Source organism: Castor canadensis, chromosome 4 (genome assembly GCF_047511655.1).
Source record: "Castor canadensis chromosome 4, mCasCan1.hap1v2, whole genome shotgun sequence".
In the NCBI taxonomy this organism is placed as follows: Eukaryota; Metazoa; Chordata; class Mammalia; order Rodentia; family Castoridae; genus Castor; species Castor canadensis.
Window position 1 is genome coordinate 29,161,263 of NC_133389.1, and position 144,179 is coordinate 29,305,441.

General features: G+C 41.5%; 1 protein-coding gene, 2 non-coding genes and 1 pseudogene across 8 annotated transcripts; 2 read left to right on the forward strand and 2 right to left on the reverse strand.

Moving 5' to 3' along the window:
• Positions 1–21,043: 21,043 nt before the first annotated feature.
• Positions 21,044–21,939, forward strand: LOC109690069 (large ribosomal subunit protein eL6 pseudogene; annotated as a pseudogene).
• Positions 21,940–36,802: 14,863 nt separating this feature from the next.
• On the reverse strand, positions 36,803–36,909 carry LOC141422811 (U6 spliceosomal RNA). The gene has a single exon (XR_012447534.1). It is a non-coding gene; the product is annotated as a U6 spliceosomal RNA (small nuclear RNA).
• Positions 36,910–46,037: 9,128 nt separating this feature from the next.
• Positions 46,038–118,233, forward strand: Pias2 (protein inhibitor of activated STAT 2). 6 transcript variants are annotated; one of them, XM_020169190.2, is made up of 15 exons: positions 46,054–46,191; positions 61,858–61,964; positions 71,429–71,903; positions 72,739–72,823; positions 77,957–78,007; positions 78,136–78,226; positions 86,277–86,411; positions 88,689–88,794; positions 89,367–89,440; positions 93,883–94,043; positions 99,005–99,138; positions 100,695–100,866; positions 108,560–108,699; positions 113,307–113,344; positions 116,039–118,233. In XM_020169190.2, the coding sequence occupies exons 3-15, from the start codon at positions 71,432–71,434 to the stop codon at positions 116,219–116,221; spliced, it is 1,842 nt and encodes a 613-aa protein (XP_020024779.2). In that variant the 5' UTR covers positions 46,054–46,191; positions 61,858–61,964; positions 71,429–71,431; the 3' UTR covers positions 116,222–118,233. The 6 variants fall into 6 exon arrangements, with proteins under 6 accessions (XP_073925975.1, XP_073925976.1, XP_073925980.1 ...); XM_074069874.1 differs by lacking the exon at positions 61,858–61,964 and having other exon boundaries at positions 46,038–46,191; XM_074069875.1 differs by lacking the exon at positions 61,858–61,964 and having other exon boundaries at positions 46,038–46,191; positions 116,042–118,233.
• On the reverse strand, positions 64,966–65,037 carry Trnas-aga (transfer RNA serine (anticodon AGA)). The gene has a single exon. It is a non-coding gene; the product is annotated as a tRNA-Ser (tRNA).
• Positions 118,234–144,179: the final 25,946 nt, after the last annotated feature.

Here is a 144,179-nt window from a genome sequence, read left to right on the forward strand (position 1 = left end):
GTGCTACTTGTAGAGGGAGAGACTGCAGTATGGGAGAATCTCAGCGGGCCAAAGCACAACCTCTGCAACCAGCTGCCACGGGAAAGCAGACCAGGGCCCCTGGAGCAATCGGCCTAGCAGGGTCCGTCAAGATTGGGTCGGCGAGGGCCAGCCTCCCGTGTTGCTGCCCACAGGGCGTGAGGCAGGACCAAGCAGAGAGGACCAAATATGCTCTCCAGACCAGTCTCAGAAGATGCCCTGCTGCCTGAGAGCCCGCTTCCATCTTCTCCGTGTCAACAAGCTCTGGACAGACAGAAGGACAGACAAAAAGTGCCCAGAGGGCATCACGGGTGTGCTGGGGAGGAGTAGCCAGCAGGATAGGAAGTTCAAGGCCAGCCTGGACTACAGGTCCTGTCTCCAAAACCACCATCCATCCATGCATCCATCCAGCCATTCAAGCAAGCGAACAAACCAACAAAGGAAACCAAGAGAGAGAAGGGAAAGGATGAGAGAGGACTCGCCCATATACACACTTTTGGTAAACAACCTGTGTGTACTTGGGAGGGTCCGGATGGAGAGGGAGGTCCTCTCCTCTCCTCTTTTCTCTTAGGGATCATGATCATCTTGCCCACTCTCAGGACGCCCACGTTGGTTCACGCACACTTGATCAGTGAGCAGCAGGCACAGGGCACCACGTTAGAACCTCAAACTTATGTCACTCAGAGTATGGATAGCCAAACGGTGACAGCCGTCGTCGGTGCCTTTCGGATCTAACCAAATCTAAGTTTGGGGTGTCCTTAACACCAAAGGGAAGGGGATTTAGTGAGGCCGGGGGAGGGATGGGGGGGCGGTGTGGTCGGGGAGGAAGGGGGTGAGCGGGTGGTAATACCCATGGATGGTGAACACGCGCCCAGGCCGACCGCTGCAGAGTGGCGTCAGAAAGATGCAAGGAACTGGCTAACTGGCTGACTGTCTGCAGGGAAGAATGGCTGCAGAGAGCTGGAAAGACGAAATGGCAAAAAAAAAAAAAAAAGCAGACCCACCCTGCTCTTTGCCCAGTTTCTTGGAGAGAGGTGAGGCCAGGTGCACTTCCGGAGACCTGCTAGGCTCTGATCCTCTGGGGCGAAACTGGGTGAGACCCACTTCTGGCCCACAACTTCAGGGAGGACTGGGAGGAAGTACACCTCCAGGGCAGTGGCATGGAGTTCTTTCCGGGGTGGGGGCGAAGGTCCTCATGCCCCTTGGGGTGTCTTCCCTGGCCTCTTCTGACTCAGGCCCCACTGCTGACCCTCAGGGTCCTCACAAACGGTGGTCGTTCCCTTCCCTCCTTCACTCGGAAGGAATAGAAGTGATGACGCCTAGGGACGCACAGCGGACACGGAAGACCCTCCCCTTGCCCTTCAGGGTCTCAGCTTCTGGGTGTTGGGGACACATCCATTCCCTTGCCTCTCTGGGCCTCCATTCCCCGGTTCACAAGGGGACCGCAGGGCAATTGGGATTCAGTTCCCTTTCCCGTAGCGAGTCCTCTTAGGTGGGCTGCCTGCAACGGAAGTGGACCTCTCCTCCCCACCCCCAACCCCCTTGACCCAGCCTGGGCTTTGGGCTTCCTCCTCTGTAAAAGGGGGAGAGGGAACTCCAGGAAGCTGGAGCTGGGGTGGTCACTGGCGATGGCTCAATCCACTGGCGGTGACTAGGTGACACCAGCAGTGGCAGTGGGGTAGTGGAAGCGGAGGGGAACCCCCTGGGTCCCTGGGGACTCCCGAGGCAGGCATCAGCCGCGGGTCCAGGAACGCGGGCCTCACAGGTGTCCGTCGAGGGCGTGGCTCACAGGCTCCGCCCCGCAGGGGGCGGGGCCTGCTGGCTATATAAGGCCGGCCTGGGCCTGGACGCCCGGGGCTCTTTTGCTTGAGGGACAGCACACCCCACCGCGCAGCTGCTTGCCGCCGCCACAGGCCTGTCTCCCGGCTCCGTGCACCAGGCCGCCCGCCCGTGCCGCCGCAGCCTTTACCGTCGCCGAGGACACCGAGGACACCGGCCTGCGCACACCGGGTGGCACCTCCCTCCTCCACCCCACTTCCCGGTGCTGAACCCCACCACCGTACCTGGCACGCCCCAGGGCCCACCTGCCGCCCAGCTCGCCGCCGCAGGAGCGACTCCCAGCGAACTCCACCAAGCTCCCGTGCGGAGGCCGCCCAAAGCGCCCACCCCACCCGGCACCGCTGCGCGCCAGCGCCCATCGGCGGGATGGCGGCCCAGTGGGCTCGCCAGACGGTGCAGAAGCTGCAGGCGCGCCTGGCCACCCACGCCCACGACCCTCGCGAGCTCCGCCAGTGCTTGGAGAGGCTCTCCGTCTTGCCCATGACAGGGGACATCCTGGCCGACACCGGCGTCCGAAAGACGGTGAGGGGCTTGCGCAAACACCAGCTCGTGGGCAGCTTGGCCAAGGAGCTGGCCGCCCGTTGGAAGATCCTGGCTCTGCTGGATCGCGAGGCGCGGCCTGAGCACCGGGTCGCTCCTGGCGAGCGCCCCGCAGATGCTCTTCCTGGGCGGCGGCAGCACGGGGAAACGGACGCGCAGCGGGAGCTCGGGCCCCCTGGCAAGCGAGCTCCCAGTCCCGAGGGCGCGACAGAGCACGGGAGGAAGCGCCCCAGAGAGGCACCAGCTCCTTCCTCAGACTTCCTCAGGCTTCAGGCCCCTCGGGGGGGCTCCGCGGGGCCCCCTCAGGTGGCCCGGCACCCGTCCACATCCCCGCGGGAGCCCGGACCCGCTGCTCCAGCGGACATCTCTGCAGTAGGCGGAACCCAGGCCTCCCACGAAGGGCCCGGGCTCCGGCCACGCCCAAGCACCGAGAAAGAATTCCAGGAGCCCGCCTCGTCTTTTCAGGCCTGCCTACACTATGAGGAGCCCCCGAAGAAAAAGAAGGCGCCTGGCAAAACTTCTGCCACTTCTACACTGGCAGAGACACAGCCGACAAGAGGTGCCTCCCAAAGCGGCCCCCGAGACTCCGACTTGCTGGGGAAATTGCCTAAGGTGAAGGGACACGAGGAGCCCCAGAAGCCGCAGCCGGCCGAAGCCGATGCGGCCAAGCTGGAGAAGGTGTCCAGCGCGGCCGCGGCGATGCCGCCGCCGGCACTCCCCTTCCCCGGGGCGCAGGCCAGCTGCAGTCCCCTTCCCGCCCTCCACGCCAGCTCCCCCTTCCACGCACTGGGAGCGGCAGCGCCGTCTTGGCTCCACGAAGGGGAAGAGGAAGACCAAGACGGAGAGGAAGATCGAGCGGCAGAGGCAGAGGAAGGACCCGAGCAAGGGGCCGCATTTACTGGGGGCAGAGTGTATTCCAAGATGCCCGTGTATTCTGGCTCCAAGCGGGGCTCCTTCCGCCGCCGCCGCTGCCGCCGCCGCAGCCAGCAGGACATGCGGGAAGAGACAGGGCTCCTGGAATGCTCCTCGGAAGGAGCGGGAACCCCCGACTGCCTTCCCGAGCCCGCCTGGGAGACCTGTAGTCCTGCTCAGCTCTGGCGCACGCAGAAATCTCGCCACGTTCCGGTGGAACAGACAGACCGCTTGTGGAGAAGGCGTTGCAGCAAAGACTTTAAGGGGGAAACGCCGCGGGAGCGAGAGTCCTGGCGCGAGATGTACCTGCGGCTTCGCGAGGCCCGAGAGCGGCGACTCCAGGCAGTGGCCGCCAGGATCCAATCTGCACAGGCCAAGAAGGCCCACGGCCGACAGACACAGATGATCCTCTTCAATCCTCTGGCCCAGCCACCTGACCAGATTGCCGGGTGGCAGCAGAAGTCGCCAGGGGCAACAGCCCCATCCCGCACAGGCAGCAGCTTCAGCGGTGCCAGCAGCGCCAGCGGGAATCCAGGTGCTCAGAGACCAGCCTGTGCCTCTGGGAGCGCCGCAAGGGCTCCCGCTCCCGCTCCCTCCGTGCTGGCGGCCAACACCAGGAAAGCTACAGCCAAGAAAGCTGCCCCGCTCATGGCCAAGACGCTTAGAGATTACAAGCACTGCAAGAGCAGATCCTACCGGCCATGAACTCAGGACACTCCTCTCAGTGAGACTTCAGGAGGACTTCACCCTGAGTCTTCCCCCGCGGGGTGGCGGGTGGGTGTGGGGACGATGAGCTCTCAGGCTCCCAATCCCCTTCACCCCGCAGCCCGAAGGTCTCCAGCGTGGGACCCGGCATCCCTCATCTTCGCGGCTTCCTTCCGCTTTTCTTCTGGCTCCCATAGGCGCTAGGCGCTCTCCTCAACGGGCTAACTTAAAGGGGCGGTGGCGCCAGGGCGCACTGGCTAGCTGATGACTGAGTTCGGTTTGCAATCTCACACGACGCCAGGCCTCCTTCAACACACATCCTCAGGCCAGTGTATGAAGCACACGCCTCAACTGCACGACGCACAGATGAAAGCAATAAAACCTGTGCCACCCAGGGGAACGGAGGGGGGGGCTGGGGGGGGAGTTTTGGGGGTGGTGGGTGGGCTGATGGCTGGCAGCGAAGAAAGCAAGAGCAAGCCCAGGATGGTGGCACGCACCTGGACCCCCAGCTACTGGGGTGGCTGAGAGGGAAACCCTTGTGCTGAGGGACTCAGCACTGGACTGGGGACCTAGGAAGCCAGATCATCTCAACAACCACAAGAACAACAGAAACAACACAGGGAGGGAACCAGGGAGGAAGGGAGCGGGGAAAGGCGGGAGGAAGGGAGGGAGAGGGAGGCACAAAACTCTGATAGAGTTCAAAGATGCTCTGTGTAATGAAAGTGCAAACTGTGGCAGTCCAACGTTTGCCCTGTGGAATGAATAAAGTCTAAAGGATAACACGCTTGGTGTGTTACAGCCGATGACCACACGTTGCTAGGCACTGGGTGGGCAGATACAACTTGTAGGAGAGGTAAGAGGTGCACATTGAAAACGTGGCCATTCAGCGGGGGGGGGGGGGTGGGGGGTGCTACTTGTAGAGGGAGAGACTGCAGTATGGGAGAATCTCAGCGGGCCAAAGCACAACCTCTGCAACCAGCGGCCACGGGAAAGCAGACCAGGGCCCCTGGAGCAATCGGCCTAGCAGGGTCCGTCAAGATTGGGTCGGCGAGGGCCAGCCTCCCGTGTTGCTGCCCACAGGGCGTGAGGCAGGACCAAGCAGAGAGGACCAAATATGCTCTCCAGACCAGTCTCAGAAGATGCCCTGCTGCCTGAGAGCCCGCTTCCATCTTCTCCGTGTCAACAAGCTCTGGACAGACAGAAGGACAGACAAAAAGTGCCCAGAGGGCATCACGGGTGTGCTGGGGAGGAGTAGCCAGCAGGATAGGAAGTTCAAGGCCAGCCTGGACTACAGGTCCTGTCTCCAAAACCACCATCCATCCATGCATCCATCCAGCCATTCAAGCAAGCGAACAAACCAACAAAGGAAACCAAGAGAGAGAAGGGAAAGGATGAGAGAGGACTCGCCCATATACACACTTTTGGTAAACACCTGTGTGTACTTGGGAGGGTCCGGATGGAGAGGGAGGTCCTCTCCTCTCCTCTTTTCTCTTAGGGATCATGATCATCTTGCCCACTCTCAGGACGCCCACGTTGGTTCACGCACACTTGATCAGTGAGCAGCAGGCACAGGGCACCACGTTAGAACCTCAAACTTATGTCACTCAGAGTATGGATAGCCAAACGGTGACAGCCGTCGTCGGTGCCTTTCGGATCTAACCAAATCTAAGTTTGGGGTGTCCTTAACACCAAAGGGAAGGGGATTTAGTGAGGCCGGGGGAGGGATGGGGGGGCGGTGTGGTCGGGGAGGAAGGGGGTGAGCGGGTGGTAATACCCATGGATGGTGAACACGCGCCCAGGCCGACCGCTGCAGAGTGGCGTCAGAAAGATGCAAGGAACTGGCTAACTGGCTGACTGTCTGCAGGGAAGAATGGCTGCAGAGAGCTGGAAAGACGAAATGGCAAAAAAAAAAAAAAAAAGCAGACCCACCCTGCTCTTTGCCCAGTTTCTTGGAGAGAGGTGAGGCCAGGTGCACTTCCGGAGACCTGCTAGGCTCTGATCCTCTGGGGCGAAACTGGGTGAGACCCACTTCTGGCCCACAACTTCAGGGAGGACTGGGAGGAAGTACACCTCCAGGGCAGTGGCATGGAGTTCTTTCCGGGGTGGGGGCGAAGGTCCTCATGCCCCTTGGGGTGTCTTCCCTGGCCTCTTCTGACTCAGGCCCCACTGCTGACCCTCAGGGTCCTCACAAACGGTGGTCGTTCCCTTCCCTCCTTCACTCGGAAGGAATAGAAGTGATGACGCCTAGGGACGCACAGCGGACACGGAAGACCCTCCCCTTGCCCTTCAGGGTCTCAGCTTCTGGGTGTTGGGGACACATCCATTCCCTTGCCTCTCTGGGCCTCCATTCCCCGGTTCACAAGGGGACCGCAGGGCAATTGGGATTCAGTTCCCTTTCCCGTAGCGAGTCCTCTTAGGTGGGCTGCCTGCAACGGAAGTGGACCTCTCCTCCCCACCCCCAACCCCCTTGACCCAGCCTGGGCTTTGGGCTTCCTCCTCTGTAAAAGGGGGAGAGGGAACTCCAGGAAGCTGGAGCTGGGGTGGTCACTGGCGATGGCTCAATCCACTGGCGGTGACTAGGTGACACCAGCAGTGGCAGTGGGGTAGTGGAAGCGGAGGGGAACCCCCTGGGTCCCTGGGGACTCCCGAGGCAGGCATCAGCCGCGGGTCCAGGAACGCGGGCCTCACAGGTGTCCGTCGAGGGCGTGGCTCACAGGCTCCGCCCCGCAGGGGGCGGGGCCTGCTGGCTATATAAGGCCGGCCTGGGCCTGGACGCCCGGGGCTCTTTTGCTTGAGGGACAGCACACCCCACCGCGCAGCTGCTTGCCGCCGCCACAGGCCTGTCTCCCGGCTCCGTGCACCAGGCCGCCCGCCCGTGCCGCCGCAGCCTTTACCGTCGCCGAGGACACCGAGGACACCGGCCTGCGCACACCGGGTGGCACCTCCCTCCTCCACCCCACTTCCCGGTGCTGAACCCCACCACCGTACCTGGCACGCCCCAGGGCCCACCTGCCGCCCAGCTCGCCGCCGCAGGAGCGACTCCCAGCGAACTCCACCAAGCTCCCGTGCGGAGGCCGCCCAAAGCGCCCACCCCACCCGGCACCGCTGCGCGCCAGCGCCCATCGGCGGGATGGCGGCCCAGTGGGCTCGCCAGACGGTGCAGAAGCTGCAGGCGCGCCTGGCCACCCACGCCCACGACCCTCGCGAGCTCCGCCAGTGCTTGGAGAGGCTCTCCGTCTTGCCCATGACAGGGGACATCCTGGCCGACACCGGCGTCCGAAAGACGGTGAGGGGCTTGCGCAAACACCAGCTCGTGGGCAGCTTGGCCAAGGAGCTGGCCGCCCGTTGGAAGATCCTGGCTCTGCTGGATCGCGAGGCGCGGCCTGAGCACCGGGTCGCTCCTGGCGAGCGCCCCGCAGATGCTCTTCCTGGGCGGCGGCAGCACGGGGAAACGGACGCGCAGCGGGAGCTCGGGCCCCCTGGCAAGCGAGCTCCCAGTCCCGAGGGCGCGACAGAGCACGGGAGGAAGCGCCCCAGAGAGGCACCAGCTCCTTCCTCAGACTTCCTCAGGCTTCAGGCCCCTCGGGGGGGCTCCGCGGGGCCCCCTCAGGTGGCCCGGCACCCGTCCACATCCCCGCGGGAGCCCGGACCCGCTGCTCCAGCGGACATCTCTGCAGTAGGCGGAACCCAGGCCTCCCACGAAGGGCCCGGGCTCCGGCCACGCCCAAGCACCGAGAAAGAATTCCAGGAGCCCGCCTCGTCTTTTCAGGCCTGCCTACACTATGAGGAGCCCCCGAAGAAAAAGAAGGCGCCTGGCAAAACTTCTGCCACTTCTACACTGGCAGAGACACAGCCGACAAGAGGTGCCTCCCAAAGCGGCCCCCGAGACTCCGACTTGCTGGGGAAATTACCTAAGGTGAAGGGACACGAGGAGCCCCAGAAGCCGCAGCCGGCCGAAGCCGATGCGGCCAAGCTGGAGAAGGTGTCCAGCGCGGCCGCGGCGATGCCGCCGCCGGCACTCCCCTTCCCCGGGGCGCAGGCCAGCTGCAGTCCCCTTCCCGCCCTCCACGCCAGCTCCCCCTTCCACGCACTGGGAGCGGCAGCGCCGTCTTGGCTCCACGAAGGGGAAGAGGAAGACCAAGACGGAGAGGAAGATCGAGCGGCAGAGGCAGAGGAAGGACCCGAGCAAGGGGCCGCATTTACTGGGGGCAGAGTGTATTCCAAGATGCCCGTGTATTCTGGCTCCAAGCGGGGCTCCTTCCGCCGCCGCCGCTGCCGCCGCCGCAGCCAGCAGGACATGCGGGAAGAGACAGGGCTCCTGGAATGCTCCTCGGAAGGAGCGGGAACCCCCGACTGCCTTCCCGAGCCCGCCTGGGAGACCTGTAGTCCTGCTCAGCTCTGGCGCACGCAGAAATCTCGCCACGTTCCGGTGGAACAGACAGACCGCTTGTGGAGAAGGCGTTGCAGCAAAGACTTTAAGGGGGAAACGCCGCGGGAGCGAGAGTCCTGGCGCGAGATGTACCTGCGGCTTCGCGAGGCCCGAGAGCGGCGACTCCAGGCAGTGGCCGCCAGGATCCAATCTGCACAGGCCAAGAAGGCCCACGGCCGACAGACACAGATGATCCTCTTCAATCCTCTGGCCCAGCCACCTGACCAGATTGCCGGGTGGCAGCAGAAGTCGCCAGGGGCAACAGCCCCATCCCGCACAGGCAGCAGCTTCAGCGGTGCCAGCAGCGCCAGCGGGAATCCAGGTGCTCAGAGACCAGCCTGTGCCTCTGGGAGCGCCGCAAGGGCTCCCGCTCCCGCTCCCTCCGTGCTGGCGGCCAACACCAGGAAAGCTACAGCCAAGAAAGCTGCCCCGCTCATGGCCAAGACGCTTAGAGATTACAAGCACTGCAAGAGCAGATCCTACCGGCCATGAACTCAGGACACTCCTCTCAGTGAGACTTCAGGAGGACTTCACCCTGAGTCTTCCCCCGCGGGGTGGCGGGTGGGTGTGGGGACGATGAGCTCTCAGGCTCCCAATCCCCTTCACCCCGCAGCCCGAAGGTCTCCAGCGTGGGACCCGGCATCCCTCATCTTCGCGGCTTCCTTCCGCTTTTCTTCTGGCTCCCATAGGCGCTAGGCGCTCTCCTCAACGGGCTAACTTAAAGGGGCGGTGGCGCCAGGGCGCACTGGCTAGCTGATGACTGAGTTCGGTTTGCAATCTCACACGACGCCAGGCCTCCTTCAACACACATCCTCAGGCCAGTGTATGAAGCACACGCCTCAACTGCACGACGCACAGATGAAAGCAATAAAACCTGTGCCACCCAGGGGAACGGAGGGGGGGGCTGGGGGGGGAGTTTTGGGGGTGGTGGGTGGGCTGATGGCTGGCAGCGAAGAAAGCAAGAGCAAGCCCAGGATGGTGGCACGCACCTGGACCCCCAGCTACTGGGGTGGCTGAGAGGGAAACCCTTGTGCTGAGGGACTCAGCACTGGACTGGGGACCTAGGAAGCCAGATCATCTCAACAACCACAAGAACAACAGAAACAACACAGGGAGGGAACCAGGGAGGAAGGGAGCGGGGAAAGGCGGGAGGAAGGGAGGGAGAGGGAGGCACAAAACTCTGATAGAGTTCAAAGATGCTCTGTGTAATGAAAGTGCAAACTGTGGCAGTCCAACGTTTGCCCTGTGGAATGAATAAAGTCTAAAGGATAACACGCTTGGTGTGTTACAGCCGATGACCACACGTTGCTAGGCACTGGGTGGGCAGATACAACTTGTAGGAGAGGTAAGAGGTGCACATTGAAAACGTGGCCATTCAGCGGGGGGGGTGGGGTGGGGGGTGCTACTTGTAGAGGGAGAGACTGCAGTATGGGAGAATCTCAGCGGGCCAAAGCACAACCTCTGCAACCAGCGGCCACGGGAAAGCAGACCAGGGCCCCTGGAGCAATCGGCCTAGCAGGGTCCGTCAAGATTGCGTCGGCGAGGGCCAGCCTCCCGTGTTGCTGCCCACAGGGCGTGAGGCAGGACCAAGCAGAGAGGACCAAATATGCTCTCCAGACCAGTCTCAGAAGATGCCCTGCTGCCTGTGAGCCCGCTTCCATCTTCTCCGTGTCAACAAGCTCTGGACAGACAGAAGGACAGACAAAAAGTGCCCAGAGGGCATCACGGGTGTGCTGGGGAGGAGTAGCCAGCAGGATAGGAAGTTCAAGGCCAGCCTGGACTACAGGTCCTGTCTCCAAAACCACCATCCATCCATGCATCCATCCAGCCATTCAAGCAAGCGAACAAACCAACAAAGGAAACCAAGAGAGAGAAGGGAAAGGATGAGAGAGGACTCGCCCATATACACACTTTTGGTAAACACCTGTGTGTACTTGGGAGGGTCCGGATGGAGAGGGAGGTCCTCTCCTCTCCTCTTTTCTCTTAGGGATCATGATCATCTTGCCCACTCTCAGGACGCCCACGTTGGTTCACGCACACTTGATCAGTGAGCAGCAGGCACAGGGCACCACGTTAGAACCTCAAACTTATGTCACTCAGAGTATGGATAGCCAAACGGTGACAGCCGTCGTCGGTGCCTTTCGGATCTAACCAAATCTAAGTTTGGGGTGTCCTTAACACCAAAGGGAAGGGGATTTAGTGAGGCCGGGGGAGGGATGGGGGGGCGGTGTGGTCGGGGAGGAAGGGGGTGAGCGGGTGGTAATACCCATGGATGGTGAACACGCGCCCAGGCCGACCGCTGCAGAGTGGCGTCAGAAAGATGCAAGGAACTGGCTAACTGGCTGACTGTCTGCAGGGAAGAATGGCTGCAGAGAGCTGGAAAGACGAAATGGCAAAAAAAAAAAAAAAAAAAGCAGACCCACCCTGCTCTTTGCCCAGTTTCTTGGAGAGAGGTGAGGCCAGGTGCACTTCCGGAGACCTGCTAGGCTCTGATCCTCTGGGGCGAAACTGGGTGAGACCCACTTCTGGCCCACAACTTCAGGGAGGACTGGGAGGAAGTACACCTCCAGGGCAGTGGCATGGAGTTCTTTCCGGGGTGGGGGCGAAGGTCCTCATGCCCCTTGGGGTGTCTTCCCTGGCCTCTTCTGACTCAGGCCCCACTGCTGACCCTCAGGGTCCTCACAAACGGTGGTCGTTCCCTTCCCTCCTTCACTCGGAAGGAATAGAAGTGATGACGCCTAGGGACGCACAGCGGACACGGAAGACCCTCCCCTTGCCCTTCAGGGTCTCAGCTTCTGGGTGTTGGGGACACATCCATTCCCTTGCCTCTCTGGGCCTCCATTCCCCGGTTCACAAGGGGACCGCAGGGCAATTGGGATTCAGTTCCCTTTCCCGTAGCGAGTCCTCTTAGGTGGGCTGCCTGCAACGGAAGTGGACCTCTCCTCCCCACCCCCAACCCCCTTGACCCAGCCTGGGCTTTGGGCTTCCTCCTCTGTAAAAGGGGGAGAGGGAACTCCAGGAAGCTGGAGCTGGGGTGGTCACTGGCGATGGCTCAATCCACTGGCGGTGACTAGGTGACACCAGCAGTGGCAGTGGGGTAGTGGAAGCGGAGGGGAACCCCCTGGGTCCCTGGGGACTCCCGAGGCAGGCATCAGCCGCGGGTCCAGGAACGCGGGCCTCACAGGTGTCCGTCGAGGGCGTGGCTCACAGGCTCCGCCCAGCAGGGGGCGGGGCCTGCTGGCTATATAAGGCCGGCCTGGGCCTGGACGCCCGGGGCTCTTTTGCTTGAGGGACAGCACACCCCACCGCGCAGCTGCTTGCCGCCGCCACAGGCCTGTCTCCCGGCTCCGTGCACCAGGCCGCCCGCCCGTGCCGCCGCAGCCTTTACCGTCGCCGAGGACACCGAGGACACCGGCCTGCGCACACCGGGTGGCACCTCCCTCCTCCACCCCACTTCCCGGTGCTGAACCCCACCACCGTACCTGGCACGCCCCAGGGCCCACCTGCCGCCCAGCTCGCCGCCGCAGGAGCGACTCCCAGCGAACTCCACCAAGCTCCCGTGCGGAGGCCGCCCAAAGCGCCCACCCCACCCGGCACCGCTGCGCGCCAGCGCCCATCGGCGGGATGGCGGCCCAGTGGGCTCGCCAGACGGTGCAGAAGCTGCAGGCGCGCCTGGCCACCCACGCCCACGACCCTCGCGAGCTCCGCCAGTGCTTGGAGAGGCTCTCCGTCTTGCCCATGACAGGGGACATCCTGGCCGACACCGGCGTCCGAAAGACGGTGAGGGGCTTGCGCAAACACCAGCTCGTGGGCAGCTTGGCCAAGGAGCTGGCCGCCCGTTGGAAGATCCTGGCTCTGCTGGATCGCGAGGCGCGGCCTGAGCACCGGGTCGCTCCTGGCGAGCGCCCCGCAGATGCTCTTCCTGGGCGGCGGCAGCACGGGGAAACGGACGCGCAGCGGGAGCTCGGGCCCCCTGGCAAGCGAGCTCCCAGTCCCGAGGGCGCGACAGAGCACGGGAGGAAGCGCCCCAGAGAGGCACCAGCTCCTTCCTCAGACTTCCTCAGGCTTCAGGCCCCTCGGGGGGGCTCCGCGGGGCCCCCTCAGGTGGCCCGGCACCCGTCCACATCCCCGCGGGAGCCCGGACCCGCTGCTCCAGCGGACATCTCTGCAGTAGGCGGAACCCAGGCCTCCCACGAAGGGCCCGGGCTCCGGCCACGCCCAAGCACCGAGAAAGAATTCCAGGAGCCCGCCTCGTCTTTTCAGGCCTGCCTACACTATGAGGAGCCCCCGAAGAAAAAGAAGGCGCCTGGCAAAACTTCTGCCACTTCTACACTGGCAGAGACACAGCCGACAAGAGGTGCCTCCCAAAGCGGCCCCCGAGACTCCGACTTGCTGGGGAAATTACCTAAGGTGAAGGGACACGAGGAGCCCCAGAAGCCGCAGCCGGCCGAAGCCGATGCGGCCAAGCTGGAGAAGGTGTCCAGCGCGGCCGCGGCGATGCCGCCGCCGGCACTCCCCTTCCCCGGGGCGCAGGCCAGCTGCAGTCCCCTTCCCGCCCTCCACGCCAGCTCCCCCTTCCACGCACTGGGAGCGGCAGCGCCGTCTTGGCTCCACGAAGGGGAAGAGGAAGACCAAGACGGAGAGGAAGATCGAGCGGCAGAGGCAGAGGAAGGACCCGAGCAAGGGGCCGCATTTACTGGGGGCAGAGTGTATTCCAAGATGCCCGTGTATTCTGGCTCCAAGCGGGGCTCCTTCCGCCGCCGCCGCTGCCGCCGCCGCAGCCAGCAGGACATGCGGGAAGAGACAGGGCTCCTGGAATGCTCCTCGGAAGGAGCGGGAACCCCCGACTGCCTTCCCGAGCCCGCCTGGGAGACCTGTAGTCCTGCTCAGCTCTGGCGCACGCAGAAGTCTCGCCATGTTCCGGTGGAACAGACAGACCGCTTGTGGAGAAGGCGTTGCAGCAAAGACTTTAAGGGGGAAACGCCGCGGGAGCGAGAGTCCTGGCGCGAGATGTACCTGCGGCTTCGCGAGGCCCGAGAGCGGCGACTCCAGGCAGTGGCCGCCAGGATCCAATCTGCACAGGCCAAGAAGGCCCACGGCCGACAGACACAGATGATCCTCTTCAATCCTCTGGCCCAGCCACCTGACCAGATTGCCGGGTGGCAGCAGAAGTCGCCAGGGGCAACAGCCCCATCCCGCACAGGCAGCAGCTTCAGCGGTGCCAGCAGCGCCAGCGGGAATCCAGGTGCTCAGAGACCAGCCTGTGCCTCTGGGAGCGCCGCAAGGGCTCCCGCTCCCGCTCCCTCCGTGCTGGCGGCCAACACCAGGAAAGCTACAGCCAAGAAAGCTGCCCCGCTCATGGCCAAGACGCTTAGAGATTACAAGCACTGCAAGAGCAGATCCTACCGGCCATGAACTCAGGACACTCCTCTCAGTGAGACTTCAGGAGGACTTCACCCTGAGTCTTCCCCCGCGGGGTGGCGGGTGGGTGTGGGGATGATGAGCTCTCAGGCTCCCAATCCCCTTCACCCCGCAGCCCGAAGGTCTCCAGCGTGGGACCCGGCATCCCTCATCTTCGCGGCTTCCTTCCGCTTTTCTTCTGGCTCCCATAGGCGCTAGGCGCTCTCCTCAACGGGCTAACTTAAAGGGGCGGTGGCGCCAGGGCGCACTGGCTAGCTGATGACTGAGTTCGGTTTGCAATCTCACACGACGCCAGGCCTCCTTCAACACACATCCTCAGGCCAGTGTATGAAGCACACGCCTCAACTGCACGACGCACAGATGAAAGCAATAAAACCTGTGCCACCCAGGGGAACGGAGGGGGGGCTGGGGGGGGAGTTTTGGGGGTGGTGGGTGGGCTGATGGCTGGCAGCGAAGAAAGCAAGAGCAAGCCCAGGATGGTGGCACGCACCTGGACCCCCAGCTACTGGGGTGGCTGAGAGGGAAACCCTTGTGCTGAGGGACTCAGCACTGGACTGGGGACCTAGGAAGCCAGATCATCTCAACAACCACAAGAACAACAGAAACAACACAGGGAGGGAACCAGGGAGGAAGGGAGCGGGGAAAGGCGGGAGGAAGGGAGGGAGAGGGAGGCACAAAACTCTGATAGAGTTCAAAGATGCTCTGTGTAATGAAAGTGCAAACTGTGGCAGTCCAACGTTTGCCCTGTGGAATGAATAAAGTCTAAAGGATAACACGCTTGGTGTGTTACAGCCGATGACCACACGTTGCTAGGCACTGGGTGGGCAGATACAACTTGTAGGAGAGGTAAGAGGTGCACATTGAAAACGTGGCCATTCAGCGGGGGGGGGGGGGTGGGGGGTGCTACTTGTAGAGGGAGAGACTGCAGTATGGGAGAATCTCAGCGGGCCAAAGCACAACCTCTGCAACCAGCGGCCACGGGAAAGCAGACCAGGGCCCCTGGAGCAATCGGCCTAGCAGGGTCCGTCAAGATTGGGTCGGCGAGGGCCAGCCTCCCGTGTTGCTGCCCACAGGGCGTGAGGCAGGACCAAGCAGAGAGGACCAAATATGCTCTCCAGACCAGTCTCAGAAGATGCCCTGCTGCCTGAGAGCCCGCTTCCATCTTCTCCGTGTCAACAAGCTCTGGACAGACAGAAGGACAGACAAAAAGTGCCCAGAGGGCATCACGGGTGTGCTGGGGAGGAGTAGCCAGCAGGATAGGAAGTTCAAGGCCAGCCTGGACTACAGGTCCTGTCTCCAAAACCACCATCCATCCATGCATCCATCCAGCCATTCAAGCAAGCGAACAAACCAACAAAGGAAACCAAGAGAGAGAAGGGAAAGGATGAGAGAGGACTCGCCCATATACACACTTTTGGTAAACACCTGTGTGTACTTGGGAGGGTCCGGATGGAGAGGGAGGTCCTCTCCTCTCCTCTTTTCTCTTAGGGATCATGATCATCTTGCCCACTCTCAGGACGCCCACGTTGGTTCACGCACACTTGATCAGTGAGCAGCAGGCACAGGGCACCACGTTAGAACCTCAAAACTTATGTCACTCAGAGTATGGATAGCCAAACGGTGACAGCCGTCGTCGGTGCCTTTCGGATCTAACCAAATCTAAGTTTGGGGTGTCCTTAACACCAAAGGGAAGGGGATTTAGTGAGGCCGGGGAGGGATGGGGGGGCGGTGTGGTCGGGGAGGAAGGGGGTGAGCGGGTGGTAATACCCATGGATGGTGAACACGCGCCCAGGCCGACCGCTGCAGAGTGGCGTCAGAAAGATGCAAGGAACTGGCTAACTGGCTGACTGTCTGCAGGGAAGAATGGCTGCAGAGAGCTGGAAAGACGAAATGGCAAAAAAAAAAAAAAAAAGCAGACCCACCCTGCTCTTTGCCCAGTTTCTTGGAGAGAGGTGAGGCCAGGTGCACTTCCGGAGACCTGCTAGGCTCTGATCCTCTGGGGCGAAACTGGGTGAGACCCACTTCTGGCCCACAACTTCAGGGAGGACTGGGAGGAAGTACACCTCCAGGGCAGTGGCATGGAGTTCTTTCCGGGGTGGGGGCGAAGGTCCTCATGCCCCTTGGGGTGTCTTCCCTGGCCTCTTCTGACTCAGGCCCCACTGCTGACCCTCAGGGTCCTCACAAACGGTGGTCGTTCCCTTCCCTCCTTCACTCGGAAGGAATAGAAGTGATGACGCCTAGGGACGCACAGCGGACACGGAAGACCCTCCCCTTGCCCTTCAGGGTCTCAGCTTCTGGGTGTTGGGGACACATCCATTCCCTTGCCTCTCTGGGCCTCCATTCCCCGGTTCACAAGGGGACCGCAGGGCAATTGGGATTCAGTTCCCTTTCCCGTAGCGAGTCCTCTTAGGTGGGCTGCCTGCAACGGAAGTGGACCTCTCCTCCCCACCCCCAACCCCCTTGACCCAGCCTGGGCTTTGGGCTTCCTCCTCTGTAAAAGGGGGAGAGGGAACTCCAGGAAGCTGGAGCTGGGGTGGTCACTGGCGATGGCTCAATCCACTGGCGGTGACTAGGTGACACCAGCAGTGGCAGTGGGGTAGTGGAAGCGGAGGGGAACCCCCTGGGTCCCTGGGGACTCCCGAGGCAGGCATCAGCCGCGGGTCCAGGAACGCGGGCCTCACAGGTGTCCGTCGAGGGCGTGGCTCACAGGCTCCGCCCCGCAGGGGGCGGGGCCTGCTGGCTATATAAGGCCGGCCTGGGCCTGGACGCCCGGGGCTCTTTTGCTTGAGGGACAGCACACCCCACCGCGCAGCTGCTTGCCGCCGCCACAGGGCCTGTCTCCCGGCTCCGTGCACCAGGCCGCCCGCCCGTGCCGCCGCAGCCTTTACCGTCGCCGAGGACACCGAGGACACCGGCCTGCGCACACCGGGTGGCACCTCCCTCCTCCACCCCACTTCCCGGTGCTGAACCCCACCACCGTACCTGGCACGCCCCAGGGCCCACCTGCCGCCCAGCTCGCCGCCGCAGGAGCGACTCCCAGCGAACTCCACCAAGCTCCCGTGCGGAGGCCGCCCAAAGCGCCCACCCCACCCGGCACCGCTGCGCGCCAGCGCCCATCGGCGGGATGGCGGCCCAGTGGGCTCGCCAGACGGTGCAGAAGCTGCAGGCGCGCCTGGCCACCCACGCCCACGACCCTCGCGAGCTCCGCCAGTGCTTGGAGAGGCTCTCCGTCTTGCCCATGACAGGGGACATCCTGGCCGACACCGGCGTCCGAAAGACGGTGAGGGGCTTGCGCAAACACCAGCTCGTGGGCAGCTTGGCCAAGGAGCTGGCCGCCCGTTGGAAGATCCTGGCTCTGCTGGATCGCGAGGCGCGGCCTGAGCACCGGGTCGCTCCTGGCGAGCGCCCCGCAGATGCTCTTCCTGGGCGGCGGCAGCACGGGGAAACGGACGCGCAGCGGGAGCTCGGGCCCCCTGGCAAGCGAGCTCCCAGTCCCGAGGGCGCGACAGAGCACGGGAGGAAGCGCCCCAGAGAGGCACCAGCTCCTTCCTCAGACTTCCTCAGGCTTCAGGCCCCTCGGGGGGGCTCCGCGGGGCCCCCTCAGGTGGCCCGGCACCCGTCCACATCCCCGCGGGAGCCCGGACCCGCTGCTCCAGCGGACATCTCTGCAGTAGGCGGAACCCAGGCCTCCCACGAAGGGCCCGGGCTCCGGCCACGCCCAAGCACCGAGAAAGAATTCCAGGAGCCCGCCTCGTCTTTTCAGGCCTGCCTACACTATGAGGAGCCCCCGAAGAAAAAGAAGGCGCCTGGCAAAACTTCTGCCACTTCTACACTGGCAGAGACACAGCCGACAAGAGGTGCCTCCCAAAGCGGCCCCCGAGACTCCGACTTGCTGGGGAAATTACCTAAGGTGAAGGGACACGAGGAGCCCTAGAAGCCGCAGCCGGCCGAAGCCGATGCGGCCAAGCTGGAGAAGGTGTCCAGCGCGGCCGCGGCGATGCCGCCGCCGGCACTCCCCTTCCCCGGGGCGCAGGCCAGCTGCAGTCCCCTTCCCGCCCTCCACGCCAGCTCCCCCTTCCACGCACTGGGAGCGGCAGCGCCGTCTTGGCTCCACGAAGGGGAAGAGGAAGACCAAGACGGAGAGGAAGATCGAGCGGCAGAGGCAGAGGAAGGACCCGAGCAAGGGGCCGCATTTACTGGGGGCAGAGTGTATTCCAAGATGCCCGTGTATTCTGGCTCCAAGCGGGGCTCCTTCCGCCGCCGCCGCTGCCGCCGCCGCAGCCAGCAGGACATGCGGGAAGAGACAGGGCTCCTGGAATGCTCCTCGGAAGGAGCGGGAACCCCCGACTGCCTTCCCGAGCCCGCCTGGGAGACCTGTAGTCCTGCTCAGCTCTGGCGCACGCAGAAATCTCGCCACGTTCCGGTGGAACAGACAGACCGCTTGTGGAGAAGGCGTTGCAGCAAAGACTTTAAGGGGGAAACGCCGCGGGAGCGAGAGTCCTGGCGCGAGATGTACCTGCGGCTTCGCGAGGCCCGAGAGCGGCGACTCCAGGCAGTGGCACCAGGATTGTGAGCGCCCTGCAGATACTGTTCTTGTATTGCTGAGGCAGGAGGAGGAAATATTTGCAATCTTACTACACTAGGCCTTCTTCTACACACATTCTCAAGTCCTCGATTGGACTATGCACAGATGAAAATAATAAAATGTGTACCAACCATGGGACCTGGGAAAAATGATGGTTTGCAGGGATGAAAGCAAGCCCAGAATGTTGTTGGCAAGGTCCGTAATTCCCTGCTCCTGGAGTGGCTGAGTGTTAAACCCTTCTGCTGAGGAACTCAATACCGCCTCAAATGTTAAAATACTTGATTAACGCTCGGAAGCCTCTGTGTACAAACTCTAGTACCACCCAAAAAAAAATATGTATGTATATATAAAGTCAAATGTAACTGAAAATACATTCCTTTAGGAGATTAAAAAATACTGACGTAAAAACAGATTTCCCTCATTTTTGTCGGTGGCCCTCATCCAATAAGTATAAATTAATATGGCTTTATTTCAGTGTTATTTTGCATGTACTCATGAGCGTGTGTATCAATCAAGAAATACATTCCTGTGCATTGATACCAGTTATTAGTTGTTTGAGTTCAATGTTGTTGTCATGTTGAAATAATTGCTCCTCATAGCTTGCTTGGCCTTAGACAATTTTTAAAATTCTTACGTTCTGTCTGAAAAGAAGGAAGTTGCAGAAGTATACAGATTGGATATAGTCTTATATTAATTAAACACTAAATTTAAACTCAGCAATTGTCCATCCAGCTTTTTGCTACAGTATTAAACTGTAGCTTGTGATTGAAACCTGTATCTGTCAGGATTCTCCAGAGAGAACCAGTAAGATCATGTACACATGCATGAAGGCACACAGGCACAGAGACATACTTAGTATCCATGGGGAATTGGTTTTAGAAACCCCCTCCAATACTAAAATCTGTGCAACTGAAAAAAAATAAATAAAAAGACCCAGCCAATATTTTCATTCAAGTCTACATACAGGAAGTAAGAAATCATGTGCAACTTGAAAAAAATATCAGGTAGAAGGACTATCCTCTTACTTGTGAGAAGGTCGGTCTTTTTTTCTCTTATTTTTGTACATGTATATTCACTTCTTGAACTGAATGAATAAGGCACATCCTACTAATGAGGGCAATCAGTGTTTTCCAGTTTACTGATTGAAATATTAATAGCTTCCAGAAACACCTTCACAGACAAACCAGAATAATGTCTACTCTATTGGGATACCCAAATGTCTGGGTACTCCATTGCACTAACTAGTTGACACATAAAAGTGACTGTCACAGACCCCATGCCAAAATTAGTGCATCAGGAACTGAATTTTCTAAACATTCCAAGTATTTATTGTGCGCATTAAAAACAGAGTCTAAGGGGCACCCTCTCTTGGGATCTCCCCAACTCTGACGGTTCTACTTTCCTGCTTTACACTTTTTCTCTCTCAATAAACTCTCCTGCTTCATACTTAAGAAAACAACAGAGGCCAGGCAAAAGCATGATCAATTTACTAGTTATCTCAGTCTCAGTGGTAGATCGCTTACCCAGCTACCATGCAAGAGATCCTCTCTTCTAGCTCCAGGACCACAAAAAAAGAAAAAAAAAAAGAATGAGTAAAGTGGGGGGAGACTTGCCAAAGTCCTTTCCCATAAGGAGTTTATGGACCACTGGATTAGTGGGAAGAACCAACCAATAAATATTTGATTGTAGGGTACATGGTCGGGCATTAAAAAGTAATTAATTGCAACTTTGTGGAATAAAGATGATGTGGTAATTTCTGTTCCCTGCATCAAGGAGGGACACTTCGTCACACTGCTGAGAGGGCTGACCAAGAGAGACAAATTAGATGCTAAAGAACAAGAATTTATGGGGCAGAGAAGGAGATCAGGAAGAAAAGTGGAAAAGTAGGAGACTAGGATACGTGAAAGCCAAGTGAAGCTAAGAATAAATACAAGGTCATTGGTCCCATGCATGGGTATCTCTAAACACCAGAACCACACTTGAGAGATAGGGCACTAATAGTTCCATTGTATGAATTAGTGATTAAATAATAGCACATGTACCTAAGTGGTTAGTCAAGTGAAAACCAAGATAAGAAGTCAAAAGCATTTAACACTCATTCTTATGCTCAGCCACAAGGCCTTAGCAAGTCCCAATAAATAACTGTATTTAAAACTGAATTTGAATATATAAACATTTGAGAGACAAGTGCATAATTTAAACTCAACGCCCAGGAAGTTACCTTTTAGATATTAATCAATTTCTTAAAATATCCATTTCTCTGGAACAACCCCTCAAACAGCAACCGGCATGATTCTTTGTACCTAGTAGGCACTTAATAAAATGTAAATAAAGATTGTTCTGGGGTGGGGGGAGTGTAATAAGTCTGGGCACCAGTGTAATCCTAGCTACTCAGGAGACAGAGATAAGGACTGAGGTTCAAAGCCAGCCCAGGAAAATAGTTACTTAGACTCTATCTCAAAAAATATCGAATTCCCAAAGAAAGGACTGATGGAGTCGCTCATGTGGTAGAGCACCTGCCTAGCCAGCATCAGGCCCTGAGTTCAAATCCCAGTACTACCAAAAAAAATCAAGTTGAGCTCTTTCCCATCTTGATGGCAGGTGAAAAAGCTAGGAAGCTGGACACTAAGAAGAAACCTAACGCCAAGAAGTCTGATGCCTATGGCAAGGTTAAGAAGGATCCCCCTCTAAAAGACAAAAAAAAAAAAAAAGAAGAAGGATCCTCTCAGGGTAAAAAGCCCAAGAAAGGGAGGCCCCATTTCAGCCAAAACCCAGTCCTAGTTGGAGGAATTGGCAGATCCTCCTGATCTGCTATGTATTCCATAAAGACCACGTAAAAGAGGACTCTGTACTCTGCTACCAAATCCAAGGTTGAAAAGGAAAAAGGAGAAGTTTCTTGCTACCATTACAAAACTAGTTGGTGGTGACAAGAATGGTTGTACACAAATGGTTAAGCTTTGAAAATGTCTAGATATTATCCCACTAAAGATGTGCGGAGGAAGCTGTTGAGCCACAACAAACAGCCTTTCTGTCAATATGTAAGGAAACTTCGCACAGGCATCACTCCAGGAACCATTCTAACCATCCTCACTAGGCACCACAGGGGCAAGAGAGCGGTTTCCCAGAAACAAGTGAGCAGTGGCTTGCTATGTGACTGGACTTCTTTCCCTTAATCAAGTTCCTCTGTGTAGAAAACAACAGATATTTGTCATCACAAGTCCACAAAAATTGATGTCAGCAGGTGAAAATCTCCAAACATCTCACTGATGCATACTTTAAGAAGCAGCTGCAGAAGCCCAGGTACCAGGAAGTCAAGATCTTTGACAAAGAGAAAGAGAAAGACAAGATTACACAGCAGTGCAAGCTTGATCAGGAAGCTGTAGACACACAGATTTTACCAAAAATCAAAGATGTTCCTCAGCTCCAGGACTACATACAGTCTGTTTTTGACCTAACAAATGGGATCTAGCCTCACAAAGTGGTGTTCTAAACTTGTTACCAAAAACCTAATTAAATAACTGATAAATTCAAAACAAAATCAAATTGAGAGCCAGGTATGGTATAATCCCAGCACTCAGAAGGTTGAAGTAGAAAGATTGCAAGTTTGAGGCCAGCCTGGGTGGCACATGAGTTCAAGGCCAGCCTCATTACATGGCAAGACCCTGTCTCAAAACAAACAAACAAAATCAAATTGAAAATAAATGTAAAAATAAATAACGTGAAGCAGCAAATTCAACCAAATAAAAAAGAAATATTCCAGAAATCCTAATGCAGTAACTGATGTAGGCAATCAAATTTCTTGTGGACAGTTCTCTTTATACACAACTCACCAGCTCACTTCCTCCACCTCTGCTATTTTCCCTTTCCCAGAATCCAAATCAGCACAATTCCTTGTCCTTGACCCAAGAGATGTAGCCATCAGTGAGCATACCTAAATATTGCTCTCAGCACCATCTAGAGACTAAAATAAAAATATATGACTTAGCTCTCGACCTTCAAGTTACAGGAAATCCATTTGAGAGTCTATACTACATACAGGCAACAGATAATAATATAACTTGACAATTCAGGCTGGCAGAGTGGCTCAAGTGTTAAGAGTACTTCCCTAGCAAGCGTGAGGCCCTGAGTTCAAATCCTAGTACCACAAAGGAAAAATAAATTAAGTAATGACAATTAAATGCAATGGAATTGTGTGTGGTACAAGCTCTATGGAGTTTGGAGACATGTCAGATCAGAGAGAATGTGACTAGAGCTGCAGGAGGCAAAAGAGCCTAGAAGGAGAAGGTGGGTTTTGTCACTGCAGTGTTTTGTAGGTACTGTCAAGGTTTTGGATTTATCCCAAGTATAATGGAAATTCATTAAGAGGATTCTATGGAGACAGATGCAATTTAAGAAGATCACTCTGATCACTGAATAAAGAATAAACTAAGGAGAGGTGAAAACCATCAGAGAATAGCTAAGAGGCTATTGAAGTGGTTCAGCTGAGAGATTATGGGAGCTTGCATCAGGACAGTGGCTGTGGAAACATGGAATATTAAAAACATTATAGAAGTAGAATCAACAAGATTTGTTGATATTCCTTATGTAAAGATTGGAGAGAATGACTAGAAGGAAGGAGCTATAGATATTCTGAGAATTCATATTTCAACATTTGGGCATATGGTTTCACATTCCCAGACTGGGGAAGATGGAAAAGATACAGGTTTTAGATAGTAAGGCTAAAAGTTAAGTATTTAACAAGTCAAGATGCAGATATACCACCAGATATGTCAAATAATCAGCTGACTCATTGATTGTCCTCTCCATAGTTCATCTTCTAGGACATGGGTCTGGGGCTGAGCAAAGAAGTCTAGTCCAGAGTTAGTTTGGAGGAGTTTTTGGCATATGGATGGTATTAAAGTCATGAAGACATATAAGATCGTATCGGGCTGTGGAGTTTTCAAGCTTGGAGTGTGTGTTTACAATGCAAGTTTCTTTTTATTTTTTTCTATGCAAGTTTCAAGACCTCCTCCTAGAGTTTCTGTTTCAATAAGTCTTTGTGAGGCCTAAGAAACTGCTTTATTAAATGGCAACCTTTTTTCATGCTGATGTGAGTAGTTCAGCTCAGATTGGAATGGGCTTAAGTAAAAATCATAGATGAAGAAGTAGCCACAACAAATCCAGCCAAAACTTTCTAGAACTTGGACAGAAAGGGACACAGACTGGTAGGTAGAGGGGATACCAAACCGTTATCTATTTTTTTTGTATTATTATTTTTTAAAAGGTGGGGATACTATTACACTGGCTCATAACCTTTGCTACATATAACAACTTGTTAAATCTTTTTTTAAAATATTGATAAGCCAGGCCTGGTGGTTCACGCTTGTAATCCCAGCACTTGGGAGATTCGAGGGCTGCAGAGCAAGTTCAAGGATAGCCTGGGCTATACAGCAAAACACTGCCTCACAAAACGAAACATCAACAAAAATTTGATAAACTATCCCAAACTAGTTATCTGAATCTCTAACAGTGGGCCCCAGATATTGTTATGTTTTCAACTTTAATTTTATTCATCCTTTCCCACCCCAAAACATTGTTTTTATCTCCCCAGTGCCTAGCATATAACATGCTCTCAATTCAAGTTCGCTGTTGTGTAAAGTATTGCTGGCCAGTAACAGATGACGCAGACCACAGGAAACCACGGAATGTATTCAAAAGTTCATCTAATCTTCGTGTGAAAAGGATTACAGTCCAATTCCCTTACTTTCAAATGGAGAAACAGGAGCTGAGAGGGGAATTAAATGCCTTGACAGTCGCGAGTCGGTACCAGAATTCAAGATTTCAACTCAGGTCAGGGCTTTTCTGCCTTTCAACAATCTCATTTTGACCACTCCTAAACCTCACCTCAAGATTCAGCCTATCTAATACCTCCCCTTCAATACCCAGTTTCATCAGAAACAAACCGACGTCCCAGTCAGCAAACCCGCTCCTCTGATTTGTCCTTGCTGGATGTCGGTCTCAAGTCAGCCCAGTACTTGACCAGCAGAGCCTAGGGCCTCTCAATGCGCTTGCGCCGTTTGAGCCGCGGCCTCTGTCGCCATAACTACCGAACGCACTCTAACCCGCCTTGGGCAACTCGGAGACTTGAATTCCTGGTACAGGTTTTTTTGGTTTTGGGTTTGGGATTTTTTGGGGTGGGGGGGGGTTGTATATACTTTCCTTACCGCTTCCCGCGCGTGATGCGTGAGTTTGAGAGTCTGGTAAGAAAGCTCCATCAGACACTGTGTAAGGGCCGTAGAGAAGAGTGAAAAGAAGCCGGTTACTAGACTGACCAGAACAGCTAAGGAACGCTGCTGTGAGAAACCCGAAGCTTAACCGGCCCGCCCCTTCCCAGATTGGCTAACGCTTAGACAGCTCAGCCAATCACTAGCCAGAGATGGATTCTTTATTCCGTCAATCAATGTTTAACTGACCAAATTAAAGCAGAGCATTGGCGTAGTCCTAGCCAATCAAGTGACCGAGAGGGAATGATTGGTAGAGCGTGGGGGTGGGTTTTGCAATTGCTTTGGTTCTCCTAATACAGTCTAAAATGCAAGCTACCCAAAATTATGTGCCATCGTGTTTTCCTTTGTTTTGACAGTTATTCAGTAGGCCTTTAAAGTGAGCCAGGACTATGTTTTGACATTCCCTCTTAACCCCCATTAAGGTAAAGGTTTGAAATCCCTTCCTGTTTTTTCTTTGAAATTGTATGTGACCCAGACTGAATCAATCTGCTATGAACACTGTGGCTGTCCGAGGCTTTCTGGACGCCAACTGTGCATTCAACTTTTCTCCTCCAACTTCTTTGAATCAAACCAATTTTCTTTTTTTTTTTTTTTTCATTTTTCTTTTATTATTCCAATTTTCAGTAGGAGCAGAAAAGCATGGAGTCTGTTTTCCTCTGCTCCATTTTCTTAATGTATTAACTGGTCTATGCTTCTCTGCTTTCCCTTCTGTATTGCCGTGGATCCTATTCCAAACTATCCCTGCATCACTCACTTAGGTCTTCTTCATCTACTTTCTCTCCTCAAGATACAAAATATTTAAGTCTTAATTTTTTTTAAAGTTCTCATCAGCTAAGTATTGAATCAAATCACTTCTTTCATTCACTTTGAGTTTTCTGAAAGGACTAGCTATCTTCTTCCTCATTTCTTCACCTCACTTTTCAACATATTCTACTCCCTCTTCTTTAAAGCAGTTCTTGGTAAAGTCGCCCAAAACTTCCTTATTGGGAAATTCATCTGCAGGTTATTTTACATCCTTTATCTTATTCAAACTTGATGCTGTTTGAAATTGCTGACCACTATCTTATAAGTCATCATAGCTATAACTTATTAGACATCTGAAGTATCAGAAAATATGCTACATGATTACAGGAATACTTTATTTTATTGTGCTTCACTTTATTAAACTTAAAAAAGACTTTTTTTTCTTTTACAAGTTGAAGGTTTGTGGCAACCCTGTGTCAAGCAAGTCTATCAGCACCATTCTTCTAAAACAGGTGCTCACTTCATGTCTCTGTGTTATATTTTGGTAATTCTCTTTATTTTACCTGTTATGATGATCTGTGATTAGTGATCTTTGATGCTACTTTTGTAATTGTTTTGGGGCGCCACAAACTATGCTGAAATAAAACAGAGAATTTAATCCATAAATGTTGTATGTGTTCTGACTGCTCTACTGCTTGGCCTCTCTATTCCTGGAGAATGACAATATTAAAATTAATCTTATAATAATAACCTACAATGGCCTCTAAGTGTTCAAGTAAAGGAGGAGTCATACGTCTCTTTAAATCAAAAGCTAGAGATGATTACGCTTAGTCAGGAAGGCATATCAAAAGCTGAGATAGGTCAAAAGTTAGACCTCTTGCACCAGTAAGCCAAGTTGTGAACACAAAAGAAAGTTCTTGAAGGAAATTAAAAGTGCTACTCCAGTGAACACACAAATGTTAAGAAATCAGAACAGTCTACCTGCTGATATGGTCTGGATAGAAAATCAAACCAACCACAACATTCCTTTAAGGCAAATCCTAATCTGTAACAAGGCTATTCTGTGAAGGCTGAGTGAGATGGGGAAACTAAAGAAGAAAACTCTGAAATAAGCAGAGGTTGGCTTGTGAGGTCTAAAGAAAGACGCTGACTTCATAATATAAAAATTCAATGTGAAGCACAAAATACTGATATAGAAAATGAGGCAAATTATCTGTGGAGCTAAGATCTTTGATGAAGGTGACCACACTGAACAGCAGATTTTCAATGTAGCACAAACAGCCTTCTATTGATAGTATGCCATTTAGTATTTCATAGCTGTAGAGGAAAAGTCAATGCCTGGCTTCACAGTTTCAAGGGATTGGCTCTCCTGGTAGGGGCTAATGTGCAGGTGTCTTAAGTTGAAAGTAGTTCTCATTTACCATTCCAAAAGTTCCAGGGCCCTTAAGAATTACAAAAAAAAAAAAACTCCTCTGCTTACTCTCTATACATGGAACAACAACATTTGAGGGACAGTACATCTGTTTACAACATGGGTTCATGAATATTTGAAACCCACTGTTAAGACCTACTACTCAGAAAAAATATTCTTTTCAAAATATTACTGCTCATAAACAATGCCCCTGACCACCTAATGTCTCTGATGGAAACGTATAATGATATTAATGTTGTTTTCATACCTGCTAACACTACATCCATTCCATAGTCTGTGGACCAAAGAGTAATTTTGACTCGCAAGTCTATTTAAGAAATACATTTCCTAAGGCTATAGCTGCCATAGATAGTGCTTCCTCTGATAGATCTGGGAAAAGTAAATTGAAAACCTTCTGGAAAGTACTCAACATTCCACATGCCATTAAGAACATATGAGTGGGGTACCGGTGGCTCATGCCTATAATCTCAGCTACTCAGGAGGCAGAAATCAGAGGACCGTGGTTTGAGGCCAGCCAGGGCAAATAGTTCTCCAGACCCTGTTTCGAAAACACCCATCACAAAAAAGGGCTGGTGGAGTGGCTTAAGGTGTAGGCCCTGGGTTCAAACCCCCATCTGAAAAAAGAAATCTATGAAACTGGGTGTGATGACACAGACCTGTAATCCCAGTACACAAGAATCTGAGACAATGTGGATTAAGATTTTAAAGTCAGCCTGGGCTACATAGTGAGATCCTGTCTCAAAAAGAAAGAAGGAAGGAAGGAAGGAAGAGAAGGAAAAAAGAAATGAGGGAAGGGAGGAGGGAAGAAAGGAAGAGAAAAGAAAAAAAGAATGCTCATGACTTAAGGGAGGGAGAAGTCAAAATATCAACATTGACAGGATTATGGCCAGGTGCTGGTATATAGAGTATGGCTCATGGTTGTAATCCTAGCTACTCAGGAGGCAGAGATCAAGAGGATCACCTTTCGAAATAAGCCCCAGGAAAACAGTTCCTAAGATTCTATCTCAAAAAAAAAACCCATCACAAAAAAAAAAGGCTGGCAATATGGCTCAAGTGGTAAGAGTGCCAAGTGTTAGGCCATGAGTTCAAACCCAAGTGCTGCCAAAAAATATATAAATAAATAAACAAAAGTATGGAAGAAGTTAATTCCAACCCTCATGAATTCCTTTGAGACAGCAGAGGGAGAAACTGCAGCCATGGGAAAAATAGCAAGAGAGCTAGAACTGGGTGTGGAGTTGTGACTGAATTGCTACAATCTCTTGATATAATTTTAGTGGATGAGTTGCACCTTGTGAATGAGGAAAGAAAGTTCCTAAGATAGAATCTACTGCGGGTGAAGATGCTATGAATGCTGTTGAAACGACAGCAGGGATTTAGAACAGTAAATAGAAAATAATGTTAGTTGACAAAGCAGTGTTAAGATTTGAGAGGACTGACTCCAATTGCAAAAGAAGTCCTACTGTGGGTAAGATGCTATCAAACAGCATCACATGCTCCAGAGAAATCTTTTGTGAAGGGAACAGTCAATCAAGTGACAAACCTCATTGTATCTTATTTTAAGAAACTGTCATATCCACCCCAACCTTCAGCAGCAACCATCCTGATGGGTGAGCAGCCATTATCCTGAAGGCAAGGCTCTCCACAGAAGAGTCTGTGCTGAAGGTGCAGGTGATCATTAGCATCTTTGGAAATAAAGAATTTTTAATTAAGGTATGCACATTCCTTCAACATAATTCTATCGCACACTTACATATAGACTACAGTCTATGTAACTCTTCTTGTGGTACTTGGGTTTGAACTCAGGGCGTCATGCTTGCTAGGCAGGTGCTCTACCACTTTAGCCACACACACAGCCCTTTGGTTTGTATTTTATTTTTGAAATAAGATCTCTCTAATGTAGACCTGGCTGGCATCAACTTCCTGCCTCTCTCTCCCTGAGTAGCTAGCATTGCACCACAATGTCTGAGTTTTTTAAAAAAAATTTGCAGTGCTGGGGATTGAACCCAAGGCCTTGTGCATTTGAGGCAAGGGCTCTACAACTAAGCTATATTGCCAGCCCTACACATAACTCTAATATGCACTGAGAATAAAAATAATGAGTATGACTCAACTTATTGCAATATTCACTTTATTGTGGTTGTCCAAAACCAAACCTGCACTACCTGTGAGGTATGCCTGTACATCTTTAAAGTACTGAAAGAAAAATGATATACTGTCAACTTAGATGTCTATATTCAATGAAACTATTCTCCGAGTATTAAAGGTATTACATGCCTGTAATTCCAGCCCTCAGAACATTGACACAGGAGGATCTCAAGTTTGAGACCAACTCAGGCTATGTAGTAAGACCCTGTCTCAAAAATATTTTAAAATTTATGTGGGACTTGTGAGTATAGCTCAGATGTACAGGGAAAGCATAGCATCCATGGAGTCCCTGGTTCAATCCCAGATAGCCTCTCACCCAAAGGAAAAGCAACAAAATTGTATCTGATGTGAACATTCATGACATTTCAAAATTATATCATTTTATATGCATGAGACAGAACTTAAACTTACCACTTATTTCAAAAGTCAGCTTTTTTTTTTTTGGCCAGGCACCAGTGGTTCACACCTGTAATTCTAAACTACTCAGGAGGCAGAGATCAAGAAGATCATAGTTTGAAGTCAGCCTGGGCAAATAGTTTTCGAGCCCCTACTCAAAAAACACGTCACAAAAATAGGGCTGGTGGAGTGATTCAAGGTGACGGCTTTACTGGGGCTTGAATTCAGAAGTCCATGCTTGCAGGTGCTGTACCATTTGAGCCATGCCTGCAACTCTTTTTATTCTCATTATTTTGGAGTTAGGGTCTCACATTTTCCCTAGGCTGGCCTGGACTGAGATTCTCCTAGTTTACCCTTCCAGCTGTCACTGGGATGACAGACACCTGCCACTGCACAGAGCTCTTCTTTGTTAAGAGGCAGTCTCAACAATTATTTGCCCAGGCTGGCCATGAACTTTGATCTTAGCCTCCCACATAGCTAGGATTACAGGCATGAGCCCCCAGCACCCACCCAGTTCACAAGGCACTTTCTTTCTTTCTTTCTTTCTTTCTTTCTTTTTTTTTTTTTTTTTTGTAGTTCTGGTGTTTGAACTCAGGGTCTCATGCTTACTAGGCAGGCATTCTACCATCTGAGCCATATCTTCAACCCAAGGCACATAATTTTATAAAGAATTTAAAAACTACAGTCCAACATCATTTGGATAAAGTTAGCTATTCTGCTTGTTCTTTTAGTTATAGCAAAGATATTTAAATTGATTTATTTATGTATTTACTTGTTTTTGCAGTACTGGGGATGGAACCCAGGGTCTTGTGCATGCTAGGCCAGCACTCTACCACTGAGCTTCATGCCCAGCCCTTGATTTTTGAGACAGGGTCTTGCTATGTAGCCCCCAACTCTTGATCCTATTGCTTCCATCTCCTAAGTGCTGTGATTACAGCAAGGATTTTTTATTTTATTTATTTATTTATTTTGCAGTACCAGAGTTTGAACTCAGGGCCTACACTTTGAGCCACTCCACCAATCCTTTTTTTGTGATGGATTTTTTCAAGATAGGGTCTCAGGAACTATTTTCCCAGGCAGGGTTGGAAGCTCGTTCTTCCTGAGCTCTGTCTCCTGAATAGCTAGGATTTCAGGCCTGAGCCACCAGCATCTGGCCAACAAGGATATTTTATAACCTGATTTCTGAGTTTTTTTTTTTTTAATATACAAGCTCTTTGGTTACTCTTTTCTACTCCTTAATCCTTATCCTTTTCCCCATTCCACCTCTGGTAACACAGGTGGATTATGTGCTCACACCCTCATTTATGTGCAACTGCTTTTGACAGAGCTTCTCTAAGAATGCTCGGAGAGGGAATTCTCAAGAATGACCAGAAATTGTCAGGCAATTTCATTCTTTTGTAACTTACCCTATGCCACAGAACCAGTGCTGCCCTTCCAGTAAACACAGGTAATGGTTCAGAGCTCTTCTCTATAGTGACACAGGCCAGGGTTGGTACCCTGCTACCTCACTGTTCTATGATTCTGGAAAAGGTATTGGACTGTTCAAGCCTTATTTCTTCCTGAGTAAAATGGGAATAGTAACACCCTTTCACAGTGTTGCAAGGATTAAATGAAACTATGTATAGAAAGGACTACTTCAGTCAAGTTTCCTTGATTAAGAGATTCTTTGAACCGGGCACCAGTGGCCCATGCCTGTAATCCTAGTTACTCAGGAGGCAGAGATCAGGAGGATCAAGGTTCAAAGTCAGACTTAGCAAATAGCTTGCCAGACCCTTTTTTTTTTTTTTTGAAAAAATCCATCACAAAAAAGGACTGGTGGAGTGGTTCAAAGTGTTGGCCCTGAGTTCAAATCCCAGGACCAGGAAAAAGAAAAAAGAGATTGTTTGAAGGCCATGTTTGGTGGTACATGCCTATAATCCCAAGTATGAAGGAGTCAGAGATAGGAAGATTGAGGTCTGAGGGCAGCCTGGACAAAATAGGAGACACTATCTAAAAACAAAACAACAAAACTGAAGCAAAAAAGGACTAGGGGCATGGATCAAGTAGTAGGGCACGTGCCTAGCAAGCATAAGACCTTGACTTAAAACCCCAGCACTACAGAGAGAAAAATAGAGAAATTGAGATTATTTGCCTTTTTTGTTTTTAGGAGACTGAAGAATGAATCATCAAAAAACAAAGAACCAGGCATCTGTGGCTCACATCTGTAATCCTTGCTAATCAGGAGGGAGAGATTAGGAGGATCACCATTCAAGCCAGCCCTGGGCAAATAGTTCATAAGACCCTATCTTGAAAATAACCAACACAAAAAAGGGCTGGTGGAGTGGCTCAAGTGGTAGAGCTCTGCCTAGCAAGCGTGAGGTCCTGAGTTCAAACTCCAGTACTGCAAAAAAAAAAAGAAGAAGAAGGTAGTCTGGGGTTGTAGCACAGTGGTACAGTGCTTGCCTAGTATACACAAGGTCCTGGGTTTGATCTCTAGCACTGCACAAAAAAAAAAAAAAAAAAGAGAGAGGAGCTGGGAAAGTTGTTCATATCTGTAATCCTAGCACTCTGGAGACTGAGGTAAGAAGATTGAAAGATTGAGACAAGCTTGGGTCACATAGCGAGACCCTGTCTCAAGAAAAAAAAAATGAATGGAGTACGTTTTACCAGAATAGGACAGTGAGATAACTTAGGTCATTATGCTAAGGAAACATTGAACAATGAGATTCAGAAAGGGCAGTGACCAGAGTAGCACCACAGCAGCTGTTCTCTTCACTCAAAGTGTCCTACCATTATCATGACTCATCTGACTTCTTTAGCCTGTACACACTCAGTTCAAATTTGCAAGAAAAAGAATGTTTGCTCCCCCTGGATGACAGACTTTTCTCCAAGTTGTTTCCATATTGAATTAACTGTGGCTATGGTGTAGGATCTCATAATACAAATAGGTCTGCAAGGGGGCTCAAGTTGTAGAGCGTGTGCCTAGCAAGTGCAAATCCCTCAGTTCAAACTCCAATACTGAAAAAGAAAATAATTTTACAAGAGCCTATGGGAAGAAGAGAAAGGCTGATGTGTGCAGCAGAAAATATGTGGTTCATGGACCTTAGCTATAGAAGTTGTTATTGGTGGTAAAGTACCCTGTAATTTTCAACCTCCATATACAATTATACTATATTTACCCACTGAAATTATGCCATCCCAACTTTTTCATCGGTCCTCTCTCTCTCCCTCTCTGTCTCTCCCTCCCTCTGTCCTTTGCTTCCTTTATTTCCCCTCCTCCTTCTTTACCTCCTTCTCTCTTTCTCTCTCTTTTCCTCCCTCCTTCCTTTCCTTTCTCTTTCCCCATCTTTCTACTTCTCTTCCTCCTCCTTTTTCTCCTTCTCTCTACCCCTCCGTCTCCTCCATCCCTTCCTCTCTTTCACCTTCTCCTTCTTCTTCTTTTTCTTCTTCCTTTTTTCCTTCCTTCCCTCCTTCTTTCCTCCCTTCCTCTCTCTCTACCCCCCCCACCCAAGCCCATGCAATACATTTTCTACTGAGAGTAGGTCCTGGCAATTATTGTACCCATAATCCATGAATTAATATAGTTTGAGATAGTGAGAAGTTACATAGGGAAAATAAAGCAACTCAAGAGGATAGAAAATGATACTGGAGGAGAAAGGACAGTACACTAAGCGCTAAAGGCAGATGAAACAAAGGCTTTGGAACATAATAAGCAGTTAGAGCCTTATTTTCATAGTGATATAAATCCATTGAAAGATTTGAATAAGAGGACATTGAGATCTGACTTATATTTATAAGAGAGAATTTTGGCCATTATATTGAGAACAATTGTAGCAGAATAAGACAGAAAAAAGGAGATAAGATAGAAGCCCACTGCAGTCATCCAGGTCCAATGGTGCTAGTGGAAGTGTTAAAGAATGAACAGATTTTGGATAGATTTTGCCTTTTATTTGATTATTAAATGTTTCAAGGATGGTAGCATAAACCAGTATGTCTACCATCCAGTTCTGTCAAATCCTAATGTTTTGCCATATTTGGTTTAGATTTTTTTTAAAACAGCTTTAAATATATTGTGGAAGCCTCAAAATAGCTCTTACAGATCTTATTCCCTTCCCCTGAGAGGTACCCACTGTCCTGGTTTTGTCATTCATCATTTGCATGTATGTTTTTGAATTTCCATTATAAATGAATATGTCCATAAATTGACAGCATTTACCTTTTTTTTTTTTTGCAGTACTGGGGTTTAAATTCCAGGCCTCTTCAGTCACTCCAGAATCTCTTTTTTGTATTGGTTATTATAGGGTCTCAGGAATTATTGGCCCAAGACTGGCTTCAAACATTGATCTTCCTGATCTCTGCCTCCTGAGTAGCTAGGATTACAGGCCCGAGCTACTGGTGCTTGGCTAGCATTTATACTTTTGAAAAATGTATGTGAAGGGTCAATAACTTCTTCCAACTTAATTTTTTCATTTAATATTGTTTTTTGTTCTTTTCTTTCTTTTTTTTTTTTTTGTGGGACTGGGTTTTTGAACTCAGGGCCTCACATTTGCAAAGCAGGCACTTTACCACTTTTAGCCATACTTACAAGCCCATTTTGCTCTGATTATCTGCTCCGGAGATGGAGTCTTACAAACTATTTGCCTGGGCTGGCCTTGAAACTTGATCCTCCCAATCTCAGCCTCCCAAATAGTTAAGATTACAAACATGAGCCATGGCACCTGGCTTAATATTGTTTTTGAGATTTGTTCCTGTTTTTATATGCAGCTCTGGTTTACGCTTTTTTTTTTTTAATAACTCTATATGTAGCATTCTTTTGGGGGATGGCAGTACTGAGGTTTGAACGCAAGGCGTCCTGCTTGCTAGGCAGATGCTCTATCACTTTAGCCATTCCTCCAGCCCAGTACATACCATTCTTTTGCAGAAACTTACCACAATATATTTATAACTTCTCTCTTGTTGAGATGAGTGTGGCTGTTTTCAGTTTTTCACTATTGCCAACAGTCATGCAATCAGTACTCCAGTACATTTCCTAGTACGAATGTGCATGCATGATTTTCTCTAGGTTAGTGCTTCCTTTTCTAGGTCAGCTGGTTTGCGACACCAACTGGCTAAGGTCCTACTGCTTTACCCAGACAGAAATCATGTTTAATAAGGAGAAGCTCTTCCAGTTATTTGGGACCTTGGTAGGTCTTGTAACCCGCTGCAGCAGATGACAGTAGGCAGCAGGATTTGACACCCTCCAGCATCACAGTTCCTGCCTCAGGGTTTGAGCCTCACAACCTGAGGTGGGAAGTGTTAACAGCTCTTTCATGCCTAGGACAGGACTCAAGGCAGAGAGTGTCTCCTGCTACTGGTCCCAATTAGCAGGCTACTGCTGCTGTTTCTACTGCTGTGGGCCCCAATTGGCCACCAGTGAAGCCTCAGTTAGCCATTTTCACTCCTGGGATGGCTTTAGGCACTCCACCATCAACACCTATTCTGGATGGCCATGATCATGTCTAGGCTGCTCCTGATAGTGGCAGGAGCTTTGTCAGCTCTCCTGCTGCTTTCACAGGAAGGGCTCCAGCTGCCCTATGCCTGCCTCTACCAACACTAGCTCTTTTCTTTGTGTTACCAGCTCACCCACTCAACTAATGATGAAAATCAAAAGTAGGTAAGGAAGACTCTTCAAGAGAAGGGTGACAAGGGTGTCTGCACCAATCATGGCAATCTCTTCATGCAAATGAAGGATTATGTTTCGACAACCATGGCAGTCCCTTATTCAAATGAAGGACTGTTTCTGCACCAGTCACAGTTTTCCTGCTGGGCCACTAGGAAGTGTTCCCCCCACCCCCGCCCCACCCCGCCGCAGCTGAAAATGGATGCAGGTTTTGCTAGAGATCATCAAGGTTTGTGGTAGCAAAAAATCCAGTGCAAGCTGTTTGCTGCTGGGGCAGTGCCCTCAGGAGCTGGAGTTATGTTTGGGGCTCAAAGTGGCTGGTGCTGGTGTGAGAGCAATCCAGCTGCCTGGCTGGCAGTCCTTCACTTAGGGCTCTGGGGAAGGGTCTAACAGCTGTCAATTAAGGAGGCAAATCTTCCCAGTCCCTATTAGCTCAGTACATTTGGGGGGAAAAAAAGAAAGAAACAATAAAAGGGACACTTACAGTAAAGGCTTGTCCTTAACATTAGCAATGATTTAACAGTATTTAACAGTGTGTAACTCCTGTTCCAGTGCCCCAGGGAGAAGTGGGTCCCCACTATCTATTTCAAGAACTAAACAGAAAATGGTAAAATTTGTGTTGCACATGGATAAGTGGGAGGGAATGTAGGAATACCTGTCTGGGGACTTGGTAAAAAAAGATGTTTACTTTGCTGGGTGCCAGTGGCTCATGCCTGTAAACCTAGCTACTCTGGAGGCAGAGATCAGGTGGATCAAGATTCAAAACCAGCCATGAGCAAATAGTTCCTGAGACCCTATAACACCCAACATAAAAAAGGGCTGGTGGAGTGGCTCAAGGTGTAGGCCCTGGGTTCAAACCCCAGTATCACACGCACACAAAAAAGATTATTTTTTCCTTATAATTATGACAAGAAAAATGAGACACTAAATATGAAGGAAAACATAAAATATGAAATTTATTTATTTTTCCCTCAAGACATGAAATTTATATTAAAAACTTTCAAAGAAAAATTTTCAAAAGTTTGAAAAGTTTGAGTCCAATTTCATAAGCAGATTTAATACTTGAAATGTCTATATTTCTTTCTTAGGTGGTTCTGGAATTTGAACTCAGGGCCTCATACTTGCTAGGCAGGTGCTCTACCACTTGAGCCACTCAGCTAGCCCAAAATATCTATACTTCCTTGATCAAACTATTTTAATGACAATGTCTTCAAATCTTTGGTAGAAATGATTGACAAGAAATTTTGTTGAAGCAAGTATTGAAAATATAGCCTGTAATCCTAGCTTTTCTGGAGGCAGAGATAAGGAGGAATGCAGTTCAAAGCCAGCCCTAGGAAACAGTTCACAAGACCCTATCTGGAAAATAGCCAACACAAAAAACAGAGGTGATGGAGTGGCTCAAGTGGTAGAGGACCTGCCTAGCAAGCCTGAGGCCCTGAGTTCAGCCACACTACCACACCCCACCAAGAAAATATAAATATATAAAAATCATTTTTACAACAATTCAAGGGTGGAAATTATGTTTTAAAAATCTAACAGACATTCTTTTCCTATCACTTGTAAATATAACTATAAATATTCTTTGCTTTTTTTTTTTTTTTTTTTTGAGACATATAGTGTTCTCTCACTATTTAGCCAGGTTGGCCTCTCAATTCTCCTACCTCAGCCTCCCCAGTACTGGGATTACAGGAATGTACACCATGTCTGGAATATAGAGATTTCTTCTTTTCTTTTTTAAAATATGAAATGCTTCACAAATTTATGTGTCATCCTTGAGCATGGGTCAGGCACATCTTCTCTGTATTGTCCCAATTTTAGTATATGTGCTGCTGAAGTGAGCACTGGAGATTTCTTTTGTATATGTTTGTGTTTGGGTAGAAAAGAAAGCAGCCCTATACTGGGCCCTATACAGTGGCAGCTTCTTGTTCCATAGAGTTAAGGAAGACTTTGAGGAAATAAGAGTTGTCTGGAAAAATTCAGGTCTAGTTGCTTGTATGTTGTGATGGTTGGAAGGGTGAAGTGAAATGTGAAGGCTCCTCACGCCCTCCATCTTGTTTCAGACTATGTCCTGGGGCAGAGAAGGCACCACTTTCATTCCTGTTTCTTGGGATCATTGACGGCCACATAGTGACAGAGAAGGAAAAGCAAGAAGAGCGACATGGCTGCATGTCTGTGCTCATCCTGACCAGCTCAACTAGGCTTCAATGCTGCCTGCACGCAAGCTTGAGGAAGGAGCAAGATTACTTATCATGAACAAATGGGTTTGAAATTTCACATGTGGAGATACTATAAAGTTCTCGTACACCCCCAAGTTTCCCTTATGCTTAACATCTTTATTCTTATACTGTATTTGTCACAGTGTTTTTTTCTTTTCTAACAAGATTTAGATTTCCTTGTGATCACAGCTTTGGGTAAAACACTCAAATTTTTATGTAGTATTTTCATTATCATTCAGGTAATTAAAAAATTTTTGTCATTTCTTCCTGGACTCATATTTATTTTGAAGAATATATCTTTCTTCTCTTCCTTCCTTCTTTCCTTCCTCACTGCCTTTCTTCCTTCCTCTTTTCCTTCTTTCTTTCTGCTTTTAGTGGCTAAAAACAATTTTCTTTTGTTCATGATTTATTTGCTCACGATTCTTTGGGTCAGGAATTTGGGCTGGGCTCAGCTGGTCTGGCTTAGTCTCTACAATGAGGTATTGGCTAGGTTCACTCATGCATTGAGGGTCACTTGGCAGGTGCTGACTAGTCCTGGATGCTGTTGGTCACATATCTGCTATTGTCTGGGTTGCCTCCATTCTGCACTCTTTACTCTCTTAAGCAAGCTACCTTTGGTTTGCTCACGTGAGTATAACATTCCATGAGGGTGAGAACAGAATCTGTAAGGCCTCTTGACATCTTAACTTGGGTCTTGTGTGGCAGGATTTCTGTTATATTATGCATTAGTCAAAGCAAGTGCCCACATCTTGATGGGAAGCGCTTTTAAAATTGTGATAATTCAAACTTTATCATACCTACCCTTACAATTGGGGGAGGGTTTAACTAATTTCAGCCAAACCATATGCTTCCTGAACAGAATGGACATTATGGAGAAAAATGGCTAGAGGCTGAGGCAGAGGCTAAAAGGTAGGTCAAAATTGGATTGTGGCAATTATATCTTAGTAAAGCTGGGGGGAAAAAAGGAAATGAAAGGAAGGGAAAGGGAGGGGAGAGCAAGAGAGAGGAGGGGAGAGGAGAGGAGTGGGAGGAGAGGAGAGGAGAAGGGAGGAAAGGAGAGAAGAAGAGTTGTATGGGATTTTAGTCTTCTAGGCCTATGATTCTTACCCTTTTTTCTATGACAATATAGTTGATGAATATGAATAACAAATATGATTAGTAGACATGATTTATCAGTGATTTGTCATACCTGTGATTCTCAGCCTACAGAGTGGGAGTGAGGAATATTTCCTATGGGAGCTGCATCAGCCTTCCCCCACCCTTCCATGTGAGAGGGGCTGCTTTGATTTTAACTCACAGTTCTGGGTAATGGGGCGTCATTATTCCAAAGGGCAGGGAAGATTTTCTGCTCTGGGAATCAGTCTTTAGATGTTCTTATAAAGTCTCTGAGTCATACTCACAGCCTCCTTGATTTCCCCTGGTGTGCACAAAGGCTGTTAGTTTCAGATTTTTTTCTATTTTCTGCTGCACATTATTTCCCACAAGCAATATCCTTATTGTTTCTGCTGACCAAGTCTACTACATTCTCATTGCCAAGGCTTTATCCTGATTTCTAGCCTGGACAAGTCCAGTCCATCCAATGTGTTTTTGGACCTTGATCAGGGAAATGACCATGATCCAATTCTCTTCCCTCTAAGAAGTCTCCTCCATGCATATTCCACATTCTGTCAGCAACATCCCTCACTTACCTGCATTTGGTTAACAAGCATGGTTGCTGGAGAAAATGGAGACTGTTTACAGTAAATTATTCAAGTAGAACCAGGAGCAGGGCAGCTTCTGCCAATGTCTGACAAGCTAATACCAGGGAAGTTCAATCTGTAGTCTCTTAGTGCTCTCAACAAGGGCAGGATGGTAAACTTGGTGGAAAGCAGTTCAGGGATATGGCCTGATTGTACCTTTAGTAGCAGCTCTAGGACAGGGAAGAGGTGATGCAGGATAAAGAGGGAGGGGCAAGGTACACATCTGGATAGGCCTCAGGTCTGCTTCTCCAAGACTTCTAACCCATTGAACCTCAACCATAGATGCACACTGGAATCTCCTGGGAGCTTTACAAAATGCTGATACCCAGGTTTCCTCTTTCTCTAGAGTCTGACTGAATTGATGTGGTTTGTGACCTGGGCATCAGGGTCAGGAAGCTCCAAATTGAAAATATGGGTTGATGACAAGAAGACCTAAGCCACCCGAGTTCTCAGGTCATTTTCCCATTTATTACTCATCTTTTGCTTAGATATCTGGCCTTGGGTCAAGTCTGTTTCACCACAGTTATGAAGGCTGGGGAAGTCCAATATCAAAGTGCCTGCATCAGTTGGTGGCCTTCTTGAAGTGTCATAGCATAAGAGAGGGCACCACATAGTGAAAGAGCTCTCAAGAGAATATTTTTCCTTTTTTGTTTCCATGTGTGACCTGGGTTTTTTGTTGTTATTGTTTATTTTGCAGTGCTGGGGCTCAAACCCAGGGCCATGCATGCTAGGCCAGTGGTCTATCATTGAGCACTATCTAATACTTCCAGCTGATCTAATCATTTTTGACTGTATATTGGTTATGTTTTTGGAAATTTGTATTAGTTCGGGGTCTTCTAGAGGAACAGAACCCATTGATACATATAAAATATAATATATAATTTATTTATATACATTTTATATATCATTTATATATAAACTATATATTTAATTCTCTATATAAAACAATAAAGGGGGTTTATTAGATTGGCTCACACCGTTAGAGGCTGGATAGTCCCACAATGGCCATCTGCATGTTGGAGAGCCAGAGAACCCAGTTGCTGCTCAGTCCAAGAAGCTGGAAGCTTCAGAACAAGAGGGACTAATGATGCAGTCCTGGTCTGAGACTAAAGGCCTGGAAGCTCCCTGGAGAGTTGCTAGCATGAATCCACACTGAAAAGCCAAAGCTGGGATTTGATGTCCACAGGCAATGGCAGCAATAGAAGCACTTGCTTAGGAAGAATAGAATTTGTATTACTGGCTGGCTTCTTCCTCTTTCCACTTTTATGCAGTCAGGGCCCAGGCAATTGGATGGTGCTGCCCACATTCATGGTGGGTCTTTCCACCTCAGTTTTTGTCCCACATGCCAAGTGTCCCTGGAAACACCCCTACAGACATATCCATAAGAATGCTTTACTAATTTCCTAGGCATCTGTGACAATCAAGATTAATCATCATATTATTTTTAGGATATTTTGAGATTTGGCTTATCTTCTTCTGGAGAGGAGTTTTGTTCGTTCTGCCTAGCGCCTATGCAATGCCACTCTAGGACCAGTTTACTTGATAGTTGAAGGTTTTCTTCCTTCCTTCCTTTCCTCCTTTCCCTTCCCTTCCCTTCCCTTCCCTTCCCTTCCCTTTCCTTTCTGGGTTTGAACTCAGGGCCTGCACTTGCTCTACCACTTGAGCCACATCCCCAGTCCTTTTACTTACTTACTTTTCAGATAGGGTTTTGAGTTTTTGGCTGGGGCTAGCCTTGGGCCTTAGACAGCAATCCTCCTACCTATGCCTCTTGAGTAGCTGGGATTACACATATAAGCCACCATGCTCAGCTTGTTTGTTGAAACAGTGTCTCAATAGCTTTTTGCCTGGGTTGGTCTAAAACAGGCTTCTTTCCAATTTCTGCCTCCTGAGTACCTAGAATTATGGGCATATACCACCATGCCTGGCTCCAAAGATTTTCTGATTACTGTAAACCCAGATAGCAATTTATGGAGTGCTGACTTCATTCTGGCTTATCTTTACTCTATGGGGCCTCATATTAAATATAGAGGGTGTTTATTAGACTCTCCAACTTCTGTACAGGCTAGATTTGGATTTTCTCTTTTGGTCTGCAATCTTGCAAAAATCACAGCTTAGTTTTGTGTTGGCAAATTCCTTTAGGAAAAATGCTTGGCCTAAATCTAGATTTGCCTCAATATAACTGGTTATGGTGGCCTACACCTGTAATCACAGCACTTGGGAGGATAAGGCAGAAGAATTGCAAGTTCCAGGCCAGCTGGGGCTACATATTCAGCCCCTGTCTTAAAAACAGTTAATGGAGAGGGGGAGGATAAAAGAGAGCACTGGAGGTGGTGAATCCAAGTATGATATATTTGCTATATTGTAAGAACCTTTGCAAATGCCACAATGTATCACCACCCAGCTCAACAATAAAGGGAAATTTAAAGTTATTAACCATCTATATTACACATGAGCATCTGCAAAGTTGAAAAATTTTTGGTTTTTTTTTTTTGTAAAATGTTAAACATATATTTTCTCTATGTCTCATCAATTCCATTCTTATTTTAAAGAAATAAAATCATATACCTATAAAATACCTTGCATAAGAATGACTACAGCATCTTTATTTATAATAGACAAAAACCTGGAAATAACTTAGATGTCCATCAACAGAAGAATGGATAGATTGGGGTCTATTTATACACTGTAATACTACTCAGCAATGAAGAGGAAGGAATCTCAAAAATGTTATGCTTAATGAAAAAAGTCAGCCAGAAGAGTAAACACTGTAATTTCACATATCTGAGACACTAAAATATGAAAAACTAACCTCTGGTATTAAAAACCAAAGTTTATTTTTCTTGGGAGACTGGAAAGAGATAGTAGGGATCTTCCTAGGGGTGATGGAAATGTTCTGTATCTTGGTATTCACCTTTTTTCTTTGGTGGTACTGGGGTTTGAAGTCAGGGCTTCATGCTTGCTAGGCAGGCACTCTACCACTTGAGCCACTCAGCCAGTCCAGTGTTCTATATCTTGATAAGCATTATGGTAAACAAATTGAAGAGTTTACGTAAGACATGAGAATTTCACTATATGTAAATTATACCTTAATAAAAAAATTACTGTTCAAAATATAGTTAAACCTCATTGGTACTTATACAGATATCTGTTGTACTATACTTTCAACTTTTGTGTTTAAGTTTTGCAGAGCAAATGTCATTAGGGACTGTAGCTTTAAAATCTATTGTTCAGTTTCCTTCATATTAGTTTTAGTAAAGTTTAAGATCAAACGCTATCTACAAAGTACAAAGGAGTGAGGAGGTATGATTAGAGATGTATGCCTGGCAAAAGAAAGGTGGCTTGAAAAGCACTTGGAAAGCTTGAGTGTGATTAAGGGAGAGGGGAAGTAATGTGTGGGAGGAAAAAAAATCATGTTAAAATCAGTAAAATCTGACATAGGTAGGGAAAAAGAGTATGACAGGTGCTTGAAATTAAACTCAATATTCCTTGCATGGTTCAACTAGGTTGATTACTCTTCTAAAGTTACTAGGAATATAATATGGCTCTTAAGAATGCTTCTCAATGGAGTGGTTTTTGTTTTCAGCATTTTTATCAGCTCTTCAGATACGAAGTTAGCTAGTCAGCTATTTAGATGTGAAAAATTCATCATCTTTCAATTTGTAAGTTTATGAAGTACATGCACATACTTTCATTTAATCCTCCAACATCCTGAAATCAGCTATAATCATTTGTTTTATAGATTAGGAAAACTACCATGAGATGTTGCTCAAATTATACATCTAGTAAATGGTAAAGCCACTTCTGAGACTTTTGATTTCATGCAGTATTACCCTAGGATACTTTAATCACAGTACTTAAGAGTCTTCTAATTGGACCAATTTTAAGGGGGTGATCTAGCTTGGTAATTTCCTACAGATTCAATCGATAGTGTGAAAACATTTTATCATTGGAAATATAATGAGGAGAAAATTTGTATTTAATGGAATTCCTTTGGTGGGAGAGTTCTACATGTAGGTAGAAGTGGTACTTTGATGTGTGGCCTATTGCACGTGAAGAGGCTACTGCCTGTAGCCTCCAAGGGTATGTTATGCTACATTATAAGGAAATTGCATCTCAGTGAGAGCAGGGACTTCTTTCTGATAGTGGGATTTACAAATCTGGACCAGAGGTGAACCGTTCCCAATAGTGAAGAGAGAGGTGTCCTTTTCGTCTTTTATCATCAGGCTTTTCTTTAAATGAATACTGAATGACTATTGCAGAGTATAGTTTAGAAAAAGATGCTAAATTAATAAGCTAGTCTGGGGAGACAAACTAGTGTCGTATTTCAGAATTCTTTTAGTGGCAGCTAATAGGGAACTTAATATATATAAACAGCAGAGGAAATGTATTAGTTCAACAAAATTGACAAGTAGAGAGGTAGGGTGAGTGGCAAGGTCAATGGTGATTTTTGTGTGTGATTTTTTGCTCAAGAAAGGGATTAGTCCTCAGGTGGGCTTCTCATTGCAGCAAAGTGCCCAGTGTTCCCTACGCCAGATGTCTCATACTTAATCATTGACTAAATGTTACAGACTTCACTCTGATTACATTTTTTTTCTTTTGGCAGTGCTGGGGTTTAAACTCAGTTTAAACTCATGCTTACTAGGCAGGTGCTCTACCACTTGAGCCATACCCCAAACCCCTAACAGTCCCACACTTGACTTAATCACCCAAACTTGGAAATCCCCAACAGAAATTGGATTCACATGTCCAACTTTGCTCTAATCATCCTTTAGAACATTTTTTGTTGTTTCTTTTGAGAGAGGGTCTTACTATATAGCACAGGCTGGCCTTAAAGTAGAGATCCTCCTGCTTCTGCCTCCAGAGTACTGTCATTATAGGCATGTGCCACCACACCTGGCCATAATAGTTATTGGCTTAGGTCAGGCCAGTGCAGCACCCAAACCAGCCAGTAGCTGCTACACATTGAGAAAATAGCAGAATGGATGCTGGATAAGCAACTATAAAGAACACTCCAAACAAGTATCAGTGGTGTTTGCTTCTTTTACTGTTTTGTTTACACTGGTCCCTATTACAGAGGTAGGATCCTTCATAGCAGGGCTATGTTGTATTCTACTCATTTTCCTATTTCCCTGAAGCTCTTTGCCCAGTGATGTTCATTAATGCTTCCTGAACATTGTTGAAACTATATTTATTTTGGGAGTGGGGCTGGTGATGTTGAGACAGGCTCTCACTGTTTAGCCCAGGCTGGCCTTGAACTCTTGATCCTTCTGCCTTTAGCACCCCACCACACTGGGCTTAATTTAAATAATTATTTTTGACAGTACTAGTATTTGAACTCAGGGCTTTGAGCTTGCTAGGCAGGTGCTTTGCCACTTGAGCCACTCTGCCAGCCCTTTTATTTTTTTTGTGTGTGTATATTGGGCATCTTTGAGATTAGGTCCCTGGAACTATTTGCTCCCGCTGGCGCTGGCTTTGAACTGAGCTCTTCATCATTTCTGCCTTCCGAATAGCTAGAATTATAGGCGGAAACCGGTTCAGCTTAAAAATCTTAATTAGCTTTTCTTCATGATTCTCAGAACTCTTCATTGTGGTCAAACAACATTAAAGTGATTTGACCTACTAAGAATCTTAATTGGTTATAGCGCCGCCAGCCCCCTTTCTCCCCTCCCCCACGTCAGGGCATGCGCTCTTACTGCTTTGAGCCACTCCATCAGCCTTTTTTTGTGAGTTTTTTCCAGATAGGGTTTTGCAAACTATTTGCTAGTGGCTGGCCTCGAACCTTGATCTTCTGATCTCTGCCTCCAAAGTAGCTAGGATTATGGCTTCTTTTTTTTCTTTGAGTCAGCTGGCCACTTCCCACTGGCTCAAGTTCAGAACACTCAGCCATTTATTACAAAGGTGTAGTCAGGTTGGGCTTTCAGTTATTTCTTTGGGCCTAACTTTAACAAAGCATTTGAATTAAACTGGAGGGTGGGTGGGTGGAGGAAGATCTTTCTGAAGTGACCCAAAGGGAGACCTTTAAGAATGAACAGGAATTAGAGAGGCAAAGGAAAGAGTGGGAAATTAATCTTGGCCCAAGTACCAACATACATATTGGGAGAGGTTGGAGGACTGATGGAGGGCGGAGTACAGTTGTTGGTGGAATGAAGGGGATGGAAAGAGGCAGTAGGTAGGTGCCACATCAAACAGGGTCTTCCTAATCATACAGTTTTACAGTCCTTTCGTGGGTGTCTTCATCCACCTCTTCAAGGAAATCTGAATCGGGCCTCGGTCGTGGGATTTTATAGTTTGACAGCGTCTTCTTTGTCAGCACATTAGGAATAGCAGCAAGCTTTCGTCCATCCATTTGGTCTTTCCTAGTTACCAGATTTTCCTGACCCCTGCACAGCAATCTTATTTCACTTTTCCCCAGCCCCACACACCAAGTCTTTAAACTCTGCAGTCAGTAACACACTGGCTCCCTTCAAGGTCAGAAAGAATCAGCCACGTTAGTAGTTGAAGAGTATTAGCAATTTAAAGAGGCCTCACCCATCCTGCACCACTAGCTGCGGGAACAATGGCTTGCCCAACACCCATATTCAGATTGTTCCACAAGTACTCTGGGGGATGATTTCTTTTTGTTTTCGGCTGCTTCCGTAGTCCACGGCCATCATGTGAAGGGCACCGTAAGAGTCTTCCCGAACGAACGCTCTGTCACTAGGCCGCGTCACTGCTTCCTCTCCGCCATCTCCGCGGTTCTCCTCCAGGCCCACCAGTAACGCTGCAGTCACGACGACGCCAACGGGACGCAGTAGGGACGCGTGGGAAGGGAGGCGGGACACTGAGCTGAGCGGGACCAAGCAGCAGCCTGGGCACCGGAAACGTGCGGGGAGCAAGCGGGAGCCGCCAGCGCGGGCGGAAGGCGGTGCGCTGGTGGGCAGGGGGCGCCGCGAGGGGCGGGGCCGTAGCGCGCAGGGGGCGGGGCTCCCGCGCCGGTCACGTGACGGGCTCGGCGGAGGTGGCGGCGGCGGCGGCCGCGGCGTCTTCTGCGGCGCCCAGTACAGGATGGTGCTGGAGGCGGCGGCGGCGGCCGTGGTGGCGGCGGTGTCGTTGGCGGCAGCGGGAGGGGGAGCGGTGGCGGCAGCGGCGCCCGCGGGTGGTATAAAATGGCGGATTTCGAAGAGTTGAGGGTGAGCGGGGGCGCGGGAGTGGAGAGCGGAGGCCGCGGGGGAGGGGAGCCGAGGGAGGCGGGAGAGCCGCAGCGTCTCCGGCTACCTCCTTCTTGTTCCTCGGGGCCGGTTGGTGGAGCTCCGCTACCCGGGCGGGCTCGGAGCGTGCGGGGGCGGGCAGGGCCGGGGAGCGCGGAGCCCGGCGCCCCCCGGAGGGCACGTGGGCCCGACTCCCCGCTACCCACGGCGGCCGCTTCTCCGCCTTGGCGGGGGGGGGGGGAGGGCGGTATGTGTCCGTGACGACTCACAAGTCTCCAGGCGTGCTGCTCGGTTCTTGGGTGGAAGACTGTTTTCGGAACCGTCAAGTTGCGTTTTGGAATCTCTCTGTCCTGCCCTTATGGCTGATGCTATCGTTCGGTGAGGTCTGTCACGAGATAAGGCCCCTGCCTCCCCCCAGTGCTTCCTCGCGTGGTCGAGAGAAGCTTGGGTTGTTTTTTGGGGGGGGGGGTTGGGGGGAGAACACTGCCTTCAATAATCGGCCTTCAACCCTGATATTTTTTGAGTGCCTAGGTACGAAATCGGCAAAAGTCCCTGTTACGGGGTTTGTCTTGTCTTTGCGTTCCTTTTGCTCTTGAGGGAAAAAAAATGTTTATTCTTCGCCTTATAGCAAGGTCATAACTTTATTGTTGATACCGATGTGTAGTAGGGGTTTGAAGTAGGGGTGGTTGCGGATTAAACAGGAAAAGATTCCCCCCCGACCAGATCTTCAGAGAACCCTTAACTGAAACAAAACTAAGCATGCCAAATAAGCCGGATGGAAAAACGAATTAGTGGTGACATGTGGGATATTTACAGATAGAAGTCCTGATTTTTTTTTTTCTTCAAAAAATGTGCTTCAAAGTAGAGATGAGTGTAAACTTAAAACTAAAGGAACTGCAACCACTTTGTAAAACATGTGAGTGTTGTTAGGATCAGTTTATTGAATCTGGTAAGGGATTCGGTTTTGTATATTGTTGTGGGGAATGGAGTGGGGAAGGATATTGGCTAGTTACCTGGTACGAGTGGACATCAGCAAAAGAAAGGATGTTCTCTAAAGGAGATTGCACAGGGCCTATCAGTTTTCCTCTTGCTGTTTCAAACCATACTGTCCAGTAAAAAGTATGTTAATGCACGTTATTCCATACCAGTTTATACAGACAACTATGATAGTAGGATGTTGGACTGTAGGATGTTCGCAGTTTATGACTGAGGGTTTTAGTGGCTCAGTGCCCCAGCTGTGCAGCTTTTAACACCTGTTGAGCTCTTCATACAACCAGAACTGAGTCTCATCTCTGAAATTCATGCCTTAGGCTCAGGTTGAGAAGACTGAACTTTGAAGTTAAATATATTTCTTACCTGCAATATTGTCTTCATTTTTTTGTGTGGTAACAGATGTCTACGACTTTTCATTTTCCTTTTCTTTTTCCTGATGAAAACTTCTCCAGGACTTGTATTAGACTTTTATAAATTATTATTGGTCAAAAATTAATGTAAAGTGGAGAAGTAACTTGATACATCATCCATACAGGGCAGAAATGTTAGTGCACAGATTGGAGTAGAACCTGGAACAGGAAAATGATGGAAACTAAAGAAGCTTTTTCTCCCCCTCCTCTTTCTGCCTCCCCTTTTCCCTTTCTCAGACTTGCATTTTGTTCTGTGGATAAAGCGTCATCATCTCTTCCTGTAAATCAGTTGTCTTTGCATCATCCTGTACTCACGCCCCCTCATCACAACTCACATCAGATGACCAACAGAGACTTGACTGGTTAGAGTTTTCAAAGGAGGGGAGGGGAGGGGGAGGGTATAGGCCAAGTAGGTGCTGGAAAAGTTGTCTGCTCTTTTTTTGCCTCAGCTACTCAGGGCAGGCCCCTGTTACCTGCCATTTAAAGATGAACTGTACCACCCCCCCCACTACAGGCAGTGATGATGTTGGCACATATCGTCACTGTAATAATGGTGGTTATTACATGCTTGGCTCTAGTATAAATACTTCATGCATACGTTTTTATTAATTCATTAAAAAATTGAAGTACGACGATCTAACCTGACTTAGATCACATGGTTTGCGAGCAGAAATGCTGGGATTTTAAATACCAGTTATCAAGCTTTAGAGTCTGCTCTTCAGAGCCCATCCTAGGTTCGTTTACATACGTTGGGTTCTAGGTGGGGTTTCTAGCCATCTTCTTCCAATTTATGGTCAATTAAATGATAAACGGCATTCTTATGTAACGTGACATTGGAAGGAAAACAGGAGAGCTGACTAAAAACTACTTAAAGAAGAGAAAGGGAAGAAATATCTAGGGCCCTCAGGATAATGGTCTCTGTTTCATGTTATATTCTGATGGCCAGAGTCAAGTAAATTACAGGCCCAGAAAAAATTATGGGCATTAGTTTTTTGGCTGTCTTCTTGGCAGTAGAGGAAATAGGCTGATCTGGGTGCCACATATTTGGCTATTGACATTGCTGTTGTGAGGATTTCCAATACCCTTCAGGGCCCTTCCCTACAAATCAGGATAGGACCCAGTATAACCTGAGCAGTTCACATCTAGCTGGTGCTGTATCTATACTAAAGACCGGGAATTTGGGGAAATGTCATTCTCAGTATGGCTTATTGACCCTGTGCCTCTACTCTTTAGGCCTGGGGGGGATCACTTGATGAGGCACCTTCTGTAGAACCTTACAGAACCTGTAGAATCTTAGGGGGCTACCTGACAGTTTCAGTCTTCAAGACTGGTTTGTGAGCCAGTACCAGAGGTCTGGTGGTCACAGAAGAATATGGCAGCTGTACACTTTGCTGCCTTTTAGTCTAAGTGACCAGTGGAGTACTAGTCCACCTCTTTTCCAGCTCTTCTGGGAGAGAGAATTTGGTCAGGGACCACTTCTGGTCATCTAGAGCCTGGGGATTTGGAGTCATCTGATAGGTTGAGGGAAAAGAAAGGGAGTGGGGGGAGTTCTCTAAGAAGGGAAAATGTGGCCTGCTTAGTCAAAGATGTTTATAACAGTGTTGGGGATATAGCAACAATTTCAGAGATGAAATTACTGAGTTCACTGGTTGCTCACTTCTAGCATCTGTGTGGTTAGGAGTTGAAGAGATGGTTAACTAGTTTGTTAACAAGTTGTGAATTAATGTGGTGCAAGATCTGATAGGGAGATGGGATGTTAATAAAGGGTTGAGATTACAGGTCCTCATCACCCTACCCCAACTATTGGGCGGGGAAACTGACTAATAGATATGCTATAACAATCTACCATGTGATTCTAAGCTATTATCAGGAGATACAAGTAAAAATTTCAGAACTTTTCCTGAGATGTGTTTGAAGGCATGTCTCAAACTAAATAAATAGTAATTTAAAATGAAATAGACGATTTCTAGTAGTCAGTGAATCGATATATTCTCAAGTATAGCAGGCATGTTTGCATTTGTTTGCTATGTAAGTCTGTACCCTTCCTCCAGTAAACGTGAATATCTTTTCTGATAAAGCTGACAGTTTTCTGACTGTAACGTTCTCCACATGTGTCTTCGAACTATCATTTTTGCCTTTGTTCTGGATTGGATGTTAACTATTTTTAGTGTCAAACGAGCTGGGTGAGGTGGCTCACACTTGTAATCCAGACCATCTGGGAGGCTGAGATCAAGAGGATAAAGGTTGAAGGCCAGCCTGGGCAAATAATTCGAAAGATTCTCATCTCTAAAATAACCAGAGCAAAATGGATTGGAGGTGTGGCTCAAGTGGTAGAACGCCTGCTTTGCAAGTATAAAGTCTTGAGTTCAAACCCCAGGCCCACCAAAAAAAAGTAAAATATAGTGGTTTTTAGTATTGTCACAAAGTCATTAACACCATTAATTTCAGAACATTTTTTTCTCATTCCAAAAGAAATCCCATATGTATTAGCAAAAGTCACTCATTTCTTCTTTTCCCTAGCCCTTGACATCAACTAATCCATTGTCTCTGTGGATTTGCCTATTCTGAACATTTCATATAAATGGAATCATACAACCTGTGGCTTTCTGTGTCCAACTTCTTTAATTTAGCATGTTTTCAATGCTCATCCATGTTGTAGCATGTACCAGTACTTCATTCCCCTTTTTTTGACTGAATTCCATTGTGTGGATATTACATTTTGTTTATCCACTCATGAATTGATGGACATTTGGGTTTCCAATTTTTTTGCTACTATGAGTATTCATCTACAAGTGTACAGATTTTCTGTGGACATACATTTTCAGTTCTCTTGGGTAGATACCTAGGAGTGGATTTGCTGAGTAATGTGGTAATTCTATGTTTAACTTTTTGGTTGGGGATACAGATCAGTGATAGAGGACTTGCCTGGTGTGCTTAAGGCTTTGGATTTGATCCCCAGCACTTCGAGTAAACTAAATGCTTCTTCCCTTTTTTTAATCTGCTTTAGAAGCTGTCAGGCTGCTTTCCAAAGCCACACTACCATTTTACTTTGCCATCTGCAATGGTTCAGGACGCTAACACCTGTTTCCTTGCCTTTGTTACTGTATGTCTGTCTTGATTATTCCATGCTAGTGGCTGTAAAGTGTCATCTTAAGGCTTTTCCCTGACGACTAGTAATTTCTAGCATATTTTCATTTGTTTATTGACCATTTGCATACATTCTTTGATTTAAAAAAATTTTTTGGCAGTGCTGGGGATTAATCCTTGGACCCTGGCACATGCTAGGCACTGAATTATGATCCCATTCCTCCTTGGATTTTTAAAAATTAAGTTACAAATTATATTTTTTAGAGACAAAGTCTTTCTTAGATACATGGTTTGTAGATAAATGTTTACTCCCATTCTGTGGGCTATCTTTTCGGTTTCTTTTCTCCTTCCTTCCTTTCTTTCCTTTTTCCAGTTCTTCCTTTCCTTCCTAGATGGGGTCTTCTGTAGCCCAGGCTGGCCTTCAACTTGCAGTCCCTCCTGCTTCAGCCTCCCAAGTGCTGGAATTACAGGAATGAGCAACCATGCCTGGCTCTTCACTATTTCTTCCTTTTCTTCTTCCCTCCCTCCCTCCCTCCCTCTTTTCCTTCCTTCTCTTTTTCTTTTTTTTTGCCTTTTCCTTCCCTCCTTCCTTTCCTTCCCTCTCTTCCCTTCCTTCTGTCTTTCCTTCCCTCCCTCCCTTCCTCCTTCCCTTCTCTCCTTGTACTGAAAATTAAATCCAGGCCTTGTACTTGTTAGGCAAGCACTCTACCACTTGATTTATGTTCCAGCCCTCTTTTTACTTTCTTCATAGTGACCTTTGGAGCACAAAAGTTTCTAATTTTTATGACATTCAATTCATCTGTTTTTTTCTTCTGTCTTTGCTTTTTCTTTTTGCATTGGGTCTAAGATCCAGTGCCATGAAGGTTATGCCTATTTTCATCAAAGAGTTTTAGATAAAACTTTATGTTGTTCATTTAGATTTCTTTCCTCCTTCTTCAGTGGGACTGTTCTCCCGTTGAGTTTTCCTGACAGCTAGTCTACTTTCATTTAGGTACTGAATTTTTAAGAATTGAAACAATGGCCAGGCATGGTAGCTCATCCCTGTAATCTCATCTACTTGGGAGGTATACATTGGGGGAATTGAGTTTTGAGGTCAACCCTGGCCAAAAAAGTTAGGAAGACCTCATCTCAACCAACAATCCAGGTGTGGTGGTCTGCATCTATAATTCCAGTGATGCAGGAGGCTGTAGGTAGAATTGGGTGTCCAAGGGCTGGTGGAGTGGCTCAAGTGATAGAGTGCCTGCCTAGAAAGGATGAGGCCCTGAGTTCAAACTCCAGTACCACCAAAATAGAACAAAAAAGATATACAAAGAAGAATTGGGGGTCCAAGGCTGACTCAAGGCCCTATCTAAAAAATAAAGCAAAAGGATTTTGGTGTGGCTGAAGTGGTAGAGCACCTGCCTAGCAAGCATGATGCTCTGAGTTTAAATTGCAATATCAATCTCCCCCAAAAAATAGGGGAAAAAAAATCTGAAGCACAGTTGAATTAAAGTAAAAGTGATGTGAAGTAAATTGGTATTAGAGCCCAAGCTATTCTATATTTGTGTTCATTTTGAATCCACTAGTAACATGGACTTTAGAGTTTTTAGAAAAAATTGTTTGAAATGCAGAGGTTTTTTTTTGCAGGTAAGATCTTTTGTGACTTTACAGGGAATATAATCATACCATAAACATTCAGAACTCTTCATTTGGTTACTCTGGTCAGTAAAAGCAGACCTTGGTTATGTCACAGAAATTATCTTTTGTGTTTTGATATTAACATTGAAAAATTATGGTTATCAATTGTATGACCTTGGACAAGTTGTTTGACCTTTTCCCTAATCTGAAAAATACCATTTTTTTATTGTTACTTCCATTAATCTTTTCAAAGAATGAAAGCAGTACTTATGCAGACGATGGAAAAATTCAGTAAGAAGAGTTAGTACCTTTCCTCTTACATCCCACTGGCCACTATACCTGCTTTCTAAAGAGGTTTTTCTTTTTCTTTCTTTTTTACAATAAATTCCAAAAGCCTAAAAACAATGTTGTTTAAACTCTAAATAATATTTCTTGGCTCTGTAGTAAATAAGAAATTTATGTCATTTTCCACCTTTCATGGCACTTTTGATTTGTATCAGTTTTACATTTTTTTAATTGATGGACTTTCTGTAATAGTTAAATATCTTTTTTCTTTACCTATGAATTATCGATAGTCTACTCTCTTCACTTCCCAGTCTTTTGTTGTTGTTGTTGGGGATGGTACTGAATTCAAGGTCTTGCCCTTATTAAGCAAGTGCTCTTACCACATGAGCCATTCTGCCAGTCCCAAATCCCAGTCTTTTTGAGAAGGATTTAATACCCATTCATTTCTATTGCTTCTGCTCCTCTTCTCCTATTGGCCTTTGTTTTCTATTATTAGTACTATCTCATGGTCAAGGTTTATAGCATTTATATTGTGTTTTATTACTCTTGTAAAAGTTTTTTTCCTGTGTGTCTTAAAGAAGGATTCTAGAAAATGAATATGAATAATTGCTCTTTAAATATATTGATGGACATATTAGTCATTATAGATTCGAGTACTGTGGAATTTTATTATTAAACCTATAGTCCTTAAAGGTAAAATTGAACAAAGTCCTGCTTGAGTGAGAGAACCCAATGAAATTATTTTTAAAGTATAATATTACAATGTGTTTTTAATCTTGTAACCATTAAACTTTTCTTTTTTAGTTTTTTTTGATGGGCCTAGGGTTCGAACTCGGCTTTTGTGCTTGCAGAGCAGTTGCTCTGTCACTTGAGCCATACTTACAGTCCTCAGTGTTTCTTGATAGACTTTCCAGAGTCTTGGACTTTATTTTCTAATTTGGGAAGGTTGCTTTCCAGACCTCTTGTTTAGCTGTCATCCTGGGATTACTTTGCATTGTACTGCTGGTTTATGTGGATCCCATGTTGTCATCTTTTTTCTTTTTTTCTTCTTTTTGGTGGCCTCATACTTTCTAGGCAGGCACTCTTACTTCTTGCCAGCCATTTTTTTTGTGTTGAGTATTTTTGAGGTAGGGTCTCAGGAACTATTTGCCTGAGGCTGGCTTTGAACCAAGATTCTCCTGATCTCTGCCTTCCCAGTAGCCACCAGCACCTGGCTCTTTCTCTTTTTTTAGATATCTTTTTAAATTTACTGGAATGCAGTCTTGAGTAGTTGTTTCTGGAAGCATATACTGGTGGTAAATATTTCTTATGTTTTAAGATATTCGGGCTTGTCTTTGTCCCTGATTGAAGGTTTTTTTGTTTTTTTTTTTTTTTTTTGCATTGCGGGAGTTTGAACTTAGGGCCTGTATCTTGAGCCACTCCACCAGCCCTTTTTTGTGATGGGTATTTTTGAGATAGGGTCTTGCAAACTATTTGCCCTGGCTGGCTTCGAATCGTGATCCTCCTGTTCTCTGCCTCCTGAGTAGCTAGGATTACAGGTGTGAGTCACTGGGGCATGGCATACTGTTTGCAGTAAACTTTTTACCTAAATATATGTGTGTGTATATGTGTAAGTATATTCTAATATAATGAATTACAAAGTATGGAACTTAGGGCTGGGAGTGTGGCTCAAGCAGTAGAGTACCTGGTTAGCAAGCTCAGGGCCCTGAGTTCTAATTCCAGTACCACAAACACACACACACAAACACACACACACACACACACACACACACACACACACACACACACACACACACACACACAAAGTAGAAGTATAGACCTGCATAAGAGGTGATGGGACAGTTTGTTATTCTTTGAGAGAAAAGTATGCATTTGAATCATTTTTACACTATATACAAAATCAATTCTAGATGGATTTGAGACATATGAGAAAGGTTAAAAAAAACATACAACTTTTATAAGATGATAATGGAATATAGCTTTCAAGTACTGTTGAAAAATTTCTTGAACAAGATTCAGAAGCACTATCCATAAAAAAAGTCTGATAAATTCAACCCTTTTAATAATGTTCATAATGATTGTAAGTACATAAACATCAGTAACATTGCCATTTATATATTAAGTGTATGTACTACAGATAATTGTATGTGCTATATGTTTATATGGCTGACAGCCTGGCAGTGTATGGGATTGTTTACAACAGCATCACTGCAAACACACAATACATTGCACTGAAACTTTATGATGGCACAAGGTCACCGGACGGTAGGAATTTTTTAGTTCCTTTATAATCTTAGGGGACTACTGCCTTATGTACAGTTATCAAAGCGTTGGTATGTGGGGCATGACTCTATAAGTTATAAAACAACAGTTTCTTCAGAAATTTGAAAGCTTTGTTCCAGGAACTTAAAACACTTAGTGTTGTTAATAAGCGGTCCCATACACAGGTGATAGTTATCCTTTTGTAGTAATCTCCTTTATAGTCTTTACGATGATCTCTATCTCTGTGTCTTTGGTGTTGTGAAATGTATCTAGTTTAGTGGGCCAGTTTTCATTCCTTCTGGTGTCTTAGAACCTATTCAGTACTTTTGCTTTTGCTTATTTTTTTTTTTTCTTCCTTGAGGTACTGAGGATTGAAGGACTTGGAATTACCTTCAACTTTGATAACTTTCCCCCCACCCCTTTTTTTTTTTCTTCTTCTTTTTTTCTAAGCTTTTCTTTTTTGTGCTGGAGATTGAACCTAGTGTTTCTTGCATGCTAAATACTTGCTCTACCACTGAACTACACCTCTAGTCCCTCTCTCAGCCCAGGCTGGCCTTGAACTCACAATCCTTATACCTCAGCCTCCCTAGTTCTGGAGCTGAGACTCTTGACAGATAAATATTGGAGAGGTTATTATTGGACTTCGACAGTTTGTTTACATTCTGCAAGATTTCCTTGACTTTGTCTTTAAAATCTATAGAACTTATTTCAGTAATCATATTTTTCTTCATTAGAACTCTATCCTTATATTTTTCTTTTTAAAAAATTTCTTTGGTTTGTGTATTAAGGCATACCACACTAATTTTTATCTTTTAAGTTCTTAAATTATTTGATAGGTACAAAAGATTTTAACACATTTGATATAAGTAAATAAATGTACATGTATTTACCACCCATTTAAGGTATTACCAGAGGTTACAGCTTATCTACCATGACCACATCTACCTTTACTAAGCCACTGTACTGAATTTTGGATTTATCATTCTTTTTTTGGGTGGCATTGGGGTTTGAACTTGGCCTCCAGCTTGCTAGGCAGGCGCTCTTAACACTTGAGCTACTCTGCCAGCCCTGGACTTATCATACTTGTGTTGATCTTTTCACATAACTATAAAGTTTATGCTTTAAAATTTTGTATAAATGGAATAATGCTACATGTATCTGGGGGATTCATATATCATTTTCTATTCTTCATGGTATATGAATATAACTTAGTTTATCCATTCCCTTGGTGGAGATGAGGGTAGCTTCTATCTTTTTTTCTGTTACAGGAACCCAAATCCCTTTTTTACATTTCTGAAATCCAAAAAACTTTGAAAATTAAAAATCTTAGACTTAGCTTGTGGAAAAGTGATGACTTTTTTTTTTGCAGTGCCAAAGAATTGAACCCAGAGCCTTGGGCATGTTACACAAGCACTCCACCATTGAGTTACACTCCCACCCTGATTTGTAATTTTTTATGAAGCTTACTTAGTGTGAATATTTGTATGTTTCACTCCAGAATTGCTGGTTTTTAAGATACGTGCATATTCAACAATATTGAATATCTGTTTTCTGAAGATTTGTCAGTTTATACTCCCTTCAGCAACGCAGAAGTTGTCGTTGCTCAGATTTCTTGCTAACATTTTCCTCAGACTTCAAAAGTTTTTGCCAACGTGTGTTAAATATCAGCCCTAAGTTTGTTTTTTTCCCTTTTGCTAATTAGTTTGAGCATCTTTTATTATGCTGATTAACCATTCATCTTCCCTCTTCTGACATTCCTATGCTTATCTTTTTCTTTTTTTTTTTTCTTCCTTGAGGTACTGAAGATTGAACCCTGGTCTCCAGCATGCTGGGCAAGCACTGTATCATTTGAGTCATACCCTCCCTGTTTGCTGGGATTACAGACCTTTGCCACCTCACCTGGCACTATTCATGTCTTTTGCCTATGTTTGTGCTACATTAAAAAAAAAATTATTAATCTCTAGTAGTTCTACAGTTGAGTTTATGTAGTACAAATTTCTCATTGATTTGGCTCACTTTTTAAAATCTGTTTTATGTGTCTCTTTATGAGCAGAGGTTCTTAATGTTGTTGAGTTGGGTTTTTTTGTTGTTGTTTTTGTTTTTGTGAGAAACTCAGGGCCTCACACTTGCTAGGCAGATTCTCTAGCACTTTAGTCACTCCATCAGCCCTAGTTTTTTCTTTTTTTTGGCTGTACTGGGGTTTGAACTCAGGGCCTACATCTTGAGCCACTCCACCAGCCCTTTTTTGTGTGTGATGGGTTTTTCGAGATAGGGGCTTGCAGACTGTTTGCCAGGGCTGGCTTCTAACCACAGTCCTCCTGATCTCTGTCTCCTGAGTAGTTAGGATTACAGGTGTGAGCCACCAGTGCCCGGCCCTTGGTTTTGAATCTTGTTGGAGAGATCTTTAAACAGATACTCGAAGGTGCTTCCCATAATAATCTTACAAAAGTTGAATTTTTAAAAAAATAAACTTCTCATTTAATGTTTTAATCCACCTAGAGTTGGATTTTCTCTTTTTGGTCTTTTGAGACAAGGTCTCACTATATAGCCCAGTCTAGCCTGAACTTTGGTCCTCCTGCTCCAACTTCCTGTGTGCTTATACAGGTACCATCATGCCTGGCCTTGGAATTGTTTTTGTACATAGTTTTTTTTGGTGGCTCTAAGGTTTGAACTTAGGGCCTTACACTTGCTAGGCAGGCGCTCTTACTGCTTGAGCCATTCCACCAGCCCTTTTGTGCATAGTTGTAAGGTGATGCGTATTTTTCTGTCTAAGGAATAACAAATCGTACACCGCCTTTATGCTGTGGATTTTTGTTCCACTGTATGTCTGTCCATCCATTCATCCCTCATACTTTGGTCTTTTTTTCCTGAAACAAGATCTCAGGATGAGTCTCAGGCTGGCTTCAAACTTTCTATCCTCTTGCCTCAGCCTTCCAAGTGCTGAGATTACAGTAGTCACCACTATGCCCAGCTTTTCATCCTTTCATTCTTTTTTTCATTCTGTGATTGAATAGCCTTTGGTTCTTGACCCTAGTCTGTTAGTCTGTCTATACTAACAGTATCACCATTTTTATAATTACTGTAATTTTGTGACAACTTTTATAGAAACAGGTATCTATTGCTCTATAACCTGTCTGAGCAAGGACACAGATCTTGAGGGTATGGATGAGTTTTCTCAGTCTACTCATGCAGGTCAGGAAAGAGAACATTACTGTTACCCTAGAGATTCCCCTTGCCAGTGACTAACCTCATCCTTCCAAAAGATACTTAGTAGCCTGACTTTAACATCTTAAATTAGTTGTTCTTGTTTTTGAAGTTTATATAACTGTATAGTGTATAAATTCTATTTCTGTACATGTAGCTAGCCCTCTGTACCTGCTGGGTTTGCATCCATGAATTCAATCAATGCATGGATTGAAAGCATTTGGAAAAAGCTGGGTGTGGTAGCTCATGCCCATAATCACACCACTCAGGTTTGAGGCATGAAGATTGAGAGGTTGAGGTCAGCCTGGGCTACATAGTGAGTCCTTGTTTCATAGAAACAACATGTTATTTGGAAAACAAAATTGCCTCTGTACTGAACATGTACAAATTTTTTTGGTATTTATTTCCTAAACAATACAATGACTACTCTTTACTTAGCATTTATATCATATCAATTATTATAAGTAATCCAGAGATTTAAATTATACGGGAGAACTATTTGTAGGTTATATGCAAATGCTAGTCATTGTATATAGGGTTTTGAGCATCTTTGGATTTCATTGTCTGCTGGGGCCCTAAAATCACTTCCAAACTTGGGTATGGAGGTCCACATTCTGTTTCTGGCTTTTTTTCCTCTTAAGTTTCATTCACAGGGCTCGCCCATATTCTTTGGGGTATTCTACTATGGGGCCTCAGTAAACCCATCAAAAGTTGAAAATACCATAAATCAAAAATGCATTTAAGGCTGGGCACTGGTGGCTCATGCTTGTAATCCTAGCTACTCAGGAGGCAGAGATCAGGAGGATCACAGTCCAAAGCCAGCCATAGGCAAATAGTTTGTGAGACCCTATCTTGAAAAAACCTTTCACTAAAAAGGGCTAGTGGAGTGGCTCAAGTGGTAAGAGTGCCTTCCTAGCAAGCGTGAGGCCCTGAGGTTAAAAAAAAAAAAAAAAAAAAGATGAATTTAATATACCTAACCTACTGAATACCATAGTTTAGCAACACAGTACACACAGTGTAACTCTCTTGTTTACACTCATAATCTGATGGCTGACAGGAGGCTGCAGCTTGTTGCTCAGCATTATATATCCTACTGAATGTCACTAGCCTGGGAAGTTTCAAATTTAAAGTATAGTTTCTACTGAGTGCTTAATTATCTCTTTCACATCATCGAAAAGTCAAGAAATTATAAATTGAACCATCATAATTTGGGGGTCATACGGGGTTGTAGTTTATTGATTGATTCCCTTTCACTAGCAACGTAGTAAGAATTCGTTGATCCACACCCTTGTCCGCCCTTTAAATTTTAGACATTCTGGTTAGTTTGTAGTGGTTGATTTCCATTTTCCTAATAAGTAATGATATTAAACCCCTGTAAAATATGCCATTTGGTGTATTTGGATATCTTACTAAGTGGCTTGCCCAGTCTTTTTGCTTATTTTTGGGGAGGGGGAGCAGTAGTGGAGTTTGAACTCAGGGCTTTATGCTTGCTAGGCAGGCACTCTTACCACTTGAGCCACTCTGCCAGCCCAGATTTGTGTTGGGCTCTTTGGAGATAGGTCTCACAAACTATTTGCCTGGGCTGGCTTCGAACTGTGATCTTCCTGACTCTGCCTCCAAGTAGCATGAGCCACTGGCACTGGGCTTATCTCTCTTTTTCATTTTATTATACATCCTGGATCCCAACTCTTGCTGGGTGTGTTTTGCCAGTGTCTTATTTCCTCACACTGTGGTCTATTCAGATTCTTGACTTTTCAATCTCTCCATTGCCATTTTCCCATTAGCAGATATCTCCATGGGAAAAGAGGCATTTAGTAATTCAACTTGGGAAGAGGAAGAATGATATGGGGGTAATCTAAGATATATTGTAAGCACATATGTAAATATCACAATGTATCCTCCTGTACACTAGTATATGCTAATAATAATAATTAAAAAAAAAAAAAAAAGAAACTCAATTTTCCAGAAAGGAGGCCTTCATTCCAAGTCTTTGTCTCAGGTCCTTGCTGCCTTTGTAGCATGTCATGTGGTCAGGCAGGTGTTTTTTAAATATCATGTTCACTTTAACTTCTCACAGGAGGATTGATCTCAAAACAGTCTAGTCAGTCATTGAGGGACACAGAAGTACTACAGTCCTCTGGCCTTGTAATTATTCTTCCAGGAACTTCTTGGCTATTGCTTTATTTAATTTTAGAATTGTCTTTTTAAGTTTTACATAAACACCTTGTTGGAATTTTGTTGGGAAATATATTGAATCTGCAAACTAGGTTGGAGAAAACTCCATATTGTTTTTGTTTGCTTGACCATGAACATGTAATCTCCACTGATTTAGGTCTTTTATGGTATCTTTCAATAAAGTTTAATAATTTTTATTTAAACTTGCAAATATTTTGTTAGGTTTATTTCTAGATATCTTATTTTTATGGCAAATCATAAATGTCTTTTTATAGTATTTTCTAGCTTGGTGGTGGATAGAATTATTATTTGTCTGTAACCACCTTGTTATATTCTTAATTATGATAGATTTATGTTGTTTTTGTCTAAGCTCATACTCCTGTGAGTAATGACCTCTTTGCTTCCTTTTTTCTGATTATCTTTTCTCTTCCTGTCCCCCCCCTTTTTTCTTTTTAATGTGCTAACTGGGATCTAAGTACAGTGTTGAATAGAAGCTATGATAAGAGTATCCTGAACTTGTTCTTGATTTTAAAGTGGCTGAATGCTTGTAGCTCCTTGTGGAGAATCTTTTCATGTTAAGAATGAATATAAATTTTATTAAAGCTTTTCCTGAATTTTTGCTCTGTAATTTCTTAATATAGTGAGTTAGATTGATTTATTTGTTTCTTTTGTTTTTTGCAGTGCTGGGGTTTGTACTCAGGGTCTTACCCTTGCTAGGCAGGTGGCGCTGTACCACTTGAGCCACTTGCCATCCCTTTTTTATGTTGGATATTTTCAAAATAGGGTCTTGGGAACTATTTTCCCGGGCTGCCTTTGAATCGAGATCCTTCTGATCTAGGATTACAGGCATGAGCCACTAGCACCCAGCTAGATTGGTTGATTTTCTAATACTTAAACTAACCTTGTGTTCCAGGTATAAATTCAATCTTGATCTGCCTGTCCCTTTTTTCATTACTTGACTTTATTTGAAGATTTTTAATTTAGGATTTTTGATAATGGCCTATAATTTTTAAAATATGCCTTTTTTTCTAGAAGAGTTTATATGACAGTAGAATGATCTGTGAAATGTTTGATAGTACTTGTAAAATTGTTACTGGGGTTTTCTTTGAGGGACACTGTTAACTGATGCAGTTGCTTTGGTTATAGGAGTTTTCATATTTTCCATTTTCTTTAGAAATTTGCTCATTTCCTCTACATTCTTGAATTTATGGCATTAAATACTATGTAGTACTTCTAAATATAGCCCCTTTGTCTTTTTTAAAGCACCTTTTTCTTGATTATTTTAGAAGTTTGCCAATTTTTAAGACTTAAGTAGATTAATTTTCGACTTCATAAGATACTGACATTGGCACAACGTACCATTTTTATCACATAAGGATCCCTCATACTATCATTTTGTAGCCACGTCCAGTTCCCTCCCACCCACTACTCCCCAACCCCTAACCTCTGAGATCCACTAATCTGTTCTTTATATCTGTGATTTTTGTTTTTTTCAACACTGTTACATAAATTAGATCATATAGTATGTAGCTTTTTTTTTTCAGGAGTGCAATTGTTGGGTATTATGGTTATTATATGTATAGTTTTTTAAAGAACTTGCTAAACTGTTTTCCAGAGTTGCTGTACCATTTTACAATCCTACCAACAATGTATGGAGTGATCCAGTTTCTCTGCATCCTTGCCAGCATTTGGTGTTAACACTTTTTCATTTTAGTCATTCTGGTAGGTATCTAGTGATATCTCAGTGAGGTTTTAATTTACGTTTCCCTGATGGCTAATGATATTAAACATATTTTCATGTGCTTATTTGCCATCTGTATATTCCCATTGATAAAATGTCTCTGAATGTCTTTTGTCCTCTTTCTAATTGGATTATTTTTTCTGTTGAGTTTTAAGAATTCTAAATATGAGGATGGTGGAGTGGCTCAAGTGGTAGAGCACCTGCCCAGCAAGCATGAGGCCCTGAGTTCAAATCCCAGTACCATCCCTCAAAAAAACCTATTAAAAAATTCTATATATATTTTAGATAACAGTACTTTGTCAGCTGTGTGGTTTGCAATTTTATTTGATCCTTTTGACTGCCTTTTCATTCTTTTAAAGGGGTCTTTATGGAGCACAAGTTTTAATTTTGGTGAAGTCCAATATATCATTTTTCTTTTATAAATCTTGCTTTTGGTGTCAGACGTAATAAAGATGAACCCTTTGTGAAGGCCTAGATACTGAAGGTTTTCCTCTTTTTTTTTTTTTTTTTAACTGTTCTGTGGTCTCATTTTTACATTAGTCTGTATTGCATTTGTGGTTAACTTTTGTAGAATGTGTCAAGCATAGATGAAAATTCATTTTTAAGTCTGTGGATGTCCAGTTGCTCCAGCACCATTGACTACCAAAAGTTGACTTGGTTTGAGCCACATGACAGCCTCTAGTTCCTTTGTCTTTCTGTATAAATTTTAGAACAATTTCACCTGTATAGGTATTGCATTAAACCTCTATGTCAGTTTGGGTAAATTGATATCTTTATTATGTTAAGTTTTCCAATCCATGAAGAAACCCTTTGTTTAGATCTTAGATTTCTTTCTCCAGTGTTCTGTAGTTTTTATCATGCAAGTTCTGAACATGTCTGTTTGATTTTTACATACGTACTTATTTAAATTTTCTTTGGAGTAGTTATGAATGGGGTTGTGTTTTTAACTTGTTTCTACACATGTTCATTGTTAGTTTAGAAAGATGTGATGTGATTGGTTTTTGTGTGTTGGTTTTGTATCCTTTGACCTTGCAGGACTCGTTTATTGATTCTAAGAGTTGTTTCATAGATTTGTTGGGTTTTCTATGTCGACAGTCATGCTATTCATCGTCATATAGTTTAATTTGTTTTTCTTTTCAACTTGTTAAACCTTTTAGCACTATGTTGAATGAGTGGCTAGAATAGGCATCCTTGCCTTATTCCTGATATTGGGAAAGGATTCACTTCACCATTAGGTAAAAAGCTCTAGCTTTTTTGGTGGATGTTTATCAAATTAAAGATTTGATGATTTTAAAAAGTCATAGTTGGGTATTGAATTTGTCAGATACGTTTCTGCATTAATTGATTTGATTGTACAACTTTTCTTTTTAAGCTGTTAACTTAGTGTGCTATGTTATTTCAAAACATTGAACTCAGCCCTGAAATCTAACTATAAACCACTTGATCATGGAGCATAATTCTATTTATTTATGTGTGAATATATTTTTGTGAGATGGGATTTGAACTCACGGCTTTGTATTTGCACTACCATTTCAGTCACACCTCTAGTCCATTTTGTTTATTTTGGAGATGGGATCTCTCAGACTGTTTGCCCAGGCTGCCTTCAAACTGTGAGTCTCCTGATCTCAGCCTCCCAAGTAGCTAGGATTATAGGTGTGAGCCACTGGTGCCTGGCAATTCTTTTTATATACTGTTGAATTTTATTTACTAATATTTTTGCTAAGGAATTTAATGACCATATTCATGAGGGAATATTGGTTTCTAGTTTTATTTCTACTTTGTCCTGTTTTGGTATTAGGGTAATACTAGATGAATAAAATGAATTGTGGGCTAGGCATGGTGGGGCACATCTGTAATCTCAGTATTTGGGAGTCTGAAGCAAGAGGATTGTGAGTTTAAAACTAGCATGGGCTATATATTAAGACCCTGTCTCAAAAAAAAACAAAAAACAAATATAATGAATTTGGAAGTATTTGCCTATTTCTGGAAGGAATTATATAAAATTGTTGCTAATTCTTTTCTTTTATCCAGTTCTCCAGTAAAACCACATGGGCTTGAGAACTGTTTTAAAATTATGAATTAAATTTCCTTACTTAGAGGTTAGAACAGTCCTTAAGTTCCTTATTTTATACCAAGTAGATTTTGGTAGTTTGTGTGTTTTTCAGGGAATTAATCCACTTCATTAAACTTTGCCAGATTTATGTTTGCATTCCTGTTTTCCTTTTTTCTGTGGTGCTGGGTTTGAACTCAGGGCCTACGTCTTGAGCCATTCCATCAGCCCTTTTTGTGAAGGGTTTTTTCGAGATAGGGTCTTGTGAACTGTTTGCCCTGGCTGGCTTCCTACCATGATCCTCCTGATCTCTGCCTCTTGAGTAGCTAGGATTACAGGTGTGAGCCACTGGTGCCCAGCATCTGTATTATCTTTTTGATGTCTGAAATTTCTGTAGTGATTTCCTTAATCTTGTTCTTTTATTTGAGATAGGGTCTTGCTTGCTGTGTAGCTTGGGCTGGTCTAAAACTTGAGATCCTCATGCCTCAGCCTCCTGAATGCTAAGATTATAGGTACCTGGCATTAAGTATGCTAGTAATACCAATTTCTCCTGATTTGCTTTCATTTTTTTGTGTTCTGATATTGGGGATGGAACCCAGGGCCTCACATATGAGGCAAGCATGAACTCCACGCCAGGCCTTATTGGATTCATTTTTTGTGCTTTGTCATGTTTCTTCCACTTTACTAGTTGTAAAATCATGTGTTTTTGCTTTTTTATAGATTCTTGAAATTATGATGTTAGTCTTTTGCTTTCTCACCTGCAGGACTGCTTACCACACTACCAGTTTACATGCCATTGTTGTATTTTCATTCTGTCTTTTCGTCACTTCACAAACTTGATTTATTTTATACAATAAATATGTATTAAAACTAAACCCTTCTTTACCCCCAGGTTTGTCATTTTCTTTGCTCATTACTCTGTTCTTTGTTTTTGGTGGTACTGGGGTTCAAACCCAGGGCCTTGTGCATTCTAGGCAAACAGTCTACCGCTGAACTACACTACCAGTCTCCTTATTCTGCTGTTTTATTATTATTATTTTTTTTTTGCAGTACTGGGGTTTGAACTCAGGACCTTCATATTGAGCTACTCTGCCAGCCCTTGTGATGTGTTTTTTGAGATAGGGTCTCAAGGAACTATATGCCTGGGGCTGGATTCAAACTGTGATCCTCCTGATCTCTGCCTCCTGAGTAGCTAGGATTATGCAAAAAATTTTTAACGTATAGAAAATTCAACAAATTTTGTTGGTTTAATGCTGTTCTGATTTTTCACTGGATTCTCGATAAATTTTCCAGTTTAAATGTCACATCATTTGTAAGTGGTAAATGTTACTTTGAAAGCTTTTTATTGCTTTGTTGTAATCTAGAATCTTTGGAATAATGACAAAACATAATACACATTTTATAGATCTTCAATTTATGCCCTAATGTTTCACCTTTAATAGGATATTTGCTGTCAGTTTCTGATATGTACTGTTTATCATGCTGACCAAGTTTCCTTGTATACCTATTTGTTGACAGTTTTTTTTAAATTACAAATGAATAGTTTTAGCAGATGCTTTCTAGCGTTTGTCTAATCGTGTGACTTTCATTCTTGAACCAGCCAATCTTTTTGTGTCTCCGTTTTGGAGTTTTCAGAATAATGATGAGTTATTTTCCTCATGTCCTCCAAAGAGTTTTCTAAAGTGTCATTCTGAACTTTGTAGTTTTTGGCTATATTGGTTTTTTGAACTCAGGGCCTGGTACTTGCTAGGCAAGGCACTCTCATCACTTGTTTCCAGCCTTTTTATTAGTAACTTTTTAGGTAGGGCCTTGCACTTTTTGTCCAGGGCCAGCCTCAGACTGATTCTCTCTCTTATCCTCACATAGTTGAGAATACAGATGCAAATCACCATGCCCAGTGTGTTTGTTGACGTCGGAGTCTTACTACTTATTATAACTATTATTATTTTGCCCCAGCTGGCTTCTAATCTCCATCCTCCTGATCTCTGCCTTCCAAGTAGCTGGGATTACAGGCATGTACTACTTTGTCTGGCATGAACAAATTTTATTACATATTTAGTGTTTCAATCCAATGTAGCCATTGTCCCTTCCTCCTGAAGTCTGAATAGCAATAATTTGCTTACTTTAAAAATGTTTGTGTTTTTGTTTTAATGTTTTTCCCTGTTTTTTAACATGCTTTTGATTCTCTGACTTGTATTCTCTTGGACACTGTCAGAATTAGTTCTGTCTTCTCCTTGGAGCCTTAGTAGGATTTAGAAATTATTCACTAAACTATCTTGTTTATGTAGGTATTGTTGGATGGATAGGTCAAAAATAATACTAGCTCTTCTTGAATCAAATGTAATAACTCACATTTTTCTAGGAAATCACTCATCTGTGTCTTTAATTAGGTCGTAATTACATGTGCTTTGTTTGCTTTTGAGAGAGAGGGTCTTCCTAGGCAGCCCAGTTAGTTTAAGGCTGCCCTTGAACTTCTGTATAGCCCAGGCTGGCCTCACACTAGAGATCCTCCTGCCTCAGCTCCCAAGTGCTGCCTGTGCTGCCATGCCCAGCTGCATGTGCTGTTCTCTTAAAGAAATTGCTTTAGTATTTGTGATTCTGTTTCCTTTCTTTTTTGAAACAGGGTCTTGTCACATAGTTCAGGCTGTCCTGGAACTCGCTTTGTAGTTCAAGCTATACTTGAACATACCATCCACCTGCTTTAGCCTACTTCCTCTTCCCCTTCCATCTTCTCTCCCTCCTCTCTTTCTCTCTCCCCACTCTCTCTGTTTATTTTGGTGGTACTAGGGTTTTGAACTCAGAACTTCATGCTTGCTCAACAGGCACTCTACCAATTGTACCACTCTACCAGCTCTGTTTTGTGTTGTGTATTTTTGAGGTAGAGTCTCAAGACTGTTTGCCCCCTGCTGGCTTCGAACCATTATCCTCCTGATCTCAGCCTCCTGAGTAGCTAGGATTATAGGTGTGAGCCATGGGCACCTGGCTCCTTTCTCATTGTTAAGACTGTGCATTTGTTACTTTCCTTTTTTGGGGTCTGACTTTGAAGACTAAAGTTTGCTTTCTGCTCAGTCCTTTTTGATTTATCCTTTAAATCTCCCTGCCTTTTTGTTTTTTTTTTTTTTCATGCTGGCAATTGAACCCAGGGCCTTGTGCATGCTAGGCAGACACTCTATCATTTTTTATTTTGATTTTTGAGACAGGGTCTCCCTACTACTTTTACCTTGGCTGCCTTGAACTTGAGATTCTCCTGTCTCTGACTCCTGAGTAGATGGGACTATAGGCTCTGGCCACCAAACCTGGCTTTATTTATTTATTTATTTTTTGTGGTACTGGGTTTCAAACTCCGTCCTCAACACTTGCTCAGCAGTCACTCTACTGCTTGAGCTCACTCTGTGAGCTGAGCTGTGTTTGTTATTTTTGAGGTAGGGTCTTACCCTTTGTGTCTGTGCTGGCCTGGACTGAAATCTTCTATTTGTGCTTCCTCTCATGGCTGGGACAGCAAGTATATACCACAGCACTCAGCCATTGTTGTGATGGGGGGTCTCGTGAACTATTTGCCTTGGTTGTGATCTTCTGGGTCTCTGCTTCCCAAAAAGCTAGGATTACAGACTTGAACCACAGTGCCCAGAGAGTTTAAATCTTTATTGTATAATAATAGGAACATTTATGGAGATGTTCTCCAAAACTTTGGCTTGTTTTATAGATTTTGAGATGTATGTTCTTATTGTTTAATAGTTGAGTTTGTTTTGATTCTTGCCACCTGGGAATTATTGTAAGGAAGAGATTCATTTATGGTAACTTAAGTAAAAAGGGACTTAATTAGAGGGAAGAAATGATTTTGCCAGGAATATAAATCAGAAATGGGGGGCCTCACGTGATCTCTGAAATGGGTAGTAGTTAGGAATTAGGGCATCTTTTTGCCTTGCCCATCGTTTTCTTCTATGGCATTAGCATCACCATTCTTTACACATGTTGATTATGTTGATCTTGTGGATTTCCTTTATTCCTGTTTTGGAAATAAAGACATAGGTTATTTTAATATAACGGAATAGAAGGTATTAATAATATCATTTGTCAGTTTCCTCAGTAGCCCCCTTCCCTGTCCCATATTATTTATCATGGCAGATGGAGATCTGCAAACTTTGCATTGATTGCTTTTTTTTTTTTTGGTAGGAAAGTTTATTTAGTGAAAGAATGAAAGCTCCTGTGGGAAGGGCTGCATTGATTTCTAACCTATTAGAGCATCCCCAAATTTTAGGCTGTTTTTTGTTATATCCATCTCATGTTTAAGAATTGAAGACAAGGCCAGGCTCCAGTGGCTCAAGCCTGTAATCCTAGCTACTTGAGAGGCAGAGATCTGGAGGATTGCAGTTTGAAGCCTACCTGGGCAAATAGTTGTGAAACCCTGTCTGAAAAATACCCTATACAAAATAGGGCTGGCAGAGTGGCTCAAGTGATAGAACTCCTGCCTAGCAAATGTGAGGCCATGAGTTCAAGCTCCAGTCCCACCAAAAAAAGGATTGAAGTCTCAAAGAAATGTTTTATTCATTGGTGATTATGTGTACCTATCCTTTTCCTGTTTAATTAGGTGTTTTCTAAGTGTACCTTCAGCTTTCCTTTCATATATGTAATTTCATTTACATAATGTTACGACTTTAAATTTTTTGAAATTTTTTTTTATCTAAATGTGATAAAGAAACAATGTTGAGTTAAAGTCCTGGTCTTAATTTATTAGCCTTTCTTTCTAGAATTCAGATTGTTCCGTATCTTTTCATTATTTTTTTTTTGTGTGTGTATGGAGCTGGAAATAGAACCTGGGGCCATGCGTGTGCTAGGCAAGTGAGCTACCACTGAGCTACATCCTCAGCCTATGTATCTTTAAAAAAACAATCATGCTGACATATTTCTCTTCTCTGTAGAGAAATTCCTGTTTGTAGAGCAAATAGCAGTTGTAACTGAAGTATTGAAAGGCAGATTTGGGGAGGCACCGGGCACAGTTGGAAAAAAAATCTTTTTTTGGTGGGGGAGTAGTACTTGGGTGTCAACTCAGAGCCTCTTACTAGCTAGTAGGCACCCTACCACTTAAGCTACTCCGCCAGCCCAAAAATCTGCTTTTAAGATATTAGACTTAAAACATAAAGATAAAAGCATCAGAGTTTGGTAGAGAAAAATAGTTGAAATCCCTTCTTTTTTATTTATTTATTTATTCATTTATTTATTTTGGTGGTACTGGGGTTTGAACTCAAGGCCTCATGCTTGCTAGGCAGGCATTCTACCACTGGGGCCACTCCACCAGCCTGAAATCCGTTTTTGACAGTACATACTGCTAACTTTACCCCAGTAAAGGCTCTTCCTGTTTAACTATACTCACTTATTGGGGGAAGGACCTGAAACTTGGTTCAAAAACTAAGTTAAAAAAAATAGGTACATCTCTTTGGTACTTTTTATCATACTTTTTGGGATGCAGTTTCTTGTTTGTTTTCTGGTGCAAGTGGGATTTGAACTCAGGACCTTGCCCTTGCTAGCAGATACGCTATCATTTGAGCCACACCTCTAGCAGAAAAATAGCTATCACTTACGAAGAAATGGGATCCAGCAAAGTTGGTCAGAAAAACATATCCATAGAATTTTACTTTGTAAGATCCTTAGAGATTATGTATGTACTAAATAGAGGAGAGGGTTGTTTTTTTTTTTACCTTTTTTTTTTTTTGGCAGCACTGGGGTTTGAACTCTGTACCCTTCCTGCTTGAACCACTCACTCACCAGCCTGAGGGTTGTTGTTTTTAAATAGACACTGATGATCAAAGGGATGAAATAACTTTCCCAGGGTCCCAGGTTTTGGTGCCAGGGTGACCTCTAGCTACATATTGACTGTCCTCAAATTTTGCACAGGGGCCCATTGACTCTCAGACCATTGTCTTTGGCAGTACTTTTATCTTTTCAGCATTTTGCAATGCAAAGACTATCCCAGTTCAGAATCCATATGATTGCGCATTCATAGTTCTAAACCCTTATCTCCATCTTCCCTTTTGTTTGCAATAAGTTACCCTTTTTTCCCTAGAAGATAAGATCTCTAGTCTTTCAAGAAAGGAATTCATATTGCTAAGGATGTGCCTTACTGATGAGGAAGGGTGGGGAAACTCCAAGCCACAGTAAGAGGAGGGTCTCTGAGGGTAGGTTTCTGAAAAGGCTTTAGTGAACTCCAGGTCTGCCTTGTTTTTGTGTGTGTCTGTGTGTGTGTTTGCTGCCCTTCCCCCACCCCTCCTTTCTGTATAGGTAAATCTGACCTGGTTTACAAACTGAATGAAAATTACAAAGTAACTGGAGGCAGTGAGGCAGCAAGTGGCTGAAAGTATGTATTAGGTTTTGTTGAATCAATAGAAGGTGATATGTAAAGCAGAACTGTTTATAATCTTTATTTACATCTGAGAGCATGTCAGTAGAGTGGTAAGAAGGTATCTTGATCATGAAGATTTATGGCTATCCATTTCCTTACTTTTCAAAGGTTTTTTTTTTTTTTTTCATTTGAATACCCAGCTAAGATGATTGCTAAATAGTATGCATGTGTTTTTTTAGCTTTATATATATATATATTTACTTCTTTTGGGACAGGGTCTTGCTTTAAGCTCAGGCTAGCCTTGAACTACTTTGTACACCAGCCTAGTCTAGAATTTATGATCCTCCTGCCTCTGTCTCACAGGCGCAGGGATTATAGGGGGGGTGACACCATGCCCAGGCCTAGCTTTAATATTTCAAAAAATTTTTAGGTTTTTTTTTTTAATTATTATTATTATGTTGTATGTTTCTTACTGTTTGAGTTTGGTTAAAAGATTTTGGATCATAATTTAAACTTCATTTTGTAAATTTATTCAGCAGTATCAGACATCATACATGTAACATTGTAAAAATTAATTTTAAAAATTTTGTTAATTGGTGATTATTTTGTAACAAACATGATGTATATTAGGGCTTAGTTTGGGATAGGAATATTTTCATTTATAGTTATAAAGAAAATGTGGGTTTATGTTAGCATAATCCGATAATGAAGTAGTTAATAAAAGCCAATAAACAAGATTACCAAAATTAAGAATAGTATACAAGCCAGGTATGATCAATCACCCTGTAATCTCAGCACTTGGTAGGCTAAAGCTGGAGAATTGTAAGATTGAGGTCAGTCTGGGCTACATAGTCAAAAAGCCAAAAAAAAAAAGTACAGACTTAAATGTTATTTTTATGGTTGGCTTTGTAAATGTTAACAATTCCAGTTGGTGTGTGTAATGGCTGGTACTAGCACTGCCAGTTGATGAAGTGCAGGAATCTTATAGTACATTGTATATTTTATATAGCATTTTTGTATACTTGAAGGTGATAGGCTTTTTTTTTTTTTTCTTTTAGAATATGGTTTCTAGTTTTAGGGTTTCTGAACTACAAGTATTACTAGGCTTTGCTGGACGGAATAAAAGTGGACGCAAGCATGACCTCCTGATGAGGGCGCTGCATTTGTTGAAGAGTGGCTGCAGCCCTGCGGTTCAGATTAAAATCCGAGAATTGTATAGACGCCGATACCCACGGACTCTGGAAGGACTTTCTGATTTATCCACAATCAAATCATCAGTTTTCAATTTGGATGGTAGTTCCTCACCTGTAGAGCCCGACTTGGCCGTGGCTGGAATCCACTCGTTGCCTTCTACTTCAGTTACTCCTCACTCACCGTCATCTCCTGTTGGTTCTGTGCTGCTTCAAGATACTAAGCCCACATTTGAGATGCAGCAGCCATCTCCTCCAATTCCTCCTGTCCATCCTGATGTGCAGTTAAAAAACCTGCCCTTTTATGATATCCTTGACGTTCTCATCAAGCCCACCAGTTTAGGTAAGTGTTAAGAGAAATCAGCTTTTCTCTGGATGAGAGAGAAAATAAAACAGAAACCTTCAACTATTGACTGGTAATTTGCTGTTAATGCTATAAAATTGAGGCGTTAATGCTAAATGTTTAAACATACAGGGAAAAAAATATTGGTGACCACAGCTGAAACCTAATAAAACTGTTACTTTTTCTATTTGAGTGTTCTTTTTCACAGCCTTTTTATTGTGGTAAAGTATATATAATACAAAGTTTATAATCTTGGCTGTTATTTTTGGTGCTGGAGTTTGAACCCAGTGTTCTCCTGGGTTCTGACTCCTCAACTTTTTCTTTTGGCTGTACTGGAGCTTGAACTCAGGGCCCCATGCTTGCTAAGCAGGTGCTCTACCACTTGCTTAGCAACTTGAGCAACTCTGTTAGCCTTTTTAGTGTTGGGTATTTTTGACATAGGGTCCCTCTTAACTATTTGCCTGCACTGGCCTCCAACAGTGATCCTCCTGATCTCTGCCTCCTGACTAGCTAGGATTACAGGCATGTACCGGGCTTGACTCCTTGACATTTATTAAATGGATTTTAATCCAGGATGAAATGTCATCTTGTTACATTTTGACAGTACAGTATAGTGTTTTAGAATAAGTAATAATTAAATGCTTAAAATTAAAAGTAACTCATTTGGACGACTTTATCCATAATTCCAAGATTAATGCAATTTAGTATAATGTTTCATTTTAGAATTTTAGCATTTCAGAATTTGGCAGGCATGTTATCAGAACTACTTGGTTACTGCAGGTGCTTAGATCCTTGGATTTGTTACTGAAGTACTGCCTTTATTTTCCCTCCCCAGTTCAAAGCAGTATTCAGCGATTTCAAGAGAAGTTTTTTATTTTTGCTTTGACACCTCAACAAGTTAGAGAGATATGCATATCAAGGTAAGAGGAATGTTTGGCTGTGCTTCTCCATGAATGCTGTATAATAGTCTGCTAGGGCTGCCATAACAAAATACCACACATTGGATTGTTTAAACAGAATTTTATTTCACAAAATTCTGGATTCCAAGATACAGTGTTGAGAAATTTGACTTTTTCTGGGGCCTTTCTTTTTGGCTGGCCCTTTTTTGTGCATCATCACATGGCCTTTTTGCTATGCTAGTGCATTCTTGGTGTCTTTTTCTCTTCCTGTGACTCCAGCCTTACTGTATTAGGGACCCACCCTTAAGATCTTCTTTAACCTTAGTTGCCCCTGGAAAGGCCTATTTCCAAATAGAGTCACATTGGAGGTTAGAGTTTCAACATGATGAATTTTGGGAGTACACAGTTCAGACTATAACAGTTTGACTTTCTCCTTAAGTAAGGGGTGTATACTTTGATTAAGATTAGTCAAATAGTTAATAAATGCTGTGTACTAGAAGAAAATCGACGGTACTGTTTGCTAGGCAGGTGCTCTGCCACTTGAGCCACTCTTCTAGCCTTTTTTTGTGTTGGGTATTTTCCAGACAGGGTCTCAAGAACTGTTTGCCGAGGCTGGCTTTGAACCATGATGAGCCTCCTGATCAGCTAGGATTGTAGGCATGAGCCACCAGTGCCTGGCTGAAAATCATAACTTTTGAAAATATGTCAGAATGGCTTTTAAATTATTTTAGCCACATTTGACAATAATTTTTTTTCTGGTGCTGGGAGTTGAACCCTGGATCTTTTGCATGGTAGATGAATATTCCTACTACTGAGCTATGTTCCCAACCTGGCAGTAATATTTCAAATGAAAATTTTATCCCAAATACAGCAATGTAAAAATGAATATGGAATAACAGCCTAAAGATAGGGTAACAATAAATTTTATCATTTGATGAAGTGTTCATTGGTATTGCAAGGTATCATATGAAAAGAGCCAATTCAGTAATGACTGATGAGCTGATTTTTGGGAGGTAGGAGATCGCCATTAATCTTGGTGGTTGCAGAAAACTTCTGGGACATTTTGTGGCTTTTGAAGGAATGAGCTTGGAGTAAATAAATTTAAAGATACATATTTCAAGATGTGTTTTTAAAGTGAAGAGTGTTTTTTGCGTAGTCTGACCTTGAACTCTGCTATATTCCTGATATCTACCTCCTGAGTAGCTGAGACTGCATCCACTGCTAATGAATTTTTAACATGATAACTCAAATTTAATTCCTTAGTATAAAAAATCCTAGTCTATATACTGATATTCTTGGTTGTATCAGTATTTAAATAAGGCCCCTGTATTACTTTTGATTTTTATGTCTCCTAAGGTTTGCTATCTATCTATCTATCTATCTATCTATTTATTTATTTATAGTACTAAAGTTTGAACTCAGGGCCTACATCTTGAGTCACTCCACCAGCTCTTTTTTTGTGATGGGTTTTTTCAAGATAGGGTCTCCTGAACTATTTGTCCAGGCCAGCTTTGAACCTTGATCTTCTCATCTCTGCCTCCTGAGTAGCTATGATTGTAGGTGTGAGCCACTGATACCCGGCTCTCCCAAGTTTTTTTAACCTCTATATTTTGAGGAAATTTTGATTTAAAGAAAAATTGTAAAAACAGTATGTAATGCCCTTCATTTACCTTCCCTTAGTGGCAGCAGCTTGCCTAACCATTGTATAATCCTCAAAACTAATCATATTCTGAAGATGGATGGTGGTAGTTCTCTTAACTATAAACTTGGCACAGTACCATTAATTAAATCACAAACACTTCACATTTCAGCAGTTTTTCTGCTAATGGACTTGTGTTCCTGGATCCAATTCCAAATCACATGTAATTGTGAATTCATCCTAGTCTTCTTTCAGTCGGTGATGATTTCTTAGCTTTTCTTTGTCTGTTAGGACTTTTGAACTTTTTGAAGAGTAGAGGCCAGCTATTTTCTACAGTACCCCTCAGTTCAGATGTGTTTGATATTTTATCGTGATTAAATTGAAATGACCTTCCCTTAGTGGCAGAAGAGTGTCTCCAGTTACATGGTCTTCTCAGAGTGTATCATTTCGGGGTGTACATAATATCGATATACCTTATTTTTGATCATGTTAACCTTGGTCATATGGTTCGGGTACTGTCTGCCAGATTTTTGCACTGTAAACTTACTGCATTTGCTTGTGAGTTTTCTTTTTTTAACTCAGGGCCTACATCTTGAGTCACTTCACCAGCCCTTTTTTGTGACTTTTTTTTTGAACTATTTACCCAGGGCTGGCTTTGAACCTTGATCCTCCTTATCTCTGCTTCTTAAGTAGCTAGGATCTCAGGCATGAGCTACTGGCACCTGGCTTGCTTGTGGATCTTGTTTTCAATAAAACACTCATGTTGCAGCAGTGATTTTTGGTTGTCCTTATTTATTTTTTTATTTTTTACATTGGGGCTATTTTTCTGTAAGAAAAAGCTGTCCCTTTATTTATTCGTTTATGTATTTGTGTAAGTGTGGTTTCATTGGTATACTGTGGGTTATAATCCAGTGTTACAGAAATTTATATCGTGGCTCAAATTGTTCTACCTTTCATTATTGGGAGTTCTTTCAGATTGACTTCTATACTCTCTTGATATTTCTCTCCCTCACAAATCCACTTTAGATTTACTTCTTCACTTTCTTGTGCTACAAGATGCTCCAGGCTTATCTTGTATTTTTTTTTTTTTTTTAGAATTGGTCACTTCTCCATGGGACCCTCTTTCCTCTTGTAATCATAGCATGGTTTTTCAAAAAAGAGAGGGAAAAATGGTTATTTGACTCTAGCATATTATATATTCTGAATTTGCATGATTACTTCTTATGGTGTCATTTAAGTGTGCCTATCTCCATGGTTCTCAGACTTTGCGTATTAGTCAATTGAGAATCCTTTAAAAATCCAACCTAAATACTGAGGTTTTAGCTCATGAATTAAATTAGTATCTCTAAGGATTGAAATCCAATTCACTGATTTTTAAGGCTCCCTGTATTTTTGCAGTGTGCAGCAAATTTGGGAACCGCTATTGGGCATCTAGTGTCTCCTGTTTGCACGTTGCAATAGTAAGGTCTAGGTTTGAGGCTTGAATATATTCAGGCTTGGGTTTTTCCAGTGGGGTCAGCTCTCTTTTGGTTTCACCACCACTTCCTTTTTTTGTTTCTTTTCTTTTTTTGGGGGGTGGGGTGGGACTTGGGTTTAAACACAGGGCTTTGTGCTTGCAAAGCAGGCCACACCTGTACTCTTTTTACTCTGGTTAGTTTGGAGATGGGATCTTGCTAAGTATTTGTCTTAGTTGGTCTTGAACTGCAATCCTACTGATCTCAGTATTCCCAAGAAGCTAGGATTATAGACATGAGCCACCAGCACCCGGTTTGAAATGTATCTTAATTTGAGTGAGTGGAATGATACGGGTTGCATAGAAGAGGTCAGTATTATCTAGGATATTGGAGTAGTTTGAAGAAATACTTGAGAATGATAGAGGCAAGGAAAATAGAGGGATCAGAGGAAACAATAGCAGCCAGCTGCCCACACTTGTTAAGTATATCTTAAATCCAGGCACTTTACTTGTATTATTCACATGTGTTATGGTCACAATAACTTGATGAGGTAGATGTAATAGTTTTCCATCTTGAACAAATGTAGAAACCAAGGTTCAGAAAGGTTAAGCAATTTGCTGGAGAGATGGCTCACAACTGTAATCCCAGCTACTCAGGAAGCAGAGATAAAATTGAGGCCCAAGGCCACCCGTGCAAAAAAGTTCAAGTGATCCCATCTCAACAAACATGCTGGGCAGGATGGCATGTGTGCCTGTGATCCTAGCTGGGTATGGGATGGAGGTCCACAGCCTAAGGCCTGGGCAAAAATGTGAGATTCTATCTGAAAAATGACATAAAGCAAAAAGGGCTAGAGGCGTGGCTCAAGTGGTAGAGCGAAGTTGGTACTGTAGCTTGGGACTGTAGAGTTCAAGTTGATCACTGCTGTGCTTTACTGTCTTCTAGGGAACCTAGAGAATTGGAAGCAAGGTGAGGGCCAAATGTACTTTTTTAGATTTCTCAGGACAGGACTACTTTCTTAATGATCTTGTCTCTTACGAAGTCCAAGATTTAGGATAATGGTTACGTATAATACTTCTTAAAATGTTATGTGCATGCATGTCACCTGGGGAGCTTGTTAAAATGCAGATTCCCGTTTTGTAGATCTAGTATGGGGCCTAGAATTCTGGATTTCTAATAAGTTTCTAAAATTCAGTAGTGCTGCTTCATTTGAGTCTGGACTCAGTTTTGAATAGGAAGGGTTTGGAGAGTTAGGTACCAAAGATATTTTATATGGGACTTTTTTCTCACCTAGAAATTATATGAGGTTCTGTATCTGTAATTGGATGCATAATTATGAAGTTGCTATGGTATAGAGACATCGAGACTCTACGCACTGATTCTGTATTGAATCATTACAAAAACCGCCAGGTTGTACTGAAACCTTTAAGAATAAATGGTGAGTGGGACTTTATATTAAACAAACAAAAAAGTCTCTAAATGATTGGAGTATTCGACCAAGGTGAAGATCTACTAAGCATGCAGATTAATTTATTAAACTCCTTCAGAATCTAGGATGCTCCTTTTCATGTTAACCAAATTTGTTGTCTGTTGAAATAAGTACTGTATCATCAAAGTTCCTTTGAATTGAAAATACTTTAAAATTGCCATAAAGAATGATTAAAAGTTAAGTAGGGGTTATCAATGCAGTATTTTGACTAAGGCTTGTGCTATTGGTAGGCTAGTGTTCATCTTTTAAAGAGAAAGGATCAAATACATAAAATTTTTTTTTCCTGATGAGTGCTCCTGTGGAATTTTTGTTGTTGTTTTTTGTGGTACTGGGACTTGAACTCAGTGCCTACATCTTGAGCCACTCCGCCAGCCCTTTTTTATTTTTTTTTTGCAAAGGGTTTATTTTGAGTTAGGGCCCCAAGCGACTATTTGCCCAGCCTGGCTTCGAACCATGATCCTCCTCATCTCTCCATCCTGGGTAGCTAGGATTACAGGTGTGAGCCACTGATGCCTGGCTCATCCTGTGAAATCTTACTGTGCTTTCCTAACTTGTTTTCTTTCTCTCTTCAATAGGGATTTTTTGCCAGGTGGTAGAAGAGATTATACAGTCCAAGTTCAACTGAGGTAAGTTTGAAATTTTGTTACTGTAATTTTGTATTTGCTAACTGTGCACATGGCCTTGAATTTTAAATCACATAAGAATGCTTGGATATACTATTTAAGATTTTTTTTTTTCCACTTTTTAAATACAGACTTTGCCTGGCAGAGACAAGTTGCCCTCAAGAAGATAACTATCCCAATAGTTTGTGTATAAAAGTAAATGGGAAGCTGTTTCCTTTGCCTGTAAGTTGCTTTTTATTAATCAGATTTTCTTGTAAGTTTAGCATAAATACAAGGTTTAGAAACAGTGACAATAGTTCTAGCATCCAGATTCAATACCGTTTTCCCCTAGTGGGAGAAATAAACAGCTGTTTTCAGGTCTGGGGGAGATGGAAAAGATAAGTTTAGAACATCTGGCTATATATTTCAGGGAAGTTCTGGAAGACTTGAGATCATATCAAATAGTCAAACATGGGCACTGCAATATTTAGGGCAGCATGTTGGGGCTGACCAGAGGTCCAGAATTCCAACTGTGAGCCAGAAGAGTGCACTGATACTTGGATGGCAACCTGTTGTTTAATAGTGAAGTAATATATGGACTTCAATACCTGGAATACATAATATGGTGAATAAATCTTTGGTCAAGTCTTAAAATAGCATTTAAATTGTTAAACTCTGCTGTGTAGTAGTTTCCACTGAGGCCTAGAATGCATTACTAAATTGGTGTAGTTGTGTAGAAGCCCAGTAAATTGATAATAATAATATACAGCCTAGCCTGTTTGTCAAGCTTTACAAAGTAGAGCTATATTTAAGTAAAGCGCTGTGAGAACAGTGATCCTACTAATATGCCAAGTTGCCATTTCAGCAAAAAGTACTTTCTGCTATTGAGGATATAGGCAAGCTGTTTAGCATCCCCTACTGAGCATGAGACTTGGGTCTGAAATGAATATGTGAGCAGTAGCTGTGAGCAGCTGGGCAAGTTAGACCAGTGTAATAGGACTCTAGTTTCTCTCAGAGCCAAGTGCTTATAATTGAGTTCCAAAGTGAAGACAGTCCATTGCTCAGGCTGACCCCTGTAGCCAAACCTTTTCATAACTGGTAAGAGTCTTGTTCATGTCCTGTGGACTTAGAAATCTGAGAAATACTTGTCCTATGATTTTTATAGCGCTTGAGCACCACTATGTCAGTGAGTGACTCTTAGAGAACCTGTAAGACTGAAGTGTGAAGATCTGAATCAAAGGAAGACGCTCTACTTAGAACTGAAGGATAACAGTGGTTGGCTGGATGTGTAGCAAAGGAAGCCTGGCAAAATCACAGATTATATAGAATCAGTCTGTGTATACTGTGTACAACCTTTTCATACCCATTTTTCTCTGATGAGGACATTCTAGTATTCCTTTGACTTTGATTCTCATTACCACTTACATCTACTATCCTTGAAGAAATATACACCAACCTTATTGGTATCTATAGATTCACCCTTGAAGACCTACCCAGTATTGCTATGTGACTGTGCCAGTGATGATAGGCTATGTGTAAAAGACGTGAGGTTCTGCCTAAACTCTTTGGCATTGCTACAGAAAATGCGGTGACTGCACATGTGCATACACATAAGTTCCACAAAACTTCCAAATGGACCAGCAGTGTCATGTTTTGGGGTGGTATCTTCATGAATGAGTTCTGCAGCACCACTGTGGTAGCCCTGAATTTGTCGTTCATCTAGTCCATTTGAGGAAAGAAAATGAAGACAATTGGCACTTACTCTGTTAAATTGTTAGGCAGAAAATCAGTGCTGGTTTCTGCCATAAAGCACCAAGTAACCCTTGAGTACTTACACTGGGCTGTTTGTGAACATACTGGCTACCACATAATGCGTCCTTTGTCTGCTGAGCCTGGCACTTAACCTTGAGCCAGGGGCAGCTGTGAAAGAGAAGAAGAAATATAGAGCATTGGGAAAAGGCAGTGCGAATAGAACCATATCTGACTCGGATAGAACTGTCCTAATGAAAATCAAACATCAGCTTTTCTGAAGAAGCTTTTCACCTCAACCTCATGAAGTCTTATGGAACAATAGATAAATTTACATACAACTGATGGAAAGCTGCTTAAGCCACCTGTTGATCCACAGTTGCAGTTCATTAGGATAATGAGCTATAGAATATTAGCATGAAGCTGGATTGTGAGGTTTATGAGCACTGTGAGGATGCTACAGTCTCTGAAGAAAAAAGCTTGCATTGACTCCATAGGAGTTACACTGAGCTCATAAGCCCCAGGGACCTTGTTCCAATTGTTAAGAAGCACCAAACAGGCCTCAAAGAAGTTTGACTTGTGTTTCTTAACTCATGATCCTGATTTATTGAACAACAGATTCTGGAGAGATAAGCTTGATATAACATGAAATTTCCCATGAGAGCTCTGAACATATTTGAATTTGTTTCTGATGTGGAGCAAGTACTTCAGTGTGTGGCCTTATGAATATCCAGTCATTATGGACCCATGGCAGTTAGCCACTCTGCATGTACAGAGTAAAGAGAATGGGAAATTGTATTATGCTCTGACAGTAGTGTGTCCCTGGACTCCTGAGGATCAAGAAGTGATGAAGACAGCTTATTTGCTGTTTTGCCCATTTTGAGATGATAAATTTTATAAAAATACCTTTATGCATCAGCTTTCCAGGTTCCTTTAATACAGGGAAGACAGTCAGTGTCTCAGAGCAGGGCTTGCCTAGGTGATGGCCCACAGCACGAACAGGCAAGAAGTGCCTTAGGCACTCCCCCATCTTTAACTCTTAAGGGCTGCCATTATACAGATTGATAGCCAGATGAGAAAAGCTTGTGGAGTTATTTTGAGTGGCTGAATTATTTTTCTCTTCTTTCTTTTTTTGGTAGTACTGGGGTTTGAATTCAGGGCCCACACCTTGAGCCACTCTACCAGTCCTTTTTTTTTTGTGATGGTTTTTTCGAGATAGGGTCTTACTATTTGCCCAGGCTGGTTTTGAACCATTATTCTCCTGAGCTCTGCCTCCTGAATAGCTAGGATTACAGGCCTGAGCCACTGGAGCCTGGCTCTGAATTATTTTTCTTTTAAAACAGAAATTTCTGTAAAACCTGTGGGGCACTAGAGGTGTGGCTCAAGTGTTAGAGTGCCTGCTTTGTAAACCTGAAGCCCTGAGTTCAAACCCCAGTATCACCATAAAAAAAGTTTTGTTGAAACCTGTTTTGCTGTAAGGTTAGATGTGAGGAATATCTCTTTGAAAGATTCCAAAGAATGGAGAGTTATGCTGCTGTTCACCTGACAAAGATCTCCAAGTAATTCCTTGTGGCTAGCTAGAGTATTTATCAGTACTGACTCCTTTTTCCAAAAAAAATTCCACTTCTGAATTCATGGAATTGTTCCTTTTTCTTTTTCTTTTTCTTTTTTTTTTTTTGTGGTGGGGAGATAGTACTGGGTTTTGAACTGTGGGCTTCATGCCTGGTAGGCAGGTGCTCTGCTCCTTGGGCTGTATTTCCAGTCCTTTTTTGCTTTAGATTATTTTTGAGCTAGGGTCTTGGTTTTTGCACAGGCTGGCCTGGACTATGATCCTCCTAATTTAGGGTTTCTACTGTAGCTGGGTTGATAGGCACATACCATCAAGCTCAGCTTTTTCTTTTGAGATGAGGGTCTCACAAACATTTTTGCCCTGTCTGACCTAGAACTGCAGTCCTTCTGATCTCAGCCTTCCCTGTATCTGGGATGACAGGCAAGCACCACCATGCCCAGCTTTATGAGATGGAAGTGTGCAAACTTTTTGGCCCTGACTGGTCTTCAACTGTAATCCTCTTGATTTCAGCCTCCTAAGAAGCTAGGGTTACAGGCTTGAGCCCCTGTGCCTGGCTGGATTTCTGTTTATTGATAGTATTAGTCACCCCAGTGATCTGCCTCATAGTAAACATGGGCTGAATTAAACTCAATGTTTTCTGGGTATGGTGATATACACCTATAGTTCTAGCTACTTGGGAGACAGAGATCAGAAGGATTTTGGTTTAAGGCCAGCCTGAACCAAAAAACATAGACCACCATCTCAGTCTTCAACAAACAAGCTGGGTATCATGGTGCATGTCTGTAATCCTAATTACCAGGAAGCACTGGTAGGAGGATTGAGGTTTGAGGCCAGCCTCAGGCAAAAGCAAGATGCTATCTGAAAAATGCAGCAAAAAGAGCTGTGTGGGCTCCAGTGATAGAGTGGCTGCCTAGCAAATGTGAGGCCTTCAGTTCAAACCCCAGTATCATACCCTCCCCCCAAAAAAATTTCCCTTGACCTAAGATGGAATAATTTTGACATCTGAAAGAATAATGACAACAGTGGAGTCAAACTATCAAATATATAAATGAATTTATGCTAAAATCACTGAAGATTGATAAAAGGGAGAGAATCCTCTGTTTCACAATAGCCCGGTTGTTGGTATGGTCAAATTCTTATTTATGGAGCATTTTAACTAGCATATTCAAAGGGATAATAGAATTGCAAAATCGTTATTCTGCAGTCCATAATCATAATGGATAGGTAGGCTAGGTAGCCATTATCAGTGGGTGCTAAAGCCATCAGGTTAAAGCTTAATGGGAAACTATATAATGAAGAGACGAGGCTGGCATCTCCTGATCAATGCTAATGGCACTGAGAATGGGACAAATAGCCTTCATGTATCTCATGCTGTGGTGGCACTGTGAGTACACCACATCCCAATGAAGTTTGTTTAAAAATTCAGCTTGAATTTAATCAAGTTTGTATGTAGTTTAAAAATTATAGGGAAGCCAGGTGCCAGTGGCTCATGCCTGTAATCCTAGCTACTCTGGAGGCAGAGATCAGGAAGATCAGGGTTCAAAGCCAACCTAGGTAAATAGTTTGCGAGACCCTATCTCGAAAAAAACCCTACCTCAAAAAAAAACCTTCACAAAAAAGGGTTGGTGGAGTGGCTCAAGGTGAAGGCCCTGAGTTCAAGCCCCAGTACCGCAGGGAAAAGAAAAAAATATATATATATGTATAGGGAAATTGGGACAAGAAATGTCATACCATGAGGAAGCAATATGAGTTTATCCTTGAGATCAAAAGCTTTGATTTCTCCAATAGAACACCAGCATTGGGAAGGAAGAGTGTGTGGAGGGGTGTTTACAGAGTAAAGGAGATTTCAGAGATATAACTTAAGTGCAGTGTGAGACTCTAATTTGAATTCTGATCCAAATTGTATTTGAAGAAAATGTGGTTGGGATTTGCTTCAAAATAATATGGGTGATGGTGGGGTAGGGGGGTAAAGATTGTTTGTGAATAAATAAATTACTGAACTGAGTGATTGGTATATGGAGGTTCATTATGTTTTTTCCCTCCTACTGTATGTGTTTGAAATTTTCATTAATAAAGTGGTAAAGGAAGCAACATCTTTGAGGCAGCTAGGAAATTGTAATAGAACCAGGGTATTAGATGATTCTTTTAAATTGTTAATTTTGTAAAGTTGTGATATATATTATAATTTTTTTAGGTCTTACTAAAGATGCATATTGAAATACCTGGATCAAATGGCATCAATTTTGTATTTAAATACTTGGGCAAAAATAACTTTTATGATGGATGTGTTTTGTGGCAGGTTGATGGGTGGGGCAAGAGGCAAATAAAACAAGATTGTAAATATGTTGGTTATTATTGACCTGATTGGCAAGTACCTGGTGTCCTCTTTACTTTTGTAAATGTTTGAAATTTTCCATAATTTAGTGAAAAAGTAAATCTATGTTGGTGGTATTAAAGTCGTATGTAATGAGAAAATTTGAGAGATGTTAAAGGAGCAGCCCAGTGGACTTCTGTTACAATTGCATGTTGAATAAGATGTGAACATAGCAATATAGCATGTTAACATAAAAAGTTGAATCTCTTTTCCTTAAGTGTTATCCTCAGACCCCACATCATCTTCCACTGGTACTCGCCAGCAGCCTTTATTGAGAAAGCTTGTGGCTTTGCTCCTGAGATCCTGCCAGATGAATTTGATTTTGTTTTTGCTTTCAATATGGAAAGTTGTTGCAATATGTGAGGGCAAAATATTTATATTTTACAGAATTCTTTAACTGTTCTCAGTAACCAGGTCAGAAGACAGTTGGGTAGAAGTAGTACTACTTACTGGTTAGAAGGAGAATACAGTTAAATCAGAATTACCAGTGAAGTCAGTTAACTTAAATGGGATAGAGAATAGATTGAAAATACTTTAGGTAATTAAGATTAGTGCCATACGTGATTTTGAATTTGCGTAATAATCTTTTTTGAGAAAGGGTGTTGCTGTGTAGCCCAGAATTGCTTCAAACGCACAATCCTTCTGCCCTCAGTCTCCTTAGTGCTGGAATTATAGTCATGTCCCCTCCCCCAAAAAATTTTGGTGCTAGGAATCAAACCCAGGGCCTTGCTTGTGCTAGGCAAGTCATCTATTACTGAACTACATTGCAGCCTTTTTAACACTTATTCTTACATTCACTGTTGCTCTCCCCACGCTTACTGCTCTCTTCCACACTGTCAGAATGTTAGGTGACTCACATTCCAGTTTATAGAGTTTATGTTTAGTTAGGCCATGAGTTATTTTTATCATCTTGGCAGCCCCTATTCTGTTGTTTTTATTTGGTTAACCTATATATGTAGATACATCAAAATACAGAATTATCTTCTAGGTCCAAAACAGACAAAACAAAAGTTTGCGTTGCTAATTGCCTAAATACTGACACTGAGCCTCATGTTTGTGGCTCATTGAATCTATTCCTAGGATATTTATAAGAGGTCTTTTTATGAGTTTTTCTATCTGTTGCATTTCATGTGAAGAAATTTAGATGTGCATACCCCACATATACTCTCATACTTCCATTTCTATATTATAATGCAAATTCTTCTTTCTGACCTTAATCCCCTGTACAAATGGTTTTGATGATTTTCAGGAGTTTGTTGCCAATTGTAGATTATGAATTGCCACTTAATTACTATCCTTCTTATGAAACATTGTAAGCGCTGCTTACATAATACCACCAGTGCCAAAATTTGTAAAGTGTATAATCCAATGCTGAAATCAACAGTTGTCTTGTTGTTAATGGCCTGGTGGCAGCTATGATGTTTTGTCATTGCCTACACTCATATAGCTTTGCTGCTGTTCCCATGGCATGACTGGTTAGGCTACAAGCCCTTGGCTTTTCAGTCAACAGATAATTTAAGGACATTTTGAAAAAGGAGCATGAATCCTGGCCGTTGTCTGAAAACCTTTAGTTCTTTAGTCAGAACCTTTAATTCTGGTAAGATACATATTGTATTGGGATTAACACAGCAATTAAGGTTGTCAGTTACTTGCAGGGATATCTGAGAGATGTTAGCAGATGGAATCCTGTTTTAAGAGATTCTTTTATCTTTAATCTCTTACTTGTACATGGAAGAATACAGTGTAGAAAACATATGCATTGATACCTGAGTGAAAAGTAGTCCAGAAGTTTCTTTTGAATATGTCAGTCAGTTCATTGGGCTTATTTTTCCTTGCTAAGTGTGTAAAACTAAGTAATGATACACTAAATTGTATCATTAGCTTAGTGTTTTTTCCTTCATAGTGGTAAATAAATAAATTACATCAGGGGTATATAGTCAGTGAAATACAATGTCAGTTTTTCCACATGTAACTTATTACAGCTGAGAAATTTTAATTTTCTAAAATACTTTGGTTTTTAAAAATCACAGTCTAAAAAGCCTGTGGTAATTGTTGAGAATTGGATATACTGTGAATCAAAAATGAGTTGTTTCTTATTTAAAACAAAGTCAAGCTAATTTAATTCCAATTGAAAAAGTGATGACTTGTCTTATTAATTTGACCTGGTTTTAAAGATTGCTTTCTGTTCTACTCAGAGAAAGGATGGCAGAAAGTATTATTAATCATTTACAGGATTTTAATACTCCTTTGAAATTCAATAATGCATTGTTTTTCATTCTCGAAATTTGCTCTTCCTCTTCCCCACTCTAGTATGTGACTGTTGAACGGTGCTTCCTAAGAGGAGTCATTTCAAAGAGTCGCCACTTTATCTATAAAAAAGGAGGATGATTATAGGCAATATGGCAGGATGTTGGCATCTTTAATTTTAATGATAAAATATGGGTTTTTTTTTTTTTCTTTTTCTGGACTATCATTTTTTAGGATAGAACAAAAAACTAGAGTAATCAAAATTAGGCAGGCTCTGTTTTTTTTTTCTATTTGGGAAAAAATATTTAATTCCTTACAAAGCATTTAAAATAATTTTTCTTCTTATGGTATAGGGCTATGCACCACCGCCTAAGAATGGGATTGAACAGAAGCGCCCTGGACGACCCTTGAATATTACATCTTTAGTTAGGTTGTCTTCAGCTGTGCCAAATCAGATTTCTATTTCTTGGGCATCCGAAATTGGAAAGGTAAGGGTTCTCTTGGTGCCATGGAGAGTTCTCCATTGGGAATTTATTTCATTTTCTTTTCTTGGCCTGTCAGCTCCAGCTGTTAGTTTTCTGATCTCTGAAAAGTAGCAGTTTTCATTTCAGAGTTAGAGATTCTTAAGGCTGGGCATGGTGGGGCATGTCTGTAATCCCAGCTATGAGCATAGGTAGGAGGATCCAGGTCTGAGGATGGCCCCAGGCCAAAAGCTGACAACATACCTAAAAAAAAAAAAAAAGACTATGTGATGGCTCAAGGGGAAAAAAAGTTTAAAACCTAACTCTTGAGGTTTCCTGAGTATTGTCTGTCTATTTTCTGGGAAAGGAAATGTGTGTATTTTTATGTCTTAAGGTAATGGTTTAATTGTGTGTGTGTGTATAGTAATATTTTAACAAACTCAAAGCTTTGAGTAAGTATTTATGAAGAGGAACAAAGACTAAAGCTCTTTTTTTTTTGGCGGTACTGGAGTTTGAATTCCGTAGGCTGGGCAGGCACAGCAACAAAGCTTTTTTCAGTCTTTGTGGGACAAGGTTAAATGTACTCATGTTGCAGTTAGAAATCATCTGTTCCCACCTTTACATCAACAGTTAATAATTCAGCTAGCATGTGGCTTTTATTAAAAATAGTCACTTAGGGCTGGACATGAGGGTGCACATCTATAATCCCAGCTGCTTGGTAGACAGATACAGGACGATTGAGAGTTTAAGGCTAGCTCAGATAGTTAGCTTGAGACCTATCTGGAAAGCAAACGGATGGGAGATGTGGCTCAAGTTGGAGTGCTTGCCTAGCAAATTAAGTCCCTAAATTCAGTTCCAAGAAGGAAGGGAGATGGGGAGGACGGGACGGAGGGAGGGGTTACAAGGAGGAGAGAGAAAAAGGGAAAGAAAATTAATTTAGAATTTATTTTGTTTATATCTTCGGGTTGATGAATCTGCCTTTCTGCTGATTCTTAGTCTCAAAATTATATCAATTATGAGATACTGATTAATACAATATTTTTTAAATTACTTGTTTAAGTAACAAATAATGGATGGTTAAAAAGATTTCATTTAATTTCTGAGTGGCAACTGTAGTGTTCCTGTTTTGTGGATAGAGAAATAGAAGCATGTGTTTATGGCAGAAGATTTTTTTTGTTGTTATTTTACTCTCTTAAGATAATTATAGAGCTGGAAACAACTTACAAATACTTGAACAAATGATTATATACATTGAAGACTTGGTAGTTTTACCATATAATGGAAATAATATTTGTTCTTTGTAATTACTAAGTGATTAATGGGCCTAAAATTTGCACAATGTATCAAGTATTCAGACGTTTAAAAGTCCATTAAAAAGTAAAATATTCAGTTTGGTAGTTATTAAAAGTATATGTTCATTGTGGTATCAATTGGATGAATAAAATAGAATTTATTTATTTTTGGAAGTACTGAGGTTTGAACTCGGGGCCTCACACTTACCAGCCTCATGAGTGCCAATTTTACCTCTTAAGCCACTCCATCAGCCCCTGTTAAAATAGATTTTTTTTTTTAGCATTAAAGTAAAATTATACTTCATCTCCTCATAGCTCTGTAAATAGCTAACAAAGATTCCCTTGTGTCAGATCTAAGAGGCATAGGATTAGATACAATTATTTTCTGACCTTGCCTTTTGGTTTTTATAATTTCTTCATGTGTCATACGTATGGTAGTAGTTGCCCCTTATCCAGTAAAATGTTCACTTAGGAAGAGTAGAGTTAACTTGTTAAACTTTCCTCAGAAGAACGCTGATACTGGCTTTTATTTGAATGATTTGCTTAAGGCCATGTAACTTAAGATATCTTCTGCTAGGTTTAGAACTTTGAACTCTGGACTTGAAGTATTAATTCAGACCACTGTCATTTGAATTTTTGTTTCTGTGCTGGGACTCATTTTTTAGTGAAAATATGAGAGCCTCATCGTGTAAGTAGATCTGGTTGGAAGTAGATGAGAGGGGCTCATAAGGTACTAGTTTTGCTCAATTTGAAACATAGAAACCACTGATGGAAGATATTTACCAAACCAATGAATGCTTTAAAGTGATAAGTTATTGAGAAATAACCTTCAGAACTAGTTAGCCATTGTCTCCCTGAAATAGTCTAGTTGATTTTTTATCTCCATTTCTGTCATTGAACTTCCTTTGGAAGTTACTTTGAATGTTATTTTTAGAAACCAGAGTTTCTTAGGAAAACATTCCACGTAAATAAAGAGGATATTGTGTTTAATATAGATCATCTTTCCTTATAGAATTACTCCATGTCTGTATATCTTGTGCGACAGCTTACATCAGCCATGTTACTACAGAGATTAAAAATGAAAGGTATTAGAAACCCTGATCATTCCAGAGCACTAAGTAAGTAATGCTTGTAAGACTGAGCGTGTGAGAGACTTCAGTGGGGAAACCTCCAAACATATACATATCAATATTTGTGAGATTTATTACATTACTGCATATTTATTAGTTTATACATACAATAACTTGTATATATACCTGGTGGAACAAACCTCAGACATATTACCACATGTAAGCTTTCAATTATCAGAGGAGTTAAAGAATATATTTTTTCTGTTTATAAATTTAACAGTTATTTGAAACAAAAATGCAACCTAACGAAAAATAGGAATGATATGTATTAGAAAAGCATTGAAGCTTGAGGTACTCCTATTTTCCAAATTCTTCTCCTAATTGTTATTTTGTTTTTGTCTTATAACCAAGACCAGCAATCTTGCTTTTAGAGAGAAATATTAAAAATTCAGTCAAATGTGTGATGTGGAGTTTGCAAATTCATTGTTCTTTAACCTAATACTAGGAATGTGGTTGTGTTCATAAGAGTTTGGGAAATTTTAAAATAAGATATATTTCTGTAATTCGGCCCAAATGTCACCATTAATTTTAAAACATTGTTTTTTCCCTCTTTTTTAAAGTTAAAGAAAAATTAACTGCAGATCCTGATAGTGAAATTGCTACAACTAGTCTTCGGGTATCCTTGATGTGCCCTGTAAGTAAAGTGACAAAGCATACTGGCCAATTGTATTTTTTATAAATCACTAATTTTCTTATAAAAATAAAGTTGGAAATGAAATATTTTTATAGAATTTTGAACTTTTGTCTTTTCTCATTTTGGAATCTTCATGATTAGGCAATGACAAAATAATCTAAAAGGCTGTTGCATCAAAGCAAGGTAGCTTTTGGTTCAGAAAAATCTGTCATAATTAATGCTCTGAAAACAATCAAGTAAGATAAATCCTGAGGAATGGAATCTCAGAAACAAATGCATTGCCACTTATAGAGAAAGAAAACATTTAATGAACTTACATTAAAACAGGATAAAAGGGAGTACAGCTCAGTGGTATAGGATATGCTTAACATTTGTGCGGCTCCAGGTTTGATACCCAGCACCAGAAAAACAAATAAATTTTACTTGATTTATTTCATTCTTCAAATAATTGAAGAGTTAAATTTTCTTAAAACTGTCGTGTTTAAATGAACTGCTCTAGCCAGGCACTGGTGGCTCACAAAAATATATTAAAAGCTGGTGCCTTTTAGTAGAATACGTATGACATTGAAAAGCAGCAAGCAGCAGTATTACTAGGGCCTGATGAATGCTAATTGATGTTCTTGGTTTAATGAGTTAAGATGTGTGGAATGTCTTTGTAATGTACTTTTAAATTACATAATAATTTTATTTTGTATTTCCTTACATAAAGACTTGGGTGAGAAGTCACTCAGCAGTGCTAAGATCCTTCTGTATGCTTCACACTGAGCTAATTGTGGGAGAAAATAGAGGACTTGCTATAAAGTTGTCAAAAAGTGAATAAACTAAACTGAGATAAAAATCCAGTTAGATAAAACCAACTCACACTTTCTAAGGAAAAAGTGGAAGGTATTCTTTGGGCTTATCATAGTCTTAAACTAAGTTGAATCATATTTAATAGAAGGTGAATGATGAAAGGTAATTTTTAAGGAAGTTTTGAGTTTTTGAGGATGCTTTCCCTAGCATCAGTTATTAAAGAGAGATCGAGCATGCATAATTCTGTTTGTGAACACAATATCTAACTTGTACTTGATGATGCTGTAGTGATTTTCAACATACCCTGCAGAGAGCTGGGTAGCTGGGAGATTAGAAAGGGAAAGCTAGATTTGATTTTATCTCTTGATATTCTATGCTTTTTTTTAAAGTTGTGTTAAATAGTTTGAAGCCAGGCACCAGTGGTTCACGTCTATAATCCTAACTTCTTTAGCTGAGATTGGGAGCATGAAGGTTCAAGGCCAGCCCAGGAATATAGTTCAAGAGACACCCATCTCCCAAATAACCAGAGTAAAGTGGACTGGAGGTGTGACTTAAGTAGTAGAACACCGGCTTTACAAGTGTGAGACCCTGAGTTCAAATCCAGTACTACCAAAACAAAAAAGTTTGAAACCACTGGTTTGGTCATGTTTATTTATATACTCTTTCTCTCTCTCTCTCTCTCTCTCTCTCTCTCTCTGTTTTTGTTTTTTTGGTTGTACTTAGGGCTTCATGCTTGCTAGGCAGGCACTCTACTGCTTGAGCCACTCTGGCAGTCTTATACGCTGTTTGCTACTAATTATTGTACCATGGCACAAATAGCAACTTAGATTACTGTCCTCATAACATTTTACAAGAAAGGAAGTGTTGCATTGGTTACACACCATTTCATTCATAAAAACAAATTTTTACAAAATTACCTATTTTAAGGTCAGTCACCATGGCTCAAACCTGTAATCCTAGCTGCTTGGGAGACAAGACTGGGAAAATCACAATTGGAGGCTCACCTGGTCAAAAAGCTCACGAGATTCCATCACAACCAGTGGTAGTGCATGCCTGTTGTTTCTAGCCTATCATTCCCAGCTTCTGGGGAAAGTACGAATAGGAGACTCAAGGTCCAGGCCAGCCCAGCTGCAGAGTGAGTCCTTACCTCAAAGCTAACAGATGTACAAAGAGATACAGGTGCAGTGGCTGAAGTGATAGGCTCCTGCCCAGGAAGGTCAAGGCTCTGAGAAACCTTGAGTTTAACCCCTAGCACTGCCAAAACAGAAAAAAAAGTTACCTCGGCCTAGGATTTGCATATTCAGAATCTTTTAAAACAATATGCCATAGCATATATGCAAGCACATAGTATAAGAAGGGAAGTTGTCTTAGGTTTTATCTGACCATTTTCTGTCTTAAATGATAGTCACATTGTACTGCATACTTGCTCAGATGATTAACTTTTAAGATTCCATGTTAGGTAGAGACAGGATAGCACAGTGATGAGGATGGAGTACTTGGGTCAGATCTTAGCTCTGCCATTTTCTAACTTTATATGTTAGTCAGTACTTTGGCTTCTTTGTGCCTCAGTTTCTTTATTTATAAGATAGGGATGACAATGTTACATGTTACCATCCTTGTAGTGTAGTTATACTTTAAGTGTAAGTAAAATGTTATGATTAATGGAAAGCACTCAACGCTGCATGTAGATAGAATTGGGTGAACATTAGTTACTGCTATGTTGATCTTTAAATTACAAAATAACCAATTTTCATTTTAGAAAACTTAGAAATTACAAAAAAAAAAAACCATACTAAAGATTCTACCACCTAGGCAGAGTTAAGAATGTTGTAATTCTGTTGTGAATTATAGATTTTATGGTACATATAAAGAAATCTTCCCTCTTATTTTCTTTGTCTGTTTTTCTAGCTTTTATTTATTCTACCACCTACTGGACAAATAACTGAGCACTTACTATGAAACTAGTTTTATGGTAGGACAGTGAGATTATAGTGGGGAACATGAAATTTAGGATCTAGTGGGAGAAACATTTTTAGTTGAAATAAAAGAGTTGGTTATAATAGAGATTATTCTCTAAACTAAATACTGAGATAATGGTGAGGTTTGAAGTATTATATAAGAAAACCTGAGCTGATCTAATCCAGGTATTGTGTATGCCTTGCTGTTGGTAGATCTTAACCAATTGGAATAAGAATTAAGCAGAACACTATAGTTATACAAAAATACATTGAAAAAGCCACACTTTTTTGGGCATGGGGACAGTACTAGGGTTTGAACCCAAGACCTCATACTTGCTAGGCATGGGCTCTACCACTCAAGTCATACCTCCAGCCCTGTTGTGCTTTTTCAGATAGGGTCTTGCGTTTTTGCCAGGGCCAACCTCAGACCACGTTCCTTTTACCTATGCTTCCCATGTAGCTGGAATTAAAGACATGTATCACCACGCCCAGCTCTTCTTGAGATAGGGTCTAGCTAACTTTTTGCCTGACTGGCTTCAAACTGATCCTCCTGATCTGTACCTCCCAAGTAGCTGGAATTACAGGTGAGAGCCACCAAACCCAGCCATAATTGACACTTTTGATTATGTAATAGTAAAGAATTTTCATAATTTGGGGAGGGGGTTCAGGGGGAGAGAAGATGGGGGCAACGTAAATAATGTACAATATAAGTCTAATCGTGAATCCCCCCCATAATGAATATATCCTAATAAAAAAATTTTTTAAAAGAATTTTCATAAACAAATGAAAAATATTTTCAATACACATCTTACAGACAAAGCTGATTTCTCTCAAATAATCACCTATAAGTAGATAACAAAAGTTTAATGACCAAACAGAAAATGAGTAAAGGTTATGAATAGACAGTTCTTAGAAACATGGATGACTCTTTCAGGTTAAACAAAAGAAATAAGGCTCGATTACCACTTATAGTAAGAGAAATGTAGCTCACAACTGTTGTAGTAAAGGTCAAAGAATTTAAGAACACTGTTGACAGGGTTGAGTCAGTGATAACATGTATACATAATTCAGTAGATTCTTCAGTGTGACAAATGTCACAGAGGTTCTCTCCCTTTGATCCCAGAAAACTTCATTCCTTGGTACTTTTTACAGCATTATTTGTTGTGGTAAAAGATGGGAAACAATGTCAGTGTCTACTAGTGTACTAATTATGATGCTTTTCTTTATGGTAGCTTTTTGTATGTTGATTTGTGAGTAACAGTCACCAAGTTAGGTGACAGAATAAGGTGCAGAATTGTGTGAAGCATTGTCACCATTTGCAGGGAAATATTTTCTTAAGTATATACTTGATTTATGCTTAGAAAATCTGTGAAAGGACATGAACAGATTGATAACTGTTTCTTTACATAGGAAAACTGGGGAACAAATAATGGTCTTGTTTCAGTATGTATGTGTCTTCTATTTGTGGATTTACACATTACTTATTTTGAAAAAGTGAAATGATCTTTCAAAAACCATAGGTAGCCAGTGAATTAAAAAATAATATTGATAGGACTAAATTCTGGTTTGAATTTCTTTTTCATTTTGACCATCTTGTGTGGCTTCTTCAGACTGTTAAGAATGTCTCTTTTTCCCTTGGGGCTTTCTTTTCTTATTTGAACTGGTTTTGATGTTCTGTTCCCTGTCCTGTAGTTAGGAAAAATGAGGCTGACAATCCCATGCCGTGCAGTGACTTGTACACATCTGCAGTGTTTTGATGCTGCCCTTTATCTACAAATGAATGAGAAGAAGCCCACCTGGATTTGTCCCGTATGTGACAAAAAAGCTGCCTATGAAAGTCTGATATTAGATGGGTAAGTATATCTACCACCACCTCCTTTTTTTGGGTGCTGGTATTCTAACCCAGGACCTTGCAAATGCTAATCACCAGCTTTACCACTGAGCTACCTGCCGCCCAGCCTAGTATATCCCTTTTAACAGTTGATAGGCTGTGTGTTCAGTATTACCTAATATAGATTCTATTTGTGTGTTTTCTGTTTCATACAGTGGTTAGTGGCTCTTTTATCTTTATACAGGTTCAGTATCCTTTTATCTGAAATGTGTGAAACGAATAAGTATTTCAGATTTTGGAATTTTTTAGATTGTGGGATATTTTCATAGACTATTATTTGATCATCCCTTATTTGAAAGTTTTTGAGCATCGCGTTAATGCTCAAAAAGTTTCTTTCTTTCTTTCCAGTTCTGGAATTTGAAGTCAGAACCTTCTACTTGCTAGGCAGGTGGTCTATCACTTGAGCCACATACCCTCAGTCCTTTTAGCTTTAGTTATTTTTCTACTAGGGTCTTAGGTTTTTTTCCCCTGGACCACAGTCCTCCTATTTCTGCCTCCTGCATAGCTGGGATTAGAGTTCTGAGCCACCACACTTGGCTTCAAGTTTTTATATCCTAGGTGTTAAAAGTCCATAGGAAAGAGGAAAAATTCTGATTAGTAGTAGTATCATTTTCCTCACCTAAAACTTCTTGTAATAGCAATTAGGGTCTTTGAAAAAAAGATAAAAACTAAAGGAAGCAATAGGATAGATATGGTCATACTATATAACTGGTAAGTTTGAAACTGTAATTCATACTCTGACTCTTGAGCCCAAATCCTAAACATTATTACTTGGATCATATTATTTACTTTAGAATTTGGAAAGTTACATGACCTAATTTTCAATAAGTGAGGTGTCTATCCTTTTTTTAAATGACATTTTAAAAATGTTAAATGTCATCCATGCACTACTGTAAGATTTAGAAAATGTAAGTCATGAAACATAAAGTAATCAACAATGCCATTTATGGTATTTACTTTGTTATTGATGTAATAAGATTGAAATAATTTTGCATGCCAATTTGAACGTACCTGTGATTTTTTTCACTGAATTTATAGTAGAAAGTATTCTAGTTCTTTAAAGATACTGCAGCATTTTTTATTAAAGTTTTGGAAGAGTATTGCTGTGGGAGAGCTACAAAGCAACAAAGAGTGAATGAAACTGTCACCTTTCTAAACTTTTGCTGAGTTATTTTTACAGTATTTTAGCTTATTTTGAAATAACTTAAAACTTAGAGAAGTTGCAACTAGTTGCACAAAAAACTTCTGGTAAAGCTTTGATCCGATGCATCAGTTGTTAACCATCTGCCACAATTGCTTTTATTCTTGGTGGTTTTTTTTTGTTTTGTTTTGTTTTGTTTTTTTTGCAGTATTAGGGCTTGAACTCAGGGCCTCACACTTGCTAAGTAGGTGCTCTACTACTTGAGCCACTCTACTAGCCCTGTTTCTGTATTGGGTTATTTTCAAGATAGGGTCTCATGAACTATTTGCCTGGACTGATGGCTTTGAACTGTGATCTTCCTCATCTCTGCCTCCTGACTAGCTAGGATTATAGAACTGAGCCACCGGCACCCAGATCATAATTGTTTTTATCCCACCTCAATGTCTATGCATATAAACATTTTTGGTGTATGCATGAGTGTGTGTAGGAGAAAGATGATTATTACCATTTGTAAAATTCTTTTGAACCATCAGAAGTTCATATGTTTCTCATGTCCCTTTTCCTCTTAATATTTTAGGTTATATTTACTAAATACTAGCTAGATATTTCATATTTGTTTGTACTTTTTTTCTAGTTTAAGTTGCATTGTGTTAGGAACATTTTTGAGGTGGCATTGTGTGTGTGTGTGAGTGTGTCTAGTTCTCTTTAAGATAAATTGTTAGAAATGCTAAATCAAAGGAAATGTATGATTTTAAGACTTTAGTATTGTTATGATGCCTCCCAAAAGTATAAACTGTTTTACTCGACCAGCATGTCAATTCACTTTCCTGCCAACAGGTGTATTACCCACTTCTTAGTTCTCTTACTAGCTTTACCTATTAAATCTTACCTTTAAAATGTCTATCAGTTTCCTAATTGGGGAAAGTAGTGCATTATTTTGATTTGTTTCTTTTCATGGTGAGGCAGGAGGAATTGATAGACTTTTGAATGACTTGCTGGTACAGTAAAATATGCCACCTTTGGGAGGCATAACAATACTGATCTTTCCCTTTTACTCACTTCTTATGCAAACACCTGATAGGCTTTCAGTTTCTGTGGATTAGTTTGGGTTTTCTAGAATTTATATGAATTTATATGAGTGTGAAAAGCATGTGCATCCTCCTTTGTCTTTCCCATTTTACTGAGTGTCCTTACTTGAAATTTATCCATTTTCTTTTATGTACCAACAGTTCATTTTCATTATACTCCCATTAGCAGTCTGAGAATTCCACACTCTCACCAACATTTGCTGTGGTTGGTTTTTGGTTTTTGTCTTTTGGTTTTGTTTCTTTGGGTTTTTTGCGGTAGGGGTCTTGCTGTTGCTGTATTGGTCAGACCAGCCTGGAACTTGTATGGAGCCCAAGCTAGCCTTGAACTCTTTATCCTCCTTCCCCAGCTTATCTAGTGCTGGAATTACAAGTGTGCCTCCCCATGCTCAGCTGTTTAGTCTTTAATTTTGGATATTGCCATGGTATATAGTGGCACTTCACTGTAAATTAATCTGCATTTTTTATTGCTAGTTGTATTCAGCCTCCTCAGTGTCCTTTCTGTATGTTTAATCTGTTTGAAGTAGCTGTTGAAACTTTTGCCCATTTTTTAAATTGGGTTGTTTTCTTATTGAGTTTTGATAGTTCTTTATATATTCTGCGTACAAATCTCTTTGCAAATGTTTTCTGTCACTTTGTCTTTTCAATTTCTGTGTGTTCCACATTAGAAAGTTCTTAATGTGGATAAAGCCCAATTTACTAAGTTTTTCTTGTGTGGATTGTTCTTTTGCTATCATTTTAAGACCTTTTTTTCCCTGACTCTAGGTCATGAAAAATCTTCTCATGCTTTCTTTAGGGAGCCTTACAGTTTTTACATTTAGGTCTACCCATAGTTAAGTTACTTTTTGTATATGGTATAAATAAAGATCAAGGCTTATTTATTTGGCATATGGCCAGTCAGTTGTTCTACCATCATTTGTTGAAAAGATGTTTTTCCTCATTTGTCATTGCTCCTTTTTCAAAAATCAGTTGGACATAACCTGTGCATCTGTCTCTGGACTCTGTTCTGTTGATTTCTCTCTATCAGTACTGTATTCTCTGGAAATTACTATGATCTCCGAACTTTGTTCTTACTCGGAATTATCTTGGCATTATAGGTCTTTTTCATATCCATACAAATTTGCAGAATTGACTTGTCATTAGGGAGAAGAAAAACAAATCTGCTAGGATTTTGATTTGTGTTGCCTTGACTTTGTAGAACAGATTGTGGTAACAAAACAATATTTAGTCTTCTGATCCTTGAACACGATACATCTGTTTATTTCTCAGTAATATTTTGTAGTTTTCAGCGTATCTTGTATTTCTTTGTCATATTTATCCCTGTTTCATATTGTTGATGTATTAGCGCTTAAAGAAACTTCTGGTGGTTGCTAGTATATAGAAATATAGTTGATTTCTGTGTATTGGTCTCATACTTTGAAACTGTCCTAAACACAATAGTTTTAGTAGCTTTATTACAGATCACATAGGGTTTTCTATGTGAATACAAATATGTGTGAATACAGTTTTACTACTTTCTTTAGAAACCAGGTGACTTTTTGTCCTGCTTCCTTATGCTGACCAGTCTGTTAATATTGGTGATCATGTTGATTGATTTGGCTCATTAAACTGACCTTGCATTCTATGGATAAACTTCACTTGGTGTCATCAATGATTATCTTTTTTATTGGATTTGTTTTGCAAAGTGTGTGGGGGGGTTATTAATACATAGTTTTCTTATAATGTTTTTGTCTGGCTTCAGTATCAGTGTAATGCTGGCCTCATACAAAGTTTTTAACTACAAATCCAGTAGAAACAGGGCTCTTAAGTTTCTTTTTCAGTGAGCTTCAGTAAATCTTTCTAGAAGTTTGTCAGTTTTAATATTGATGCAAAGAACCAGCTTTGATTTCATTGATTTTTCTTTTTCTTTCTATTCCATTTATTTTTGTTCTGTTCTTTTTTATTTCTGACCTGCCCATTCACCCGTTCTTTTCTAGTTGGGTAAGATAAGTGCTATAAATTCTCCTCTTTCAGTACAATTTTAATTACACTCCACAAATTTCATTATTATTTTCATTTTCATTCCATTCAGAATACTTTTGGTTTTATTTTGCCCTTGTCTCATGGACAGTGTTGTTTAAGTTTCCCAATATTTAGGTATTTCCTGGTACTGACTTCAAATTTAACTTCATGTGGTCATAGAAAATAATTTGTATGCTCTGAGTTATTTTAAGATAAATTTATTGAGACTTCTTTGTTCCTTTCTACTTCCCTCACTCTATGTTCCTTTTTCATTGATATTAAAGCATATAAATTTATTACGTAATAACATTTGTCTACTAACGCAGTCCTAGCTAAGAGACTTCAGGTGTCTGTTTCTGTTTTAATCACTGATACTTGAGGTGGTACTCAGTAAATCACTTTACTCTTGTGTTGTCTGTTGTAGACTTAGAACCTGTTTGGGGGTTTAGCAGAGTGTTATAGCATTTGCCTAGCAAGTACAAGGTCCTGGGTATGCGTCCACGTGTACACACACACGCACACACATGCACACACTCATGCGCATGCAAATCCTATGATCCTAGGAGGAAGTGTAAAATACTGAAATACCAAAAAGTCAGATAAAGATTTACTTTGTCTCTAGCGTATACTACTTTATTATTTCATCTTTTGAATAAATCTATTAATTACATGTCTGTCTTCTTGACTGGCTTATAGGCTTTTTATGGAAATTCTCAATGACTGCTCTGATGTGGATGAGATCAAATTCCAAGAAGACGGTTCTTGGTGTCCAATGAGACCGAAAAAAGAAGCTATGAAAGTATCCAGCCAACCGTGTGCAAAAATAGAAAGTATGTGCAGAATGGCAGCATAGAGCAAAGCAGATGAGACGTGTGCAGCATTATCGCTAGTCTTGAACTACTTTTGGAGTTCAGTTTGCTAACTGTATCTTCTGAGCACCTGTCACACATGTAACTTCCCTCCAAATTATTTTTATATTCTTTCCCTAAGAAATGTGCTGAAGTGTATACCTCTTAATAGCCTTTTTATAATGTATTTTTCATAAGGAAAATAAATAAAAGTCACCTAAAATAGTTTTAAAATATGATTTTTGCTATAAGTGAAAAGTTACAAAACACATCTATCCTAGCAGTTTTTCAGAATTGTTTTGAGAGTATCTGGCCAGAAACCCAGGTGGAGGTCACATCATCCACTACTGGGCCTCGAAGTGGGTAGGCACAGGTTAGTTTTAAGAAAGTGAACAGATTTCCATTTCTTCTTTTTTTTTAATTTTTTATTTAGCATACATTAATAATATGAGGGGATTTTACCATTGCCTTTGTTACCTAGCATGTTTACTGGTTTTTTGGTTCCCTGCTCCCATACACACTGAATAGTTGAGTAATTGAAATCTGTAGGTAAACTTCCCTTTTTATCTAGCTCAGTCTACTTACTATGTTTGACTTTTGTTCTGACTCTGAAGTTCTATAAAACAATTACACATTTTCAGAGTAAGAAGAGAAGAAAACAGGATTTATACTAATACCAATTATTCTTCAGTGATTGGCACTGAACTTAAGAGTGCAATGTCCAAGGTTTTCCTAATGGTTGAAAAAAAATGGGAAGTAATTTAATTGATTAGTTGCTGCTGCATTTCCATTATTTTTGACTAAATATATTACAGGGAATAATATACTCTTCTCTGAAAATGTGAATAACATGACATCTGAGATTGTCTGGCGTAAGGCATCTTGATTATGGAGTAAGTTATTCATAAGGAAAGCTACAGCTTTCTGGGTAATTTCAGTGTCAAGTTTAAGATTCCTTCAGTTTATTTAGATGAGATTGGGCACATGCAGGGTGGTATGGCCGTAGACTCTTCAGTTTATTTAGGTGAAACTTTTTTAACAAGGTGTGGCTTATGGTGAGCATCTGTATATTCTTTGATATGAGCAAATTTGCTGCAATGAAAATACCAGATTTTGACTTAACTGTGCCACATGTCTCTGAGAATGCACAGCAGGTGAAACTGCATACTCTTGTCCCATAGCCTGAGACTGCTTCCCTGACCCCAAAGGTCTGTCTGTACAATGACTGCTAAACTGGGAAGACAGTGTGGGCAACTGCAGAACTGCACAAGTCTAGCAACAGTACTGGAGAGAATTGAGCACATTGTCTGAACGAGGCTTTTGACCTCTGTCAAGGAATAACGCTCTTGCTGTCTTCCCAGGTAAGCATTTTACAGACATCTGGAGTTAGGGAGTTGGTTTCTGTTTATCTACAGAGTATGTGGCTTCTCTGGCTGTGTATTGTCATGGATATACTGCACAGTTAAGACTGCCATGGCTAGAGTTTATTTGTGTTAAACCTTTGATGTTTCTGTTTTCCTTCTGTTCTCTGCATCCAGGTTCAAGTGTCCTCAGTAAGCCTTGTTCAGTGACTGTAGCCAGTGAGACAAGCAAGAAGAAAGTGGATGTTATTGATCTAACAATAGAAAGCTCTTCTGATGAAGAGGAAGACCCTCCTGTCAAAAGGAAATGCATCTTTATGTCAGAAACACAAAGCAGCCCAACCAAAGGGTTTGTTAATTTCTAGTTCACTATTGTTCATTAAACTTGCAACTAATTATTCTTGGGATGGGTTTTCTCTTTGAGACATTGGATAGAATGAGAAGTTGCATAACAGTAGAAGGCAGTTTTAATTTGCCTTTGTTCCATTGAAGTATTTTCAAGTAAGCACATTGTTTATAGGAATATTTTGATGAAGAAAGTATTCAACATCTCTGGGAAGTGAGAGTATGAGTTACTTATCTAATATTTGATACCTTTTGCTATATTCTTCAGCCTGTTTGTATGGAAGGTTGGCATAGAAGGCCAATATGAGGAACACTGGAGTAATGGAATGTGGAGTCAGGAATCTTACAAGAGCAGATTTCATTTGTGGCATTTGTTCACTTTTTCTGTGATTTTGGCTGAAGTCTCTAACTTCGTCAAACCATCATTTTCTGTTCTGTAAAATAAGGTTAAATAATACCTACCTCATAAGATTATTGTCAGGTTCCTATGAGGCAATGAAATGAAAGAGCATAACCTTCATGTCAGGAACATGGAGTTCCTCAATAAAAATGTATTCCCTTTCCTTTCCATCCTTTCCAGGGCAATAATATGGGCAAGTAGGTGTGTTCTTATATGTAGTCTATCACTCAATCTTGCAGAAACCATTTGCCTGAGGGTTTGACAAAAGATGCTTTTCATAAAGAGATCTTGACAACCCATAAACACATTCTTCTAAACTCGAGTGTACTAATCTTATTTCTGGCCTGTCGGTCCACTTTTTTCCAGTTCTTTTTTACATACTTTAAAATGTACACATCTTAAGTAGTAGTAGAGTAGTACAGTCATCAGCACAAGTCAGTTGTAGAGTGTTTCCAACATGCAAGGCAAGTTATGTTCATTTGTAATTTATTGTAATGCACTCCCTAGATCTAAGCAGTCATTGATCTTTTATTAGTCTCCAAATTTTCCTGTTGTAGACATTTTTATTTTATTTTTACTTTGTTTTTGTTTTCATTTTGCAGTGCTGGGGATCAAACCTAGGGCTTGCACATGCTAGGTAAGCACTCTATCACTGAGCTGCATCCCTAGCCTAGACATTTTATATGAATGGAGTTACATTCCCAGTATATGTCTGTAGCATTCAGATTTGTTTTTGTTTGTCTTGTTTTGGTGGGAGTGGGTTTGAACTCGGGGTTCACGCTTGCTAGGCAGGTGCTCTACCACTTGAGTTATTCTACCAAGTAGAATAACTTTTTTTGTGTCGAGTATTTTTGAGATAGTCTCTTGAACTGTTTGTCCAGTCTGGCTTAGAACCTCCATCCTCCTGATCTCTGCCTCATGAGTAGCTAAGATTACAGGTATGAGCCACCAGCACCCAGCAATTTTTTTTTTTTTAACCCCACAGTATGGGGGTTTGCTAGGCAGTACCTAACGCTTGCTAGGCAGGTGTTCTACCACTTGATCTCCCCACCTCCAGCCCTGAAATAACTTTTATGTTTACTTCTAAGAATTAAAACTTTTGAGCTGCTTTCTTCACTATTAAAATACTTACATTCTAGGTATGATTTATACATTCTACTAAGGGCAAATATTTTCTCTTACCTATTTGATTCAAATGAGATTTTATTTTTAGTGAAACAAAATGAGGAAAACAATTCAAGAGGGTTTTCTGATGTGCTGTTTGTTTTTTACTCCTTTAAGCCAATTTGATTGACACTTCTGAAAATTAAATGATAAACATTTGAAATGTTTACCAAAGTGTTGAATCAGGGAAATGAAAGGCTAGCTATATTCTAGACTTGCATTTTAATGATGTCCTTTAGAATATGCTGGGAAAATTTAAGTTTTAGCTTAAAAAGCCTTTATAAATTGCAGCTACCCAGCTCTTTCCACAAAATCAGCATAACCCTTAATACCCAAACCAACTTTACACATTAACCACCCATACAGAAGAACAGACTCACATAGAAAGATAATTAGAATTCTGAAATCAATCTTCGGAAGTCATATAGTTATATGGTAAGATGATAGCCATTATATAAACAAATAGAATTTATCCTGGGAGTGCTTTAATATTAGGAAATACAATGATAAATTAATTTTGTCAAGTGTATAGTCATTCTTTTTTTTTTTTCTCTGTAGAGTCATTTTAATAGAAGCTCGAAAGGTATTCAGTGAGCCCTGTTCCTGACAGGAACCCTTTAAAGCCCAGTAAAACCCTGTTTACTGCTTAAGCTGATTTGTCCCTAGACTGCATTCATAAAAACTACATAGTGTCCAGAATAATACACACCCTTCTAGTTTTGTTCCATTTTTGGTTATGTGGCTCTATTTAGAGCATTTTAGCTAGTGCTGATCATTGGAACGCTTCTACTTAGAGCGTTTTTGCTAAAAGAAAACAGCAAAGTGAGTAGTAGAATATGGAGTGTGATGGGTGAATGGGTCTCTCAAATGAAACTGTTAAGCTGGAATAAGAGAATATGTCATAGTTACTTTGTAGTTCATAAAAGGAAGCCATTGACTGGCTGGGTTTTTATTCTTTGTTGTAACATTTAGCAGGTTTAGTACCAATAGAGGAAAGATAAATGGAAAAAGTTCTTTTGGGAGTTTCTGAGCACTGATAGTTGGTGATTTGTGCTAAAAATCACATTTTCTGAGTTAAGTCACCGTGGATACTACCTGTCAAAATATCATAGTATAGGGTTATGTTATGGTTATGTTGTCTCTGGTCCTTTTCTACTCTTAGGTTTTTGGTCATTCTTTTCATATCTTCTCTTATGTCTCAGTGTCTGGAATTTTTATGGTTTTCATCTATGTAAGTTTATCAGAGGAATTCTTGAACCGTGATAGCAAGCAAATGAGAAATCAGGAAACCTTGTTTTAACTTTTAGTCTCAAAGCTATATGAGTAGCTGTTTTTAAGAGGTATATTGTTTTACTAAAAACTATAAACAGACTGGGCACCAGTGGGTCACGCCCATAATCGTAGTTACTCTGGAGGCTGAAGTTGGGAGGAATCACAGTTTGAAGCCATCCTGTACAAAGAGTTCTTGAGACCCCATCTCCAAAATAACCAGAGTTAAAAAAAATAAAGCCAACTATTATAAACAGTTTTACAAGAAATTGAGAAGTAAGTGAAAAGCTTCTCAACTGGAGAGAACTGCTGATACCATTTTGATGGCAGCATGTTATCTAGTAAAGTTTTAAATGCATTTTTATACTCTTGTCAGAAGAAACTGGTACCACTTAAAAAACTTCTGGTTTTGTTTGTTTGTTTGGGTTTTTTGTTTTGTTTTGTGGTACTGGGGTTTGAACTCAGGGTCTTGCACTTGTAAAGCAAGTGCTCTATGACTTGAACTGCTCCCCATCCTTTTTTGTTTTGGATCGTGTGAGGTTTTTTGCTAGGACCACCTGGACCCAAGTTTCTCTTGCTTATACCTCCCACGTAGCTGGGATTAGAGGTGTGTTCTACTACCCAGCTTTTTTGTTGAGATGAGGTCTCACTAACTTTTTTTGGTTGGGGGGACTTTGGCCTCAAACCACAGTCCTAATCTCCGCCTCCCTAATAACTGGAATTATAGATGTGAGCCACAGTGCCCAGCCCCTTGTGGGGTTTGTTTTGTTTTGTTTTCTTTGTGAGACTAAGGTTTGACCTCAGTTTCATGCTTACAAAGCAGGTACTCTACTTGAACCACATCTCCAGTCCATTTTTTTATAAAGTTTTTCTTATTAAGATACATTCATTATATAAGGGGAATAGTGATAATTCCAATTAGGCTTATATTGTACATTGATTAGCTCACTCCCCTTTCCAGTCCATTTTGCTCTGTTTTTGTTTTGTTTTGAGGTTTGAACTCAGGATCTCATACTTGTTAGGCAGGTGCTATTACTGCTTGAGCCCCTAGCCAGCCGCTCTTGTTTATTTTGGAAATGGAGTCTCACAAACTATTTCCCCGGGCTGGCCTCGAACTGTGATCCTTCCTGTCTCAGCCTCCTAAGTAGCTAGGATTACAAGCGTGAGCCATCAGCACCTGGCTTGGGTATTTTTTTAATACACTAAAGATAATTTTACATTTTATGTTCCTGTTCCACTCCTTATAAATTGGATGGCTGCTTTATTAATAAGGAGGTATTCCAAAGACAGGAAACAAGAATAGGGATAAACATGTTTGTCTCTGGATTAAGAATCGATAGCAAATTTGAATCTTTCTGTTTGTTCATGATCATAATGTTCTAGCACTCAGTGCATTTCAGGTGCATGACTAAAAGTCAGTGTAATACCTGATGTAGAATGCTGATGTTGCTATGTATAGCAGCGTTCTAGCAATTGACTTTGTGCCATGATATCATAAAGCTATAAAAATTTCAAATATAAATGCAGAGTTGCATAATGTACACATATGCCTGTCTGTATATGCCAGTCCTATGAAGATTCAGTAACATTTTAAAAACACCTACTACTTAAATAGCATCAAATGTTTACATTCTTAATTTCATAAGACATACATTTACACTTTCCATGGGACTTTTTATTCATATGTGTAAAATACATCTATTTTTGCATAGGTTTTAGAATCATTTTGAGTTTCTGAATGTGGTCCTTGTGAAGATTCTGATAACAAAAATCTACCACCAGTGTGTAATTTAATAATCCTACCAACTACTTTCAGCCATTCTGTATTAAGTTGAGTTTGTATTAATGGCTGCGAAGTTCAAATAATAGGAACTAGCACTAAATGTTTTAACTTTTCAGATGTTTGATGAAGTTTCGGGTCTTGATTTAATAACTTGTTTTTCATTTGTTTATATTGGGGTTTGAACTCTGGGCCTGGCACTTTCTAGGTAGGCCCTCTACCACTTGAGCCACACACACCAGCCCTTCATTTAATAATTTTTACCCTTAATAAATTTTGGGGTAATTTTCATGTTTTTTGACAACATTTTGGTGCAGGAGAAATAATACTAATTTAATTATTTAAAGTTTCATGTTATTTTTAAAGGAAGTTTTAAAGTGAATAGGACATGTAGTAGTAATGAGTAGTTCCTATGGTGACATTGAACATGAATGTTGACTTAACCCCTCTGTTGATGCCAGAGATTCGGAATAGAAAGAGTTCAGTGGTCGTTTTCCCATAAATCTGATCAAAGTCGAAGGATCAGTTCAGGAACAAGACAAAAGAAAATCTTCAGTGAAATAGCAAAGGAAGAAAAAGAATAGATACAGAAATACAGGCATTATCTTTTTCTTTGAGGTGGTGGGGAAGGGGTGTTGGGGTTTGCTAGGGATTGAACCCAGAGCCTCATACATGCTAAGTGCACTGTACCCCTGAGCTACACTCCCAGCCCCCTGAAATTCTTCTTTTAGTTTCAAGTAGGAATTTTTAAAGTAAATGAAACTTTCCGTATAAAGTGTGTGTGTGTGTGTGTGTGTGTGTGATGTAAGCTTTCTTACATTAAAAAAGTAGGGTTAAGATATTAATACTATAAGGCAGCCAGAATAATGAGAGCTACCTTATCAGCTCCCCATTCAGCACTAAGATATACAGTCTCCTCCTTCTCCTCACCCTCTTTGTTCCTTCCCTTTTTCTGATGTTCATTCCTGTGTTGGGGGATAGATAGGCTCTTGTGTCATTTAAAAGCCCTTTGGTGATTTCCTGTTGTAGTAATGTGGTTTGAACTCAGGATCTTAGGCTTGGTAGACAGGGGCTATACCTCTTGAGCCATGTCCCCAGCCCTTTCTGCTTTAGGTATCTTAGCATTTAAACCTGGGGCAGCCTGGTCTGTGATCCTCACGTTTGTTTCCTGAGTAAATGACTACTGTTTTCAGATCTTTAAAAATGGTAAGCTTTAGATAACCACATAACTTACTTTATCTCATTCCAAGTTCTTTGTTTCCCTCTCCAGATTCTTCTCCTCCTCCTCTCTCCTCCTCTCTCCCCCTTCCCTACCCAACTTTTTTTTTTTTTCCCCATTGAGGTAAATGGGTTTTGCCACATCTGGCTTCGAACTGCAATCCTCTCCATCTCATCTTCTCAGGTAGCTAGGGTTATAGGCATCAGTCACTGATGCCTGGCCAGTTTTTTGCCTTTTTAAAATACTGCTCACATTCTCCTTGTGTTTTTAGGTCTGCAGGTACCATTGGAAGCTAGTAAAACTCCTGACTCTAACCTAAGCAGGTTGATCTTTGGATGCTGATTTCCTTCTTTCTTTCTCTGGAAAATGTGTCGTGAAATAATAGGCTATGTTACTAAGCTCAAGTATATTTCATGGGCCTTATTCTTTGATCAGTTTTTAATCTAAGATTTCTGAACTCTGACCTATGTTACTTCTTTTTTTGAGATTAACATAGTTACCAACACAACTATATATGTATTCAAATAACTTTTCCACATTTCCAGTACCTGTATTTTTGACAAGTAGTACAGAATAACGCTAAACAAGGCCCTCATGTCATAACACAGGCCAGTTTTAAAGGACCCAGTGCCTGTATTCTGGTTACTTTGGTGATTTGACATTTAAATCAAGGAAATAGTTTGTCAGTTATTTAGAGTATGAAGAGTTGTGCAGATATGCTATCATTTTTTACTACTATTTAATAATTTGAGCAATAATACAAAGTTTCAACCAAGAGAACGGATGTCTAGAGGTCCTGAATTGTCATCCCAGGCTAGCTTTGTCACCATGGCCCTACTTTAAATTTCTAAGAAAGCTGCACTTTAAAAAAAATTTTTTTTAACAGTACATTACATCTCATTCCGTTTTGGTAATTTGGCCTTCATAGAGTCAATAATATTGCATAGTTTATTACACACATTCAAGCTGTTTTTTTTTTTTTTTTTTTTTTTTGTGAAGTTCTAGCTTCTTTCTCCTGGGCTAAGAGAAAATGCAGGTTAAATACGAAGAGCGCAAAATGGTCTCTCTTTAAGCCTGAACTTTTAAAAAAATGTTCTATTTTTAATTATGCTGCTTATTGAAATTACATAGTGTTACTGACATTGTGTGTATATATTTTATATACTACTAAATTACAAAATATTTTATGTTTAATTTGTATTTTTAATAGCATGAAACAGCTAATTCCTCTTTGAAGAATAGATAATGTCATGGTAACCAGCATTTTTATTTTTGGTTATTATATCTGAAATCCCAATACTGGTCATCTTATCCTAATTTCTGATTGCTCCCTCCTGCCATCAGGTTGGCTAACTTTAGGATTAGCCAACTTTGCTGAGATCTTTCCCAGATAGCATTTCAAATAATTAATATAAATCATATTAAGAGTTGAAAAATTCTGGTTGAGCTAGTATGAGTAGCATCACTCAAAGGTGCACTGATTTAAGCCATACCTTAAGAATGCTCTATTTTGGTATTAAATCTCCTTATAGATAAGTTACTAATATCCACATACATATACATTAATAAACATAAATGTAAAGTATATTTGGTGTTTGTTGACAAAAGAATTATGTCTTATTCTAGCACTGTACATGATGTTTTAATGCCAGCTTGCTCTTATGTCAGACTGCTATTGAGAGCCAAGATACATTTATGTAAAAATGAAGACTGTTAAGAGTAGAGTGTGGAATACTATATAGTGAATAGCTGCCATTGAATTGTGCTTAGGCTTAGTGAGCATACACTGAGAATGCCCAGAGGTCAAGCTCTTCTCTCTTGTGAACTAACAGCCAGATTATAATTTCCCATGCTATTTAAAACAGGGTTCTCATGTATCAGCCATCTTCTGTAAGGGTGCCCAGTGTGACTTCGGTTGATCCTGCCGCTATTCCACCTTCATTAACAGACTACTCAGTACCATTCCACCACACGCCAATATCAAGCATGTCATCAGATTTGCCAGGTACGTGGAGAGTTTTTGTTTTCATTTTTTTTGTTAAGTTTTATTATTTATTTTTAATCCTAATCAGTGGAGCAAATAAGTTTTGACATTTTGAATAGAAGTGCTAAAGAAATTTGAAGGCTTCATGTAAGAGTATTACTGTTTTAGTACATCGTATTCAGTTATCATCTTAACTACCATGCAATCTATAGGTTCTGATGACAGGAAATATAGGAGAATAGTAGGGAAACTTTAGATTGTGTTCTCCCTTCTATAGATTTTGTATTCAGGCTTTTTCTTGGTTTATTTACCATAGTAGCTTCTCAGGTTAGGGAGAATATTTTCTCTTGGTATTCATTATCCCTTCTTAGTAGCCCATCAGAACTTGAGAGAATGTTGTAGTCTGGGCCTGATTTGGCCTACCACCTTTATCCTGTGAACTTTTCCTACTTAAAGATGAGGTCTACCATGTGTTTCTCTAGGGTAGAGCTTAATATTTAGGGATGTTTTTATATGTATAACTGCATTTAAAATTCAGGGTTGCTCGAATTACTTTAGAACCAGAACTTACACAACCAAGGCTGTAATACAAAATTTAAACTTTCCCCCTTTTACTCTATTGACGTTTTTGCACGCATTTTTGTCAATCAGACTTGAGCAAGTTAGAACCAGTGCGTCTTATATTGATGACTTCCCCGCTTTATGAAGGTCATTTTAATGGAACTTACTTCCCTCATGTTACTTTCTAGATTTATGAAGTTGGTTTTGGACCTATAGTTTACTTTTCTTCTTCCCCTTAGTTTAAGCATTGTGTTTATTCTGTTAGACAAAGTTTGTGTCATCAAAATAATTGATAGCTGCGTTATCTAACCTAGTATAATTTTGCCATTTGAATTTAGTTTTGATTACTCAAATAAAATTTAGTGAAAAAGAGTATACTAAAAATAGTATCTATCCAAAAACTCTTCATTAAAAAACAAAAAAGACTTATGAATGTAATTTTGAAATTAGTATTTTTAAAAGTGTTATTGTAAAATAAGCTAACCTAAGCTAACCACCAGTAAGGTATTTGTTGTGTGCAAAGACTGAGCTATGACATAGGTGAGAGAGTTCATGGTCCATGACGAAGGTGGAAACTGAAATATTGTTAATGCCTAATATCATGTGTTTCTTTAACCTGGGCTAGTTTGAAGAATGTTGCAATGTATCACTATCATCTTAGTATATGCTATAAGTAAGCATTCCAAAAACATTTGTTTCCTTAGTATCTTGAGTTAAAAATTAATCCTGAAAAAAGTTTAATGAACTTCTGTTTATTAAAGTGACTCTGCCATTTAGCAATAGTATAGAAAGTTTACAAATCACTTGCCCTGCTGCTTTTCAAACTGAGCGTATGAATGAATATTTTTTTTATCTGGGAGAATTTGCATTTTTTGAAAATTTGAGCATAAAGTGAGTTTTATGTCTTTTAAAAACTGTGCAGATTGAGAAAAACAAGTCTGAACTATGTATATAAGTGAAATGCATTTCAATCTGGTGATGGAAATTATGCTAACATCTAGGGCTGATATTTAGTCAGTATAAGCCAATACCTGGATGTTAAGATGTTGGAAAGCTTTTTCACCAGTTGGTTAACTTAAATAGAATAGGCTCAAGTATCCTTAGGAAGAATTGCCAACTTACTGTTGAGTGTGAATTATGTAGTAGGTATTACATCTAAATAGTTTAGATTTTACTTTGGTTTTATTGTTAATGTGTTCTTTCATAATTAGTAATTTTTGTCTCATTTTTATGTAATAAGTCATGGAGAGTTTTGGTATTAATAAATTTAATAATTTTATGATAAAACATTAAATAGAATACCAAGAATGGAGAAATGACAAAGTTTAATACATTTCTTAACATTCCTTTTAAACATCATAAATATGAATCTTCTGAATCTGCAGGAGAACAAAGAAGAAATGATATTAATAATGAACCGCATCTTGGAACATCTTCTGATACTGTGCAACAATGAATACAAAATAAAATAATTTGTATTTATGGAATGAAAAACAGCTTGATTATTTCAAGAAAAAAATATGACTGCCTTATTGCTAGTGCATATTGTCAGGTGTGAATGGTGCTCAAAAGTTGTATCATTAAAATTTGAAAGTGATAAAACTTTACATATTTTATCATGTAGGAGTTATGTTTTATGAAAGTGTATGAATCAAGGGAAAATGTGTTCTCAGTGACGGAAAAAAATAAATAATGAGTCCATTTTACTTAATGAAGGATTTAAAATTCAAAAATTATCATTTTATCATTGTTAATAAAACAAAAACATTTAGAATATACCATTAGAATTTTTAGCACTGCTTGATTTTCAGTTAAAAAATAATTGAACATTTTCAACCATAGAATACTTATGAGGGCAAAGAATGGTATATTATGATACCAGTATGATAATGGTACAATTGACACTTACGGTGAAATAAGTAGCATTTTGCTAAACTTATAAAATAACACAGTACAGTTTTTAATCAATATTGATGAAATTATATTTCATGTAAGAGTTTTAAATGTAAATAGTATAAAATTTTGATGATAGTTCTTTTTATTGGAAAGAATACATCTGAAATACTATACAAAACTTAACTGCTGAGTGCTTGAGGCAAAATGGTTTCATTGAGAAACATATACATTGAAACCCTACTGGATTTTGTATAACAGCACCCGTGAAATGCTTTGAAGACAATCTGTAGAGTTTCAACCAAAATTTTAGAGAAATGTCAGTTTTATTTTGGCATTGTGTAAGTCATATTATTTCAGTTAACTGCTGATGGGGTGTCGAAAGATACAGATCAAATAAATCACTTAATTATTTTGCTAAATACACACTTTACATTGCTGGCATACTTGAAACCATCAAAGGAATTCATCGGGACAGTTTGATATTACAGTAATTAAAATAGGAAAAGTTGTTTAATCTCAATGGGCATCTTACAATGATAGAGCTAAAATACCAGTTTGAATATTATATTAAGCCTGTGTATTTATTTAAATTGAAGTTATAAAATGGGAGTAGTTGAACATTTGGAAGATGAACATTTTCTAGTGATTTAGTTTCAGCATACAGTATTCCATCGGAGATGTAGTACTTTAGTTTCAGTTATTAAAATGGACCAAGTAATAAACCTTAAAAATGATGGAACATATAAAACTACAAAGTGATTAAAAAGTAGAAGCTAGTATAAAAATGAAGAAAATTGTTATACTATTTAAAGCAAAACAAAAATTAATAGATTAAGCCAATTAAGTAGCATTGCAATAAGCTTTTTATGGCTTAGTCACACTCAGAAAGTATACGCAGGCTAACATAGAGTGAATTACTGTTCAGAAGCAGACAAAGCATTTATTGAACATCATTAATGTGAAGAGAAGCACTGTCATCAGTTTAATTGGGAAGTAATTGGACAAATGCATTATGATTCCCTTTACCCATTCTTGACTCAAACTGCTATATAATATAGCTATTAACAAATAGAAGTGAAAAATTATAGCAACAATTTTTAAATGCTTTAGAAATTGTTTCAGTGATTTCTTAAATGATTGGTGCTATAGTTTGTATCATTGATTATTTTAAAATACCCTCATTTAGAGACAAGGGAATATATTTAAATTTTTTTAAGTTAAAAGTATTCATAGTGATTATTAAATATTTCAAATATCCTCCGTACTAATATATTTTGAGAACAGTATAGTATCAGACTGACTCTGTGTGGTTGCTGCATTTGATGTGACATTGACAACATACAAAAATTCATGGACTTGAATAGACACTGGCCTATCTTAATGATTTATATTTAGTACATTATTTCTTTTTTAATGTTTTGAAATAATTGAAAAGAATTTGGCAATACAGGGATATCTAGGGGAACTCACTCTGAAGTTTATTACTTGATTTTCAGATCTAAAGTTCTTTTACTTTTATTTTAATACTTAAGAATGATACTGGCAGGCAACGCTTTCCACACTCCTGTTTGTAAAATACAATTACAGAATTTCATCCAGTCCTTTGGTTTAGAGAATTATGTTGTGATTTCCTTTGCCCTTTATTAACTTTGCCTTTCATTAACTTTAGCTTGTTAATGGTCAGCAGTTACCAAGTGCTTGCTTTGGATAGAGCTTTGGACTGTTTGCTAATCTTCATGTGGGAATGGGGATAGAGAGCTATCAATGAAATAGAAACATGTTTAAAAGTGCTATTTTAGATGAACCTCACTGTGGTGTATTTTTGAAAAATAAATGTGAAGTATCTTAAGAACCTAAGTATTTTTTTATGGTCTGAAGAGATTTTTTTTTTTTTTTGCTTCTCTATTGATAAAAGAAAAATATTTGCTTAGACTGCTAGTTTAATATTCCTGGGAGGTGGATTTTCCAGTGGCTTAGTCAGGGAACATGTTCATCTTTGGGTTTTGGACACATTAAATATCACTGATCATGGTTATAGAACTTCTCTATGGCAGAGTGGTCAGCACTTATTCCAAATATTTTGTGATTTCTCATAAATACCAAATGATTTGAGGAAATAATTCTAGTCTCCAAGCTATGAGACACATATTAACAAAACATTTTTGTTTTAGGTTTGGATTTTCTTTCCCTTATTCCAGTTGATCCCCAGGTATGTATCCTGAATTTAAGCAACTAATTTGTATTTGATTGTTAGTTATGTCATACTAACTAAAAATGACCAGTTGCATAAAATCAGGACAGTCAACTCTCAGTTAATTACATTAATAGAAAAGGAGTATAACTATTTCACAATTTTATTTGAAGGAATAAAGTTACTGTTTTTTCAATTCATAAATTTTTTGTCCTTAATACATAAGTTTCAATAATATTGAGTATAATCAGTTGGTATTTATAACAAGCATTTGAAAGATTACGATGAGTGGAAGTGCTACTAGGTGGCTAGAGTTAGTTTTATGGCAAAATTTTATTTTACACAATGAATTGTAGGATACATAGAAAAATCAACAACTAAAACTCATTAAATAAACTTGACTAACTGCCTAAATTCTCCATTGCTTATAAGAGTCAGATTCAGACTTTGCGGAATGCCCCAGTTGAAAGTTGTGATATCTCTTTTCTCTGCCAAAGATAAGAAATTCTACTAGTATCCCAAAGTCCCAACCTGAAGACCATGTAATGAGCATGGATTCCCATGACAGGCTTAGAGCAGAGGAAGAAAGGGCAAGGTGAAGTACCAAAAGAAAAGAAACTTTTAAAAGCAGGTATGGCACCTAGGGAGGGATAGAGGAAGAAACATGAGCCACTGCTTCATAGGCCACCTAGAATCAGCTATAAAAGGGCCTTCTGGTCCAGTACTTTATGTCTGATCACACAAATGGCACAGGAAAATTGCAGACTGAGGAAATTCTTATCATACCAACTTGACTTTGTTACATCAGTGGCTTTTATAGCAATGGTATCTGTTTTTTCTAGAATATAGATTGTTCAGGCTTTAAAGGATTACCAGTTTTTATGTGAACAATACTTAGAAAGAAAAATGATCTTGAAACCCAAAGTTTTTATTTTATAGTTCTGTGTGACAGGCTGATTTATTTGGTAAGTTGGTAGGATGGTTAAGATTGTGCTTTCATATACCAGAGACTCTTTAGGGTTTCTTTATCACCATAATCTTTGTTATCCTCATACAGATGAATACATAAGGGATATAGTGTCAAATGTAAATTGGCGTACTGAAGGTGTGGCTCGTGTGATAGAGTGCCTGATTTTCAAGCTCAGAGCCCTGAGTTCAAACCCCAGTTCCACCAAAAAAAGTAAAATGGCTGCAACTCAAGTGTAAAAATTCAGGGCATGGAGTCCATTGGCAGCGGGACTGTAGGATCTGGTGCTCATTTTATAAATGAAGAGGAATATCTTTTTTTCTATGAGACAGTCAAGAACAGCCTGAAAGGTAGCAGGAATAAAATATGTTTCTGGGTTTTTTTTTTTTTTTCCTTTAGATTTCCCCTTCAGTTTTAGTAAAATTGATTGATTAGGGAAGTTAGAAGTTGATTTTCTTTTGGAGAGGAATTTTTAATATCTGAAAAATTAACTATCTTTAAAACTTCTTACAAACTTTTCTTTTAATGAATGTTCCTTGAATCTCTTTGTGTATGGTGTTAATTTTATTGATGAGCCAGTTGTCATCCATCCAAAGCATTAAATAACTTACTCTGGTGAAAGGCATCCTGAATTCTAATTGTTCTTCCTCTGATAGCCTAAACTTGGAGCTGTTGTTCCCATTTTATATAGACATAAATATACTACCTTACAGATCAGGTAGTCTAAACAACTTCTGTTTTAAATTACTGTTCCATAATTCAGCATCCCTAAGGATAAGCTGAATGATAATAGGATTGATAATATTAATCAGATACCCTTACTGATCTTAGAGTCTAAAGACAAACTTAAGACATCTCAGTACACAGTACTAGATATCACTTGTGCTAAAATCAGTGCGGTTGTTTCTCATGTAAGATATTCTATAATGATGTACAAAATAATGTTTAGCTCTTGAATCTTTGTATTCCTTATAGTTAATATTGGGATATTACACTCAAACTTGTATTTGTTTGAGAATCAGCAACCAGGATGGTGAAAGAGCTTAAAATATGAGCTCTTGGAGAGGAATATCATGCAAGCATTACAAGGACAATTATATTAGATCTCCTTTAAGATGCATTTCAGAGTTTTGTGATTATATGATGATTCTCTGTCTGAACATCTTGTAATTAGCTACCCTGTAGTCTCCATTTTTAGAATGTTTACACTCTAATTACCTGAGTATTGTTATGTATGTACAGAGGAGTCCAGTGCCATCATTCAGCTGGTCACTTAATGCTCATAAAGGGTCTATTTGGTACTAACTTTTAAAAAAGTGTTGGATTCTGCATTAGCATTTTTGCATGATACTCATGATAAGTACTTACTAGCCTTTCACAGTGTGTTTTTAAACCTTGTCTAAATATACTCAGTGACCAAATTACTTTGAGGTTAAGTGTGAGTCATAAGTGTGGGACCAGTATTTAATATTAAATGACTTTGGTAGTATTGACATTACTTGTACTCTTATGTCTATATATGGTCAACAAACAGGTTTCTCACATTTTTTGAAAGAACCAAAAAAGAATGTCAAATAGCTAAATTCATGCTATCTTCTACCCAAAGACGTAGAGTTTTGAGATATTTTTAAAGCCCAGGAAGATTTAAGTATTTGACTATCACTTGTACATTTCTAACAGTTTCTAGTCTCTTTATTTAAAACCAATGTAGCCTCTTCCTCATTGGCATCATTGTTTGTTTCAAGCAGTACTGTCCTCCTATGTTTTTGGATAGTCTCACCTCATCCTTAACAGCAAGCAGTACGTCTGTCACCACCACCAGCCCCCATGAAAGCAGTACTCATGTTAGTTCATCCAGCAGCAGGAGTGAGACAGGGGTCATAACCAGCAGTGGAAGTAACATTCCTGACATCATCTCATTGGACTAAAGAAGGACTCACTTGATTCTGGGAATCATTCATCAAAACTGCTCTTTCTTGGATTTCTAGTCCTTCAAGCAATTTTTTTTTCTTTTTTTTTTTTTTTGGCAATTTGATATTTATTGAAACGTCAGATGGATTCTTTTGCTTTCTGAGAGATGAACACAGATGACTCCAGCAAGAACCAAATGACATGCAAGGACTTCTTACTCGTGTCATATGCTGAGCATCAGTTCAGCCATAGCAGTGTCTTCTTGAGTGGTGGATTTCAATTTCATACATTACTGGATGGATTCTACAATTCAGTCGAAATTTTTTGTTACAATAAACAGCAATAAAATGATGTAAATATTTAAACTTTTCTAATTAAAAACGATGTAATCATTGACTCTAAAATGTCAGCAACTTCTGTTTAATGTGAAGGAAAAAATAGATGGAAAGAAGTCGTGTTTGCGGAATGAGTCCTTTCCATAGAAATTTGCTCTATTTTGTTGAAGTAATGGAGTTTTTAATATATGGCTAGAGCTTGGGTTACACTTTTCTTCTTGCAGTTCTACTGTTCATGAGGCCATAAGGAAAATAGCATCCATGTTGTGCATTTTTCCCTGGTTGTCATTTGGGCTTTGACCTTGTTTGCTGACATATGCAGAGTGAAGTGCTGGGATCTGGTTGCTCTTTTGTGAGTGCTGTGTTTAAGAACACTATGCAGATTCTGCCCTGACATAATGTGTTATTTTTAGTAACTGTAGATTCTCATTCTAGAGTTCTCTGTGAATGTGGGGCTTGCCTTCTTAAGAAAGAAATTCTATGCAGCCTTTGAATGAAATATTTTTGGGGTAAAGGTGTGGTTGGGATAGTTGTTAGAATTTTCTTCACACAATGTCCAGAAATACTGACAGTTCGAAGATAGTGAAAGAACAGATTTAGGGGAGGTGGGAATAACAAAATTCAGTTTCTTTTTAAGAACTTAAATTTGCTCATTTATTTTACAAAATATAATATGCAATCTTGGGTGAAACTTTCACATTTTAGTGGCCCCGACACAAAAATGTGTTTTTTAGTTCTTTGATCATGCTTCTTGCCAATATAATTTGTCTCAGCAGTTATTTTCAAATTTAAGGAAAGGACAGTGGCAAAGGATAAAGAAATAACCTCAGATCTTTTCCCGTTTTTGAAAAGGAAATCTTTCTTAAAGCCACAAAAGATGAAACAAAATTAGAAATGTTTGGATTTAAGTGAAGAAGGATTAGAGAGAGAGGCCCAAAGTCCTACTGCCTGTCTCATGCCAGGCTGCCATGAAACACTCGCCCCTGTGGCTATATAGGGTGCTCTTTGAAAACGAGTTTTCTATGGTGTATTTGATTTTGAATCCCTCAGAAAATTGGGGTTTACTCATAGAGAAATGTTTTCTTCCAAGTTTTATAGTTTGCTTCATTAGGCTTCCTAAGTCATTTTGAGTTATAAAGGATTTAGTACTTCCTCCTGATGCTTAGCTTTTTCTCCCTAAGCTGTATCCACTTCAAAGAAAAACTTTTTTTTTCTTTAATGGCTAATATAACTAATTGTTTTCCCAAACAGAAGTGCCAGGTGAGGACCCTCCATTTCTGATTATAACAAGGACACAGTACTTTAGAATTGGTGTGACTCCCAGGAGCTGACTTGTCCCTGATTGGTTTTTAATACCGTCTCAAGTTTTTATGGCCTTTGTATGCTCTTTTTGTACTGGTGTAATGTGTGATTTTCCACATCATTCCTTCTTTGGCTCCATCATCCTGTATTTGATGCCCTATCCCTTGGAAGGGCTGCCAAGGTGTGGAATAGCAAAGCCAGCCCCAACACTCAAAAACAGTAGTGCACAGTAGCAGTACTACAGGCGACAGTTTTTGTCTAGATACAGAATTTTTTCCTAGTTGGATTTTATGTTGCTGCTGTAAGTACAGATACAATTTCTGTTAACTCTGTAATCAGAAAAAGTAAACTGATTTGTGTGGTATAATTTGTTAATAAAGAAATTATGCATAGTTGTTATCATTTTGTTACCCATTAGAGTCTCAGAGACTCCCTTTCCCCCAGTTTAATCAACAGTTTTATTAAGGAAATGAAAATATTAATAGAAGTTAGTTTGTTCTTATAATTGATACCTCGGTGATTTTGTAACTTCGATATGGTTCTTTGTCACCTTTTTGTTTTTTCAGTGCTAAGGATGAAACCCAGGGTATTGTTCGTTCTAAGCAAGCGATCTACCACTGAATTACACTGCCAGCGCTTCATCTTTTTGGACAGGGTCTTGCTGTGTAGTTCACACTGATGTTGAACTTGCTAAGTAGCCAGGCCGTCTTCAAACTCAAAATCCTCCTGCTTCTGCCTCCCAGGTGCTGGAATTGCAGGCATGAGTCACCACACCCAGTGCTCTTTGTCACTATTTTATGTGAATAGTTTTAGTGTTTGTTTTTGGTGCTTTACAGTGAAATTATATGTAAATTTTTATTTTACACAGGTCACAAACATTTTTAAAAATGCACTGAAGTTTTTAATCCTAAAGTTGGGAGTTACCTTTTGTATTTGAAGGTAAATACTTTTTTCAATGCCTTCAGCTCTATGACAATATCATGATTGTTAAGCCATTATGCTTTCTTTAGCCTGGTCACTTAGTGTTTTTACAAAGATCCTGACATTTTAGTAGTATATTTTGCTACCCCAGATTTTTGCTTAACCAGGTCAAAATAGAATAAAGGGGTCCTTGTTGTTGACTTAGATGGAAACCCAGTCAGTCATTATCTGGAGTATCTTGTTTAAGGGAAGGGACTGCATTTAATTCTTTTACAGTCCCTTAACCAAGACATATGAAGGACTTCTCTTGGTAGCTTCATGAAACAATTCATGCTGCAAATAGCTTCATGCATAAGGTTTATATATATGCACTAGCATTATGATTCCTAGGTAAACCACCTTAGGACTTTATTTCCCTTTCTGCTCAGAAGTTACAAGAACTTGGCATCTGTCTAGGATAAGTTTAAAGGCCAAATTAAATAGTTCCAAGAGAATTTAGGTATGCGACATTGAATCTGATAATGAGCACCAGGAAAACTAGAATGAAAATACAGAGCATAGGTAAAGAATAGAGTATAATACAGTTGATCCATAGCTTTTGGTGTAAAGCAAGTTTCTCTTAGGATTGTTTTAGAGGATTCGAAGAAAGGAAGGTGTAAGATTTTGTTTTAGGCAAAGTAGTACTGAAAAGAGACAATTTTGGCTTTTAATATGCCTTCAAGCCAGTCCTGGACACTCACCATTTAGTAACACACTTACCTTTTTCTTCTGCCAATAAAATATTTATTAACTTTGTCTTTTTAAATAAAGTTTTCACAAAACATTTGTTTAGTTTTCAAGTATGTCATTCTCTGTAGCCTTAATTTCTTTTTAAGTTCTTACTGTTTTAGTAAACATTTTTTTTTTCTGCAAGCTTTTCTCCATTTCTGTGGGATGTCATTATGGATTTTTTTTTTAGTTCTTTTCACCTTAGGAAATGTAAAGCAGTGACCATTTAAACTTGAACCTAACATTGGATTTAGTGGCTCTTGGGTCTCCATGGTGTGGGAGCTTGGAGTTGTATTTGGATAGGTGATCAATGGTTAAGTCTGATTCACCATCTTTTTCATCTACAGTTCTAACTCGCATATGGTAAGGTTTGTGGAAAAAATTTTAAGAATTTCTTTGTTTTTTAAGAGTCAAACTCCTGTCAAGTAACTGGTTTGTGTCTTCCCCCACTTTTTTTTTTTTTTTTTTTAGGAACACCCTACAATTCCTAGAAGAAACAAATAAAGCTATACAAAAATTTTGCTCATTCTTCTACGCTTGCCTTGTTCTTCTGTTCATATCAGTAGTGTATGCTCATCGTGGAAAATTTAGACAATAGAGAAAATTAAAAGAAAAGCAACAATGGCCTCTAATGATATCACCCGGGGAAAAGAGTTTCACTTTTAATATTGTTACATATTTCATGCCATCTCTCTGCTACTTATGCATATTTTATGTAGTTTTACTCATTCTCAATACTATTTGCACCTTGATTTTCCCCTCAGTCTCCAGCCACTTTATGTCATTTAAAACTTGTTAATCATTATGATAATCTATTTTGTGGCTATGTAATGATTCCTATAACCTTTCCCTATTGAACATTTTAGATTGTTGCTCACAATACTACAGTGACTGCACAACTTACTTCTCTAGAATACATTAGTATAGGTGCAGTTTTGGAGGGGTGTGTGCATAATTCTAGTTCTTGATTCATAATCACCTTTCCAAATAGCTGTTTCCATTTATACTCCCCCAGATGGTATGAGGACCGACTTACCTCCACTTTCCAAGAACACATAATAACTGACTTTGTGCAGGTATTTGACTAAGATCCTCTCCCCTTCTGACCCTGGCGAAGAGGGCTAAGGGAGGAGATGATGGGCAGACATTTTTCCATGCTTTCTCGGTCCCTGATTATCTGAGGGGGATTGGTTCCTGGACCCCGTTCCTCTCCAAATACCAAAATCCAAAGATGCATAAGTCTCATATAAAATGACATAGTATTTACACATAACCTGCACACAACCTCCCATTCACACTAAACCATCTGTAAAATCTAAGACATAAATGCCATGTAGTTCTGTATTATTTAGGGAATAATGACTGGAAGAACAAGTTTTTATGTGCTCCATACAGATGGATTTTTTTTTCCCCTGAAGATTTTTCAGTCTGCAGTGGTTGGATCCCCAGATCCTGGAGCCATGGATATGAAAGTTGTATTTATCTGACATGTTTAGATGAAACATCTGTGTATGGACACCTAACTGATTTTCACATAGTTTCTGCACTGTGAAGTACCATACATCCTCTTTGTCAGGCTAAATTTTTTGTTTTAAACTGTGCCTAGGGCCAGCCCTTAGTAGCTGTCTCCCTTTTTCTTCTTATAGGCTCCATTTGGCCTTTCTCAACTCCCTAAAGCTGATAGGGTCTGCTGAGATAAAAGGTGGTCTAACCCAAACTGGAAGCTAAAATAACAGGGCCAAGCTCTGCCTCTTTTACTTTGCATTCTTTCATGTTGCCTTTCAGATCTTTTTCTTGGTGTGTTACAAAGACTGCTATGGGGAAAGGAAACAGGTTGCTACATTCAGATGTTTAAGGTATAGCATTTTTTGATTGGCATGGCAAATTGCATTTTGTCCGTGGCTTTTAAAACTTCCTTTACTCTGTGACCTTGAGGATTAATGTCTAAGAAGAGTCTTAAAATACAGTATATATCTCATCTAAGTTACACAGGAGGCTGAGATTGGGAGGATCGTGGTTCCAGGACAGAATAGACAAAAAAAAAAAGTTTGTGAGCCCCCACGTGGTATGTGGTAGTGTGTACCAATCACCCCAGCTGTCAGGAAGCCTAATACAGGAGAATTGCTGTTCAGGTTGTCCTGGGCAAAAGCAAGGTGCTATCTCCAAAATAACCAGAGGAAAAGGGCTGGAGGTATGGCTCAAGCAAGAGAGTGCCTACCTGGCAAGTGCAATGTTTAGTGTTTATAAGTGCTTGTGAGCTAAAGTAGTTATAAGAGGTATAGTCTCAGAGACCATGCCTATAATCCTTGCTACTCAGGAGCCACAGATAGGAGGATCACAGTTCAAAGCCAGCCTAGGCAAATAGTTTGTGAGATACTATCTCAAAAAACCCTATCACAAAATATTGGGCTGGTGGAGTGGTTCAAGGTGAAGGCCTTGAGTTCAAGTCCCAGTATGCCAAAAAAAAAAATTTTAGTCTCATGCTCAAAGGGTTTATAATCCAGTTTTCAAATATCAATTCTTACCTAGTAAAAAGCATTGTGCTAAGAACTTTACAAGAATGTGTCATTCCTTGCAACATACTTTCAAAGGGAAGTAGTATCCTCACTTGAGGAAACAAATTTGGGTAATGTTCCTGATGTCACAGTAAATGAGTTCTGGGGATCTGACCCAAGTCTACCTCAGAAGCCCTCTGACTCAACTGTTTTATTAATTAGTGATGGTGTTTAGGAGACTTGTATGGAAATCTAAAAATTATGATACTACTTTCAGATCATGGCCAGTAATTAGCAAGGAGTGTACACAGCCGCTTCAAAGGAAGACTCAAAACTCAGCAGGATTAAGGGTGGAGCCTATTCTGCAGCCTGGAGATGATGGAGCTGTTATCCTGCTATCTTGTAGCTCAGAGGATCATGGTGCTATTTACAGAGACAGGAAGCAAAGTGCTCATTAAGGGAAGGACTGTGAGGCTCCTCCCTGGTTTTGTGCAAGCCTCCTTTGTCATCCACTTTCTCCCTTGCTGGCTCCATGCTGTGTGTGTTGTACATACTCAGTCACCCATTCACTCCTTCCTGAGCCATGCCTGAGTACATCTCAAAACTGCCACCATGTATTTCAAGAGGAAGTAGTTGCTGCTCTTTTGCCATTGTCAGAAAGGTCATTAAGGGCCTTGTGAAATAGAAGGTGCTGGAGAATTACCTGATCGGTAACAGTTAACAAGCATAGTTGCCAAGTTTGGTATGATTTTCTCCATTTTACAACTGTGGAAGCATTCTGAGAGGGTAAGTGACTTTAAGGCCCTACAGAGAAGTAGAGAGTAAGGCTTTTAACTCAGTTCCTTACCATCTCTTCAGAGGCCTTCCCTGGTCATGTTATATCATCTTTTCTCTTTTTTTGGTGCTGGGGATTGAAGGCCAGGGCCTGTAAGGTGCACTATACTATGGAGCTACACCCTCTACCCCTTACTCCCATTCTATTAAAAGTAGGTGTTTCTTGTTTTCTACCACCCTGTTTGCATCCTGTATGGTACTGATAGTATCCCGTGATTATTTTACGTATTGGTTCAACATGTGTTGTCTGTTCTAGATTGTAACATTCATTGAGAAGAAAGCAAGAAGAGGTGCATGTTTGAAGGGGGTGGTAGAAGTGACAGGTAGTGGGGGAGTTTGGAGGAAACCAGCCCACTGTCCTAGACTGCAGCAGCTTACAGCGGCAAGTGCTGTTCATTGTGAAGCGTGGGTAGGGCAGAGTGCAGTGCAGGTGATAATGAACAAGCAGGTGTTAGAGTAAATCTAAAGTTGTAGCTACCCTTGTAGACTTGGTACTATATAGATAAAAGGAAGATTTCTACAAATAATCTCGCCTAGGTTATGTATTAAGAACCACCTCACCTGGATCAAGTATAGGAAACTGACTTATACAATATCAATGTAGGTGTAAATATAATTTATTTGTAGGCTTCAAGAGGTTAGCAACTTAAGCCAGGAACTGGTAACTCAAGTCTATTATCCTACCTACTCAGGAGGCAGAGATGAGGAGGATCACAGTTCGAAGTCAACCCCTGGCAAATAGTTTGCGGACCCTATCTCAAAAAAAACCCTTCACAAAAAAAGGGCTGGTGGAGTGACTCAAGGTGAAGACCCTGAGTTCAAGCCCCAGCACCAAAAACAACAACAACAACAAAACACCTGAACCCAAGTCATTATTGAACTTGGGACTTTGGAATAGGAACAAGATGACCCTGGAAATCATACCCACATGCTATTAGACCCTAAAAAGAAACCCCATAACTATAGGCAATCACTCTATTCCCCCTTCCATCACACTATACACCTTCCAGCACTAGAACTACCACTAATGTTTGTGCCTATTCCGAACATTTCATGCACATTGAACTACAGAATTAGTGTCTTTGTGACTGGATTTTTCCATTTGGCCTGGGGGCTCAAGGATCCTCCATACTGTAGGAAGTATAAGTGCCTTGTTTCTTCTCATGGCCAAGTAGAGACATTGTACGAATATATCACACTTTTCTATCCACCCATTAGTTGATAGACATTTGGGTTATTTTGGCTGTTGTAATGTTACTATGCTCACTCACGTACGTGTGTTTGGACATACTTTTTACCTTTAGGTATATATCTGGGAGTACAATTGCTGGGTATGTGGCAACTATTTAACGTTTTCAGGAGATACTGGACTTTTCCAATGTGGCTGCATCATTTTACATTCCTATCAGCAGTGTATCAAGGTTCTAAATTCAAATCCTCACTAGTATCTGTTAGTGTAATTTATTGTAGCCATCCTGATTGGTTGGGAATGTTACCTAATAATGATTTTGACTTGCATTTTTCTAATGACTAGTGGAGGCTGGCTATCTTTTTTATGTGCTTATTGGTCATTTGTATGTTTTCTTGGAGAAATACTATTCAGATCTTTTGCCCATGTTTTAATTGTGCTGTCTTTTTATTGAGTTGTAAGAATTCTTTGTATATTTTGTAGATATAAATTCTTAAGACTTACAAATATTTTCTCCCTGGTCTGTAGATTGTCTTTGTACTTTGATACTGTCCTTTGAAGCACAAATGTTTTATATTTTGATGAAGTCTCCAGTTTCTATGTCGCTTATGCTCTTGGTTTTACAGTTAAGAATCCATTGCCAAGTCCAAGGTAGTGTAATGAAGATTTACCCATATTACTTCTAAGAATTTTATGGTTTTAACACAGTTATGGCTTTACTCCGTTTTGAGTTATTTTTTTACATGGTCTAGGAGTTCACCTTCATTCTTTTGAATGTATCTATCCAGTTGTCCTGCTATCAACTGTTTAAAAGACTGTTCTTTCCCTATTGAATGGTCTTGGTACCCTTGTCAAAAGTCAGTTTCTGTAGACACGTAGGTTTACTTATGGACTCTTCATTCTGTTTCAGTTGATCTGTAGGTTTGTCCTTGTGCCAACACTTCACTGCCTTGATTACCATTGCTTTGTAATAAGTTTTGAAATTGAAAAGTGTAAGCCTGTAAATTTATTGTTTTCTTTTTACGGTACTAAGTTTGAACTCAGAACCTATATCTTGATCAAGCCTCTTTTTTTTTTTTTTTTGAGATGAGGTCTTGTGAACTATTTTGCCTGGGCTGGCTTTGAACTTCGATCCTCCTGATCTGTGCCTCTTGAGTAGCTAGGATTACAGGCATGAGCTACCAGTGACCAGCTAAATTTGTTATTTTTCAAGATTGTTTTGGTTATTCTGGGGTCCTTGTAGTTCCATATGAGTTTTAGAATTAACATATAAATTTCTAGAAAGAAGCCAGTTGAGATTGCTTTGAATTTATAGATCAATTTAGAAAGTATTACTATTTTAACAATAAAAGGCGTTCTGATTTAGAACATGAATTTGCAGTTTTGTAGATCTTTAGTTTCTTTAAACAATATTTTCTGTGGTTTCAACAGTATGAATGTATACTTCTTTTGTTAACTGTACCTTTAGGTATCTTATTCTTTTTGATGCTATTGTAAATGAAATTTTATCTTAATTACTGATTGCAAGTTTACAAAAATATACTTGATATTTTAAAAAAGTAATAGAACTCATTTTTAAATGTAGTTTTAGGGGGTGGAGTACAGCTCAGTGGTAGGATGTATGCCTAGCATACATGAGGCCCTGAGTTTGATCCTCTACGTGCGCGTGCGCACACACACACACACACACACACACACACACACACACACACACACACAAACAGAGTAGGTTTAGGTTCACAGCAACATTGAGCAGAACATATAGAAAGCTCCTTCATATCCACTGTTACCCCACAGCTTCTCCCACCATCAGCATACTACGTGTGGCATGTTTATTACAATTGATGGACCAACACAGACACATTATCATCAACTAAATCTAATTTATATTAAAATTCAGTCTTGGCAGCCACATTCTATGGAGTTTGACAAATGTATAATGACACCTTACACCATTAAAAGATCACAAAGAATATTTTCACTGCCCTGAAAGTACTGCCCCACCTTTTCATCCCTCCCAATCCCTGGAAACCTCTGATCCTTTTATTCTCTTCATAGTTTTGCCTTTCCTAGAATATCATGTAGTTGAATCATGTATCGTTTTTTTTCAGTCTGGCTTCTTTCACTTAGTAATATGCACTTAAATTTCCTGTATTGTATGGCAATAGGACTTTTGAAAGAAACTGCCAAACTGTCTTCTAAAGTGGCTGTACTATTTTGTATACCCACCAGCAGTGAATGAAAGCTCTTGTTCTTTACATTCTTGTCACCATTTGGCGTTAGTTACATTTAATGTAATCTCATTGGTGTTTTAGTTTGCAATTCCATATAACATATATATGTTGAGCATCTTTTATATGTTTATTTTCCAACTGTGCATCTTTGAAGTTTCTGTTCATGACTTTCACACGTACCCTTTTTATTGGTGGGGGGGCAGGACTGGGGATTGAACTCAGGGCCTCACATTTGCTAGACAGGCACTCTACCACTTGAGCTGTGCCCCAGCCTTAACTTCTGCCTATTTTAAAGTAATGTTTCTCTTTTTATTGAGTTTTAATAGGTTTTTGTATATTTTTGATAGCAACCATTCATCAGATATGTATTTAGCAAATATTTTTTCAAGTCTATGGCTTGTCTTATCCTCATCATAATCTTATTTGCAGAGCAGAAATTTTTAATGAAGTCCAGCTTACCAGTTTTTTATTTCATGGATTGTATCTTTGGTCTTCAGCTTAAAGTCATTGCTATTCCAAAGGTCATTTAAATTTTCAGCTGTCTTCTACCAGTTTTGTGTTTGCATTTTATGTTTTAATCTGTGACCCACTTTGAGTTAATTTGGTGAAAGGTATAAGGTCTGTGTTTGGATTCATTTTTTGATTGTGTGTGTCCAGTTGTTTCAGTACCATTTGCTGAAAAGTCTTTTCTCCATTATCACATTGCCTTTGTTCCATAGTCAAAGATCACTTGACTATATTTATATTGGTGTGTTTCTGAGTCCTCTATCCTGCTCCATTGATCTGTTTGTGTAGTCTTTTGCCAATACCACACTGTCTTAATGCTTAATGCTGAAGGTCCTGGCAATCAAAACAGCAAAAATACAGTAGATCAATATTTGAAGATAGTTCTTTGAAAATCAAATTGACTGTAATAGAAATACTGTAGTTAATGATAAGGATACTTTGTGTAACTATGCCAATAAACTTGAAAATGCAGTTGAAATAAAACAGTAATGGAAACTTACCCAAAATTGACTTGACTAAGTTAAAAAATCTAAATTGTCTTAGTTACTTAAAGAAATTAAATGAATGAACAACTTTCCCTATAATGAAAACTCCAGGCTCAGTGGACTTCACCAGTGAATTCATCAAACATTCAAAGAGATTAATTCCAATTTTATGCAAACCACTCTTAATCACAGGGAGAAAAATCATCCCCAGCTCATTTTCAGATACTCACATAACCTTGTCACCAAACTCAACAAGGATAGCATGAAAAAGAAAAATTATAAGTTAGTATAAAAAATACAGTTATAAAGATTTAAAATGAAATATCAACAAACTGAATCTGCAGTTTTCAGAAAGGATAATATCATAAATTAGTTGATGTAGCCTTGGAATTCAGTGATGGTTTAACATCAGAAGAAGTTAGTGCCCAGGCGAAAGTGGCTTGTGCCTGTAATCCTAGCTCTATTTGGGAGGCTTAGGAGGGGGAGGATTGAGATTCCAGGCTAGGCTAGCCAGTGCAAATAGTTTGCAAGACCTCACTTGTATAATAACCAGAGCAAAATGGCTTGAAGGTGTGGCTAAAGCAGTAGAGTGCCTGCTTTTCGAGCATGAAGTCCTGAATTCAAACCCTAGTCCCACCAAAAAAGAAAAACAGTTCACATCCATTAATGGGTCAAAGAGGTATAACGCAATTATCTCAATAGAAGGACAAAAAACATTTGATAACATTTGGCATCCATTTAATCAGAAATGGTGGTGGTGGGGTGGGGGATTTCCTTACCTGATAAAGGTTTGTCTTTACATTAAAATTAAGAATATCCATCCAAAGAACCAGATGGGTGAAATGATAAGCTATATGCTATGAGGATATATTTGCCACACTCAACACAAAGGAGTAGAATACAGAAAATACACATTTTTCATGTGAATTAGACTGAAATATTAAGTGGGTCAATGACATAAAACACAATTCACAAAAGAGGCATATGAAAATCCCCGCAAATTGAAAAGATATTCTCAATATTCAGGGAAATACAAAATAATTAGATGCAATTACACTTTGTGTGTGAGTTACAATATGCACATAAAATTTGCCATCTTACCCATTTTAACGGGCACAGCTCAGTTGTTACTCATTTGTTAATGAAAATCCAACAATATTAAAAATACCAAGAGTGTGGAACAAAGGACTTTGACTATGTGAGAGTAAATTAACAGCATACATAGGTGATAAACCTCTAAAACAAAGCTAGGGATGATTATGAAAAACTCAGTGTGTGCTTAGGCTGGTGGAATGGCTTAAGTGGTAGAACACCTGCTTAGCAAGCATCAGGCCTTGAGTTCAAACCGCAGTACTACCAAAAAAAAAAAAAAAGTCAATGGTTGCCCAGCTCCCAGCCCCTGCTGGGGCAGGGAAGGGGATGTACCACAGATACAGGAAGCCTTCCAGGCCCTAACAGACTTTCCTTTCTTAACCTCAGTGGGGGTCACAGATGCTTGCTTCATTTAACATGGATTTTTGTGTGTGTGATCTATTTTTTAACCTTAATTAATTCTAAATAAAACTTTTATGATCTGACTCCCCCCCACCACACACAATGTACACATACATTACTTCTTCATCCTCCTTTCTTCCAATTCTCCCTCTACCTTAGACATCCCAGCTTCTTTGCTGTTCTTCAAATATTCAATACAATCCCACTTCCAGGACTTTCTCCTTTTAAGGCTCTACTTAACAGTCATTAGGAGACTGTTAAGAATCAGTGTTAGATTCAGTCATGAATAACAAATATCAGTGGCCTAATCAACACATGTGTATTGCTTTGTTGTCCAGGGTTGGTATACAGGCTCTGCTCTACAGTCTTGTGGGACACAGTTTCCTTTTGGCTGCTGCTCTGCCATGTTCCTTGTCCTCATAATCTTGTGATATGACCTTGCCACTGCAAAGGAAGCTGGGAAATGTAGTCTTTATTTTAGATTGCCACGTGTCCCGCTAACACTACTGCTTTGTGAGACAAGCATCTGTCTTGGCCATAGTGATCTCAGAGAGCTCTTCCCTGCAGACCCTCTCTGAAAGAGCCTCCCATGCACCATTTTCTCTCCCTCTCACATTGCTTTGTCTTTGTTGGGTTTGGAGACCTAAGGCAGATGAGTGAGTGAGTAGCCCACCCCTATTCCTGCATCCTGAGGAGACGGAGGCCTGCATTCCTGCATCCTAAAGGAGAGATACAGAGTCTGATAGGTCTGCCACAGGGCTGATGAGCAAAATGCTCCCAAGATTGTTTCCCCTCCCCCAATAAAGGTGCAAACCAAACCAGTTCACCTGAGAAAGCCTGCGAATCCATGGCCAATGAGAAAAACCCCCCTAATCCTGAGTTAAAGCGTCCATAAAAACCTCAGCCTTCACCTGAGCAGCGAGCTGCCGGCTTCCGGGCTCCACTGCGCTTCTCTAGCTGTGGCCTTTCCTATTTTATATACTGGCTTTGGATCCTCACTCAGCGGCCTCACGAGCCAGTTCCCTGGACTGTGATGGCAAGGACCCTCGACACCAGCACATAACATCTTCATTGTATTTGTCACTCTCAGCATCTGTTTGAGTTGCTATCCCAGCTTCACAGCTCCTGTGAAAAGGACCTCACTGTGCTCAATTCTGGATTCCTAGCACCTGGAGTGGTAACTCGCATATAGTTGGCCTTCGAGTGTTGACTGTATGAGGTCTTCAGCCCATTCTTCAGGCCCTTCAGTTTGCCAGCATTTATTCTTCAGAATCCAGTTTGGCTGTATGTTTAGCAGCCAAAGGAGGAGTTGCATCCTGTTTTAAGTTTGAGAGTCACTGCTCAAACATAAGTTTGATCAGAATCCTGTGGAGGGATGACTTAGTAGACCTGAGGTAGGCTTTTTAACAAATTCCCAGGGATCTAGCGCTGGCTCTTGTGGAGACTACTGTTGCAGGAGTTTGCTAGCTGAGATACAGGACACTGAGGCAATTTAGCAGGAAGCAATGTTTTATTGTGCCAGCACAGACCTAGTGGACTCATGTCCAAAGGCTGAGCCCCAAAAACAAAGGTGTCTCACCTTATATACCCTTGTAAGCAGGTTACAGAAGCAAAAAGCAAGGTCAAATCCATATATGGCTATATTTAATTTTATTGGCTACTTTACCCTAGTGCTATGTGACTTTTCCCCTCCCCAGTGCTACGTGACCTTCCTCATGTTCAGATTTCTCAGCTTTTATCTCTGTGGTATGCCATCCCTACCTCCCTGCTACTTTCTTAGGACTCAGGCCTAGTCTATTTTTTTCTGATCCTCCTCTCTGCTACACCACTGCTTTAGGGACTCTAAGGAAATGTCTAAGAGATTCTAGTTTAATTAGTCTGGTCTGTGACCAGGGTGTGGTACTCTTTTAAAAATCTCTCCAAGTGTTTTCTAACATGCAAGAGCCACCTCGAAGAAACACTGCCCCATCAGTCCCTGCTCTCCCGCTCCGAGGATGTCTCCTACCCTCTTGTGCTTCCCTTCTTAATAGCAGCAGCCTGCTGCCCACGACAATTAACTGTCTAGTTATCCAGCTCCCTCACTAGCCAGAACCTCTTGTAGGGAAGCAAGGGCCTTGCGTCCTTCACTCTAACCCTCAGTTCTCTGACAGGCATTCAGTGTTTGTCGAATGGATTAATATGTGAAATGCCTCTAACTGTTGGAGTGAAATCAAGATGACTTGTTCAGAATCTAGCCAGATTGGATGGTAGGGTAGCAGTTAGTTGTGGACTTTCTGCCTCCTCTACCCCTTGTGATCTTGGCAAAGCACTTACACTGTGACCAGGTTCCTCTTGTGTGAATTGAGGTTAGTAAGAATACCTTGGGGTTTGTCATTTTTGAGGAATACAATAATGTAAATCTATTAGAACAATACCTTCCATTTACTAAGTGCTATTCCACTTTTTTGATTTATAGAAATGGTCAGAAATTAACTGATTATTAAGTCAGGTTGTAATAAATGACTCTCATTTTGAAAGCCCTCAATTAAGCCCAACTATTATTTTCTCCCTTTCATGAGGAACATGGATGTAATAAAATTAAGCAGTGAAGCAGTGCAAGCCAATAAAATTTATTAAACCAAATGCATCAAAGTGCTTGCCAGCATGTGTTCATAGAGTTCACTCAGTTTCAATTTAATCCAGTTTTAAACCACACATTAGTATGTTTTTCTAATTGGATTTATTTTGCATAGAATGAATTTACTACATTTTACTAATTTTATAACTAGTACAAGGTAATTTTTTTTTTTTGTGGGTCTGAGGCTTGAACTCAGGGCCTTCGCCTTGAGCCACTCCACCAGCCCTATTTTTGTGAAGGGTTTTCGAGATAGGGTCTCACAAACTATTTGCCTTGGATGGCTTTGAACCATGATCCTCCTGATCTCTGTCTCCTGAGTAGCTAGGATTACAGGCGTGAGCCACCGAGCCACTGACATCTAGCTACAAGGTAACATTTTAATTGGTTTTAGTACCTTGTAATGCCCCCAACCAGGTTTTCTTTAAAGTTTACTCCTCAGAGCTTAGGTAAGTGTTGAACCTCTGAAAAAAGGTTATCAGAGTACTGACTTTATTAGACACACTAAAAAACCTTTTATCTAACTTTTTTCCAAAAAATTATATCCCATAATTATGAGGCATACAAGGCAGAAGTCTTCCCCCTCCCTCCACTCCTTCTGTAGGAAAAACCCAAGCCACATACTGTTCTCTAAGAATCAAACCACAGTTAAGGCTTCAGACTTTTCACCAAAGTCATTTCCTTTCAGTTCCTGCTGTCTTTGAGAGGAGCAGTAACCAACTGGTGACCTGGGAGGTGGAGCTGGTGGGCTCCGAAGGCAGTGCAAGATCTCTATACCACACCCGTTTTGAACTTTTGAAAATTTACCTGTGACTGGGCCTCACCTCCAACTGATGAGTCAGTTTCTGAAGAATGGGGGCCCAAGTGTGGGCACATTTTAAAAGCTCCCTAAAAGTTACAGCCAGGACTAAGGTCTGACAACCATAATGTCTGCAAAGTGGGACCTGGGTAGGGTTGATCATTCCTGAGGCTCCCTCCTAGGCAAGAGGATCCCAGCCGAGTGGAGAGCCTTTTGAGTTGGAGACATATACATTGAAGTTTCATTCTTTTGTCCTACCCCCCCCCTTTTAATACCTTAGTCTAGATGTCTGTGCAATGGATGCCAGGCTCAGGAGTTCTTGTTAAGTTAGAAAACTACCCCAGCCCTCCCAGCTGTCCCAGGCCTGTCCTTAGGCTCTTTAGGGACTATTACTGGAGGTCTGGCCAAATGTAGGGGAGAGGAGGAGGGATGGTTCTCCCCACCTAGATGAGGACAGTCTTGGGAGTAGATTGTGAACTGTGATGGCCTCAGAATCTGGTGAACAATACCTGGAACCTCTCCTAGCCCCAGAACCTCATGGGAGTTGGGGATGGGAGAGGGGAGGAAGAGCTCTTCCCATGCCTGAGGCTGAATTTTCTGCCTGCTCTGGGTGGGGCTAGGGTAAAGAAACCAGCACATTTGTACTCATTGAAATGCAATAAATATAAATGCTGACTTCATGCCTGCTATTCCTGCCACAAAACAATTAGCCTTCATTGACTATTTAATAATGGCTAATATTCATTGCCTCCTTACTCTGTGCCTGGCACTGTTGACAGTGACCCTGTGAGGTAGGCAGGCACTGTGTTCTCTGTTACACAGTAGAGAAATTGACCACGGGCTGAAATAACTTGCCCAGAGTCACACAGCAGCAGCTGAGGAAAACGAGACTCAAACTCAGATCTTCTCAGACTCTACCCAAACCACTGGCCTGACCTTCCCACTGACATCTTCCTACTTAGTCCTCAGAATACTCTGTGAATCAAGTAGTATTTCAGCAAGGAAACTAAAGCACTGAGGGGTAAACTTGCTCACCATCTCACAGCTGGTGCACAGAGGACTCCAGGTCTGTCTGATGATAAGCAAATTCTTAATTCTCCACATTGCCTCTGTCTCCCTCCCTGAGGGAGTCCAGGGGATTGAGCCAGGCTGGCCTGGTCTAGCAAGCCAGTGCACATGCATCTGGAATGTAGGATAAAATTTCATTATAATGAAATGAGCGCTAAGATAAGTGTACCATAAAGTGTTGTGGGCTGTGGGATGGAGAAGCTGCTCTGCCTTAGAGGACTGAGGGAGGGGCAAAGTCCACATAGAGCATCAATGGAAGAAGAGAACTAAGGGAACTGTCTGTCATTGAGTCAGCTCTCAGACTCCGTCCAAGTGGAGATGTACTGCGTGTAAAGCCTCAAGAAGTGAGCAAACGTGCTTGAGCTAGGTGGATCCAGGCTTCATGGAACTTAGAAATTAGGCAATTTAGGCATTTCTCTTTAAGAAAATACAAATTTGGAATATGGGATTAGACATAAAATACTTTTAGTACTGTAGTAAGAACAGGAAAGACCATGGCATTTCAAACTTTAAGCTGACTGTTTGGAGGTCTCCAAACCACATTCAGGCTCAACAATCAACCAGAAGAGACTCAGAAAAGCTGTTGGGCTCATTGTTATGGTTCACTGTAGTGAAAGGATACATAAAAATCAGCAAAGGGGAGTCAGGCGCTACTGGCTCATGCCTGTAATCTTAGCTACTCAGGAGGCAGAAATCAGAAGGATCGAGGTTCGAAGCCAGCCCAGGCAAATAGTTTGTGAGACCCTGTCTTGAAAAACTCTTTACAAAAATAGGACTGGTAGAGTGGCTCAAGGTGAAGGCCCTGAGTTCAAGACCCAGCACCGCAAAAAAAAAAAAAAAGGAAGAGCACAGGGGGCAAAGTCCAGACCCAAGCTTCCATTTGTCTTCTCCCAGTGGATAACATGAACAGTAATTGATTCTCCCAGTGATGATGTGTGTCAACATATCCAGGGTGTCACCAAGCTGGGCAGCTCTCCTGAGCTTTTGTGTCCAAGGATTCATGGGGCTGGGGTCAGTCATGGCAATAGCATCCCAGTGACTGACCTTAGCCTTGACAGAGTCAAACTAATACAGCATGTTCCAGGGACAGGGGCATTGAAAAGTAAGCTTGGGATATTCTGAGGCTCAGAAGTTACCTCCTAAGAGCTGATCAAGGGCCAGTCCTTCCTCTGAAATGTGCAGGGTTGGAAAAATCTGATCCTGCTGAGTTAACCCTTTACTGCACACTGGTAAATACAAGTCCAGAAAAAGAAGTTTTATTAATTAACTGCTTAGCATAGCTTTATTAAACATTTCCCCATACTGCACTGCATTCTGTAATGTTCTCTAAAAGAGAACAGAAGATAGTTCAACTTTCTAGAAAAGTGGATCGGAGTTTGTATTGCTAGATAGCTGGGATGCAAAAAGTCGGCAACTTCACAAACCTGCTGTTTGTGGTACACTAAGGTCTTTTGTTTTTTTAATTTTTTTATGATGGTTCTGGGTTTAAACTCAGGGCTTCATGCTTATGAGACAAGTGCTCTTCTGCTTGAGCCATGCGCCCAGACCTACACTAAGGTTTATACTTGAAAACCACAGGGATTCTGATAAATTTTACTTTTTTACAATTCCCATTTTTTAAAAAAGATAATGGTGGACTAGGGGTGTGGTTCAAGCTATAGAGGGCCTGCCTAGCAAACTAGCAAACGAGAGGCCCTGAGTTCAATTCCCAGTACCTCCAGAATAAAAAAGATAATGATGCATTTGTCATTGTATACATTTCATTGTCTACAGATGTCTGTATTTGTATACATGTGACTAGGCAAACAGTACTGGGCTCATCCCATGACCACTAAAGAGGCCCTGGAGCTTAAGCTTCTTTAAAAGCCTTCTCTGAAGACATGCTCATGGGAGCCCCTGACCTGCACTGATCCTTGCTTAGCACACACCATCCCATTGTGGGGAAGTGAAATATAAAACTTCACAAATACAGCACATCAGCATGCTCTCAAAACTGGCTTCTGGGCCCTGGGAGGACTTCGGAGGTCTCCCATTGCCTGAGCACAGCTCTCCGGATTTAGCTATTATTGAGGAACAGGAGGCTAAGTAGAAAAGTGCTGAAGGGACAAGTCTGGAACATTGTCATCAATGGGATGGATTTTGTTAGATTCAAATTAAACTTATTATGCATATGCGAGAGGTTTTTTTACAGAAATTATTTACTAAGCAAGACTGAAATTTAGAAAAACTAGTATATACCTAAATGGTGCTTTACTTTTATGTTTTTGGGTTTTTTTTTTTTCTTTTTCACTGTTAGTTTTTCAATGGATAAAGACTATTATGGTAATGGTAACTAAAAAACTGACGTGTGAACCAATGAATAAAAATAAGCATAAAGTATTTATAGTTTTTGTGGGACTGGGATTTGAACTCAGAACTTCCAACTTGCAAAGCAGGTGCTGCACTGCTTGAGGCACACCTCCAGTCCATTTTGCTCTGGTTATTTTAGAGATGGGGCCTCTCAAACCATTTGACCAGGCTGGGTTCAAACCTCAGTCCTCCTGATCTCAGCCTCCCAAATAGCTACGATTACAGATGTGAGCCACTGGCACACAGTGAAGTACTTGTATTTTAAAATAACCCAGGTTTAAATTGACAAAAAGTTATATGCAAAGTGTAGAAAATTGAAGTACATTTCAAAGTTGGGGACAAAAAATAAATTTAAAAGATGACTTACAAGGTGATGTGAATGACTAAGTGATGGGGGATTTTTTTCTTTGTTTTGGGTTTTTTTGTTTGGGTTTGGGGGAGTTTTTTGAGGGGTGGGGGAGGCATGGTCTTGCCAGGTAACTCAGGTTGTCCTGGAACTTGGAATCCTCCTGCCTCTGCCTCCTGAGTGCTGGGGTTTGGGGCTGGGAATGTGGTTCAAGTGCTAGAACACCTGCCTACCAAGTGCTGGGATTACAGGTGTGCACCACCACATCCACCAGTGGTGTTTTTTTTAACATTAAGTGACAGAAACAGAATTGGTGGTACAATTCAGCATCTGCCTGAGCTTTCTGGGAGTGGATCATGAAAGAGAATTGGGCATTTACAACCCTCAAACTCAGGCTTCACAGCAGGGCTGCTTTTGCTTACAAGCGGTCTGCTTTGGGATGTACATCTGACCCTTGACCAGGTGAAGGGGACAGTTGGCCACAGAGGGAAGGGGTGCAGAGTCTGAGACGTGATGTCTGCACTGGGGGTGTGGAAGAGCTCTGTGGTGGACAGAGGCCTAAAGAAGCAGGAACACTTAGCCTGCTGTCCAGCTACTCTAAATGATCTGAATGTGAGCACTTTTACTCTAGCCTGGGGACAAAAGCAAAACCATGGGTGGAAAGAGAGAAAGTAAAGACCCCATTCAGAGTCCCTCCTCCAAGAATTTCAGAGATTTCACTTTTGTCTCTCTGAAAAGGATCATTTCACAATTTAGAGCAACTGTTTTCCTTTTTTCTTTATTTAAATTTATTTTATAAACCACCTGACCTGCCCAAGAGGTGATGGTTTGGCTACATTTTCAGATTCTTTCACCATCTTTAGTTTTGTCTATTTAGACTTCCTACTTTTTTATGAATTAAATTTGGTAATTTATATTTTCCTGTAAAGCCATTTACTTTGTCAAAGAATTTATAACCATTAGAAGAAAAGCTTAAATGTAACAGACTTTGAGGAAAGAGTGGCTCTCAAAATGGGAAGCTCTGAGAACTACAGCATGTTGCTTCATAAGCTACTAGCCATCAATGTTTTGAACCAAATTCCTGTTTGGGTGTGTTCTCTTCTGTTCTGTTAGGATCTACCCATGCAGGGTTTAATTCCATGTCAGTTAGTATGGCTTCATCATGTGTTTTACTGTCTGGTCAAGCTCCAGTTATGCTTCTTTTTCAGAGATGGAGAGAAAGGTTGAATCAAATAAAATCACAACAAATTAAATCTGGCAGATGTCCTCATCCATGTCAAAGGCCTGCAGATTATTTTCCTCTTTGTTTCTGGTCCCCGTTCTCTTTTCCTTGTCTTTGTTCACACTTCTTCCTTTCTAATAAAATGTTATGACTAGATAGGAGGAATAGCCCAGGCGAATGGGACCTAGAGCCTTTCTCCTGAAGCGTTGCCATAGAAATTGGTGGTTTGAAGGGAAGTTCTGAAAATCTTGGTCTTATGTACTTATTGTTTTGCTCCATGATAATTTGCTAGAAATGTCAAGCAACTTTTCTCAGTGACTGCAATTAACACTATTTTCATACTGACTGCTCATTAAATCTTACTGTGTGGACATTCCAATCTATTCTTTTTTTTTTTGACAGTACTGGGGTTTGAACTCAGGACCTCATGTTTGACAGACACTCTTGAACCACACCTCCAGCCTTTTTTCTTTTTTGTTTAGTTAATTATTTTTCAGGTAGGGTTCTCTCATTACTGCCTGAGCATCAGACTGATGCTCCTACCTGTGGCCTTCTGTGTAGCTGGGATTACACGTGTGAGCCACCATGCTTATCTCTGTTGACTTAGTAGTGTTCTCTTACCTAGTCTCTGTTTTCTCTCTCCCTCTCTCTCTCCGTTTCTCTCTCTCTCTTTCTCCCTCTCTCTCTGTCCCTGTTTCTCTCTTTCTCTCTCTCTCAGACACACACACACCTGTTAGAAATACAAAAAACAACACCAAGTGCAGGTGAGGATGTGGAGAAACAAATCTCATTCATTGCTGTTGGGAATGCAAAATGGTGCAGCCACTGTGGACAGTTTGCCCGTGCCTTTCGAAATTGAACATACCCTTATCATACAATCCAGCAATCATTCTCCTTGGTGTTCATGCAAAAGAAATGAAAACTTAAGTTCCATAAAAACCTGCACATGAATATTTACAGGAGCTTTATTCATAATTGCCAAGATTTGAAAGCAACCAAGATGCCCTTCAGTAGGTGACTGAATAAATGGTGGTACATCCAGAAAACGGAAAGTTATTCAGCATTAAAGGGAAATGAACTATGAAGACCCAAAAAGAAGCCAAGTGTCAGTGGCTCACACCTGTAATCCTAGCTACTTGGGAGGCAGAGTTCTGGAAGATCACATTTCAAAGCCAGCCCAAGCAAATAGTTTATAAGACCCTATCTCAAAAACACCCAACATGAAAAGAGTCTCCTGGAGTGGCTCAAGTGGTGGAGTGCCTGCTTAGCAAGGCTGAGGCCCTGAGTTCAAACCCCAGTGTTGCCAAAAAAATATTAATAATATCCAAAAAGACACAGAAGAAGTTTAGGTGCATATTACTAAGTAAAAGTTTACATACTGTGTGATTCCAACTATATGACATTCTGGGAAAGGCAAAACTATGAAGACAGTAAAAAGGTAATGGTTGCCATGGGTTAGTAGAGGGACAGGGATGAAGAGGCAGAGCATGGAGGGTTGTTTGGACATCGAAACTATACTGTATGATACTATAATGGTGGACACATGGAATTAAACATTTGCCAAAAATTCATTGAATAAGGTGGGCACTGGTGCCTCACACCTGTAATCCTAGCTACTTTGTGAGGCTGAGATCCAGAGGCTCATGGTTCAAAGCCAGCCTGGGCAAATAGTTCACAAGACCCCCATCTCCAAAATAACCACACAAAATGGACTGAAGGTGTGGTTCAAACATTTTACAAGCATGAAGCCCTGAGTTCAAACCCCAGATCCACCAAAAAAAAAAATCCATTGATTGTACAGCATGAAGAGTGAACCCTAAAGTAAACTACATCTGTTAACACATAATTTGTAACCCATGCAGCACTAGGGTGCAGGATGTCGATAATGGTGGAATTTGTGCAGGTATGTGGGTGGGGGCAGGTGGGGACCCTCAAGTTTACTGTGAACCTAAAACTTCTAAAATGTAAAATCTATTAAAAGAAAAGGCAGTGTACACAAGCAAACAGTCTAAGTTTCCAGAGCTTAAAGACTGATTGAACTGGGACGTGATTCAAGTGGTAGAGTCCTTTCCTAGTAAGCTCAAGCCCCTGGGTTCAATTCCCAGTACTGCCTCACACACACATACAAAATAATCTGTGAAGCTAGAATTATAATGGGCTGGAGGCATGACTCAAGTGGTAGAGAGCCTGTCTAGCAAGTGTAAAGTCCTGAATTCAAATTCCAGTACTGCAAAAAAAAATACAAAACAAAAAAACCCCAAAAAACCTGTATTGAATTGTGTCAATTGTTAAGTCAGGTGACTGTAAAAGAGTATTAAGAAAAATGAATCATAGACCTAAATGCAATCTTTATCTCAACTAGCAAAAACCCTTGTTCCTTCCTATTATTGCTTATACTCTCTCTTCAACAAAATTAGAGATAAGGGCAAAATAGTTTCTGCCGGATATCTAGGGGGTGGGGGGAAGAGGGAGGGGGCAGAGTGGGTGGTAAGGGAGGGGGTGGGGGCAGGGGAGAGAAATGACCCAAGCATTGTATGCACATATGAATAATAAAAAATAAAAATTAAAAAAAATAGACCTAAATGCAGTACCTAAAACTGTGAAATGTACAGAAGAGGAGCATCTTTGTGTGCTATTAGGCAAAAATTTCTTTCTTTTTTTTTTTTCTGGTTACGTGTTTCTTTTTTTCTTCCCCCCCCCTGAATATTTTTAAAAATTTTTTTTATTATTCATATGTGCATACAATGCTTGGGTCATTTCTCCCCCCTGCCCCCACCCCCTCCCTTACCACCCACCCCACCCCCTCCCCCTCCCCTCCACCCCCTCGATACCCAGCAGAAACTATTTAGGCAAAAATTTCTTAGTCAACACCATAAACGTCCATTTTAAAAAGATGCATTGAGTTTTGAAATAAGCATTGTTGAAATGTGAAAGGATGAGCTATAGACTGGGAAAAATATTTGCAAAAGATGTATCTGTATCCAAATATATACAAAATGCATATATGCATGTATATGTAGATATATATACAATCTGCAATAAATGAGAACACAGTTTTTTTGTGGTGGTTCTGGGTTTGAAATAGGGCCTCCCTCACACTTGCCAGGCAGGTGCTCTACCACTTAGCCCACTCTGCCATAAGAACTAACCTTTCTTTTGTTAGTTATTTTCAAGATAGGGTCTTGTGAACTGTTTGCCCAGGCTGGCTTTGAGCCACAATCCTCCTGATCTCTGCCTCCTGAGTAGCTAGGATTATAGGTGTGAGCCACTGGCACATGGCAGAAAACAATTCTTTTTTTTTTTAATTTTTATTTTATTCATATGTGCATACAATGTTTGGGTCATTTATTCCCCCTTCCCCCTGCCCCCTCCCTTACTCCCCCCCACCCCCCCCTGCTCCCTTACCCCCCTTACCCCTCGCTACCAGGCAGAAACTATTTTGCCCTTATCTCTAATTTTGTTGAAGAGAGAGTATAAGCAATAATAGGAAGGAACAAGGGTTTTTGCTGGCTAAGATAAGGATAGCTATGCAGGGAGTTGACTCGCATTGCTTTCCTGTACATGTGTGAGAAAACAATTCTTAAGTGGCAAAATATTTGAACAAAAAATTTTTCCAAAAACTAGATATGGGTGAGAAAGAACCACATGCAAATATGTTCAACATCATTAATTATTATGCAAATGCAAATTCAAACTATAATAAGACATCCTCATACACCTGTTACAATAGCCACGAAGAAAAACAACAGTACAAGTATTGGTGACTGCAACTCTCCTGCCTTGTTCGAGTGAATGCACAATGGTCAGTCACTTGAAAAACAGGGAGTTTCTTTAAGATGATAAAATACACTTATAATATGACCCTGCAAGTCCACGTGTAGGTATTTACGTAAGAGAAATGAACACTTCTATTACCATTAAAACTTTTACATGAATACTTAGGGCATTTTTATTCATGGCTTCCCCAAACTGGAAACATTTTAAATGCTGTCCAACTGGGGAGGGGATAAATAAATGATTGTCCATCTACAAAATAGAGTAACATAAATAAAAAGGAATCACTGCCTGTGTGCACAGCCACATGAGTGAGTCTCAAATGCATTAAGTGAAAGATGTGAGTCTCAAAAGACTACATAAATAATGCTATTTTGTGACATTCAGGAAAAGGCTATACTATTGGGAAGAAAGAAAATCAGTAATTGCCAGCAGAGAGGGGAAGCAGAAGGGTTGACGACCGAGGGTTATGTGGAATTGGCGGGGAGAGGAGCAACAGGGCTGTTGCTGATTTTAATTTTCATGGGCCCAGGGGCAAGGCTCAAGTGGCAGAGTGCCTACCTAGCAAGTGCAAAGCCCTGAGTTCAAACTCCAGAGCCAAAAAAACCAAAAACAACTTGTACTTTTTAAAAGGGTAAACTTGAGGTTGGGGATTGAGCTCAGTGGAAAAGCACCTGCCCAGCAAGTGCAAGGCCCTGAGTTTGGTCCCTAACACTGAAAACAAAACAAAGCATAACAAAACAAACAAAATGAAAAAAAACAAAGGAAAAGGGTGAACTTTACTGCGTTAAAATTACATGTCAATAAACCTGACCCCAGAATAAAGGAGAAGATTGTATCAGCATCTTAATAGATTCAGAAAAGTGCATTGAAAATCTCATTCAAAAAACATCCCAACACCTATACTCACAACCATCTAGACATACACTGGAACTTCCTCAACTTCATCACCTACAGATAACATACCTGTGAAAACCTACACATAACTAAATGGATGAGGGATACTGAGTGGTTTTCCTCTAAAATGTTAATAGCAAAGCAGCAATGCCTACTATTCTTGAATATCCCTATTTCTATGCACTGTACTGGAAGTCCTAGCAAATATAAGAAGGCAATAATAAAGATTACAAAAAGGAAAAATTTAATTCTCTTTTATGGCAGATAACATGACTGTTTATTTAGAAAACCCAAAGCAATCTATAGAGAAACTTTTAGAATATGTGAATCACACCATGGAATATAAGGTAAATATTCAAAAATTACTTCTATATACAGTGAAAAAGTGAAATTCAAAAGATGCCATTTTGGCTGAATGGAGAGGCACATGCTTCTTTTTTTTTTAATTTTTATTTTATTCATATGTGCATACAAGGCTTGGGTCATTTCTCCCCCCTTACCCCCTCCCTTACCACCCACTCTGCCCCCTCCCTCTCCCCCCCACCCCCTCAATACCCAGCAGAAACTATTTTGCCCTTATTTCTAATTTTGTTGAAGAGAGAGTATAAGCAATAATAAGAAGGAACAAGGGTTTTTACTGGTTGAGATAAGGATAGCTATACAGGGCATTGACTCATTAATTTCCTGTGCTTGTGTGTTACCTCCTAGGTTAATTCTTCTTGATCTAACCTTTTCTCTAGTTCCTGGTCCCCTTCTCCTATTGGCCTCAGTTGCTTTTAAGGTATCTGCTTTAGTTTCTCTGCGTTGAGGGCAACAAATGCTATCTAGTTTTTTAGGTGTCTTACCTATCCTCACCCCTCCCTTGTGTGCTCTCACTTTTATCATGTGCTCAAAGTCCAATCCCCTTGTTGTGTTTGCCCTTGGTCTAATGTCCGCATATAAGGGAGAACATACAATTTTTGGTCTTTTGGGCCAGGCTAACCTCACTCAGAGTGATATTCTCCAAATCCATCCATTTACCAGTGAATGATAATTTTTCGTTCTTCTTCATGGCTGCATAAAATTCCACTGTGTATAGATACCACATTTTCTTGATCCATTCATCAGTAGTGGGGCATCTTGGCTGTTTCCATAACTTGGCTATTGTGAATAGTGCTGCAATAAACATGGGTGTGCAGGTGCCTCTGGAGTAACCTGTGTCACAGTCTTTTGGGTATATCCCCAAGAGTGGTATTGCTGGATCAAATGGTAGATCGATGTTTAGCTTTTTAAGTAGACTCCAAACTTTTTTCCAGAATGGTTGTACTAGTTTACATTCCCACCAACAGTGTAAGAGGGTTCCTTTTTCCCCCTGAATCCTCGCCAACACCTGTTGTTGGTGGTGTTGCTGATGATGGCTATTCTAACGGGTGAGGTGGAATCTTAGTGTGGTTTTAATTTGCATTTCCTTTATTGCTAGAGATGGTGAGCATTTTTTCATGTGCTTTTTGGCCATTTGAATTTCTTCTTTTGAGAAAGTTCTGTTTAGTTCACTGGCCCATTTCTTTATTGGTTCATTAATTTTGGGAGAATTTAGTTTTTTAAGTTCCCTATATATTCTGGTTATCAGTCCTTTGATGTGTAGCTGGCAAATATTTTCTCCTACTCTGTGGGTGGTCTCTTTAGTTTAGAGACCATTTCTTTTGTTGAACAGAAGCTTTTTAGTTTTATGAAGTCCCATTTATCTATGCTATCTCTTAGTTGCTGTGCTGCTGGGGTTCCATTGAGAAAGTTCTTGCCTATACCTATTAATTCCAGAGTATTTCCTACTCTTTCCTGTACCAAATTTAGAGTTTGGGGTCTGATATTAAGATCCTTGATCCATTTTGAGTTAATCTTGGTATAGGGGTGATATACATGGATCTAGTTTCAGTTTTTTGCAGACTGCTAACCAGTTTTCCCAGCAGTTTTTGTTGAAGAGGCTGTCTTTTCTCCATCATATATTTTTAGCGCCTTTGTCAAAGACAAGTTGGTTACAGTTATGTGGCTTCATATCTGGGTCCTCTATTCTGTTCCACTGGTCTTCATGTCTGTTTTTGTGCCAGTACCATACTGTTTTTATTGTTATTGCTTTGTAATATAGTTTGAAGTCAGGTATTGTGATACCCCCAGCATTGTTCTTTTCACTGAGTATTGCCTTGGCTATTTGTGGCCTCTTGTGTTTCCATATAAATTTAACAGATTTTTCAATCTCTTTAATGAATGTCATTGGAATTTTGATGGGAATTGCATTAAACATGTAGATTACTTTTGTTTTTTGTTTTTTTTTTTTTTTCATTTTTCTTTTATTATTCATATGTGCA

What these genes read in the sequence shown, in the direction of transcription:
- Pias2 (XM_074069874.1), top strand. Translation starts at nt 46,168, where the DNA reads ATGGCGGATTTCGAAGAGTTGAGG. An exon ending in AGAGAGATATGCATATCAAG is followed by an intron (nt 72,824 to 77,956) that starts GTAAGAGGAATG and finishes TCTCTTCAATAG; the next exon opens with GGATTTTTTGCCAGGTGGTA. An exon ending in GGGCATCCGAAATTGGAAAG is followed by an intron (nt 86,412 to 88,688) that starts GTAAGGGTTCTC and finishes CTTTCCTTATAG; the next exon opens with AATTACTCCATGTCTGTATA.